We start from the raw sequence: 119,759 nt of genomic DNA on the forward strand, positions 1-119,759 counted from the left end.
AGACACTATGGCACGTACGTGGTGTTTGCATACTGTGTCACCACACTATATACAGTGTGACTCTAGGCCATGTTCGGGGAACAAAGACACTATGGTACGTACGTGGTGTTTGCATACTGTGTCACCACACTATATACACTGTGACTCTAGGCCATGTTCGGGGAACAAAGACACTATGGTACGTACGTGGTGTTTGCATACTCTGTCACCACACTATATACACTGTGACTCTAGGCCATGTTCGGGGAACAAAGACACTATGGCACGTACGTGGTGTTTGCATACTCTGTCACCACACTATATACAGTGTGACTCTAGGCCGTGTTCGGGGAACAAAGACACTATGGTACGTACGTGGTGTTTGCATACTCTGTCACAACACTATATACAGTGTGACTGTAGGCCGTGTTCGGGGAACAAAGACACTATGGCACGTACGTGGTGTTTGCATACTGTGTCACCACACTATATACAGTGTGACTCTAGGCCATGTTCGGGGAACAAAGACACTATGGTACGTACGTGGTGTTTGCATACTGTGTCACCACACTATATACAGTGTGACTCTAGGCCGTGTTCGGGGAACAAAGACACTATGGTACGTACGTGGTGTTTGCATACTGTGTCACAACACTATAAACAGTGTGACTCTAGGCCGTGTTCGGGGAACAAAGACACTATGGTACGTTCGTGGTGTTTGCATAATCTGTCACCACACTATATACAGTGTGACTGTAGGCCATGTTCGGGGAACAAAGACACTATGGTACGTACGTGGTGTTTGCATACTCTGTCACAACACTATAAACAGTGTGACTCTAGGCTGTGTTCGGGAAACAAAGACACTATGGTACGTACGTGGTGTTTGCATACTGTGTCACCACACTATATACAGTGTGACTCTAGGCCGTGTTCGGGGAACAAAGACACTATGGTACGTACGTGGTGTTTGCATACTCTGTGACCACAATATATACAGTGTGACTCTAGGCCGTGTTCGGGAAACAAAGACACTATGGTACGTACGTGGTGTTTGCATACTCTGTCACCACACTATATACAGAGTGACTCTAGGCCGTGTTCGGGGAACAAAGACACTATGGTACGTACGTGGTGTTTGCATACTCTGTCACAACACTATATACAGTGTGACTGTAGGCCGTGTTCGGGGAACAAAGACACTATGGCACGTACGTGGTGTTTGCATACTGTGTCACCACACTATATACAGTGTGACTCTAGGCCATGTTCGGGGAACAAAGACACTATGGTACGTACGTGGTGTTTGCATACTGTGTCACCACACTATATACACTGTGACTCTAGGCCATGTTCGGGGAACAAAGACACTATGGTACGTACGTGGTGTTTGCATACTCTGTCACCACACTATATACACTGTGACTCTAGGCCATGTTCGGGGAACAAAGACACTATGGCACGTACGTGGTGTTTGCATACTCTGTCACCACACTATATACAGTGTGACTCTAGGCCGTGTTCGGGGAACAAAGACACTATGGCACGTACGTGGTGTTTGCATACTGTGTCACCACACTATATACACTGTGACTCTAGGCCGTGTTCGGGGAACAAAGACACTATGGTACGTACGTGGTGTTTGCATACTCTGTCACCACACTATATACACTGTGACTCTAGGCCATGTTCGGGGGACAAAGACACTATGGCACGTACGTGGTGTTTGCATACTGTGTCACCACACTATATACAGTGTGACTCTAGGCCGTGTTCGGGGAACAAAGACACTATGGTACGTACGTGGTGTTTGCATACTGTGTCACCACACTATATACACTGTGACTCTAGGCCGTGTTCGGGGAACAAAGACACTATGGTACGTACGTGGTGTTTGCATACTCTGTCACCACACTATATACACTGTGACTCTAGGCCGTGTTCGGGGAACAGAGACACTATGGTACGTACGTGGTGTTTGCATACTGTGTCACCACACTTTATACAGTGTGACTCTAGGCCATGTTCGGGGAACAAAGACATTATGGTACGTACGTGGTGTTTGCATACTGTGTCACCACACTATATACAGTGTGACTCTAGGCCGTGTTCGGGGAACAAAGACACTATGGCACGTACGTGGTGTTTGCATACTGTGTCACCACACTATATACAGTGTGACTCTAGGCCGTGTTCGGGGAACAAAGACACTATGGTACGTACGTGGTGTTTGCATACTGTGTCACCACACTATATACATTGTGACTCTAGGCCGTGTTCGGGGAACAAAGACACTATGGTACGTACGTGGTGTTTCCATACTCTGTGACCACACTATATACAGTGTGACTCTAGGCCGTGTTCGGGGAACAAAGACACTATGGTACGTACGTGGTTTTGCATACTGTGTCACCATACTATATACACTGTGACTCTAGGCCGTGTTCGGGGTACAAAGACACTATGGTACGTACGTGGTGTTTGCATACTGTGTCACCCTACTATATACAGTTTGACTCTAGGCCGTGTTCGGGGAACAAAGACACTATGGCACGTACGTGGTGTTTGCATTATCTGTGACCACACTATATACAGTGTGACTCTAGGCCGTGTTCGGGGAACAAAGACACTATGGTACGTACGTGGTGTTTGCATTATCTGTGACCACACTATATGCAGTGTGACTCTAGGCCGTGTTCGGGGAACAAAGACACTATGGTACGTACGTGGTGTTTGCATACTGTGTCACCACACTATATACAGAGTGACTCTAGGCCGTGTTCGGGGAACAAAGACACTATGGTACGTACGTGGTGTTTGCATACTCTGTCACAACACTATATACACTGTGACTGTAGGCCGTGTTCGGGGAACAAAGACACTATGGCACGTACGTGGTGTTTGCATACTGTGTCACCACACTATATACAGTGTGACTCTAGGCCATGTTCGGGGAACAAAGACACTATGGTACGTACGTGGTGTTTGCATACTGTGTCACCACACTATATACAGTGTGACTCTAGGCCGTGTTCGGGGAACAAAGACACTATGGTACGTACGTGGTGTTTGCATACTGTGTCACAACACTATAAACAGTGTGACTCTAGGCCGTGTTCGGGGAACAAAGACACTATGGTACGTACGTGGTGTTTGCATACTCTGTCACAACACTATATACAGTGTGACTGTAGGCCGTGTTCGGGGAACAAAGACACTATGGCACGTACGTGGTGTTTGCATACTGTGTCACCACACTATATACAGTGTGACTCTAGGCCATGTTCGGGGAACAAAGACACTATGGTACGTACGTGGTGTTTGCATACTGTGTCACCACACTATATACACTGTGACTCTAGGCCATGTTCGGGGAACAAAGACACTATGGTACGTACGTGGTGTTTGCATACTCTGTCACCACACTATATACAGTGTGACTCTAGGCCATGTTCGGGGAACAAAGACACTATGGCACGTACGTGGTGTTTGCATACTCTGTCACCACACTATATACAGTGTGACTCTAGGCCATGTTGGGGGAACAAAGACACTATGGTACGTACGTGGTGTTTGCATACTGTGTCACCACACTATATACAGTGTGACTCTAGGCCGTGTTCGGGGAACAAAGACACTATGGTACGTACGTGGTGTTTGCATACTGTGTCACAACACTATAAACAGTGTGACTCTAGGCCGTGTTCGGGGAACAAAGACACTATGGTACGTTCGTGGTGTTTGCATAATCTGTCACCACACTATATACAGTGTGACTGTAGGCCATGTTCGGGGAACAAAGACACTATGGTACGTACGTGGTGTTTGCATACTGTGTCACAACACTATAAACAGTGTGACTCTAGGCTGTGTTCGGGAAACAAAGACACTATGGTACGTACGTGGTGTTTGCATACTGTGTCACCACACTATATACAGTGTGACTCTAGGCCGTGTTCGGGGAACAAAGACACTATGGTACGTACGTGGTGTTTGCATACTCTGTGACCACAATATATACAGTGTGACTCTAGGCCGTGTTAGGGAAACAAAGACACTATGGTACGTACGTGGTGTTTGCATACTCTGTCACCACACTATATACAGAGTGACTCTAGGCCGTGTTCGGGGAACAAAGACACTATGGTACGTACGTGGTGTTTGCATACTCTGTCACAACACTATATACAGTGTGACTGTAGGCCGTGTTCGGGGAACAAAGACACTATGGCACGTACGTGGTGTTTGCATACTGTGTCACCACACTATATACAGTGTGACTCTAGGCCATGTTCGGGGAACAAAGACACTATGGTACGTACGTGGTGTTTGCATACTGTGTCACCACACTATATACACTGTGACTCTAGGCCATGTTCGGGGAACAAAGACACTATGGTACGTACGTGGTGTTTGCATACTCTGTCACCACACTATATACACTGTGACTCTAGGCCATGTTCGGGGGAACAAAGACACTATGGCACGTACGTGGTGTTTGCATACTCTGTCACCACACTATATACAGTGTGACTCTAGGCCGTGTTCGGGGAACAAAGACACTATGGCACGTACGTGGTGTTTGCATACTGTGTCACCACACTATATACAGTGTGACTGTAGGCCGTGTTCGGGGAACAAAGACACTATGGTACGTACGTGGTGTTTGCATACTCTGTCACCACACTATATACACTGTGACTCTAGGCCATGTTCGGGGGACAAAGACACTATGGCACGTACGTGGTGTTTGCATACTGTGTCACCACACTATATACAGTGTGACTCTAGGCCGTGTTCGGGGAACAAAGACACTATGGTACGTACGTGGTGTTTGCATACTGTGTCACCACACTATATACACTGTGACTCTAGGCCGTGTTCGGGGAACAAAGACACTATGGTACGTACGTGGTGTTTGCATACTCTGTCACCACACTATATACACTGTGACTCTAGGCCGTGTTCGGGGAACAGAGACACTATGGTACGTACGTGGTGTTTGCATACTGTGTCACCACACTTTATACAGTGTGACTCTAGGCCATGTTCGGGGAACAAAGACATTATGGTACGTACGTGGTGTTTGCATACTGTGTCACCACACTATATACAGTGTGACTCTAGGCCGTGTTCGGGGAACAAAGACACTATGGCACGTACGTGGTGTTTGCATACTGTGTCACCACACTATATACAGTGTGACTCTAGGCCGTGTTCGGGGAACAAAGACACTATGGTACGTACGTGGTGTTTGCATACTGTGTCACCACACTATATACATTGTGACTCTAGGCCGTGTTCGGGGAACAAAGACACTATGGTACGTACGTGGTGTTTCCATACTCTGTGACCACACTATATACAGTGTGACTCTAGGCCGTGTTCGGGGAACAAAGACACTATGGTACGTACGTGGTTTTGCATACTGTGTCACCATACTATATACACTGTGACTCTAGGCCGTGTTCGGGGTACAAAGACACTATGGTACGTACGTGGTGTTTGCATACTGTGTCACCCTACTATATACAGTTTGACTCTAGGCCGTGTTCGGGGAACAAAGACACTATGGCACGTACGTGGTGTTTGCATTATCTGTGACCACACTATATACAGTGTGACTCTAGGCCGTGTTCGGGGAACAAAGACACTATGGTACGTACGTGGTGTTTGCATTATCTGTGACCACACTATATGCAGTGTGACTCTAGGCCGTGTTCGGGGAACAAAGACACTATGGTACGTACGTGGTGTTTGCATACTGTGTCACCACACTATATACAGAGTGACTCTAGGCCGTGTTCGGGGAACAAAGACACTATGGTACGTACGTGGTGTTTGCATACTCTGTCACAACACTATATACACTGTGACTGTAGGCCGTGTTCGGGGAACAAAGACACTATGGCACGTACGTGGTGTTTGCATACTGTGTCACCACACTATATACAGTGTGACTCTAGGCCATGTTCGGGGAACAAAGACACTATGGTACGTACGTGGTGTTTGCATACTGTGTCACCACACTATATACAGTGTGACTCTAGGCCGTGTTCGGGGAACAAAGACACTATGGTACGTACGTGGTGTTTGCATACTGTGTCACCACACTATAAACAGTGTGACTCTAGGCCGTGTTCGGGGAACAAAGACACTATGGTACGTTCGTGGTGTTTGCATAATCTGTCACCACACTATATACAGTGTGACTGTAGGCCGTGTTCGGGGAACAAAGACACTATGGTACGTACGTGGTGTTTGCATACTCTGTGACCACACTATATACAGTGTGACTCTAGGCCGTGTTCGGGGAACAAAGACACTATGGTACGTACGTGGTGTTTGCATACTGTGTCACCACACTATATACAGAGTGACTCTAGGCCGTGTTCGGGGAACAAAGACACTATGGTACGTACGTGGTGTTTGCATACTCTCTCACAACACTATATACAGTGTGACTGTAGGCCATGTTCGGGGAACAAAGACACTATGGCACGTACGTGGTGTTTGCATACTGTGTCACCACACTATATACAGTGTGACTCTAGGCCATGTTCGGGGAACAAAGACACTATGGTACGTACGTGGTGTTTGCATACTGTGTCACCACACTATATACACTGTGACTCTAGGCCATGTTCGGGGAACAAAGACACTATGGTACGTACGTGGTGTTTGCATACTCTGTCACCACACTATATACACTGTGACTCTAGGCCATGTTCGGGGAACAAAGACACTATGGCACGTACGTGGTGTTTGCATACTCTGTCACCACACTATATACAGTGTGACTCTAGGCCGTGTTCGGGGAACAAAGACACTATGGCACGTACGTGGTGTTTCCATACTGTGTCACCACACTATATACACTGTGACTCTAGGCCGTGTTCGGGGAACAAAGACACTATGGTACGTACGTGGTGTTTGCATACTCTGTCACCACACTATATACACTGTGACTCTAGGCCATGTTCGGGGGACAAAGACACTATGGCACGTACGTGGTGTTTGCATACTGTGTCACCACACTATATACAGTGTGACTCTAGGCCGTGTTCGGGGAACAAAGACACTATGGTACGTACGTGGTGTTTGCATACTGTGTAACCACACTATATACACTGTGACTCTAGGCCGTGTTCGGGGAACAAAGACACTATGGTACGTACGTGGTGTTTGCATACTCTGTCACCACACTATATACACTGTGACTCTAGGCCGTGTTTGGGGAACAGAGACACTATGGTACGTACGTGGTGTTTGCATACTGTGTCACCACACTTTATACAGTGTGACTCTAGGCCATGTTCGGGGAACAAAGACACGATGGTACGTACGTGGTGTTTGCATACTGTGTCACCACACTATATACAGTGTGACTCTAGGCCATGTTTGGGGAACAAAGACACCAAGTACGTACGTGGTGTTTGCATCCTGTGTCACCACACTATATACAGAGTGACTCTAGGCCGTGTTCGGGGAACAAAGACACTATGGTACGTACGTGGTGTTTGCATACTGTGTCACCACACTATATACAGAGTGACTCTAGGCCGTGTTCGGGGAACAAAGACACTATGGTACGTACGTGGTGTTTGCATACTGTGTCACCACACTATATACATTGTGACTCTAGGCCGTGTTCGGGGAACAAAGACACTATGGTACGTACGTGGTGTTTGCATACTGTGTCACCACACTATATACATTGTGACTCTAGGCCGTGTTCGGGGAACAAAGACACTATGGTACGTACGTGGTGTTTGCATACTGTGTCACCACACTATATACATTGTGACTCTAGGCCGTGTTCGGGGAACAAAGACACTATGGTACGTACGTGGTGTTTCCATACTCTGTGACCACACTATATACAGAGTGACTCTAGGCCGTGTTCGGGGAACAAAGACACTATGGTACGTACGTGGTTTTGCATACTGTGTCACCATACTATATACACTGTGACTCTAGGCCGTGTTCGGGGTACAAAGACACTATGGTACGTACGTGGTGTTTGCATACTGTGTCACCACACTATATACAGTTTGACTCTAGGCCGTGTTCGGGGAACAAAGACACTATGGCACGTACGTGGTGTTTGCATTATCTGTGACCACACTATATGCAGTGTGACTCTAGGCCGTGTTCGGGGAACAAAGACACTATGGTACGTACGTGGTGTTTCCATTATCTGTGACCACACTATATGCAGTGTGACTCTAGGCCGTGTTCGGGGAACAAAGACACTATGGCACGTACGTGGTGTTTGCATACTGTGTCACCACACTATATACAGTGTGACTCTAGGCCGTGTTCGGGGAACAAAGACACTATGGTACGTACGTGGTGTTTGCATACTGTGTCACCACACTATATACACTGTGACTCTAGGCCGTGTTCGGGGAACAAAGACACTATGGTACGTACGTGGTGTTTGCATACTCTGTCACCACACTATATACAGTGTGACTCTAGGCCGTGTTTGGGGAACAGAGACACTATGGTACGTACGTGGTGTTTGCATACTGTGTCACCACACTTTATACAGTGTGACTCTAGGCCATGTTCGGGGAACAAAGACACGATGGTACGTACGTGGTGTTTGCATACTGTGTCACCACACTATATACAGTGTGACTCTAGGCCATGTTTGGGGAACAAAGACACCAAGTACGTACGTGGTGTTTGCATCCTGTGTCACCACACTATATACAGAGTGACTCTAGGCCGTGTTCGGGGGACAAAGACACTATGGTACGTACGTGGTGTTTGCATACTGTGTCACCCCGCTATGTACACTGTGACTCTAGGCCGTGTTCGGGGGACAAAGACACTATGGTACGTACGTGGTGTTTGCATCCTGTGTCACCACACTATATACAGATTGACTCTAGGCCGTGTTCGGGGAACAAAGACACTATGGTACGTACGTGGTGTTTGCATACTGTGTCACCACACTATATACATTGTGACTCTAGGCCGTGTTCGGGGAACAAAGACACTATGGTACGTACGTGGTGTTTGCATACTGTGTCACCACACTATATACATTGTGACTCTAGGCCGTGTTCGGGGAACAAAGACACTATGGTACGTACGTGGTGTTTGCATACTGTGTCACCACACTATATACATTGTAACTCTAGGCCGTGTTCGGGGAACAAAGACACTATGGTACGTACGTGGTGTTTCCATACTCTGTGACCACACTATATACAGTGTGACTCTAGGCCGTGTTCGGGGAACAAAGACACTATGGTACGTACGTGGTTTTGCATACTGTGTCACCACACTATATACACTGTGACTCTAGGCCGTGTTCGGGGTACAAAGACACTATGGTACGTACGTGGTGTTTGCATACTGTGTCACCACACTATATACAGTTTGACTCTAGGCCGTGTTCGGGGAACAAAGACACTTTGGCACGTACGTGGTGTTTGCATTATCTGTGACCACACTATATGCAGTGTGACTCTAGGCCGTGTTCGGGGAACAAAGACACTATGGTACGTACGTGGTGTTTCCATTATCTGTGACCACACTATATGCAGTGTGACTCTAGGCCGTGTTCGGGGAACAAAGACACTATGGTACGTACGTGGTGTTTGCATACTCTGTCACCACACTATATACACTGTGACTCTAGGCCGTGTTCGGGGAACAAAGACACTATGGTACGTACGTGGTGTTTGCATACTGTGTCACCACACTATATACAGAGTGACTCTAGGCCGTGTTCGGGGAACAAAGACACTATGGCACGTACGTGGTGTTTGCATACTGTGTCACCACACTATATACAGTGTGACTCTAGGCCGTGTTCGGGGAACAAAGACACTATGGTACGTACGTGGTGTTTGCATACTCTGTCACCACACTATATACACTGTGACTCTAGGCCGTGTTCGGGGAACAAAGACACTATGGCACGTACGTGGTGTTTGCATACTGTGTCACCACACTATATACAGTGTGACTCTAGGCCGTGTTCGGGGAACAAAGACACCATGGTACGTACGTAGTGTTTGCATACTGTGTAACCACACTATATACAGTGTGACTCTAGGCCGTGTTCGGGGAACAAAGACACTATGGTACGTATGTGGTGTTTGCATACTGTGTCACCACACTATATACAGTGTGACTCTAGGCCATGTTTGGGGAACAAAGACACCAAGTACGTATGTGGTGTTTGCATCCTGTGTCACCACACTATATACAGAGTGACTCTAGGCCGTGTTCGGGGAACAAAGACACTATGGTACGTACGTGGTGTTTGCATACTGTGTCACCACACTATATACATTGTGACTCTAGGCCGTGTTCGGGGAACAAAGACACTATGGTACGTACGTGGTGTTTGCATACTGTGTCACCACACTATATACATTGTGACTCTAGGCCGTGTTCGGGGAACAAAGACACTATGGTACGTACGTGGTGTTTGCATACTGTGTCACCACACTATATACATTGTGACTCTAGGCCGTGTTCGGGGAACAAAGACACTATGGTACGTACGTGGTGTTTCCATACTCTGTGACCACACTATATACAGTGTGACTCTAGGCCGTGTTCGGGGAACAAAGACACTATGGTACGTACGTGGTGTTTGCATACTGTGTCACCACACTATATACAGAGTGACTCTAGGCCGTGTTCGGGGAACAAAGACACTATGGTACGTACGTGGTGTTTGCATACTCTGTCACAACACTATATACAGTGTGACTGTAGGCCGTGTTCGGGGAACAAAGACACTATGGCACGTACGTGGTGTTTGCATACTGTGTCACCACACTATATACAGTGTGACTCTAGGCCATGTTCGGGGAACAAAGACACTATGGTACGTACGTCGTGTTTGCATACTGTGTCACCACACTATATACACTGTGACTCTAGGCCGTGTTCGGGGAACAAAGACACTATGGTACGTACGTGGTGTTTGCATACTGTGTCACAACACTATAAACAGTGTGACTCTAGGCCGTGTTCGGGGAACAAAGACACTATGGTACGTTCGTGGTGTTTGCATAATCTGTCACCACACTATATACAGAGTGACTGTAGGCCGTGTTCGGGGAACAAAGACACTATGGTACGTACGTGGTGTTTGCATACTCTGTGACCACACTATATACAGTGTGACTCTAGGCCGTGTTCGGGGAACAAAGACACTATGGTACGTACGTGGTGTTTGCATACTGTGTCACCACACTATATACAGAGTGACTCTAGGCCGTGTTCGGGGAACAAAGACACTATGGTACGTACGTGGTGTTTGCATACTCTGTCACAACACTATATACAGTGTGACTGTAGGCCGTGTTCGGGGAACAAAGACACTATGGCACGTACGTGGTGTTTGCATACTGTGTCACCACACTATATACAGTGTGACTCTAGGCCATGTTCGGGGAACAAAGACACTATGGTACGTACGTGGTGTTTGCATACTGTGTCACCACACTATATACACTGTGACTCTAGGCCATGTTCGGGGAACAAAGACACTATGGTACGTACGTGGTGTTTGCATACTCTGTCACCACACTATATACACTGTGACTCTAGGCCATGTTCGGGGAACAAAGACACTATGGCACGTACGTGGTGTTTGCATACTGTGTCACCACACTATATACACTGTGACTCTAGGCCATGTTCGGGGAACAAAGACACTATGGTACGTACGTGGTGTTTGCATACTCTGTCACCACACTATATACACTGTGGCTCTAGGCCATGTTCGGGGAACAAAGACACTATGGCACGTACGTGGTGTTTGCATACTCTGTCACCACACTATATACAGTGTGACTCTAGGCCGTGTTCGGGGAACAAAGACACTATGGCACGTACGTGGTGTTTCCATACTGTGTCACCACACTATATACACTGTGACTCTAGGCCGTGTTCGGGGAACAAAGACACTATGGTACGTACGTGGTGTTTGCATACTCTGTCACCACACTATATACACTGTGACTCTAGGCCATGTTCGGGGGACAAAGACACTATGGCACGTACGTGGTGTTTGCATACTGTGTCACCACACTATATACAGTGTGACTCTAGGCCGTGTTCGGGGAACAAAGACACTATGGTACGTACGTGGTGTTTGCATACTGTGTAACCACACTATATACACTGTGACTCTAGGCCGTGTTCGGGGAACAAAGACACTATGGTACGTACGTGGTGTTTGCATACTCTGTCACCACACTATATACACTGTGACTCTAGGCCGTGTTTGGGGAACAGAGACACTATGGTACGTACGTGGTGTTTGCATACTGTGTCACCACACTTTATACAGTGTGACTCTAGGCCATGTTCGGGGAACAAAGACACGATGGTACGTTCGTGGTGTTTGCATACTGTGTCACCACACTATATACAGTGTGACTCTAGGCCATGTTTGGGGAACAAAGACACCAAGTACGTATGTGGTGTTTGCATCCTGTGTCACCACACTATATACAGAGTGACTCTAGGCCGTGTTCGGGGAACAAAGACACTATGGTACGTACGTGGTGTTTGCATACTGTGTCACCACACTATATACATTGTGACTCTAGGCCGTGTTCGGGGAACAAAGACACTATGGTACGTACGTGGTGTTTGCATACTGTGTCACCACACTATATACATTGTGACTCTAGGCCGTGTTCGGGGAACAAAGACACTATGGTACGTACGTGGTGTTTGCATACTCTGTCACCACACTATATACATTGTGACTCTAGGCCGTGTTCGGGGAACAAAGACACTATGGTACGTACGTGGTGTTTCCATACTCTGTGACCACACTATATACAGTGTGACTCTAGGCCGTGTTCGGGGAACAAAGACACTATGGTACGTACGTGGTTTTGCATACTGTGTCACCATACTATATACACTGTGACTCTAGGCCGTGTTCGGGGTACAAAGACACTATGGTACGTACGTGGTGTTTGCATACTGTGTCACCACACTATATACAGTTTGACTCTAGGCCGTGTTCGGGGAACAAAGACACTATGGCACGTACGTGGTGTTTGCATTATCTGTGACCACACTATATGCAGTGTGACTCTAGGCCGTGTTCGGGGAACAAAGACACTATGGTACGTACGTGGTGTTTCCATTATCTGTGACCACACTATATGCAGTGTGACTCTAGGCCGTGTTCGGGGAACAAAGACACTATGGTACGTACGTGGTGTTTGCATACTCTGTCACCACACTATATACACTGTGACTCTAGGCCGTGTTCGGGGAACAAAGACACTATGGTACGTACGTGGTGTTTGCATACTGTGTCACCACACTATATACAGAGTGACTCTAGGCCGTGTTCGGGGAACAAAGACACTATGGTACGTACGTGGTGTTTGCATACTCTGTCACCACACTATATACAGTGTGACTGTAGGCCGTGTTCGGGGAACAAAGACACTATGGCACGTACGTGGTGTTTGCATACTGTGTCACCACACTATATACAGTGTGACTCTAGGCCATGTTCGGGGAACAAAGACACTATGGTACGTACGTGGTGTTTGCATACTGTGTCACCACACTATATACAGTGTGACTCTAGGCCGTGTTCGGGGAACAAAGACACTATGGTACGTACGTGGTGTTTGCATACTGTGTCACAACACTATAAACAGTGTGACTCTAGGCCGTGTTCGGGGAACAAAGACACTATGGTACGTTCGTGGTGTTTGCATAATCTGTCACAACACTATATACAGTGTGACTGTAGGCCGTGTTCGGGGAACAAAGACACTATGGTACGTACGTGGTGTTTGCATACTCTGTCACAACACTATAAACAGTGTGACTCTAGGCTGTGTTCGGGAAACAAAGACACTATGTTACGTACGTGGTGTTTGCATACTGTGTCACCACACTATATACAGTGTGACTCTAGGCCGTGTTCGGGGAACAAAGACACTATGGTACGTACGTGGTGTTTGCATACTCTGTGACCACACTATATACAGTGTGACTCTAGGCCGTGTTCGGGGAACAAAGACACTATGGTACGTACGTGGTGTTTGCATACTCTGTCACCACACTATATACAGAGTGACTCTAGGCCGTGTTCGGGGAACAAAGACACTATGGTACGTACGTGGTGTTTGCATACTCTGTCACAACACTATATACAGTGTGACTGTAGGCCGTGTTCGGGGAACAAAGACACTATGGCACGTACGTGGTGTTTGCATACTGTGTCACCACACTATATACACTGTGACTCTAGGCCATGTTCGGGGAACAAAGACACTATGGTACGTACGTGGTGTTTGCATACTCTGTCACCACACTATATACACTGTGACTCTAGGCCATGTTCGGGGAACAAAGACACTATGGCACCTACGTGGTGTTTGCATACTCTGTCACCACACTATATACAGTGTGACTCTAGGCCGTGTTCGGGGAACAAAGACACTATGGCACGTACGTGGTGTTTGCATACTGTGTCACCACACTATATACACTGTGACTCTAGGCCGTGTTCGGGGAACAAAGACACTATGGTACGTACGTGGTGTTTGCATACTCTGTCACCACACTATATACACTGTGACTCTAGGCCATGTTCGGGGGACAAAGACACTATGGCACGTACGTGGTGTTTGCATACTGTGTCACCACACTATATACAGTGTGACTCTAGGCCGTGTTCGGGGAACAAAGACACTATGGTACGTACGTGGTGTTTGCATACTGTGTCACCACACTATATACACTGTGACTCTAGGCCGTGTTCGGGGAACAAAGACACTATGGTACGTACGTGGTGTTTGCATACTCTGTCACCACACTATATACACTGTGACTCTAGGCCGTGTTCGGGGAACAGAGACACTATGGTACGTACGTGGTGTTTGCATACTGTGTCACCACACTTTATATAGTGTGACTCTAGGCCATGTTCGGGGAACAAAGACACTATGGTACGTACGTGGTGTTTGCATACTGTGTCACCACACTATATACACTGTGACTCTAGGCCGTGTTCGGGGAACAAAGACACTATGGTACGTACGTGGTGTTTGCATACTGTGTCACCACACTATATACAGAGTGACTCTAGGCCGTGTTCGGGGAACAAAGACACTATGGTACGTACGTGGTTTTGCATACTGTGTCACCATACTATATACACTGTGACTCTAGGCCGTGTTCGGGGTACAAAGACACTATGGAACGTACGTGGTGTTTGCATACTGTGTCACCACACTATATACAGTTTGACTCTAGGCCGTGTTCGGGGAACAAAGACACTATGGCACGTACGTGGTGTTTGCATTATCTGTGACCACACTATATGCAGTGTGACTCTAGGCCGTGTTCGGGGAACAAAGACACTATGGTACGTACGTGGTGTTTGCATACTCTGTCACCACACTATATACACTGTGACTCTAGGCCGTGTTCGGGGAACAAAGACACTATGGTACGTACGTGGTGTTTGCATACTGTGTCACCACACTATATACAGAGTGACTCTAGGCCGTGTTCGGGGAACAAAGACACTATGGTACGTACGTGGTGTTTGCATACTCTGTCACCACACTATATACAGTGTGACTGTAGGCCGTGTTCGGGGAACAAAGACACTATGGCACGTACGTGGTGTTTGCATACTGTGTCACCACACTATATACAGTGTGACTCTAGGCCATGTTCGGGGAACAAAGACACTATGGTACGTACGTGGTGTTTGCATACTGTGTCACCACACTATATACAGTGTGACTCTAGGCCGTGTTCGGGGAACAAAGACACTATGGTACGTACGTGGTGTTTGCATACTGTGTCACAACACTATAAACAGTGTGACTCTAGGCCGTGTTCGGGGAACAAAGACACTATGGTACGTTCGTGGTGTTTGCATAATCTGTCACAACACTATATACAGTGTGACTCTAGGCCGTGTTCGGGGAACAAAGACACTATGGTACGTACGTGGTGTTTGCATACTCTGTCACAACACTATAAACAGTGTGACTCTAGGCTGTGTTCGGGAAACAAAGACACTATGTTACGTACGTGGTGTTTGCATACTGTGTCACCACACTATATACAGTGTGACTCTAGGCCGTGTTCGGGGAACAAAGACACTATGGTACGTACGTGGTGTTTGCATACTCTGTGACCACACTATATACAGTGTGACTCTAGGCCGTGTTCGGGGAACAAAGACACTATGGTACGTACGTGGTGTTTGCATACTGTGTCACCACACTATATACAGAGTGACTCTAGGCCGTGTTCGGGGAACAAAGACACTATGGTACGTACGTGGTGTTTGCATACTCTGTCACAACACTATATACAGTGTGACTGTAGGCCGTGTTCGGGGAACAAAGACACTATGGCACGTACGTGGTGTTTGCATACTGTGTCACCACACTATATACACTGTGACTCTAGGCCATGTTCGGGGAACAAAGACACTATGGTACGTACGTGGTGTTTGCATACTCTGTCACCACACTATATACACTGTGACTCTAGGCCATGTTCGGGGAACAAAGACACTATGGCACCTACGTGGTGTTTGCATACTGTGTCACCACACTATATACAGTGTGACTCTAGGCCGTGTTCGGGGAACAAAGACACTATGGCACGTACGTGGTGTTTGCATACTGTGTCACCACACTATATACACTGTGACTCTAGGCCGTGTTCGGGGAACAAAGACACTATGGTACGTACGTGGTGTTTGCATACTCTGTCACCACACTATATACACTGTGACTCTAGGCCATGTTCGGGGGACAAAGACACTATGGCACGTACGTGGTGTTTGCATACTGTGTCACCACACTATATACAGTGTGACTCTAGGCCGTGTTCGGGGAACAAAGACACTATGGTACGTACGTGGTGTTTGCATACTGTGTCACCACACTATATACAGTGTGACTCTAGGCCGTGTTCGGGGAACAAAGACACTATGGTACGTACGTGGTGTTTGCATACTCTGTCACCACACTATATACACTGTGACTCTAGGCCGTGTTCGGGGAACAGAGACACTATGGTACGTACGTGGTGTTTGCATACTGTGTCACCACACTTTATACAGTGTGACTCTAGGCCATGTTCGGGGAACAAAGACACTATGGTACGTACGTGGTGTTTGCATACTGTGTCACCACACTATATACACTGTGACTCTAGGCCGTGTTCGGGGAACAAAGACACTATGGTACGTACGTGGTGTTTGCATACTGTGTCACCACACTATATACAGAGTGACTCTAGGCCGTGTTCGGGGAACAAAGACACTATGGTACGTACGTGGTTTTGCATACTGTGTCACCATACTATATACACTGTGACTCTAGGCCGTGTTCGGGGTACAAAGACACTATGGTACGTACGTGGTGTTTGCATACTGTGTCACCACACTATATACAGTTTGACTCTAGGCCGTGTTCGGGGAACAAAGACACTATGGCACGTACGTGGTGTTTGCATTATCTGTGACCACACTATATGCAGTGTGACTCTAGGCCGTGTTCGGGGAACAAAGACACTATGGTACGTACGTGGTGTTTGCATTATCTGTGACCACACTATATGCAGTGTGACTCTAGGCCGTGTTCGGGGAACAAAGACACTATGGTACGTACGTGGTGTTTGCATACTCTGTCACCACACTATATACACTGTGACTCTAGGCAGTGTTCGGGGAACAAAGACACTATGGTACGTACGTGGTGTTTGCATACTGTGTCACCACACTATATACAGAGTGACTCTAGGCCGTGTTCGGGGAACAAAGACACTATGGTACGTACGTGGTGTTTGCATACTCTGTCACAACACTATATACAGTGTGACTGTAGGCCGTGTTCGGGGAACAAAGACACTATGGCACGTACGTGGTGTTTGCATACTGTGTCACCACACTATATACAGTGTGACTCTAGGCCATGTTCGGGGAACAAAGACACTATGGTACGTACGTGGTGTTTGCATACTGTGTCACCACACTATATACAGTGTGACTCTAGGCCGTGTTCGGGGAACAAAGACACTATGGTACGTACGTGGTGTTTGCATACTGTGTCACAACACTATAAACAGTGTGACTCTAGGCCGTGTTCGGGGAACAAAGACACTATGGTACGTTCGTGGTGTTTGCATAATCTGTCACAACACTATATACAGTGTGACTGTAGGCCGTGTTCGGGGAACAAAGACACTATGGTACGTACGTGGTGTTTGCATACTCTGTCACAACACTATAAACAGTGTGACTCTAGGCTGTGTTCGGGAAACAAAGACACTATGGTACGTACGTGGTGTTTGCATACTGTGTCACAACACTATATACACTGTGACTCTAGGCCATGTTCGGGGAACAAAGACACTATGGTACGTACGTGGTGTTTGCATACTCTGTCACCACACTATATACACTGTGACTCTAGGCCATGTTCGGGGAACAAAGACAATATGGCACGTACGTGGTGTTTGCATACTCTGTGACCACACTATATACAGTGTGACTCTAGGCCGTGTTCGGGGAACAAAGACACTAGGGCACGTACGTGGTGTTTGCATACTGTGTCACCACACTATATACAGTGTGACTCTAGGCCGTGTTCGGGGAACAAAGACACTATGGTACGTACGTGGTGTTTGCATACTCTGTCACCACACTATATACACTGTGACTCTAGGCCATGTTCGGGGGACAAAGACACTATGGTACGTACGTGGTGTTTGCATACTGTGTCACCACACTATATACACTGTGACTCTAGGCCGTGTTCGGGGAACAAAGACACTATGGTACGTACGTGGTGTTTGCATACTGTGTCACCACACTATATACACTGTGACTCTAGGCCGTGTTCGGGGAACAAAGACACTATGGTACGTACGTGGTGTTTGCATACTCTGTCACCACACTATATACACTGTGACTCTAGGCCGTGTTCGGGGAACAGAGACACTATGGTACGTACGTGGTGTTTGCATACTGTGTCACCACACTTTATACAGTGTGACTCTAGGCCATGTTCGGGGAACAAAGACACTATGGTACGTACGTGGTGTTTGCATACTGTGTCACCACACTATATACACTGTGACTCTAGGCCGTGTTCGGGGAACAAAGACACTATGGTACGTACGTGGTGTTTGCATACTGTGTCACCACACTATATACAGAGTGACTCTAGGCCGTGTTCGGGGAACAAAGACACTATGGTACGTACGTGGTGTTTGCATACTCTGTCACAACACTATATACAGTGTGACTGTAGGCCGTGTTCGGGGAACAAAGACACTATGGCACGTACGTGGTGTTTGCATACTGTGTCACCACACTATATACAGTGTGACTCTAGGCCATGTTCGGGGAACAAAGACACTATGGTACGTACGTGGTGTTTGCATACTGTGTCACCACACTATATACAGTGTGACTCTAGGCCGTGTTCGGGGAACAAAGACACTATGGTACGTACGTGGTGTTTGCATACTGTGTCACAACACTATAAACAGTGTGACTCTAGGCCGTGTTCGGGGAACAAAGACACTATGGTACGTTCGTGGTGTTTGCATAATCTGTCACCACACTATATACAGTGTGACTGTAGGCCGTGTTCGGGGAACAAAGACACTATGGTACGTACGTGGTGTTTGCATACTCTGTCACAACACTATAAACAGTGTGACTCTAGGCTGTGTTCGGGAAACAAAGACACTTTGGTACGTACGTGGTGTTTGCATACTGTGTCACCACACTATATACAGTGTGACTCTAGGCCGTGTTTGGGGAACAAAGACACTATGGTACGTACGTGGTGTTTGCATACTCTGTGACCACACTATATACAGTGTGACTCTAGGCCGTGTTCGGGGAACAAAGACACTATGGTACGTACGTGGTGTTTGCATACTGTGTCACCACACTATATACAGAGTGACTCTAGGCCGTGTTCGGGGAACAAAGACACTATGGTACGTACGTGGTGTTTGCATACTCTGTCACAACACTATATACAGTGTGACTCTAGGCCGTGTTCGGGGAACAAAGACACTATGGCACGTACGTGGTGTTTGCATACTGTGTCACCACACTATATACACTGTGACTCTAGGGCGTGTTCGGGGAACAAAGACACTATGGTACGTACGTGGTGTTTGCATACTGTGTCACCACACTATATACAGAGTGACTCTAGGCCGTGTTCGGGGAACAAAGACACTATGGTACGTACGTGGTTTTGCATAATGTGTCACCATACTGTATACACTGTGACTCTAGGCCGTGTTCGGGGTACAAAGACACTATGGTACGTACGTGGTGTTTGCATACTGTGTCACCACACTATATACAGTTTGACTCTAGGCCGTGTTCGGGGAACAAAGACACTATGGCACGTACGTGGTGTTTGCATTATCTGTGACCACACTATATGCAGTGTGACTCTAGGCCGTGTTCGGGGAACAAAGACACTATGGTACGTACGTGGTGTTTGCATTATCTGTGACCACACTATATGCAGTGTGACTCTAGGCCGTGTTCGGGGAACAAAGACACTATGGTACGTACGTGGTGTTTGCATACTCTGTCACCACACTATATACACTGTGACTCTAGGCCGTGTTCGGGGAACAAAGACACTATGGTACGTACGTGGTGTTTGCATACTGTGTCACCACACTATATACAGAGTGACTCTAGGCCGTGTTCGGGGAACAAAGACACTATGGTACGTACGTGGTGTTTGCATACTCTGTCACAACACTATATACAGTGTGACTGTAGGCCGTGTTCGGGGAACAAAGACACTATGGCACGTACGTGGTGTTTGCATACTGTGTCACCACACTATATACAGTGTGACTCTAGGCCATGTTCGGGGAACAAAGACACTATGGTACGTACGTGGTGTTTGCATACTGTGTCACCACACTATATACAGTGTGACTCTAGGCCGTGTTCGGGGAACAAAGACACTATGGTACGTACGTGGTGTTTGCATACTGTGTCACAACACTATAAACAGTGTGACTCTAGGCCGTGTTCGGGGAACAAAGACACTATGGTACGTTCGTGGTGTTTGCATAATCTGTCACAACACTATATACAGTGTGACTGTAGGCCGTGTTCGGGGAACAAAGACACTATGGTACGTACGGGGTGTTTGCATACTCTGTCACAACACTATAAACAGTGTGACTCTAGGCTGTGTTCGGGAAACAAAGACACTATGGTACGTACGTGGTGTTTGCATACTGTGTCACCACACTATATACAGTGTGACTCTAGGCCGTGTTCGGGGAACAAAGACACTATGGTACGTACGTGGTGTTTGCATACTCTGTGACCACACTATATACAGAGTGACTCTAGGCCGTGTTCGGGGAACAAAGACACTATGGCACGTACGTGGTGTTTGCATACTGTGTCACCACACTATATACACTGTGACTCTAGGGCGTGTTCGGGGAACAAAGACACTATGGTACGTACGTGGTGTTTGCATACTGTGTCACCACACTATATACAGAGTGACTCTAGGCCGTGTTCGGGGAACAAAGACACTATGGTACGTACGTGGTTTTGCATAATGTGTCACCATACTGTATACACTGTGACTCTAGGCCGTGTTCGGGGTACAAAGACACTATGGTACGTACGTGGTGTTTGCATACTGTGTCACCACACTATATACAGTTTGACTCTAGGCCGTGTTCGGGGAACAAAGACACTATGGCACGTACGTGGTGTTTGCATTATCTGTGACCACACTATATGCAGTGTGACTCTAGGCCGTGTTCGGGGAACAAAGACACTATGGTACGTACGTGGTGTTTGCATTATCTGTGACCACACTATATGCAGTGTGACTCTAGGCCGTGTTCGGGGAACAAAGACACTATGGTACGTACGTGGTGTTTGCATACTCTGTCACCACACTATATACACTGTGACTCTAGGCCGTGTTCGGGGAACAAAGACACTATGGTACGTACGTGGTGTTTGCATACTGTGTCACCACACTATATACAGAGTGACTCTAGGCCGTGTTCGGGGAACAAAGACACTATGGTACGTACGTGGTGTTTGCATACTCTGTCACAACACTATATACAGTGTGACTGTAGGCCGTGTTCGGGGAACAAAGACACTATGGCACGTACGTGGTGTTTGCATACTGTGTCACCACACTATATACAGTGTGACTCTAGGCCATGTTCGGGGAACAAAGACACTATGGTACGTACGTGGTGTTTGCATACTGTGTCACCACACTATATACAGTGTGACTCTAGGCCGTGTTCGGGGAACAAAGACACTATGGTACGTACGTGGTGTTTGCATACTGTGTCACAACACTATAAACAGTGTGACTCTAGGCCGTGTTCGGGGAACAAAGACACTATGGTACGTTCGTGGTGTTTGCATAATCTGTCACAACACTATATACAGTGTGACTGTAGGCCGTGTTCGGGGAACAAAGACACTATGGTACGTACGGGGTGTTTGCATACTCTGTCACAACACTATAAACAGTGTGACTCTAGGCTGTGTTCGGGAAACAAAGACACTATGGTACGTACGTGGTGTTTGCATACTGTGTCACCACACTATATACAGTGTGACTCTAGGCCGTGTTCGGGGAACAAAGACACTATGGTACGTACGTGGTGTTTGCATACTCTGTGACCACACTATATACAGTGTGACTCTAGGCCGTGTTCGGGGAACAAAGACACTATGGTACGTACGTGGTGTTTGCATACTGTGTCACCACACTATATACAGAGTGACTCTAGGCCGTGTTCGGGGAACAAAGACACTATGGTACGTACGTGGTGTTTGCATACTGTGTCACCACACTATATACACTGTGACTCTAGGCCATGTTCGGGGGACAAAGACACTATGGCACGTACGTGGTGTTTGCATACTGTGTCACCACACTATATACACTGTGACTCTAGGCCGTGTTCGGGGAACAAAGACACTATGGTACGTACGTGGTGTTTGCATACTCTGTCACCACACTATATACACTGTGACTCTAGGCCGTGTTCGGGGAACAAAGACACTATGGTACGTACGTGGTGTTTGCATACTCTGTCACCACACTATATACACTGTGACTCTAGGCCGTGTTCGGGGAACAGAGACACTATGGTACGTACGTGGTGTTTGCATACTGTGTCACCACACTATATACAGTGTGACTCTAGGCCATGTTCGGGGAACAAAGACACTATGGTACGTACGTGGTGTTTGCATACTGTGTCACAACACTATATACACTGTGACTCTAGGCCATGTTCGGGGAACAAAGACAATATGGCACGTACGTGGTGTTTGCATACTCTGTCACCACACTATATACAGTGTGACTCTAGGCCGTGTTCGGGGAACAAAGACACTATGGTACGTACGTGGTGTTTGCATACTCTGTGACCACACTATATACAGTGTGACTCTAGGCCGTGTTCGGGGAACAAAGACACTATGGTACGTACGTGGTGTTTGCATACTGTGTCACCACACTATATACAGAGTGACTCTAGGCCGTGTTCGGGGAACAAAGACACTATGGCACGTACGTGGTGTTTGCATACTGTGTCACCACACTATATACAGTGTGACTCTAGGCCGTGTTCGGGGAACAAAGACACTATGGTACGTACGTGGTGTTTGCATACTGTGTCACCACACTATATACACTGTGACTCTAGGCCGTGTTCGGGGAACAAAGACACTATGGTACGTACGTGGTGTTTGCATACTCTGTCACCACACTATATACACTGTGACTCTAGGCCGTGTTCGGGGAACAGAGACACTATGGTACGTACGTGGTGTTTGCATACTGTGTCACCACACTTTATACAGTGTGACTCTAGGCCATGTTCGGGGAACAAAGACACTATGGTACGTACGTGGTGTTTGCATACTGTGTCACCACACTATATACACTGTGACTCTAGGCCGTGTTCGGGGAACAAAGACACTATGGTACGTACGTGGTGTTTGCATACTGTGTCACCACACTATATACAGAGTGACTCTAGGCCGTGTTCGGGGAACAAAGACACTATGGTACGTACGTGGTGTTTGCATACTCTGTCACAACACTATATACAGTGTGACTGTAGGCCGTGTTCGGGGAACAAAGACACTATGGCACGTACGTGGTGTTTGCATACTGTGTCACCACACTATATACAGTGTGACTCTAGGCCATGTTCGGGGAACAAAGACACTATGGTACGTACGTGGTGTTTGCATACTGTGTCACCACACTATATACACTGTGACTCTAGGCCGTGTTCGGGGAACAAAGACACTATGGTACGTACGTGGTGTTTGCATACTGTGTCACAACACTATAAACAGTGTGACTCTAGGCCGTGTTCGGGGAACAAAGACACTATGGTACGTTCGTGGTGTTTGCATAATCTGTCACCACACTATATACAGTGTGACTGTAGGCCGTGTTCGGGGAACAAAGACACTATGGTACGTACGTGGTGTTTGCATACTCTGTCACAACACTATAAACAGTGTGACTCTAGGCTGTGTTCGGGAAACAAAGACACTATGGTACGTACGTGGTGTTTGCATACTGTGTCACCACACTATATACAGTGTGACTCTAGGCCGTGTTCGGGGAACAAAGACACTATGGTACGTACGTGGTGTTTGCATACTCTGTGACCACACTATATACAGTGTGACTCTAGGCCGTGTTCGGGGAACAAAGACACTATGGTACGTACGTGGTGTTTGCATACTGTGTCACCACACTATATACAGAGTGACTCTAGGCCGTGTTCGGGGAACAAAGACACTATGGTACGTACGTGGTGTTTGCATACTCTGTCACAACACTATATACAGTGTGACTGTAGGCCGTGTTCGGGGAACAAAGACACTATGGCACGTACGTGGTGTTTGCATACTGTGTCACCACACTATATACAGTGTGACTCTAGGCCATGTTCGGGGAACAAAGCCACTATGGTACGTACGTGGTGTTTGCATACTGTGTCACCACACTATATACACTGTGACTCTAGGCCGTGTTCGGGGAACAAAGACACTATGGTACGTACGTGGTGTTTGCATACTGTGTCACCACACTATATACAGTGTGACTCTAGGCCGTGTTCGGGGAACAAAGACACTATGGTACGTACGTGGTGTTTGCATACTGTGTCACAACACTATAAACAGTGTGACTCTAGGCCGTGTTCGGGGAACAAAGACACTATGGTACGTTCGTGGTGTTTGCATAATCTGTCACCACACTATATACAGTGTGACTGTAGGCCGTGTTCGGGGAACAAAGACACTATGGTACGTACGTGGTGTTTGCATACTCTGTCACAACACTATAAACAGTGTGACTCTAGGCTGTGTTCGGGAAACAAAGACACTATGGTACGTACGTGGTGTTTGCATACTGTGTCACCACACTATATACAGTGTGACTCTAGGCCGTGTTCGGGGAACAAAGACACTATGGTACGTACGTGGTGTTTGCATACTCTGTGACCACACTATATACAGTGTGACTCTAGGCCGTGTTCGGGGAACAAAGACACTATGGTACGTACGTGGTGTTTGCATACTGTGTCACCACACTATATACAGAGTGACTCTAGGCCGTGTTCGGGGAACAAAGACACTATGGTACGTACGTGGTGTTTGCATACTCTGTCACAACACTATATACAGTGTGACTGTAGGCCGTGTTCGGGGAACAAAGACACTATGGCACGTACGTGGTGTTTGCATACTGTGTCACCACACTATATACAGTGTGACTCTAGGCCATGTTCGGGGAACAAAGACACTATGGTACGTACGTGGTGTTTGCATACTGTGTCACCACACTATATACACTGTGACTCTAGGCCATGTTCGGGGAACAAAGACACTATGGTACGTACGTGGTGTTTGCATACTCTGTCACCACACTATATACACTGTGACTCTAGGCCATGTTCGGGGAACAAAGACACTATGGCACGTACGTGGTGTTTGCATACTCTGTCACCACACTATATACAGTGTGACTCTAGGCCGTGTTCGGGGAACAAAGACACTATGGCACGTACGTGGTGTTTGCATACTGTGTCACCACACTATATACACTGTGACTCTAGGCCATGTTCGGGGAACAAAGACACTATGGTACGTACGTGGTGTTTGCATACTGTGTCACCACACTATATACAGTGTGACTCTAGGCCGTGTTCGGGGAACAAAGACACTATGGTACGTACGTGGTGTTTGCATACTGTGTCACAACACTATAAACAGTGTGACTCTAGGCCGTGTTCGGGGAACAAAGACACTATGGTACGTTCGTGGTGTTTGCATAATCTGTCACCACACTATATACAGTGTGACTGTAGGCCGTGTTCGGGGAACAAAGACACTATGGTACGTACGTGGTGTTTGCATACTCTGTCACAACACTATAAACAGTGTGACTCTAGGCTGTGTTCGGGAAACAAAGACACTATGGTACGTACGTGGTGTTTGCATACTGTGTCACCACACTATATACAGTGTGACTCTAGGCCGTGTTCGGGGAACAAAGACACTATGGTACGTACGTGGTGTTTGCATACTCTGTGACCACACTATATACAGTGTGACTCTAGGCCGTGTTCGGGGAACAAAGACACTATGGTACGTACGTGGTGTTTGCATACTGTGTCACCACACTATATACAGAGTGACTCTAGGCCGTGTTCGGGGAACAAAGACACTATGGTACGTACGTGGTGTTTGCATACTCTGTCACAACACTATATACAGTGTGACTGTAGGCCGTGTTCGGGGAACAAAGACACTATGGCACGTACGTGGTGTTTGCATACTGTGTCACCACACTATATACAGTGTGACTCTAGGCCATGTTCGGGGAACAAAGCCACTATGGTACGTACGTGGTGTTTGCATACTGTGTCACCACACTATATACACTGTGACTCTAGGCCGTGTTCGGGGAACAAAGACACTATGGTACGTACGTGGTGTTTGCATACTGTGTCACCACACTATATACAGTGTGACTCTAGGCCGTGTTCGGGGAACAAAGACACTATGGTACGTACGTGGTGTTTGCATACTGTGTCACAACACTATAAACAGTGTGACTCTAGGCCGTGTTCGGGGAACAAAGACACTATGGTACGTTCGTGGTGTTTGCATAATCTGTCACCACACTATATACAGTGTGACTGTAGGCCGTGTTCGGGGAACAAAGACACTATGGTACGTACGTGGTGTTTGCATACTCTGTCACAACACTATAAACAGTGTGACTCTAGGCTGTGTTCGGGAAACAAAGACACTATGGTACGTACGTGGTGTTTGCATACTGTGTCACCACACTATATACAGTGTGACTCTAGGCCGTGTTCGGGGAACAAAGACACTATGGTACGTACGTGGTGTTTGCATACTCTGTGACCACACTATATACAGTGTGACTCTAGGCCGTGTTCGGGGAACAAAGACACTATGGTACGTACGTGGTGTTTGCATACTGTGTCACCACACTATATACAGAGTGACTCTAGGCCGTGTTCGGGGAACAAAGACACTATGGTACGTACGTGGTGTTTGCATACTCTGTCACAACACTATATACAGTGTGACTGTAGGCCGTGTTCGGGGAACAAAGACACTATGGCACGTACGTGGTGTTTGCATACTGTGTCACCACACTATATACAGTGTGACTCTAGGCCATGTTCGGGGAACAAAGACACTATGGTACGTACGTGGTGTTTGCATACTGTGTCACCACACTATATACACTGTGACTCTAGGCCATGTTCGGGGAACAAAGACACTATGGTACGTACGTGGTGTTTGCATACTCTGTCACCACACTATATACACTGTGACTCTAGGCCATGTTCGGGGAACAAAGACACTATGGCACGTACGTGGTGTTTGCATACTCTGTCACAACACTATAAACAGTGTGACTCTAGGCTGTGTTCGGGAAACAAAGACACTATGGTACGTACGTGGTGTTTGCATACTGTGTCACCACACTATATACAGTGTGACTCTAGGCCGTGTTCGGGGAACAAAGACACTATGGTACGTACGTGGTGTTTGCATACTCTGTGACCACACTATATACAGTGTGACTCTAGGCCGTGTTCGGGGAACAAAGACACTATGGTACGTACGTGGTGTTTGCATACTGTGTCACCACACTATATACAGAGTGACTCTAGGCCGTGTTCGGGGAACAAAGACACTATGGTACGTACGTGGTGTTTGCATACTCTGTCACAACACTATATACAGTGTGACTGTAGGCCGTGTTCGGGGAACAAAGACACTATGGCACGTACGTGGTGTTTGCATACTGTGTCACCACACTATATACAGTGTGACTCTAGGCCATGTTCGGGGAACAAAGACACTATGGTACGTACGTGGTGTTTGCATACTGTGTCACCACACTATATACACTGTGACTCTAGGCCATGTTCGGGGAACAAAGACACTATGGTACGTACGTGGTGTTTGCATACTCTGTCACCACACTATATACACTGTGACTCTAGGCCATGTTCGGGGAACAAAGACACTATGGCACGTACGTGGTGTTTGCATACTCTGTCACCACACTATATACAGTGTGACTCTAGGCCGTGTTCGGGGAACAAAGACACTATGGCACGTACGTGGTGTTTGCATACTGTGTCACCACACTATATACACTGTGACTCTAGGCCATGTTCGGGGAACAAAGACACTATGGTACGTACGTGGTGTTTGCATACTGTGTCACCACACTATATACAGTGTGACTCTAGGCCGTGTTCGGGGAACAAAGACACTATGGTACGTACGTGGTGTTTGCATACTGTGTCACAACACTATAAACAGTGTGACTCTAGGCCGTGTTCGGGGAACAAAGACACTATGGTACGTTCGTGGTGTTTGCATAATCTGTCACCACACTATATACAGTGTGACTGTAGGCCGTGTTCGGGGAACAAAGACACTATGGTACGTACGTGGTGTTTGCATACTCTGTCACAACACTATAAACAGTGTGACTCTAGGCTGTGTTCGGGAAACAAAGACACTATGGTACGTACGTGGTGTTTGCATACTGTGTCACCACACTATATACAGTGTGACTCTAGGCCGTGTTCGGGGAACAAAGACACTATGGTACGTACGTGGTGTTTGCATACTCTGTGACCACACTATATACAGTGTGACTCTAGGCCGTGTTCGGGGAACAAAGACACTATGGTACGTACGTGGTGTTTGCATACTGTGTCACCACACTATATACAGAGTGACTCTAGGCCGTGTTCGGGGAACAAAGACACTATGGTACGTACGTGGTGTTTGCATACTCTGTCACAACACTATATACAGTGTGACTGTAGGCCGTGTTCGGGGAACAAAGACACTATGGCACGTACGTGGTGTTTGCATACTGTGTCACCACACTATATACAGTGTGACTCTAGGCCATGTTCGGGGAACAAAGCCACTATGGTACGTACGTGGTGTTTGCATACTGTGTCACCACACTATATACACTGTGACTCTAGGCCGTGTTCGGGGAACAAAGACACTATGGTACGTACGTGGTGTTTGCATACTGTGTCACCACACTATATACAGTGTGACTCTAGGCCGTGTTCGGGGAACAAAGACACTATGGTACGTACGTGGTGTTTGCATACTGTGTCACAACACTATAAACAGTGTGACTCTAGGCCGTGTTCGGGGAACAAAGACACTATGGTACGTTCGTGGTGTTTGCATAATCTGTCACCACACTATATACAGTGTGACTGTAGGCCGTGTTCGGGGAACAAAGACACTATGGTACGTACGTGGTGTTTGCATACTCTGTCACAACACTATAAACAGTGTGACTCTAGGCTGTGTTCGGGAAACAAAGACACTATGGTACGTACGTGGTGTTTGCATACTGTGTCACCACACTATATACAGTGTGACTCTAGGCCGTGTTCGGGGAACAAAGACACTATGGTACGTACGTGGTGTTTGCATACTCTGTGACCACACTATATACAGTGTGACTCTAGGCCGTGTTCGGGGAACAAAGACACTATGGTACGTACGTGGTGTTTGCATACTGTGTCACCACACTATATACAGAGTGACTCTAGGCCGTGTTCGGGGAACAAAGACACTATGGTACGTACGTGGTGTTTGCATACTCTGTCACAACACTATATACAGTGTGACTGTAGGCCGTGTTCGGGGAACAAAGACACTATGGCACGTACGTGGTGTTTGCATACTGTGTCACCACACTATATACAGTGTGACTCTAGGCCATGTTCGGGGAACAAAGACACTATGGTACGTACGTGGTGTTTGCATACTGTGTCACCACACTATATACACTGTGACTCTAGGCCATGTTCGGGGAACAAAGACACTATGGTACGTACGTGGTGTTTGCATACTGTGTCACCACACTATATACACTGTGACTCTAGGCCATGTTCGGGGAACAAAGACACTATGGCACGTACGTGGTGTTTGCATACTCTGTCACCACACTATATACAGTGTGACTCTAGGCCGTGTTCGGGGAACAAAGACACTATGGCACGTACGTGGTGTTTGCATACTGTGTCACCACACTATATACACTGTGACTCTAGGCCGTGTTCGGGGAACAAAGACACTATGGTACGTACGTGGTGTTTGCTTACTCTGTCACCACACTATATACACTGTGACTCTAGGCCATGTTCGGGGGACAAAGACACTATGGCACGTACGTGGTGTTTGCATACTGTGTCACCACACTATATACAGTGTGACTCTAGGCCGTGTTCGGGGAACAAAGACACTATGGTACGTACGTGGTGTTTGCATACTGTGTCACCACACTATATACACTGTGACTCTAGGCCATGTTCGGGGGACAAAGACACTATGGTACGTACGTGGTGTTTGCATACTGTGTCACCACACTATATACAGTGTGACTCTAGGCCGTGTTCGGGGAACAAAGACACTATGGTACGTACGTGGTGTTTGCATACTGTGTCACAACACTATAAACAGTGTGACTCTAGGCCGTGTTCGGGGAACAAAGACACTATGGTACGTTCGTGGTGTTTGCATAATCTGTCACCACACTATATACAGTGTGACTGTAGGCCGTGTTCGGGGAACAAAGACACTATGGTACGTACGTGGTGTTTGCATACTCTGTCACAACACTATAAACAGTGTGACTCTAGGCTGTGTTCGGGAAACAAAGACACTATGGTACGTACGTGGTGTTTGCATACTGTGTCACCACACTATATACAGTGTGACTCTAGGCCGTGTTCATGGAACAAAGACACTATGGTACGTACGTGGTGTTTGCATACTCTGTGACCACACTATATACAGTGTGACTCTAGGCCGTGTTCGGGGAACAAAGACACTATGGTACGTACGTGGTGTTTGCATACTGTGTCACCACACTATATACAGAGTGACTCTAGGCCGTGTTCGGGGAACAAAGACACTATGGTACGTACGTGGTGTTTGCATACTCTGTCACAACACTATATACAGTGTGACTGTAGGCCGTGTTCGGGGAACAAAGACACTATGGCACGTACGTGGTGTTTGCATACTGTGTCACCACACTATATACAGTGTGACTCTAGGCCATGTTCGGGGAACAAAGACACTATGGTACGTACGTGGTGTTTGCATACTGTGTCACCACACTATATACACTGTGACTCTAGGCCATGTTCGGGGAACAAAGACACTATGGTACGTACGTGGTGTTTGCATACTCTGTCACCACACTATATACACTGTGACTCTAGGCCATGTTCGGGGAACAAAGACACTATGGCACGTACGTGGTGTTTGCATACTCTGTCACCACACTATATACAGTGTGACTCTAGGCCGTGTTCGGGGAACAAAGACACTATGGCACGTACGTGGTGTTTGCATACTGTGTCACCACACTATATACACTGTGACTCTAGGCCGTGTTCGGGGAACAAAGACACTATGGTACGTACGTGGTGTTTGCTTACTCTGTCACCACACTATATACACTGTGACTCTAGGCCATGTTCGGGGGACAAAGACACTATGGCACGTACGTGGTGTTTGCATACTGTGTCACCACACTATATACAGTGTGACTCTAGGCCGTGTTCGGGGAACAAAGACACTATGGTACGTACGTGGTGTTTGCATACTGTGTCACCACACTATATACACTGTGACTCTAGGCCGTGTTCGGGGAACAAAGACACTATGGTACGTACGTGGTGTTTGCATACTCTGTCACCACACTATATACACTGTGACTCTAGGCCGTGTTCGGGGAACAGAGACACTATGGTACGTACGTGGTGTTTGCATACTGTGTCACCACACTTTATACAGTGTGACTCTAGGCCATGTTCGGGGAACAAAGACACTATGGTACGTACGTGGTGTTTGCATACTGTGTCACCACACTATATACAGTGTGACTCTAGGCCGTGTTCGGGGAACAAAGACACTATGGCACGTACGTGGTGTTTGCATACTCTGTCACCACACTATATACAGTGTGACTCTAGGCCGTGTTCGGGGAACAAAGACACTATGGTACGTACGTGGTGTTTGCATACTCTGTCACCATACTATATACACTGTGACTCTAGGCCGTGTTCGGGGAACAAAGACACTATGGCACGTACGTGGTGTTTGTATACTGTGTCACCACACTATATACAGTGTGACTCTAGGCCGTGTTCGGGGAACAAAGACACCATGGTACGTACGTAGTGTTTGCATACTGTGTAACCACACTATATACAGTGTGACTCTAGGCCGTGTTCGGGGAACAAAGACACGATGGTACGTACGTGGTGTTTGCATACTGTGTCACCACACTATATACAGTGTGACTCTAGGCCGTGTTCGGGGAACAAAGACACTATGGTACGTACGTGGTGTTTGCATACTCTGTCACCATACTATATACACTGTGACTCTAGGCCGTGTTCGGGGAACAAAGACACTATGGCACGTACGTCTTGTTTGTATACTGTGTCACCACACTATATACAGTGTGACTCTAGGCCGTGTTCGGGGAACAAAGACACCATGGTACGTACGTAGTGTTTGCATACTGTGTAACCACACTATATACAGTGTGACTCTAGGCCGTGTTCGGGGAACAAAGACACGATGGTACGTACGTGGTGTTTGCATACTGTGTCACCACACTATATACAGTGTGACTCTAGGCCGTGTTCGGGGAACAAAGACACTATGGTACGTACGTGGTGTTTGCATACTCTGTCACCATACTATATACACTGTGACTCTAGGCCGTGTTCGGGGAACAAAGACACTATGGCACGTACGTGGTGTTTGTATACTGTGTCACCACACTATATACAGTGTGACTCTAGGCCGTGTTCGGGGAACAAAGACACCATGGTACGTACGTAGTGTTTGCATACTGTGTAACCACACTATATACAGTGTGACTCTAGGCCGTGTTCGGGGAACAAAGACACTATGGTACGTACGTGGTGTTTCCATACTCTGTGACCACACTATATACAGTGTGACTCTAGGCCGTGTTCGGGGAACAAAGACACTATGGTACGTACGTGGTTTTGCATACTGTGTCACCATACTATATACACTGTGACTCTAGGCCGTGTTCGGGGAACAAAGACACTATGGTACGTACGTGGTGTTTGCATACTGTGTCACCACACTATATACAGTTTGACTCTAGGCCGTGTTCGGGGAACAAAGACACTATGGCACGTACGTGGTGTTTGCATTATCTGTGACCACACTATATGCAGTGTGACTCTAGGCCGTGTTCGGGGAACAAAGACACTATGGTACGTACGTGGTGTTTGCATTATCTGTGACCACACTATATGCAGTGTGACTGTAGGCCGTGTTCGGGGAACAAAGACGCTATGGTACGTACGTGGTGTTTGCATACTCTGTCACCACACTATATACACTGTGACTCTAGGCCGTGTTCGGGGAACAAAGACACTATGGTACGTACGTGGTGTTTGCATACTGTGTCACCACACTATATACAGAGTGACTCTAGGCCGTGTTCGGGGAACAAAGACACTATGGTACGTACGTGGTGTTTGCATACTCTGTCACAACACTATATACAGTGTGACTGTAGGCCGTGTTCGGGGAACAAAGACACTATGGCACGTACGTGGTGTTTGCATACTGTGTCACCACACTATATACAGTGTGACTCTAGGCCATGTTCGGGGAACAAAGACACTATGGTACGTACGTGGTGTTTGCATACTGTGTCACCACACTATATACAGTGTGACTCTAGGCCGTGTTCGGGGAACAAAGACACTATGGTACGTACGTGGTGTTTGCATACTGTGTCACAACACTATAAACAGTGTGACTCTAGGCCGTGTTCGGGGAACAAAGACACTATGGTACGTTCGTGGTGTTTGCATAATCTGTCACCACAATATATACAGTGTGACTGTAGGCCGTGTTCGGGGAACAAAGACACTATGGTACGTACGTGGTGTTTGCATACTCTGTCACAACACTATAAACAGTGTGACTCTAGGCTGTGTTCCGGAAACAAAGACACTATGGTACGTACGTGGTGTTTGCATACTGTGTCACCACACTATATACAGTGTGACTCTAGGCCGTGTTCGGGGAACAAAGACACTATGGTACGTACGTGGTGTTTGCATACTCTGTGACCACACTATATACAGTGTGACTCTAGGCCGTGTTCGGGGAACAAAGACACTATGGTACGTACGTGGTGTTTGCATACTGTGTCACCACACTATATACAGAGTGACTCTAGGCCGTGTTCAGGGAACAAAGACACTATGGTACGTACGTGGTGTTTGCATACTCTGTCAGAACACTATATACAGTGTGACTGTAGGCCGTGTTCGGGGAACAAAGACACTATGGCACGTACGTGGTGTTTGCATACTGTGTCACCACACTATATACAGAGTGACTCTAGGCCGTGTTCGGGGAACAAAGACACTATGGTACGTACGTGGTGTTTGCATACTGTGTCACCACACTATATACACTGTGACTCTAGGCCATGTTCGGGGGACAAAGACACTATGGCACGTACGTGGTGTTTGCATACTGTGTCACCACACTATATACAGTGTGACTCTAGGCCGTGTTCGGGGAACAAAGACACTATGGTACGTACGTGGTGTTTGCATACTGTGTCACCACACTATATACACTGTGACTCTAGGCCGTGTTCGGGGAACAAAGACACTATGGTACGTACGTGGTGTTTGCATACTCTGTCACCACACTATATACACTGTGACTCTAGGCCGTGTTCGGGGAACAGAGACACTATGGTACGTACGTGGTGTTTGCATACTGTGTCACCACACTTTATACAGTGTGACTCTAGGCCATGTTCGGGGAACAAAGACACTATGGTACGTACGTGGTGTTTGCATACTGTGTCACCACACTATATACAGTGTGACTCTAGGCCGTGTTCGGGGAACAAAGACACTATGGCACGTACGTGGTGTTTGCATACTGTGTCACCACACTATATACAGTGTGACTCTAGGCCGTGTTCGGGGAACAAAGACACTATGGTACGTACGTGGTGTTTGCATACTCTGTCACCACACTATATACACTGTGACTCTAGGCCGTGTTCGGGGAACAAAGACACTATGGCACGTACGTGGTGTTTGCATACTGTGTCACCACACTATATACAGTGTGACTCTAGGCCGTGTTCGGGGAACAAAGACACCATGGTACGTACGTAGTGTTTGCATACTGTGTAACCACACTATATACAGTGTGACTCTAGGCCGTGTTCGGGGAACAAAGACACTATGGTACGTACGTGGTGTTTGCATACTCTGTCACCACGCTATATACAGTGTGACTCTAGGCCGTGTTCGGGGAACAAAGACACTATGATACGTACGTAGTGTTTGCATACTCTGTCACCACGCTATATACACTGTGACTCTAGGCCATGTTTGGGGAACAAAGACACCAAGTACGTACGTGGTGTTTGCATACTGTGTCACCACACTATATACAGAGTGACTCTAGGCCGTGTTCGGGGAACAAAGACACTATGGTACGTACGTGGTGTTTGCATACTGTGTCACCACACTATATACATTGTGACTCTAGGCCGTGTTCGGGGAACAAAGACACTATGGTACGTACGTGGTGTTTGCATACTGTGTCACCACACTATATACATTGTGACTCTAGGCCGTGTTCGGGGAACAAAGACACTATGGTACGTACGTGGTGTTTCCATACTCTGTGACCACACTATATACAGTGTGACTCTAGGCCGTGTTCGGGGAACAAAGACACTATGGTACGTACGTGGTGTTTGCATACTGTGTCACCATACTATATACACTGTGACTCTAGGCCGTGTTCGGGGTACAAAGACACTATGGTACGTACGTGGTGTTTGCATACTGTGTCACCACACTATATACAGTTTGACTCTAGGCCGTGTTCGGGGAACAAAGACACTATGGCACGTACGTGGTGTTTGCATTATCTGTGACCACACTATATGCAGTGTGACTCTAGGCCGTGTTCGGGGAACAAAGACACTATGGTACGTACGTGGTGTTTGCATTATCTGTGACCACACTATATGCAGTGTGACTCTAGGCCGTGTTCGGGGAACAAAGACACTATGGTACGTACGTGGTGTTTGCATACTCTGTCACAACGCTATATACACTGTGACTCTAGGCCGTGTTCGGGGAACAAAGACACTATGGTACGTACGTGGTGTTTGCATACTCTGTCACCACACTATATACAGTGTGACTCTAGGCCGTGTTCGGGGAACAAAGACACTATGGTACGTACGTGGTGTTTGTATACTGTGTCACCACACTATATACAGTGTGACTCTAGGCCGTGTTCGGGGAACAAAGACACTATGGTACGTACGTGGTGTTTGCATACTGTGTCACCACACTATATACATTGTGACTCTAGGCCGTGTTCGGGGAACAAAGACACTATGGTACGTACGTGGTGTTTGCATACTATGTCACCACACTATATACATTGTGACTCTAGGCCGTGTTCGGGGAACAAAGACACTATGGTACGTACGTGGTGTTTCCATACTCTGTGACCACACTATATACAGTGTGACTCTAGGCCGTGTTCGGGGAACAAAGACACTATGGTACGTACGTGGTTTTGCATACTGTGTCACCATACTATATGCAGTGTGACTCTAGGCCGTGTTCGGGGTACAAAGACACTATGGTACGTACGTGGTGTTTGCATACTGTGTCACCACACTATATACAGTTTGACTCTAGGCCGTGTTCGGGGAACAAAGACACTATGGCACGTACGTGGTGTTTGCATTATCTGTGACCACACTATATGCAGTGTGACTCTAGGCCGTCTTCGGGGAACAAAGACACTATGGTACGTACGTGGTGTTTGCATTATCTGTGACCACACTATATGCAGTGTGACTCTAGGCCGTGTTCGGGGAACAAAGACACTATGGTACGTACGTGGTGTTTGCATACTCTGTCACCACACTATATACACTGTGACTCTAGGCCGTGTTCGGGGAACAAAGACACTATGGTACGTACGTGGTGTTTGCATACTCTGTCACCACACTATATACAGTGTGACTCTAGGCCGTGTTCGGGGAACAAAGACACTATGGTACGTACGTGGTGTTTGTATACTGTGTCACCACACTATATACAGTGTGACTCTAGGCCGTGTTCGGGGAACAAAGACACTATGGTACGTACGTGGTGTTTGCATACTCTGTGACCACACTATATACAGTGTGACTCTAGGCCGTGTTCGGGGAACAAAGACACTATGGTACGTACGTGGTGTTTGCATACTGTGTCACCACACTATATACAGAGTGACTCTAGGCCGTGTTCGGGGAACAAAGACACTATGGTACGTACGTGGTGTTTGCATACTCTGTCACAACACTATATACACTGTGACTCTAGGCCGTGTTCGGGGAACAAAGACACTATGGCACGTACGTGGTGTTTGCATACTGTGTCACCACACTATATACAGTGTGACTCTAGGCCATGTTCGGGGTACAAAGACACTATGGTACGTACGTGGTGTTTGCATACTGTGTCACCACACTATATACACTGTGACTCTAGGCCGTGTTCAGGGAACAAAGACACTATGATACGTACGTGGTGTTTGCATACTGTGTCACAACACTATAAACAGTGTGACTCTAGGCCGTGTTCGGGGAACAAAGACACTATGGTACGTTCGTGGTGTTTGCATAATCTGTCACCACACTATATACAGTGTGACTCTAGGCCGTGTTCGGGGAACAAAGACACTATGGTACGGACGTGGTGTTTGCATACTCTGTCACAACACTATATACAGTGTGACTCTAGGCTGTGTTCGGGGAACAAAGACACTATGGTACGTACGTGGTGTTTGCATACTCTGTCACAACACTATAAACAGTGTGACTCTAGGCTGTGTTCGGGAAACAAAGACACTATGGTACGTACGTGGTGTTTGCATACTCTGTCACCACACTATATACAGTGTGACTCTAGGCCGTGTTCGGGGAACAAAGACACTATATGTTTTAATTTAATTAAAAGGGTAAATAATCAAATGAGTTTCATGTATATATATGTATAGTACGCTGTGCACTTTCTGTGCATACACCTGATGAAGGAGCAGGAAGAAGCTCTGAAACAGTCGTACAAAGAATAACAGAAGTTTCCATCGATAAAAAAATGTTTTGTAGTCAGATTCTATGTTGTTTCCTCTTTTTCACTGAAGTTCGTCCATGAACTCTTCGTGTACCTATCCTTGCACAGTTCACATATACACCTGGTGGTGATGGACTCGCTGCTGTCGTATCACAGCTCAGACTGAATAGATTCGTCCATACGTTCTCCCCCCATGGTTAGAGGGTTGTATGCATAGATTGGTCTCACTGGAGGAGTTAAATCGATTACAGATATATCATCTCCTAGGTTTGTCTTTCTGGTTTCAGAATCGTAGATTTGTAGACGGCAATCTACATCTGGCATAGTGACGTATCTGCCTCTCTCTACAGCAACATCTGTACATGTGTCGACAGGTGCGTGTTCCTCACCACACTTCAGCTCGGCGGTGTCGGGGGAGTTTGTTCCTTCCGGCAAGGTAGTGTTGGCACCTCCGCCAGTAGGTGCTGACTTATCGGGCTTATCGGGATGTTTACGTCTGCAATAAGGTTATAATAGTGCTATCATAACAAACATCATACACATAGATGGCACTGGTCACTTGAGAATTGACTTGTTTTTAAGAATATGTTGGTTTTTTTGCGTTTACTGAGGTATAAAACATTTTTTAGACCATTCTTATAAAAAAATGTACGAACAATAACGACTTCCCAGAATTCTTATTTAAGCATTAACATTTAAATATTCCATAATGCCATATGAACTCCGTCCAATGCCATTACAAGCCAATCAGGAAACAGTAGTCCGTTAGTGGGCTTGGCAATTCGGTTTATGGAAACATAAGACAGATATATATTTTTTTTTCACAATGCAGAACATCCAGTATGTGTGGTGAATGATTTCTATTTTTCTGGAACAAGGACACGTTTCCAGGAACAGATTATTCTTTTCAAAATGAACTCTACAGACTGTATCTGGCTCAGTCAGCCTCCACACCATCAGTCTGTAATCACGGTAATCTTTTAATAACAATTTGGCAACGCCGTAATACTCCACCTTAATATATTAAAACATTGTCGTAAACATAAAAAGTCATATTGTTGTACATCAGGGGTAATAATAACTTTTCCGATTATCTAATTTGTAGTTGGGTATGACATACACGTTTCATGTCCGAGGATTATGTCATGGACAGCTGCTGATGTTACGTCATCGTTTTCAATGTGTGTATGACGGCGGCATATAGCCTATCACATATCCACATCACCCATGTACTATACTGAGTCAAATTAAAAACTTCACATTTTTAAAAGTAATCGCATATATGATATACAACGGACAAATGTATCAGAGAAGGTAATTTTCAATCATTAATGTCCAAAGAAGGATTTTAATTAACGGTGGTAACCATAATTTGTGGCATGCACCTACGGTATTCGGCAATAAAATCAACAGTTTAAATCATAAGTCACGAGAATCTGATGGCACACAAGTTCAGTAACGTGTATGACCACCATGTGCGTTGACAACTGCCACACAACGCCTCCGCATGGACCTTGTGATGCTTGTGAACACATGATTGGAAAGACGACGCCATTGTTGCTGCAAAATGGTGCCAAGATCTTGCAAATTCTGTGGTTGGTTCTTGAGAGTGCGCAGACTTCTGCTAAGATCATCCCAGACGTGTTCGATGGGATTGAGGTCGGGAGACCTTGACGGCCAGTCCATGACGTTGACTCCCGCATTCTGAAGGAAATTCCTTGTCACAAATGCTGTGGGGGGTCTGGCATTGTCGTGTTGGAAGATCAAACCGGGTCCATGTGCTGCCATAAAAGGCAGAAGTTCTGGTGCCAGTACCTGGTCGCGGTAAGCAGCAGCGTTGATGTTGCCACGGATGATAAGAAGCCTGGAACGTGCATTGCCACAGAAAGCACCCCACACCATGACACTTCCACCTCGAAATCTGTCAACGTCCTGTACACAACTGTGGGCGTAACGTTCATGACGGCGCCTCCACACCCTCGCCCTACCATCAGCAAATCGAAGATTAAATCGGGATTCATCACTGAAGACGACTTGATTCCAATTCCTCTGAGTCCATCGTAAGTGTCGCTGTGCCCACAATTGACGTTGACGTCTGTGTAATTGAGTCAGAATCGGCCCGCAGTATGGCCGTCGTGCTTGAAGGTGAGCAGTTCTCAGGCATACTCAGTCTACCCCTAAACAGTTCATTTCTGGTTGATGTAGCCGTCAAAAATCGGTTACGGAGGTGACGTAAGACAATCTGACGATCCTCTGCATGTGACGTCACACGTGGTCGTCCTGGCCGAGGGCGATCAGCGGTGGTACCCGTTTGCTGTAGACGCGTCTGTAAATCATAAACAGTCCGTCGACTACAACCCATCGTCCTTGCGACTTCAGCTACGGACGTTCGCGTCTGCAACATGCCGATGGCACGTTCACGTTGCACATTTGAAAGGCGTGGCATGACAAATGCCCGTAAAGACTTTTGTTTTCTTGTGTTTTTCTTTTTTTTTGTTAATGACTGCTAACAAGCATGGCTGAAAACACGTGCGGTATTACGGTCACGTGACCAGTTACACGTGAAAAAACACTTTAGCCACTATAGTGCACGTGCTGTGCACATGATTTTGATTGATTCACCTGCACATAAACGGGTGTTATCTGAAGACAATACGTGGCCATTACTGTTTAAATACACAATAAGGGCCCAAAATAATAACTGGTCAAAATGTTAAAATTTTAGGATTGTGAAGTTTTTAATTTGGTTCAGTATATATTGCATATACCACGTGCATATAATCCATGTTTGTTTGTTTGTGGCACTCAGCAATATCCCAGCTAGAAGACAGCGGTCTGTGAATGAGCGCGTCTGGACCAAACAATCCAGTGATTGACATCATGAGCATCGATCCACGCAATTTTTAAGTCAACGAGCCTGACCACCCGATCCCGTTAGTCGCCTTTTACCCTTTTATCTCGGCTCTTCACGGGTCTATTATCCATTTAATTATCCCGTATATTACACATTCATGTAACACATGTATGTAACACATGTATCCAACACATATATGTAACACATGTATGTAACACATGAATGTAACACATGAATGTAACACATGTATTTAACACATGTATCCAACACATATATGTAACACATGTATGTAACACATGCATGTAGCACATGTATGTAACACATGTATTTAACACATGTATCCAACACATATATGTAACACATGTATGCAACACATGAATGTAACACATGAATGTAACACATGTATTTAACATATGTATGCAACACATGAATGTAACACATGTATGTAACACATGTATTTAACACATGTATCCAACACATATATGTAACACATATATGTAACACATGAATGTAACACATGAATGTAACACATGTATCCAACACATGTATGTAACACATGTATGTAACACATGAATGTAAAACATGTACCACATGTATGTAACACATGTATGTTACACATGTACCACATGTATGCAACACATGTATGTTACACATGTACCACATGTATGCAACACATGTATCCAACACATGTATGTAACACTTGTACCACATGTATGTAACACATGTATGTAACACATGTATGTAACAAATGTATGTAACACATGTATTTAACACATGTATGTAACATATGTACCACATGTATGTAACACATATATGTCACACATGTATGTTACACATGTATGTAACAAATGTATGTAACACATGTACCACATGTATGTAACACATGAATGTAACACATGTATCCAACACATGTATGTAACACATGTACCACATGTATGTAACACATGTATGTTACACATGTATGTACCAAATGTATGTAACACATGTATTTAACACATGTATGTAACACATGTACCACATGTATGTAACACATGTATGTAACAAATGTATGTAACACATGTACCACATGTACCACATGTATGTAACACATGTATGTAACACATGTATGTTACACATGTATGTAACAAATGTATGTAACACATGTATTTAACACATGTATGTAACACATGTACCACATGTATGTAACACATGTATGTCACACATGTATGTTACACGTGTATGTAACAAATGTATGTAACACATGTACCACATGTACCACATGTATGTAACACATGTACCACATGTATGTAACACATGTACCACATGTACCACATGTATGTAACACATGTATGTCACACATGTATGTTACACGTGTATGTAACAAATGTATGTACCACATGTACCACATGTACCACATGTATGTAACACATGTATGTAACACATGTATGTTACACATGTAACACATGTACCACATGTATGTTACACATGTATGTTACACATGTATGTAACAAATGTATGTAACACATGTACCACATGAATGTAACACATGCATGTAACACATGTATGTAACACATGTACCACATGTATGTAACACATGAATGTAACACATGTATCCAACACATGTATGTAACACATGTACCACATGTATGTAACACATGTATGTTACACATGTATGTAACAAATGTATGTAACACATGTACCACATGTATGTAACACATGATTGTAACACATGTCTTTAACACATGTATGTAACACATGTATGTAACACATGATTGTAACACATGTCTTTAACACATGTATGTAACACATGTATGTAACACATGAATGTAACACATGAATGTAACACAATATGTAACACATGTATGTAACACATGAATGTAACACATGTATGTAACACATGAATGTAACACATGAATGTAACACATGAATGTAACACAATATGTAACACATGTATGTAACACATGTATGTAACACATGTATGTAACACATGAATGTATGTAACACATGAATGTAACACATGAATGTAACACATGAATGTAACACAATATGTAACACATGTATGTAACACATGTATGTAACACATGTACCACATGAATGTAACACATGTATGTTACACAGGAACGTTACACATGTATGTCACCTGATGACGTGGTACGTCACACCGGAAGTCACTAGGGCAGTGAGGACGATGGTCACAACGACAGTGCCAGCCATTGCAGCTGCTGATGTACACGCTCCATCACCTGGAAGTGAAAAATAGATGTAGAATTGATACTTACGTGTGGTATTGTATGTGATAATAGCTCATCTTAAATCTCATACAAGAAAAAGACCTTAACCTAGAATGTGCGTGTTTGGACGTGTGTAAACGCTTTCTTATAGCGTGTACTTACTGTATCTACAAACTAGTCAAGAAACTGAACTGAGTGTCACCTCGCAGGTACATTCAATGTCTTACAGACAAATAAACTTAGAGATGAAATTCGAAAGTAGTTCAAACACTCAGCTGGTCAGCGTGAAAGGTTTGTCTGGTGTCATCAGTATCCGATACTGAGTCATGAACACCTGAACGTGGCAGTCAGAGGCGTACAATCAACACGCATCGTTTCCGAGATTTCTTATGATTATGGAAAAATTGCTGTCGCTCTTATTATCACCTGTATCTGAGGAGGAGGATACCGGGCAAGACGAGATGGGAACTGATGTTTGAGCCCCTGTGTAACAAAATTGATAATTAGCACGGAAGAAGTTCTTATAATCATAACTATGGATGAAATCTATACACTTATAGGATCACCGAACTTAACGTTCAGCAATATAAGTACTTGAGACTGAAGTTAAATTCAGCACAATAGCTTCAGTAGAGATTATTTTTATGATATAGTCGGATTCGTACAATCGACTTTTGGCAGAGATTTCTTCTGATTATAGAAAGCATTTTATCTCTCTTATATATATTCAGAAGGACAACGAAGAGGGAAGGCTTTTATACCTGCAGATGATTCACATATGCACACGGTTGTGCTTTGATCGTCGGGCGTCGTAGATGACGGAGTGATGACTGCACTGATGTCGGACGTCGTAGGCGACAGAGAAGTGACAGCATTGATGCTTGAAGTTGCTGACCCTAAGGGTAAACAAGTTATTCATTTTTCACGTCATTTCACGTGATTAAATACATCCATATATGTATGCAGATACTGAATATTCCTAGCACTGATGATCCCAATCAGGCAAAATCTGTTGTGGGAGTTTGAATTTGAATTTGGAATTTAATGAAAATGTGTTAACAATACTGAACCAGCGAGTCCTTCTGGAGGTCAAACAAGTCACACGTCCTTTTAATGGCACAGTAAAACATGCTCGCCATGTGTGGAAGGTGTGAGCATACAAATAAACGTGTGACGTCTTCTCACTAGGGCTGGCTAGAAAGACTGATCGTTGTGTGAAGAAATATTAACGATTATAGATTGAATATTGTGTCATCGATGATAATCTAAGATCGATATCGATAGCCAGCCTACTCACCCTCTGATGATGTTCGTGGGTCGGGAGAGGGTGTGGAGCTGACGGTCACGGCGGAACTCGACGTAGGGACAGTTGCTGTACACGACCCTGATATGAGAAATACATGGGGCCCATGAAGCTAGCATTGATGAAAACTGAAATGTTAGATGATTACAGTTGTCCGCTTCTGAAAGGACTGTGACCCATTCTTAGGGTCGATAGTTACATACATTTACATGGTGTGTTGTAAATAACAGCTGACACCGGACTCAGAACTGCTGCATTTACCACACTGTTGACACTGTAACACATTCTGTACTGCTGTGCCGTGTCCGGCAACAAACAAACACTGACTTCCTACTGAACGGCGGGTGCTTACGGTAGGGCAGGATCATCGCTGATCTTCAGTGATCCATTCATATTATTTGACTGTTATTTTACATTTTACACCCAGTGGAATCTGAGTGATTGATGATTGGTTGATTGATGGAGACTGGTTGTTTCCTAGTCTTGAGTGAGTGGGTATGGTTTTACGCCGCTTTTAGCAATATTTCAGCAATATCACACCAGGGACACCAGGAATGGGCTTCACACATTTTCCTTTTAGTGGGTGTGAGACTACTATATATGTCAGTATTCGACGTTAATAAACACTGATTAAGACGGTTTTACGTGCATAGTTTTCATACGCTCGCTTCATGTTTACCATTTAACGATCAATAGTACATGCATTCGTGTGTATATGGCCATGGATATCACGGCGGGGGTGCCAGATATGGGCTTAACACATTGTACCCATGTAGGGAATTGACCCCGGGTCTTCGGCGTGATGAGCGAACGCTTTAACCACCAGGCTACCAGACCGCCCCGTTTTCTACAGGAAGTGAATTGTATTGATTTGGTCAGCCCCGACTGTAAGCTTCAAGGTGTATCTTCCATCCTGCAAAATGCTCGGTGCGTCTATCTGAAGCTGTACATAACACGTTTACAGCACATAGCGTTGTTGTTCATGTCGACCTTGCCAGATACACAAACGCTGACATACACATTTCGAACAGTCCTTGATCAATTACAATGTAAGAACGATTGGACACAACACACAAACTAACTTCCTCCTACTTTTCCTGAATATTTGTAAAGGGGTACGCGTTCAACGATTGAATGAGCGAGTGAGTGAGTTGGGTTTAACGCCGCTTTTAACAGTATTACAGTTATATCACGGCGAGTGGGAGGAAAGCCCCAAGTGATGCAGGTCTCAGACGTTTACTACTTCGGTGAAACCCACAAGTAATTTGCTGACAAACCTAGAAACATAATCGGGGCGAACCGGGATTCGAACCCACAATCATAGGTTTCTGGCGTGTCAAAGGGACGCAACTCTGCACAACGAGTCGTGGCGCCACCCGTGGCCCCCTCAACGATTGAATGATAAGGAAAGATATGCACGTCAGGACCACTGTACCTGGCGTCAGCTGAACGAGTCCCCACAGCAACAAGAGGCCTGTCATATCTTCTTTACGTCTTCCGAGAATATTAGTAGAAAGAAAAATATACCAAACTAAACGAAGATCATGTGTCTCGCGCACAGCTTACATCCTGCATATTGTGTAACAGGTTCCGCAATGTCAACAACGCTATCATAGAGTGTAAAATTATGAGGAAAACGCGGATTACGTCATTTCCATAAAACTGTTTCATTTATATATGTGACTGAATAGGTACAATAAATGCGGTATTTAGGTCCATACGTCACTCTCTCTTGTCACGTGACAGAGTAGAGGTTAGTATGCTGATGTGAGAATAGTCACATGACAGGGTAGAGGTCAACGTGTTGAAATGTGTGTATAGTCACATGACAGGGTAGAGGTCAACGTGTTGACATGTGTGTATAGTCACATGACAGGGTAGAGGTCAACGTGTTGAAATGAATGTGTATATAATCACATGACAGAGTAGAGGTCAACGTGTTGACATGTGTGTATAATCACATGACAGAGTAGAGGTCAACGTGTTGAAATGAATGTGTATATAATCACATGACAGAGTAGAGGTCAACGTGTTGACACGTGTGTATAGTCACATGACAGGGTAGGGGTCAACATGTTGACATGTGTGTATAGTCACGTGACAGGGTATAGGTCTAACCCTTCATGTAAAGCGTCTTGTATGGCTAGAAGGAGATATGTTTTACTGCCTGTATACACATGTATAACGCTTCATGTATATCGTCTTGTATGACTGGAAGGAGATATGTTTTACTGCCTGTATACACATGTATAACGCTTCATGTATATCGTCTTGTATGACTGGAAGGAGATATGTTTTACTGCCTGTATACACATGTATAACGCTTCATGTATATCGTCTTGTATGACTGGAAGGAGATATGTTTTACTGCCTGTATACACATGTATAACGCTTCATGTATATCGTCTTGTATGACTGGAAGGAGATATGTTTTACTGCCTGTATACCCATGTATAACGCTTCATGTATATCGTCTTGTATGACTGGAAGGAGATATGTTTTACTGCCTGTATACACATGTATAACGCTTCATGTATATCGTCTTGTATGACTGGAAGGAGATATGTTTTACTGCCTGTATACACATGTATAACGCTTCATGTATATCGTCTTGTATGACTGGAAGGAGATATGTTTTACTGCCTGTATACCCATGTATAACGCTTCATGTATAGCGTCTTGTATGACTGGAAGGAGATATGTTTTACTGCCTGTATACACATGTATAACGCTTCATGTATAGCGTCTTGTATGACTGGAAGGAGATATGTTTTACTGCCTGTATACACATGTATAACGCTTCATGTATATCGTCTTGTATGACTGGAAGGAGATATGTTTTACTGCCTGTATACACATGTATAACGCTTCATGTATAGCGTCTTTTATGACAGGAAGTAGATATGTTTTACTGCCTGTAAACACATGTATAACGCTTCATGTATAGCGTCTTGTATGACTGGAAGGAGATATGTTTTACTGCCTTATACACATGTATAACGCTTCATGTATATCGTCTTGTATGGCTGGAAGGAGATATGTTTTACTGCCTGTATACACATGTATAACTCTTCATGTATATCGTTTTGTATGACTGGAAGGAGATATGTTTTACTGCCTGTATACACATGTATAACGCTTCATGTATAGCGTCTTTTATGACAGGAAGTAGATATGTTTTACTGCCTGTAAACACATGTATAACGCTTCATGTATAGCGTCTTGTATGACTGGAAGGAGATATGTTTTACTGCCTTATACACATGTATAACGCTTCATGTATATCGTCTTGTATGGCTGGAAGGAGATATGTTTTACTGCCTGTATACACATGTATAACTCTTCATGTATATCGTTTTGTATGACTGGAAGGAGATATGTTTTACTGCCTGTATACACATGTATAACTCTTCATGTATATCGTTTTGTATGACTGGAAGGAGATATGTTTTACTGCCTGTATACACATGTATAACGCTTCATGTATATCGTTTTGTATGACTGGAAGGAGATATGTTTTACTGCCTGTATACCCATGTATAACGCTTCATGTATATCGTTTTGTATGACTGGAAGGAGATATGTTTTACTGCCTGTATACACATGTATAATGTTTCATGTATATCGTTTTGTATGACTGGAAGGAGATATGTTTTACTGCCTGTATACACATGTATAACGCTTCATGTCTATCGTTTTGTATGACTGGAAGGAGATATGTTTTACTGCCTGTATACACATGTATAATGTTTCATGTATATCGTCTTGTATGACTGGAAGGAGATATGTTTTACTGCCTGTATACACATATGTATAATGTTTCATGTATATCGTTTTGTATGACTGGAAGGAGATATGTTTTACTGCCTGTATACACATGTATAACGCTTCATGTATATCGTCTTGTATGACTGGAAGGAGATATGTTTTACTGCCTGTATACACATGTATAACGCTTCATGTATATCGTCTTGTATGACTGGAAGGAGATATGTATTACTGCCTGTATACACATGTATAACGCTTCATGTATATCGTTTTGTATGACTGGAAGGAGATATGTTTTGCTGCCTGTATACCCATGTATAACGCTTCATGTATATCGTTTTGTATGACTGGAAGGAGATATGTTTTGCTCCCTGCATACATGTTCATAACACTTTTTGTACAACACCTTGTATAACAACGCGCTAATATATTTTACTGTATGTGTACGTGTACATGGCAATGGCAATTATCTATCTTGAAGCTATTCGCACTTATCGCTTTTATCATCCGTGTTCGTTCAAGTACACTGTTGTGATTTATTGTGATGGTTAACGCTCATGATTTACTATCCTGGTTGCTTTGAGGACAAGGAGAAATCAATATATCTCCACATATGTCCACAATGTGCACCCCGCCTCGGTTGTTGTTGTCGACCACATCGCTTTCGTAAAGTTGATCGACAAAGTGTGAGATCCTGTATCCGTCGTCATGGCAACGAGTGGTTTCGAGGTGTTCATGATTTAAATAGATTTTCACATTAACTGCTATATAGCCATGCTTCGTTGTGCTTGTATAATCGATACAAAGTTTGAGAGTTGCTATCTGTCGCCAGTGATAGCTGAAACTGATGTATGACATAACGAACTATACCCTGACAATGGTGTATGGCATAGCAAACTATACCCTGACAATTGCTACGGCATAGCGAACTATACACTGACAACAGTGTTTAACATAGCGAACTATACCCTGACAATGGTGTACGACATAACGAACTATACCCTGACAATGGTGTACGACATAACGAACTATACCCTGACAATGGTGTATGACATAGCGAACTATACCCTGACAATGGTGTATGACATAACGAACTATACCCTGACAATGGTGTATGACATACCGAACTATACCCTGACAATGGTGTATGACATAGCGAACTATACCCTGACAATGGTGTATGACATACCGAACTATACCCTGACAATGGTTACGACATAGCGAACTATACCCTGACAACGGCTACTACATAGCGAACTATACCCTGACAACGGCTACTTCATAGCGAACTATACTCTGACAACGGCTACTACATAGCGAACTATACCCTGACAACGGCTACTACATAGCGAACTATACCCTGACAACGGCTACTGCATAGCGAACTATACTCTGACAACGGTTACGACATGGCGAACTATACCCTGACAACGGCTACGACATAGCGAACTATACCCTGGAAGGAGCATAATACCTATAAATATGCCAAGTCCAATAGTTTCCTTGTCCTGTCAATAAACCTCAAATGAACATTTGTATCGGACTTGTGACGTTTTCACAAGTTATCTTATCTGACTTGTGGTTTTCCTTCCACATACCAGTGACACGCCATGGAATAACAAGAAACGCTGTTCAAAAGGTCGTTTACCTCACCCCTACTTCCACTCACTGCTCCGTCAAAGTGCAATAGATCCTAGCATGTATATCATGTCACGTATCCATTCTTAAATTGAAACAATGTGGTAACCCAGAAATCTGTACGTTAAAGAACTTAGTGTGAAACCAACAAACAAACAACAAATGTATTACAAATAAATGTAAACTACTGTACAACATTTACAATGACAGTAGATAATAGAGTTGTAGTACAATTTTCAATGGCAGAGATCAGCATCAAATATAATAATATATATACACCCAGCGGCGACAGTGTCAAGCTTCCGTGAATGGCTGGGCAGGGAATCAGGGATGATGAGCGATTCTCACACTAAAGCTGGTCCCTAAGCGATGAAATGTGTGAGATATACCTAAACACGCCCTTGTCCCACTATATGTATAGTCTAACTAGTTACTGAAAATTTCTACACAGTGAACATTACAAAATACTCGGCATGAGTCCACGGTATACCGGGAGTTTGAGGACTAGTCACATGAAAAAAACCAATGCATTGAGCGTCTACCGAATATCAATAGAAGTGAGTGCGTGTAGTTTTACGCCCGCTTTAGGAATATTCCAGCAATATCACAGAGGGGCACACCAGAAATGGGCTTCATATATTGTACCCATGTGGGGAATCGAACCCGGGTCTTCGGCGTGACGAGCGAACGCTTTAACCACTAGGCTACCCCACAGCCCCGAATTTTATCAGAAACACTGTAACACAGTTACAATTATTGTTCAACAATAAGATACACTGTCATATAACAATCGATACTGATACTCTGCGAAGTGTGTTTCATTGATTTATTAGACTTACATGCGATTCATAGATTGGGCATTATACCCTATCTAACACACATGCCCCTTGGGGCGTTATACAGAGCTACATTATGCATACACATTATCTCACGTAGCTCTGTCGGGTTGATATACAGAGCTACATTATGCATACACATTATCTCACGTAGCTCTGTCGGGTCGATATACAGAGCTACATTATGCATATACATTATCTCGATATACAGAGCTACAGACGTCAAGCCTTCACTTTCAGGATCAGGGTATTTATCGAAATGGAATGGAGATAACATACCCTGGATAGTCGAGGATGAATGAAACTGTCAACAAATACTTCAATGAAATACACGTGATCAAATGAGCTACCATTTGAGAAAAATGATTTAGTTGTCCTTAAAGGGTTGATTCGTGGATTTCAGTTCCATCTTCTTCGGCGACCTCCTTGGCAAGCCTGTGTCCGACCAAGGGTTCAGAAACAACATAGACGTGCGTCTGGTCGTCAGCTGCGGCACTAGAGGATGAGGCAGTAGTGAACTTTACGTGGTCATAATCTTGACACTCTTGAAACTTCAACTTGCCGTGGCTATTGCGGTCACACATAGTTATGTGACTGTAGGCATGTGATGACTTCTTCACGTTTCCTGCTTGTGTTGTTGTGGTCTGAAGGACTCGAGTAAATGTCACACGGTCATAGTCTCCGACTCCTGGTGAACCGTTCCCAACATAGACGGTGACGTCAGTGCAAGAGCTCTTCCATGGATGACCTTCCTCTGCATCACTGGCAGCTGACAGAGATGTAGCCACGCCTTCGGGGTCACGTGTTGGAGACGTAGCCACGCCTTCAGGGTCACGTGTTGGAGACGTAGCCACGCCTTCAGGGTCACGTGTTGAAGTTGTAGCAAGGCCTTCAGGGTCACGTGATGGTGTTGTTGTCACGCCTTCGGGGTAACGTGTTGAAGTTGTAGCAAGGCCTTCAGGTTCACGTGGTGGTGTTGTTGTCACGCCTTCAGGTTCACGTGTTGGAGACGTAGCCACGCCCTCAGGATCACGTGTTTCTTCATCAGTTTGGTTCGGTGTTGTGTCATTACTTTCCACTGAACGTTTTTTCCTATAAATCATATTAATCCCCTGATTATTAAGCATACGATTAACAGCATTTTGCATCACACATTTACTCAATTAATGGGACATGCGTTGACGACGATCGACTTTATATGTAACGTGAGGTATAAGTCTGTGAGTTACCTCTCACAACAACAGAGCGTCGTCACTGCTGCCATCACTGACATTAATCCAACAACGCCGGCAACAACAGGAACCAAAGGTGATGTTTCATTGCCTGAAACACGATGTTCCTTTTCCTATAAACTATAAGCATGCATATATGACCTGGTAGTTACCATAGCAACATTTCATTTGATAATAAGTAGTCAATTCTAGTGTAACCGGAAACATCACCATCAAAATGACTCCTGCCTGAATCGTCTCGAAACAAGTGGAAATTACTCAAAATATCAAGGTATCTCCTGCAGTTCTGTACACGCTTGGCATTGGACGGCAACAGGTTTCAGGATTGCTCCTAAAAATGATGGTTTGTCCATAACCTTTTTCTGTGTTCTGTACAGAAGGATGGGTAACAGCTGGGACATTGCCGCCATATAGCTGGACCATTGCTGAGTGCGACGTTAAACAAACACACAAGTAAACAGACTGACAAATAAACAGACGAACAAACACAAGGATGTAGCACCCACCCGATGTCAGCGGAAAATGCTGCTGTATCGCTCTTGTCGTCGGATCTAAAATATACAAGAATATTACGAGGGTTGATTGATAAGTTCTAGGTCTCGCATAGAAGGAATTATGTAATAGTGAAACATTTTGTATGATGTCATGGAGGTATATCTGTGTCAGATGCATTTATTATATCACAGTCATGTACATATTAGTTTTAAGCCATTTAATAGTATTAATAATTGTATTAATATTTGTTCTACCTATTCATGGAGAAACCACATTATTATGTGTCCTGATTCAACCAATGCTGATTGGGTCATTCAAACTCTTGCCCTCTTTCCTAATTCAAATGGGAACTTCACATTAACCTTTTGCACCAGCAAGACTGTTTCTATAATCCCTCATAGGTTCATAAGGGTGTACAGTTTTACATGCCATATGTTTTTAATGTTTTTTATCTAAGTACATTCAACCTTAAGCATGTTAAATCAAATGTAAATCATCGTTAAGTCAGGTGGGGAATTTCAAAGCAGATCATTAAGTATAAAAAATATTTATGTATGTATTGAGTCAGTCTCACCTTGTTGTAAACTGTACTGTGAGCTGTCTAATTTGAATTTTATGTAACTGATGTAATGGTATGTTTTTTAGCTGTGTATATGTTGTCTGCCAAAACATGACTACCCCTGTAATAAGTATCCTGGACCCTTTCATATATCCACACACATACCCTGTTTCGTATCCACAACTTCTGGAGTCAGTTGAGCAAATTGTGTCGCTGTGACAAGTCAGTACAAGCCTTTCTTGGTGAGCTTCAAACAGCTCTAGATTATCACACGACATGGTATGCCTGGTTCGTTTTCGATCAGATGTCAGAAGCTTTGGAATTGTACAACATTAACTGAATAGGCAACTACACTGTGACATCATCTGAGACAGGAACAGGTGGAGAACAGGAGCGCCTCATGGGGCAGGCGTAACCCAGCTCAGTCGTGCAATCTGTTCTATGACGATGGTCTGAGCACATGGACGTATGTCGTGACTGACTGCTGACTTTACTGATGTTGTATTGTGAGACGTTGTAGTCTTGGATGAAGCATGGAGTGGTGCAGTACCACAGATGATGGCATCTGGGGTGGTTGATGTTACTGACGTATGTCAAGGACTGTAATCCAATCATGGAACCTCGTGAACACTCCAGACAGTGCCACACGTCTGACTGGTTGGAGTAGTAGCACAGCGTAGACGTCCTGCCTTAAGGATTATGCACAACAGTAGTATAGGCGAGTGTGGTTCTGCCACAACCCACCCTTACCATTAAGGATTATACACAGCAGAATATGTGCATCGCAAATAGCTCAGTATAAATGAGGTAGGATATGAATGATATGTGGATGGCACAAAGTAACATCATATATCATATTAACAATTTAACACTTGGCTTTCAACGGAGATGTAGACCATTTTGATTTGTTGAGTGTAACACTATCCAGTGTGGCCAGAGGCTGTGTAGACAGGTGGGCTTATTGTGATCATCAGAAGAAACAGTTACTGACCCATTGTTATAGGAAAGGAGACACGCTCCATGCGTTCTTGTATTTGATGACCAGGTGATGGTCATAGATCGGACAGTTGCTGACCAAGAGTTTCCAGTTTATTGTACCACGAACTTGTTTTGACACCCTAAAGATTTGAGGGTCACAGCTAATGAGCTAAGAAACCCCTATATAAACAGCACCGTCACTGAAGTCACTGAAGGCAGAGAAGGGCACTGAACATTTGAACAGGATGCGACCGACACTGCAGTCCAGGACAAACGGCATAAGAACACAAGCCAACGGCCAACAGCTAATAGTCAACTCATCGCTCAGAAGGCCAGCACACTGTGACGAGCTCTAGTCACACTTGGTCACGCCTGAAACTGCTCATAGCCTCTCTCACAGTCTCTGCCACGCCCTTGATAACCGTTAGTAGTACCGGCGTATAGAGAGTCCTTATTATTGAAGCTGCTGAAACGATAGACCATTTTGTCTGATGTGCTACATTAGTAATGCACATGCTTTTCAAGCTGTAAACATGCTACATGCATGATCAATTGGTTGGTGATATCATTTTCTGACTAAAAGTGGTAACGTAGCCAGGTAGAACAAGAGACGACTAGTACAATATACACAGATTTGTTTACATGAACATCATATATATAAGTAGCTAACAAATATATACAACAATGGTGAGCATACATAGACTTCCCAGGGACCGAGCATGTTCCTAGGAAGGCGACATCAAGTCTGTAGACACTACTTCCAGAACAATATTTATACTAACTGGTATACCATGGGTTTTGGTAAGTTGACCAATCCCAACAAAGTTAGGTTGTGTTGACCAACCATATTAGCGATTAACATTTATATTAATTTTTTAATAAGGTTTGGAACTATTTGGAACCTTAAGATGTGTATCCTTTGACACTTACTAGTTGGCTGGTGATATCTATTGTTTTAGATGATGAGCTTTAGGTAATTAGGGTGCTGTCTAGAATACAGAGGTAATTAAGTGGTGGAAACAATGTTATTTTAGGGTTATGTTTATATAGTTGGATAGTGGGGATTAATGTTTGTTTACATTGATACTTAGACACCTAAATTAAATCATAGCTTAAATTCCATTAGATTAACATTATTTCACTAGAGATAGTTATTGAATGTTTTGGATTACGTGACAGAGTATTTATGGTTTAATATTTAGGTGATTTAGAACAGTGCAATGATATTATATTTTGATATATTATGTATTTAAGTATATTTTATGAATAACTACCATTAAAGGTTTTCTAACAGTTTTTTTTTTGGTATATAGCATCATTACAAAACTTATGTACATATTTAATGCCCATGATAGTGACATCAGGAGAGGGAACAACTTTGCTATGTTTGAAATGTGTGAAAACAACGGTTCAGGTTAGTTTACTTTGTTTTAGAAAACATTATGAAAAGAGTATAAAATATTCATAAAAATGTTTGTAGTAGTTCACACTATGTAATGGTAGTCTAATTCTCAATGCAATTTAGTACTAACATTACTTTGAACATTTCAAGTGTGTAGTTGTGAACAGAATAACTGTTGGTGGCAAGTAACGTTTGGCAGTTCTGTCTGTACAGTTGATTATTGTATTAACTGGTGTATTTATCATACTGTAGCTTTCATGTACTGGCAGTGGGTGACCAGTCAATACCTGCTCGTGAGCCCATGGGGTTCAGTCCATGGTTGGTAATTATAAGTGTTGTGTACATTTCAGTATAAGGTAAAGTTACGGTATAAAAAGACATTTCTCTTGAAATTTAGCAGTCACTTCCATTAAGATTTTGTTTATGTGCTGTATGTTAATATTATTTTGATATTAAGTTATGTTGTATGGTTTATACCAGTTTAAGCAACTTGACCAACATACTTAATTTACAACCACAGACCAACATACTTAATTTACAACCACAGATGGTTACAGATGTTTCTGGCTATGTCAGTTTGAGTGGGTTTACTTGTTATATTGGTTGTAAATACATTTGAATCAAGTTGCATTTATTGTAATAATGTTGTCAGGACCATTTTTATCAACGAGGTCGTTACTGGTGCTCTAAACACTCAGCCTAAACATCGGATCATGTATTTTATGCCCCCTTCACAAACACGGATTTTTCTTATGAATCCTTACTGATCGCACAATTTCACGGATCCTTATGATTTGGCCACTTTTAGGACTGATTTAGGAGTTGTTACTAGTTATTACGAGCTATTTACGGTTTATTAGGGATTATTACGAGTTATTACAATGTATTTACGGCAAAATTCCGTTATTTGTTACGAGTTGTCACGGATAACTACGAACATCTTACGGCATTTTACGGGCTTTTTACGGATTGTTACGAGTATATTACGGAATGTTACTATTCATCGAAGCTTTTACGTGTTAGTTACGACCTGTTTACGTGTTGTTACGAATAATTACGAGTTAGTTACGAGTATTTACGAGTCCTTACGATTTTTTGTCAAAAAATATATAAATCCTGCAAATCTCCATGTATCATTATTCGATAACTGACATACAGAGAGACAATTTCAGTGTCTTCAGTGTCTTCTACATCAACAGGGTCTAGCTGCGGTGGTGGTTCAGGAGAGCGAGCCGGTCCTCTTCTTCCACGGAGATTTTCGAAGAACAGGATTCTTCTTGTTGACTGCCTTCTTCATTGGAGCCATGCTTGTAGATATTGTAGAGTAGATATGCAGAAATGTGACTTCTATGACTTCTTAAAAACAACTGAAAATGAAGTGTTCGATTTTGCAGCTTTTATACTTTTTCCCAAATCGTAAACAATATGTAAGACTACGTAAAGTATATGTATCTATTCGTAAAGAACTTGTAACTACACGTAAATAGTTCGTAATAACTCGTAACAATATGTAAAGCCATCGTAACACGACCCGAATGAAATCGTAAACAACACATAAGCACTCGTAATAATCCGTTAATAATCCGTAAACAAATCGTAAACTTATCGTAACAAATCGTAAAAAAATTTGTTACGAGTCATTTACGGATTCTTGCGAGCAGTTTACGGATAGTTACGTGTTTTTGCTAGCGGTTTACGATACTTACGGACTGTTACTAGTTATTTACGAAAAATATCAATCCGTGGACAATACGATGATTTTTTACATGTCTCTCCTTCCACGAAGAGTGTCTGCGAGTTGTTGCGAGTAGAGTGATTTACGGATACCAGCGAGTTATTTACGGATGCTTGCTATTGACTACGAGTTGGCGATTTGTAAGGACTCGTAAGAAAAATCCGTGTACGTGAAGGGGGTATTAAGGGTGGTTTTCGTTTGTTGTTTGAAATGAAAACAAAACAAAATTCAGATTTTACACTGTGCAGCAGTTAATTTCTCCTAGTTTGAGAGATCCATCTGCTTAATCATATATTGGCTCATTTTTAGGGAATATGCGTGTAAGGAATTAGGGAATTAATACTAGATATATTACAATGATTTGGCATATTTAACAGAATTTGACTATTGTCAAAATTTTCGTCCATCATGACACCACGACTAACGCAAAATCACGCACAATGACAGCAATTTATATTTTCTGACTAATTCATTCTCCTGGTTACAATGGAAAACATAGAAATAAATAACAATGCACAGATTGTTAGTTTGGTTCTGATTACAGACAGGACACATTTATGTGTATAAGATCACTGAATCAACGAAAGTCCTCCTCTGAAAATTCCGCGTAGTGCTGTCATTTTGTAAAAGTCAGCGGTAGTGGTGTCATATGTCATTTCAATATTGATGTACATAACATCTTTGAGAGGCATTTAGAAGTTGGAGAACTGTGTGAGGTTGAGAGATGAGGTGAAATAGGGTTTAATGTCGCTTTCAAGATTATAGGGCCCGTAAGAATTAAATTGAATTAGGTCACGGGACTACGCGAGACCTTACGTTGTTTTAGTACTTCCGGTGACAAAGAACGTTTCACGGCAATGGCTAGAAGTGTGACGTCGGACAGAACCCGGCTCATCATACCCAGTCATAAATCGAGGTATGTTTTCACTTTTCGCCCACTTCTCTGATAGACTGGTACAATTACCAATGTTGATGAGTCAGTACTGCTCGGTGAATCATCACATGTACATTGATGATGGCGCTTGATTTAATTTGTTTTCTATTGTCAAAATGAGAGAAGGAATGAATTTGTAATTGTTAACTAACTTATGCTCACCGTTTATGCATCATACAATGTTATGTCAAATTTCCATTACTTCTGTCCTGGGCCTTTTCCAATACATTGTAGTGTTCAGCTCTGATAAGGAACGTCGCAGAATCATGTCCAGGGGAGGTGACACAAAATATATTCTTAAATGGGCTTATTATAGCCATGTTGGCAATGTAAATTGTCGTGATTTGTCATCTCTCTAAGAAATTATGCTGCACAAAGACTTTTATGGGGGTGTCTGTGTTAATACAAAAATCAGGTTTTATCCACACACACAAATTCTTTTAATCAAAATTGTAAATAATGACAATTAAATTATTGCAATGATTGTTTTTAAGAGCTCTGAAAAGTGACCCTACTTAAATGTATTCTATATTCTGTTTGATATGAATAAACTTGATAATTTAAACCCCATTTGGCACTTGTTAAGCAATTTCAGTTAAAGGTAAAATCTACATGCTTAATTTATCAATTATATTTGATGTAAGCATTGTAAGGAACTGTTGGTATTTTAGAAGTATATCGTCATAAGTGATATATATCCTTTGCCCTTGGACCAGATTTCCAAGTTTGAGGGAAGAAAGATTTCCTATTCTTACTCACGAGTAGATGTATCTATATCGCCAGAATTACCATTGACGTCAAGCAAAACTGCACCTCAAGAGCAACATGGGCTGTGACAGATCTTCAGATTTCTTTTGAGTATTTTGTGGTCAAGCAATACATTGCCCATGAAAAAACAACTCGTGTTGTATATTCAGTTGTAAACACATTAAAGTTCTATACACAGGCTATATATCTTAAGCACTGGTTCTGGAAATGATGTCTGTGACCATCAGAATACACCATGTACACTGGACATTTGCTGAAATAGGAATACTAATCTTGTCAACAACATGGTGCTTTTAGACCATCTTGGGACTCTCACATGAAGTCCAGTGTGGATCTATACAGTGACAGTGCGTGCTGTTGAAAATATTCCAATTCACACAGCAACAGGCTTGGCATTGGGGTATATTTGCCATGAATGTTTAATATTTTTTTAGAAATCATGACCTTGGAATAACACTACTGAATGAATCTAAATTTTTGATTTTTTTTAGTGTGGATAATGCCGAACAATAGAAAAGTTTTTGAATATTTCCGGTAACAGCTATGCTATTGAATTGACATTGAATATAATATCATAACAATGCACGTTAATTGTATGATAAAACAAATTTCAATTTATAGGCCACGATGTTCCTAGAAAATATAACAGATGTTAACCACTAAGAATTAAACTTAACCAATGTGCATATCAGTTATTTTTTTATGAAATTAATTTTTGTTGAAATATCAACGTGTCTTGTGTTTGCAGGTTTTTGGCCGTCTGAATAACAGAACATTGATTTCGAACGATTCACCATTTACGCGTCAGTCACAAATCATTTACGAATTACTTCTCTCGTTTTGTATAATATAACCCATTTCATCCTATTATAAATATTGTGATCCAAGGATATATAATTGTTTGCTTTATTAGTAAGACTTATTAAAGATAAACAAAAACTGTTACATGTATCCCGAAGCTCGAATATTATACGATTATTCTAATAATTTTACACAAAATGAGCTTTTTCATAGTATTATTTTGAGTCGAAAGGACAAGATACAACCGCATGATAATGAACTAATATATGTCCAATTTTACAAAATATTTATTTGTTTTGAATATTCTTTTGAGTATTATATTAATGTAATATTGATGGCTGACATGTGCGTGTCTTGTCCAAATATGATGGACAATATGATCTACTGTGTAACCTTTTCAAGACATTATCAACACATTAAAAATAGTCATTTTATGTTGTGTCTGAACATTGTCAAATTCCGTTTTACAAATCGAGATTTTTCATACTATTAACGGACATTAGATGAGATATATTGTAAGCAACGTACTTATGTCGTCTTACTCCAACGTCGTCATGCTAACAAACAGTGTACGGTTTCCATTTCAGTGTCTGTGGTGGTACAGTTTGGTTACTCGTGAACAAAATAATTTTCGAAAATATTTTTTCATGATCCAATGGATGAGTTTGAAGCATTACGGAGTTATATCCCCTTTCTGTGTGCTTGTGTATAATATCTGTCTTATTTGACGTCATTGTGAAAACAAAATTCACGTCATTTATAATAACTTATTTTTCGTATCGAAAATGAAACATTATACACAGGCTTACAAATCCATTTGATCCATTTACTGACGGATAAAAGTAACTGTTTCATACAAAGTACAATAATGATAAATGTGTGTTGAAATTATATAATATTCGTAAAGACATCTCCTCGACTTTAAGGTCATGCATCTACACGTGTCTGGGACGTGTGTCACCGGGGGCAGCAGGGAAGCTCATCATCATGGAACACCTGGTATCTGATGGTGATTCGTGAACACATTCTTGGGATACAGTTGGAATCGTACAATGGACTCTGCTTTCAGCATATATTTCTGATGATTATGGAAATGGTTCTGTGGCATATATTTATTGTGATACCAAACATATTGGAACCCCGGGTATCGAGAGGTTAACATACCTACTTAAGTCCGCATTACCACATATCTTGATTGGCGACTCACGGCACTAGGTAATGTAGCGTGGTAGAAGTACTCCCATCAGTAATCGTCTGGTAGATTGGGCTTCCGTATTTATTGTGTCTTGATTAAAGGGGTCAAAAGTTAAAAACATGTTATACGAATGGGGAAATAGTTATATTTGGTAACAGCAACATGTAGATATGCCACAGCATTTCTTCACCCGTTTGACGCAGATCTTAAAATATATGTTCATCCAAAAATGGCTAGGTTCTTTGTCCAGTACTAGAAAAGCAAATTAATACACTACATTTAGGACTACTATCATACTAGAACCATATCTAGTAAGTGTAAATTGACATAAGTTTAGAGCAGCTCTTTCTCGATTTCGTTGTGGCTAACATGATTTATTTATTGAAGCAGGCAGATATGAAGATATGCCATAGAACATAGGCTTTGTAGGATTCGTAAAGTTGATTGTATTGAAGATGAATATCACTTTTTATGTGCATGTCCAGTGTCTAATGATGTAAGAGCAACATATCTAAATAACTATTTCTACCACAACCCAAACGGTAACAAATTTTGTAAATTAATGACTTGTGATTGTACAGAAACTATGAGTAATGTATCAATTTTCATTTATCATGCTATGAAACTAAGAAAATGTATGAATTTGTTACATGCCCCAGCCTTTGGCCACATCAGTACCATAGTAGAACCATGTAGAACACAGCCCCAGTATTTATCTGCGTCTTTTTCTGTAATCGACGCGTGCTTTGATAAAATAAAAACTCTATGATGAAACCATCCATCCATGGTAATGTTATGTAGGTAATTTGATCACAATATGTAGTAAATGTGATGAAAATACGAAAGCAAAATACCATAGCATTGATATATCGAAACATGTAAAGACAAAGAGACACTTTCTCTAAAGGTTACACGTTTACAGCCATCCTCAAATATGACACCAGGTGTTTGCATGATGCCTTATACAAGAATCCTCAAACATAACACCAGGTGTTTGCGTGATGCCTTATACAAGCACCCTCAAACATAACACCAGGTGTTTGCATGATGCCTTATACATGCACCCTCAAACATAACACCAGGTGTTTGCATGATGCCTTATACAAGCACCCTCAAACATAACACCAGGTGTTTGCATGATGCCTCATACAAGCACCCTCAAACATAACACCAGGTGTTTGCATGATGCCTTATACAAGCACCCTCAAACATAACACCAGGTGTTTGCGTGATGCCTTATACAAGCACCCTCAAACATAACACCAGCTGATTGCATGATGCCTTATACAAGCACCCTCAAACATAACACCAGGTGTTTGCATGATGCCTTATACAAGCACCCTCAAACATAACACCAGGTGTTTGCGTGATGCCTTATACAAGCACCCTCAAACATAACACCAGGTGTTTGCATGATGCCTTATAAAAGAACCCTCAAACATAACACCAGGTGATTGCATGATGCCTTATACAAGCACCCTCAAACATAACACCAGGTGTTTGCGTGATGCCTTATAAAAGCACCCTCAAACATAACACCAGGTGTTTGCGTGATGCCTTATAAAAGCACCCTCAAACATAACACCAGGTGTTTGCATGATGCCTTATACAAGTACCCTCAAACATAACACCAGGTGTTTGCATGATGCCTTATACAAGCACCCTCAAATATAACACCAGGTGTTCGCGTGATACCTTATACAAGAACCCTCAAATATAACACCAGGTGTTCGCGTGATACCTTATACAAGAACCCTCAAACATAACACCAGGTGTTTGCATGATGCCTTATAAAAGCACCCTCAAACATAACACCAGGTGTTTGCATGATGCCTTATACAAGCACCCTCAAACATAACACCAGGTGTTTGCATGATGCCTTATACAAGCACCCTCAAACATAACAACAGGTGTTTGCGTGATGCCTTATACAAGCACCCTCAAACATAACAACAGGTGTTTGCATGATGCCTTATACAAGCACCCTCAAATATAACACCAGGTGTTCGCGTGATACCTTATACAAGAACCCTCAAACATAACACCAGGTGTTTGCATGATGCCTTATAAAAGCACCCTCAAACATAACACCAGGTGTTTGCATGTTACCTTATACAAGCACCCTCAAATATAACACCAGGTGTTTGCATGATGCCTTATACAAGCACCCTCAAACATAACAACAGGTGTTTGCGTGATGCCTTATACAAGCACCCTCAAACATAACAACAGGTGTTTGCATGATGCCTTATAAAAGCACCCTCGAACATAACACCAGGTGTTTGCATGATGCCTTATACAAGCACCCTCAAATATAACACCAGGTGTTCGCGTGATACCTTATACCAGAACCCTCAAACATAACACCAGGTGTTTGCGTGAAGCCTTATAAAAGCACCCTCAAACATAACACCAGGTGTTTGCATGATGCCTTATACAAGCACCCTCAAACATAACACCAGGTGTTTGCGTGATGCCTTATACAAGCACCCTCAAACATAACAACAGGTGTTTGCATGATGCCTTATACAAGCACCCTCAAACATAACAACAGGTGTTTGCGTGATGCCTTATACAAGCACCCTCAAACATAACAACAGGTGTTTGCATGATGCCTTATACAAGCACCCTCAAACATAACACCAGGTGTTTGCATGATGCCTTATAAAAGCACCCTCAAATATGACATAAGATTCTCAAATATGACATCAGGTGTCAGCTAGATGACAAAACAACATCCTCAAATATGACACTAGGTGTCCGTGTGATGACGTATACAACATTCTCAAATATGACATAAGATTCTCAAATATGACATCAGGTGTCAGCTAGATGACAAAACAACATCCTCAAATATGACACCAGGTGTCCGTGTGATGACGTATACAACATTCTGAAATATGACACCAGGTGTTCGCGTGACAACAACACAACTTTCTCAAATATGACACCAGGTGTCCGCGTGTTGACAAAACAACATCCTCAAATATGACACCAGGGGTCCGCGTGTTGACAAAACAACATTCTCAAATATGACACTAGGTGTCCGCGTGATGACGTATACAACATTCTCAAATATGAAACAAGGTGTTCGCGTGATGACAACACAACATTCTCAATATGACACCAGGTGTTCATGACACCTTCCATGTACACCATCCAAGCTAAGACCACGTAGATCAATGGCAGGCCCGAGCACAGCACCAGTATATAACTGATCCTGTTCAAGGAACACGTCCAGTAATGAGAGGCCCTGTGTGCCGCCCCAATTCTCGCAAGGCCGTGTCACAAATGTTCGTCTCTGACAGGTGACTGTTGTGTTACAAGGCCGTGTCACAAATGTTCGTCTCTGACAGGTAACTGTTGTCTTACAAGCCCGTGTCACAAATGTTCGCCTCTGACAGGTAACTGTTGTGTTACAAGGCTGTGTCACAAATGTTCGTCTCTGACAGGTGACTGTTGTGTTACAAGGCCGTGTCACAAATGTTCCTCTCTGACAAGGAGCTGTTGTGTTACAAGGCCGTGTCACAAATGTTCGTCTCTGACAGGTAACTGTTGTCTTACAAGCCCGTGTCACAAATGTTCGTCTCTGACAGGTAACTGTTGTGTTACAAGGCTGTGTCACAAATGTTCGTCTCTGACAGGTGACTGTTGTGTTACAAGGCTGTGTCACAAATGTTCGTCTCTGACAGGTAACTGTTGTGTTACAAGGCTGTGTCACAAATGTTCCTCTCTGACAGGTGACTGTTGTGTTACAAGGCCGTGTCACAAATGTTCGTCTCTGACAGGTAACTGTTGTGTTACAAGGCCGTGTCACAAATGTTCCTCTCTGACAAGGAGCTGTTGTGTTACAAGGCCGTGTCACAAATGTTCCTCTCTGACAAGGAGCTGTTGTGTTACAAGGCCGTGTCACAAATGTTCGTCTCTGACAGGTGACTGTTGTGTTACAAGGCCGTGTCACAAATGTTCCTCTCTGACAAGGAGCTGTTGTGTTACAAGGCCGTGTCACAAATGTTCGTCTCTGACAGGTGACTGTTGTGTTACAAGGCCGTGTCACAAATGTTCCTCTCTGACAAGGAGCTGTTGTGTTACAAGGCCGTGTCACAAATGTTCCTCTCTGACAAGGAGCTGTTGTGTTACAAGGCCGTGTCACAAATGTTCCTCTCTGACAAGGAGCTGTTGTGTTACAAGGCCGTGTCACAAATGTTCGTCTCTGACAGGTGACTGTTGTGTTACAAGGCCGTGTCACAAATGTTCGTCTCTGACAGGTAACTGTTGTCTTACAAGCCCGTGTCACAAATGTTCGTCTCTGACAGGTAACTGTTGTGTTACAAGGCTGTGTCACAAATGTTCGTCTCTGACAGGTGACTGTTGTGTTACAAGGCCGTGTCACAAATGTTCGTCTCTGACAGGTAACTGTTGTCTTACAAGCCCGTGTCACAAATGTTCGTCTCTGACAGGTAACTGTTGTGTTACAAGGCTGTGTCACAAATGTTCGTCTCTGACAGGTGACTGTTGTCTTACAAGCCCGTGTCACAAATGTTCGTCTCTGACAGGTAACTGTTGTGTTACAAGGCTGTGTCACAAATGTTCGTCTCTGACAGGTGACTGTTGTGTTACAAGGCTGTGTCACAAATGTTCGTCTCTGACAGGTAACTGTTGTGTTACAAGGCTGTGTCACAAATGTTCCTCTCTGACAGGTGACTGTTGTGTTACAAGGCCGTGTCACAAATGTTCGTCTCTGACAGGTAACTGTTGTGTTACAAGGCCGTGTCACAAATGTTCCTCTCTGACAAGGAGCTGTTGTGTTACAAGGCCGTGTCACAAATGTTCCTCTCTGACAAGGAGCTGTTGTGTTACAAGGCCGTGTCACAAATGTTCGTCTCTGACAGGTGACTGTTGTGTTACAAGGCCGTGTCACAAATGTTCCTCTCTGACAAGGAGCTGTTGTGTTACAAGGCCGTGTCACAAATGTTCCTCTCTGACAAGGAGCTCTTGTGTTACAAGGCCGTGTCACAAATGTTCGTCTCTGACAGGTGACTGTTGTGTTACAAGGCCGTGTCACAAATGTTCCTCTCTGACAAGGAGCTGTTGTGTTACAAGGCCGTGTCACAAATGTTCGTCTCTGACAGGTGACTGTTGTGTTACAAGGCCGTGTCACAAATGTTCGTCTCTGACAGGTAACTGTTGTCTTACAAGGCCGTGTCACAAATGTTCGTCTCTGACAGGTAACTGTTGTCTTACAAGGCCGTGTCACAAATGTTCGTCTCTGACAGGTGACTGTTGTGTTGCAAGGCCGTGTCACAAATGTTCGTCTCTGACAGGTGACTGTTCTCAAATATGACATCAGGGGTTCGCGTGACAACAACACAACATTCTCAAATATTACACCAGGTGCCCGCTGATGACAAAACAACATCCTCAAATATGACACCAGGGGTCCGCGTGTTGACAAAACAACATCCGCAAATATTACACCAGGTGCCCGCTGATGACAAAACAACATCCTCAAATATGACATCAGGGGTTCGCGACACAACAACACAACATCCGCAAATATTACACCAGGTGCCCGCTGATAACAAAACAACATCCTCAAATATGACACCAGGTGTTCGCGTGACAACAACACAACATTCTCAAATATGACACCAGGTTTCCGCGTGTTGACAAAACAACATCCTCAAATATGACACCAGGTTTCCGCGTGTTGACAAAACAACATCCTCAAATATGACACCAGGTGTTTGCGTGACAACAACACAACATCCGCAAATATTACACCAGGTGCCCGCTGATAACAAAACAACATCCTCAAATATGACACCAGGTGTTCGCGTGACAACAACACAACATCCTCAAATATGACACCAGGGGTCCGCGTGTTGACAAAACAACATCCGCAAATATTACACCAGGTGCCCGCTGATAACAACATTACATTCTCAAATATGACACCATGTGTCCGCGTGTTGACAAAACAACATCCTCAAATATTACACCAGGTGCCCGCTGATGACAAAACAACATCCTCAAATATGACACCAGGTTTCCGCGTGTTGACAAAACAACATCCTCAAATATGACACCAGGTGTTCGCGTGACAACAACACAACATCCTCAAATATGACACCAGGTGTTCGCGTGACAACAACACAACATTCTCAAATATGACACCAGGTTTCCGCGTGTTGACAAAACAACATCCGCAAATATGACACCAGGTGCCCGCTGATAACAAAACAACATCCTCAAATATGACACCAGGTGTTCGCGTAACAACACAACATTCTCAAATATGACAACAGGTGTCCGCTTGATGACAAGACAACATTCTCAAATATGACACCAGGTTTCCGCGTGTTGACAAAACAACATCCTCAAATATGACACCAGGTTTCCGCGTGTTGACAAAACAACATTCTCAAATATGACACTAGGTGTCCGCGTGATGACATATACAACATTCTCAAATATGACACCTGTGTTCACGTGATGACAACACAACATTCCCAAATATGACACCAGGTGTTCGCATGATGACAACACACCATCCTCAAATATGACACCCGGTGTCCGCGTGTTGACAAAACAACATTCTCAAATATGACACTAGGTGTCCGCGTGATGACGTATACAACATTCTCAAATATGAAACAAGGTGTTCGCGTGATGACAACACAACATTCTCAAATATGACACCAGGTGTCCGCGTGATGACAAAACATCATCCTCAATTATGACCTCAGGTGCTAGCGTAATGACGTATACAACATTCTCAAATATGACACCAGGTGTTCCCGTGATGACGTATACAACATCCTCAAATATGACCTCAGGTGTTAGCGTAATGACAAAACAACATCCTCAGATATGATCTCAGGTGTTAGCGTAATGACGTATACAACCACCCTCATCTGAGCATGTGCTGCAGTATTGGCAGCATCTACTTTGTGTATACTACCTTTATTTGATCAATGTCAGCTGTTTGCCCACTATTTTAAAATACAAACTGTATTTTTTATATTTTCATGAAGATTGTTCAGTACACTTAGGATTAATATAAAACCAGGGAAAAACAATTAGTTTATAAACATTAATCATTAATCATCCAAATGTGTTCATGTGAACATCAATCTCATTCAACTGTACTGAGATCTGATTTTAATGAGATTGATGTTCACATGAACACATTTGGATGATTAATGATTATAAACTATTTTTTCCCCTGGTTTCATATTAATCCTAAGTGTACTGAACAATCTGCATGAAAATATATAAATTACAGTCATGATGCAGTTCCAACATAACAAGGAAGATGCTGATAATTAATGGAAAGAGGATGAATAATTACCTGCTGAATTCTTCGACGAAACAAGGCCAACACACAATGTGAGCATCAATTTGTTCATGACACCTTTCATGTACACCATCCAAGCTAAGACCACGTAGATCAATGGCAGGCCCGAGCACAGCACCAGTATATAACTGATCCTGTTCAAGGAACACGTCCAGTAATGAGAGGCCCTGTGTGCCGCCCCAATTCTCGCAAGGCCGTGTCACAAATGTTCGTCTCTGACAGGTGACTGTTGTGTTACAAGGCCGTGTCACAAATGTTCGTCTCTGACAGGTGACTGTTCTGTTACAAGGCCGTGTCACAAATGTTGGTCTCTGACAGGTGACTGTTGTGTTACAAGGCCGTGTCACAAATGTTCCTCTCTGACAGGTGGATGTTGTGTTACAAGGCTGTGTCACAAATGTTCGTCTCTGACAGGTAACTGTTGTGTTACAAGGCCGTGTCACAAATGTTCGCCTCTGACAGGTGACTGTTGTGTTACAAGGCCGTGTCACAAATGTTCGTCTCTGACAGGTAACTGTTGTGTTGCAAGGCTGTGTCACAAATGTTCGTCTCTGACAGGTAACTGTTGTGTTGCATGGCTGTGTCACAAATGTTCGTCTCTGAGAGGTAACTGTTGTCTTACAAGGCCGTGTCACAAATGTTCCTCTCTGACAGGTAACTGTTGTGTTACAAGGCCGTTCTTCAAATGTTCGTCTCTGACAGGTAACTGTTATGTTACAAGGCCGTTCTTCAAATGTTCGTCTCTGACAGGTGACTGTTGTCTTACAAGGCCGTGTCACAAATGTTCGTCTCTGACAGGTGACTGCTGTGTTACAAGGCCGTGTCACAAATGTTCGTCTCTGACAGGTGACTGTTGTCTTACAAGGCCGTGTCACAAATGTTCGTCTCTGACAGGTGACTATTGTGTTACAAGGCTGTGTCACAAAAGTTCGTCTCTGACAGGTGACTGTTGTCTTACAAGGCCGTGTCACAAATGTTGGTCTCTGACAGGTGACTGTTGTGTTACAAGGCCGCGTCACAAGTGTTCGTCTCTGACAGGTGACTGTTCTCAAATATGACATCAGGGGTTCGCGTGACAACAACACAACATTCTCAAATATTACACCAGGTGCCCGCTGATGACAAAACAACATCCTCAAATATGACACCAGGGGTCCGCGTGTTGACAAAACAACATCCTCAAATATTACACCAGGTGCCCGCTGATGACAAAACAACATCCTCAAATATGACATCAGGGGTTCGCGTGACAACAACACAACATCCGCAAATATGACACCAGGTGTTCGCGTGACAACAACACAACATCCTCAAATATGACACCAGGTGTTCGCGTGACAACAACACAACATTCTCAAATATGACACCAGGTGTCCGCGTGTTGACAAAACAACATCCGCAAATATTACACCAGGTGCCCGCTGATAACAAAACAACATCCTCAAATATGACACCAGGTGTTCGCGTAACAACACAACATTCTCAAATATGACAACAGGTGTCCGCTTGATGACAAGACAACATTCTCAAATATGACACCAGGTTTCCGCGTGTTGACAAAACAACATCCTCAAATATGACACCAGGTTTCCGCGTGTTGACAAAACAACATTCTCAAATATGACACTAGGTGTCCGCGTGATGACATATACAACATTCTCAAATATGACACCAGGTGTTCACGTGATGACAACACAACATTCCCAAATATGACACCAGGTGTTCGCATGATGACAACACACCATCCTCAAATATGACACCCGGTGTCCGCGTGTTGACAAAACAACATTCTCAAATATGACACTAGGTGTCCGCGTGATGACGTATACAACATTCTCAAATATGAAACAAGGTGTTCGCGTGATGACAACACAACATTCTCAAATATGACACCAGGTGTCCGCGTGATGACAAAACATCATCCTCAATTATGACCTCAGGTGCTAGCGTAATGACGTATACAACATTCTCAAATATGACACCAGGTGTTCCCGTGATGACGTATACAACATCCTCAAATATGACCTCAGGTGTTAGCGTAATGACAAAACAACATCCTCAGATATGATCTCAGGTGTTAGCGTAATGACGTATACAACCACCCTCATCTGAGCATGTGCTGCAGTATTGGCAGCATCCACTTTGTGTATAATACCTTTATTTAATCAATGTCAGCTGTTTGCCCACTATTTTAAAATACAAACTGTATTTTTTATATTTTCATGAAGATTGTTCAGTACACTTAGGATTAATATAAAACCAGGGAAAAACAATTAGTTTATAAACATTAATCATTAATCATCCAAATGTGTTCATGTGAACATCAATCTCTTTCAACTGTACTGAGATCTGATTTTAATGAGATTGATGTTCACATGAACACATTTGGATGATTAATGATTATAAACTATTTTTTCCCCTGGTTTCATATTAATCCTAAGTGTACTGAACAATCTGCATGAAAATATATAAATTACAGTCATGATGCAGTTCCAACATAACAAGGAAGATGCTGATAATTAATGGAAAGAGGATGAATAATTACCTGCTGCATTCTTCGACGAAACAAGGCCAACACACAATGTGAGCATCAATTTGTTCATGACACCTTTCATGTACACCATCCAAGCTAAGACCACGTAGATCAATGGCAGGCCCGAGCACAGCACCAGTATATAACTGATCCTGTTCAAGGAACACGTCCAGTAATGAGAGGCCCTGTGTGCCGCCCCAATTCTCGCAAGGCCGTGTCACAAATGTTCGTCTCTGACAGGTGACTGTTGTGTTACAAGGCCGTGTCACAAATGTTCCTCTCTGACAGGTGACTGTTGTCTTACAAGGCCGTGTCACAAATGTTCGTCTCTGACAGGTAACTGTTGTGTTGCAAGGCCGTGTCACAAATGTTCGTCTCTGACAGGTGACTGTTGTGTTACAAGGCCGTGTCACAAATGTTCGTCTCTGACAGGTGACTGTTGTGTTACAAGGCCGTGTCACAAATGTTCGTCTCTGACAGGTAACTGTTGTGTTGCAAGGCCGTGTCACAAATGTTCGTCTCTGACAGGTGACTGTTGTGTTGCAAGGCCGTGTCACAAATGTTCGTCTCTGACAGGTAACTGTTGTGTTGCAAGGCCGTGTCACAAATGTTCGTCTCTTACAGGTAACTGTTATGTTACAAGGCCGTGTCACAAATGTTGGTCTCTGACAGGTGACTGTTGTGTTACAGGGCCGTGTCACAAATGTTCATCTCTGACAGGTAACTGTTGTGTTGCAAGGCTGTGTCACAAATGTTCGTCTCTGACAGGTGACTGTTGTCTTACAAGGCCGTGTCACAAATGTTCCTCTCTGACAGGTAACTGTTGTGTTACAAGGCTGTGTCACAAATGTTCGTCTCTGACAGGTGACTGTTGTCTTACAAGGCCGTGTCACAAATGTTCGTCTCTGACAGGTGTCTGTTGTGTTGCAAGGCTGTGTCACAAATGTTCGTCTCTGACAGGTGACTGTTGTGTTACAAGGCCGTGTCACAAATGTTCGTCTCTGACAGGTGACTGTTGTCTTACAAGGCCGTGTCACAAATGTTGGTCTCTGACAGATGACTGTTGTGTTACAAGGCCGTGTCACAAATGTTCGTCTCTGACAGGTGACTGTTGTCTTACAAGGCCGTGTCACAAATGTTGGTCTCTGACAGGTGACTGTTGTCTTACAAGGCCGTGTCACAAATGTTCGTCTCTGACAGGTGACTGTTGTCTTACAAGGCCGTGTCACAAATGTTGGTCTCTGACAGGTGACTGTTGTGTTACAAGGCCGTGTCACAAATGTTCGTCTCTGACAGGTAACTGTTGTGTTACAAGGCCGTGTCACAAATGTTCGTCTCTGACAGGTGACTGTTGTGTTACAAGGCCGTGTCACAAATGTTCGTCTCTGACAGGTAACTGTTGTGTTACAAGGCCGTGTCACAAATGTTCGTCTCTGACAGGTAACTGTTGTGTTACAAGGCCGTGTCACAAATGTTCGTCTCTGACAGGTGACTGTTGTGTTGCAAGGCCGTGTCACAAATGTTCGTCTCTGACAGGTAACTGTTGTGTTGCAAGGCTGTGTCACAAATGTTCGTCTCTGACAGGTAACTGTTGTGTTGCATGGCCGTGTCACAAATGTTCGTCTCTGAGAGGTAACTGTTGTGTTACAAGGCCGTGTCACAAATGTTCGTCTCTGACAGGTAACTGTTGTGTTACAAGGCCGTGTCACAAATGTTCGTCTCTGACAAGGAGCTGTTGTGTTACAAGGCCGTGTCACAAATGTTCGTCTCTGACAGGTGACTGTTGTGTTACAAGGCCGTGTCACAAATGTTCGTCTCTGACAGGTGACTGTTGTCTTACAAGGCCGTGTCACAAATGTTCGTCTCTGACAGGTGACTGTTGTCTTACAAGGCCGTGTCACAAATGTTCCTCTCTGACAAGGAGCTGTTGTGTTACAAGGCCGTGTCACAAATGTTCGTCTCTGAGAGGTAACTGTTGTCTTACAAGGCCGTGTCACAAATGTTCCTCTCTGACAGGTAACTGTTGTGTTACAAGGCCGTTCTTCAAATGTTCGTCTCTGACAGGTAACTCTTGTGTTACAAGGCCGTGTTACAAATGTTCGTCTCTGACAGCAGGTGACTGTTGTGTAAATGAGGAAGCAGTTCCGATTACACGTGACTGCCTCGAGGAAGCATTCTGCTGTCAGTATCAGTGGTTATCAGATAACGGTCTGTACACAAAATTACTTGCTCAAGTATCTCATTTACTTCCTACACATAGTAACCGTTATGCAGACATCCATACGCATGCAGTGCAACATATGTCCTGTGTTAATTCAGCTTTTTCTTGCATTTTCTTCTATCTCAGACAATTGGGAGACACGAGTCTTGTTTCCTATACATGTGGTGACATGATAAACAGAGGATGGACACGTGTACATATCACTTATCATAATTACCTATTGCGTGCACACCAGTTATGTGTTACAAATACATAGACACCTGCACGACCTGCGAATATTGCTGGATAATTGAGAGGATATGACATGAAGAACAAATGAGAAATTAATGGCACATAAATACGTCAATCAATACGCCTCACTTAAAATACAACTTTCTTTCAATTTATTTAGAACAAATATATTTAGCAAGTGGACCGTCAACAATAACACTGCCTTGAAGCATGTGGACCGTGAACAATAACACTGCCTTGAAGCATTTGGACTGTGAACAATTACACTGCCTTGAAACATGTGGACCGTGAACAATAACACTGCCTTGAAGCATTTGGACTGTGAACAATAACACTGCCTTGAAACATTGTGGACCGTGGACAATAACACTGCCTTGAAGCATGTGGACCGTGAACAATAACACTGCCTTGAAGCATTTGGACTGTGAACAATTACACTGCCTTGAAACATGTGGACCGTGAACAATAACACTGCCTTGAAGCATGTGGACCGTGAACAATAACACTGCCTTGAAGCATGTGGACCGTGAACAATAACACTGCCTTGAAGCATGTGGACCGTGAACAATAACACTGCCTTGAAACATGTGGACCGTGGACAATAACACTGCCTTGAAGCATGTGGACCGTGGCCAATAACACGGCCTTGAAGCATGTGGACCGTGAACAATAACACTGCCTTGAAGGATATGGACCATGGACAATAACACTGCCTTGAAGCATGTGGACCGTGGACAATAACACTGCCTTGAAGCATGTGGACCGTGAACAATAACACTGCCATGAAACATGTGGACCGTGGACAATAACACTGCCCTGAAGCAGCACGTGCAGCAACCTCACAACGTAGTCAAGCATGATTATAATTTTTATTAGTCCACATTAAACATGCTACCATTGCTCGGCTTCAGACAATTATTGATGTTCCGCCCCGTGCTCCAAGTGGTGCTTTCATTAAAGAACGCTTCAAACTGCTACAAGTTAAAGATGTTAAACATACTTGAGTTGATACTGAAGAGAGGCCAGACAGGCAGACAGACAGGCATAACAACGACATGTATTTGTGGTGTATATTGTTTAATCATCTGAGTGAAATATATGCGTATTGTCATTTAGCGTATTGATCTGGCAGCTCGTCATGCCCATGACGATGACACAAAATAACACTTTATATTACAGAACCTGTGATCTGGGATGGCCGGCCATGTCACAAACACAACTGGCAACTTCTCTCTGTCATCTCCGTACAGGTGTACCCGAACCCATGTTAGGTGTAGCATGTCACAACAAAGGGGCACAACTCTGCACTGTGAATTGCGCGGTCTTAGACCACCATAGTGTACCATCGATAACTCTTACCCATGACTGATGCGTCATATGTCTACCCAGTGTATGTGCAGCATCAGGCACAGCGGTGAGCTGGTCAGCATTTGATGTCACCAGCCTCCCCCACAGCAATATAAATACCATCTACAACATGATCTGTAGATTTCATCGAATGTCCGTATAATGGATCATTCGGTCATAAATGTCACGAAAAGTCATTTGAATATGTTGGACATTAAGCTGGTGTACTTGTAGCTATGCATTATATGTTGGTATCGTACAGTTTGTGTGTGTCCCGGGATCACAGCCGTATGGATATAATGTTGTTCTCCTTCACTGCTTCAGAAGGAACAATAGTCATGTAAGTGTGTTCATTGCTTTTCGTGTTGTTGTTGGTGGTCAACTTGCTATAGAGTTCAGCAGCTTCCTTTGTCTGTGATGCCTCCACAGGTTGAGGTGGGCCCACAGTTTGAGGTGGGCCTACAGTTTGAGGTGGGCCTACAGTTTGAGCTGGGCCTACAGGTTCAGGTGGGCCTACAGGTTTACTTTCTGGAGGTTTTATGGTCTCATACACAGGATCGGAGTTGGGGACTCCGGAAGTGACGATGTTGTCATATACGGCAGACTGTCGTCCATTCTCCGTGTCACGAGACACGAGATGTCCGGAGGGATCGGATTGCTTGGCTGTTTTGTGTTTTCTGTAAAAGAGATGACAACATGGCGATATTTGTGAAAAGGAAAATATCATTTCACGAACGTTTTGACGACATGTTATGTGCAAGTACACAAACATTGGCCCTTGTGAAGATTTTCAGAACTAAGGAATAACGATTTGATATTTAAGGATTTGTGTTGTTCTTTCAAACGGAATGGTGGTTAAATATTTCTATGGTGTTTTCACTGTGCAGTGTGACATTGTGTGTCTACATCCGGCTTCAGATATACCCTGTGTATTGTTTCTGTGCAGTGCGACATTGTGTGTCTACATCCGGCTTCAGATATACCCCGTGTGTTGTCTCTGTGCAGTGTGACATTGTGTGTCTACATCCGGCTTCAGATATACCCCGTGTATTGTCTCTGTGCAGTGCGACATTGTGTGTCTACATCCGGTTTCAGATATACCCACATCCGGCTTCAGATATACCCCGTGTATTGTCTCTGTGCAGTGCGACATTGTGTGTCTACATCCGGCTTCAGATATACCCCGTGTGTTGTCTCTGTGCAGTGCGACATTGTGTGTCTACATCCGGCTTCAGATATACCCCGTGTGTTGTCTCTGTGCAGTGCGACATTGTGTGTCTACATCCGGCTTCAGATATACCCCGTGTGTTGTCTCTGTGCAGTGCGACATTGTGTGTCTACATCCGGCTTCAGATATACCCTGTGTGTTGTCTCTGTGCAGTGTGACATTGTGTGTCTACATCCGGCTTCAGATATACCCTGTGTATTGTCTCTGTGCAGTGCGACATTGTGTGTCTACAGCCGGCTTCAGATATACCCCGTGTGTTGTCTCTGTGCAGTGCGACATTGTGTGTCTACATCCGGCTTCAGATATACCCTGTGTATTGTCTCTGTGCAGTGCGACATTGTGTGTCTACAGCCGGCTTCAGATATACCCCGTGTGTTGTCTCTGTGCAGTGCGACATTGTGTGTCTACATCCGGCTTCAGATATACCCTGTGTATTGTCTCTGTGCAGTGCGACATTGTCTGTCTACATCCGGCTTCAGATATACCCTGTGTGCTGTCTCTTCAGGGATGCGCACTGATGGAGGGTGAATTGGTTTCAAACCAGTTACTTACTTCCGGCACCAGGTGATGACGACAATGACGACGATCAGGAAGGCTACTCCTCCGACTACTGCGCCGATGATGGTGCCGACGTTGTCAGCTGGCCCTGGGGAGCATCGTATATTGAGCTTTTTTACCTAGTATACTCGTTTATACAAACACAACCTTTAATAACAAAATAACTCACATATATTGTTCTTAGACTCCGCGGATTACAAAGTAACCCGTATAGCTTCTTGTTAAATACAACAGAGGACAAAGATATCCATATGGCTTGTTGTTAATTACAACGGATAACAAAGGTATCCATATGACTTATTGTTAAATACAACGGATAACAAAGATATCCATATGACTTGTTCTTAAATACAACAGCTAACAAAGATATCCATATGACTTGTTGTTAAATACAACGGATAACAAAGATATCAATATAACTTGTTGTTAAATACAGCGGATAAAGATATCCATATGACTTGTTGTTAAATACAACGGATAACAAAGATATCCACATGCCTTGTTGTTAAATACAACGTATAATAAAGATATTCATATGACTTGTTGTTAAATACAACAGATAACAAAGATATCCATATGACTTCCTGTTAAATACAACGGATAACAAAGATATCCATATGACTTGTTGTTAAATACAACGGATAACAAAGATATCCATATGACTTGTTCTTAAATACAACGGATAACAAAGGTATCCATATGACTTGTTGATAAATACAACGTATAATAAAGATATCCAGATGACTTGTTGTTAAATACAACGGATAACAAAGATATCCATATGACTTCCTGTTAAATACAATGGATAACAAAGCTATCCATATGACTTGTTGTTAAATACAACGGATAACAAAGATATCCACATGCCTTGTTGTTAAATTACAGTACAGTATAGTACGGTAAAGTACGGTATAGTACAGTATTGTACAGCATAGTACAGTATGGTACGGTATAGTAAATCAAGTACAGTATAGTACGGTATAGTAAAGTATAGTACAGTATAGTAAGGTATAGTACGGTTTATTACGGTATAGTACAGTAAAGTACGGTATAGTACGCTATAGTAACTTAAAGTACAGTATAGTGCAGCATAATACGGTATAATACAGCATAGTACAGTGTAGTTCAGTATAGTACGGTATAGTACGGTAAAGTACGGTAGAGAACGGTATAGTACAGTATAGTATAGCACAGTATAGAACGGTTTAGTACAGTATAATACAGTATACTACGGTTTAGTACAGTTTAGCACGATATTGTACAATATAGCACGATATTGTACAGTAAAGTACGGTATAGTACAGTATAGTATAGTACAGTTTAGTATTGTATAGTACGGTATAGTACAGTATAGTACAATAAAGTAGAGTATAGTATGGTAAAGCACGGTATAACACGGTATAACACGGTATAGTACGGTATAGTGCGGTATAGTACAGTATAGTACAGTATAGTACTGTATAGTACCTTATAGTACGGTATAGTACAGCATAGTACAGTATAGCACGGTAGAGTACAGTATAGTGGTGAGGTGAGGTGAAATTGGGTTTAACGTCGCGTCCAAGATTATTGCACTTATATAGCGACGTGCATGCACGTGTATGTGTGTGTGTGGCTGCTTGTACTAGTCCGGACTGATGCCGATTTATAGTGCTAGCTCACTGAGATACCATGCCGCAGTTTTAACATGAATACCCCACTCAGACACAGTATACTGACTCCGAGCCGACCAGTCCTTGTTTTAGCCCCTTAATGCCGAGCGCCAGACAGGGTAACAACAAGTACAATCTTTTAACGTCTTTTTGTATGACGCGGCCCGGGATCGAACCCTGGACCTTCCGCTCTCCGGGCGGACGCTCTACCACAAGACCACGGAGGCGGTCTTACAGTATAGTACAGCATAGTACAGTATAGTACGGGATAGTACGGTATAGTACAGTATAGTGCGGTATAGTACAGTATAGTATAGTATAGTACGGTATAGCACGGTATAGTACGGTAAAGTGCGGTATAGTACGGTATTGTGCGGAAAAGTAAAGTATAGTACAGTATAGTACAGTATAGTACAGTTTAGTACGGTATAGTACAGCATCTTAGAGTATAGCACGTTTAGTACAGTATAGTACAGCATAGTACGGCATAGTACAGTATAGTACAGTATAGCACGGTATAGCACGGTATAGCACGGTATAGTTCTGTATAGTACAGTATAGTACGGTATAGTACAGCATAGCACACTATAGTATGGTATAGCACGGTATAGTACGGTATTGTGCGGAATAGTACAGTATAGTATGGTATAGTACAGTATAGTACGATATAGTACAGCATAGCACAGTATAGCACGGTATAGTATAGCATAGTTCAGTATTGTACAGTATAGTATGGTATAGTGTAGTATAGTATAGCTCAGTATTGTACAGTATAGAATGGTATAGTATAGTATTGTACAATATAGTTCAGTATTGTACAGTATAGTATCATAGAGTATAGCATAGTTCAGTATTGTACAGAACAGTATAGTAGAGTATAGTTCAGTATTGTACAGTATAGTATGGTATAGTATAGCATAATTAAGTATTGTACAGTATAGCATGGTATAGTATAGCATAGTTCAGTATTGTACAGAACAGTATAGTAGAGTTTAGTTCAGTTTTGTACAGTGTAGTTTGGTATAGTATAGCATAGGTCAGTATTGCACAGTATAGTATAGCATAGTCCAGTATTGTACAGGACAGTATAGTATAGCATAGGTCAGTATTGTACAGTATAGTATGGTATAGTACAGTATAGTATGGCTTAGTACAGCATCTTACAGTATAGCACGGTATAGTACAGTATAGTTCATTATAGTACGGTTAGTACAGTATAGTACAGCATAGTACGGTATAGTACTGCATAGTACAGTATAGTACAGTATAGTACGGTATAGTACGATATAGTACGTTATTGTGCGGAATATTACAGTATAGTACAGTATAGTACGGTATAGTATAGCATAGTACAGTATAGCACGGTATAGTACAGTATATTACATTATAGTACGGTTAGTACAGTATAGTACAGCATGGTACGGTATAGTACGGCATAGTACAGTATAGTACAGTATAGTACGGTATAGTATAGCATAGTTCAGTATTGTACAGAACAGTATAGTAGAGTATAGCTCAGTATTGTATGGTATAGCATAGCATAGGTCAGTATTGCGCAGTATAGTATGGTATAGTATAGCAAAGCTCAGTATTGTACAGCATAGTATGGTATAGTATAGCATAGTTCAGTATTGTACAGAAGAGTATAGTAGAGTATAGCTCAGTACTGTACAGTATAGTATGATATAGTATAGCATAGGTCAGTATTGTACAGTATATTATGGTATATTATAGTATAGTTCAGTATTGTACAGTATAGAATGGTATAGTTTAGGCATAGTTCAGTATTGTACAGTTTAGTATGATAGAGTATAGCATAGTTCAGTATTGTACAGAACGGTATAGTATAGTATTGTTCAGTATTGTACAGTATAGTTTGGTATAGTGTAGCATAGTTCAGTATTGTACAGAACAGTATAGTAGAGTATAGCTCAGTATTGTACAGTATAGTATGGTATAGTATAGCATAGGTCAGTATTGTACAGTATAGTATAGTATAGTTCAGTATTGTACAGTATAGAATGGTATAGTATAGGCATAGTTCAGTATTGTACAGTATAGTATGATATAGTATAGCATAGTTCAGTATTGTACAGAACAGTATAGTATAGTATAGTTCAGTATTGTACAGTATAGTATGGTATAGTATAGCATAGGTCAGTATTGTACAGTATAGTATGGTATAGTATAGTATAGTTCAGTATTGTACAGTATAGTATGGTATAGTATAGCATAGTTCAGTATTGTACAGAACAGTATAGTAGAGTATAGCTCAGTATTGTACAGTAAAGTTTGGTATAGTATAGCATAGGTCAGTATTGTACAGTATAGTATGGTATAGTATAGCATAGTTCAGTATTGTACAGAACAGTATAGTAGAGTATAGCTCAGTATTGTACAGTATAGTTTGTTATAGTATAGCATAGGTCAGTATTGTACAGTATAGTATGGTGGAGTATAGGAAAGTTTAGTATTGTACAGAACAGTATAGTAGAGTATAGCTCAGTATAGTATAGTATAGTATAGTATAGTATAGTATAGTATAGTATAGTATAGTATAGTATAGTATAGTATAGTATAGTATAGTATAGTGCTGTATAGTACAGTATTGTACAATATAGCATAGCATGGCATAGCATAGCATAGTATTGTATCCAGTATTGTACAATATAGTATAGTATAGCTATTTGTAAATCAGGGACCTCCGTTGCGAGCTTTCTTCCTAAAGAATTTTGATTGAACGTGGTTTCTTTAAAACAATAATATCGTTGCATATAACAATTACTGATATTAAAACAAAAATATGTCGAATACTTTTTATGTGAAATATGTGAGTTGGATGTCCGAAATCTGGGATTTTTTTTCTGACGATACAGCTCATATGGGGTGTGTAGTTCTACGGTGTAGTTTAGTACAGTATGGTACAGTATAGTTCAGTATTGTACAGTATGGTATAGTTCAGTACAGTGTAGTATAGTTCAGTATGGTACAGCATAGTATAGTTCAGTACAGTGTGGTAAAGTTCAGTATGGTATAGCATAGTATAGTTCAGTATTGTACAGTATGGTATAGTTCAGTACAGTGTAGTATAGTTCAGTATGGTACAGTATAGTTCAGTATGGTACAATTACGCCAAAGTGAGTAGTGACGGCTTAACCCACACAGACCCACACTGACACACACTGCACAGTACGGTCTGCCTGACACACAGATCAGTACTGACATACACTGCACGGTGCGGTCTGCCTGACACACAGATCAGTACTGACACACACTGCACAGTACGGTCTGCCTGACACACAGATCAGTACTGACACACACTGCACAGTACGGCCTGCCTGACACACAGACCAGTACTGACACACACTGCACGGTGCGGTCTGCCTGACACACAGATCAGTACTGACACACACTGCACAGTACGGTCCCCCTGACACACAGACCAGTACTGACATACACTGCACAGTACGGCCTGCCTGACACACAGACCAGTACTGACACACACTGTACAGTGCGGTCCCCCTGACACACAGATCAGTACTGACACACACTGCACAGTACGGCCTGCCTGACACACAGACCAGTACTGACACACACTGCACAGTACGGTCCCCCTGGCACACAGATCAGTACTGACATACACTGCACAGTACGGTCTGCCTGACACACAGATCAGTACTGACACACACTGCACAGTACGGTCTGCCTGACACACAGATCAGTACTGACATACACTGCACGGTGCGGTCTGCCTGACACACAGATCAGTACTGACACACACTGCACAGTAAGGGCTGCCTGACACACAGATCAGTACTGACATACACTGCACAGTACGTTCTCCCTGACACACAGATCAGTACTGACACACACTGCACAGTACGGTCCCCCTGGCACACAGATCAGTACTGACATAAACCGCACGGTGCTGTCTGCCTGACACACAGATCAGTACTGACACACACTGCACAGTAAGGGCTGCCTGACACACAGATCAGTACTGACATACACTGCACAGTAAGGTCTGCCTGACACACAGATCAGTACTGACACACACTGCACAATACGGTCCCCCTGCCACACAGATCAGTACTGACACACACTGCACAGTACGGCCTGCCTGACACACAGATCAGTACTGACACACACTGCACAGTACGGTCCCCCTGGCACACAGATCAGTACTGACACACACTGCACAGTACGGCCTGCCTGACACACAGACCAGTACTGACACACACTGCACAGTACGGTCCCCCTGGCACACAGACCAGTACTGACACACACTGCACAGTACGGTCCCCCTGAAACACAGACCAGTACTGACACACACTGCACAGTACGGCCTGCCTGACACACAGACCAGTACTGACACACACTGCACAGTACGGTCCCCCTGACACACAGATCAGTACTGACATACACTGCACAGTACGGTCTGCCTGACACACAGACCAGTACTGACATACACTGCACAGTACGGTCTGCCTGACACACAGATCAGTACTGACACACACTGCACAGTATGGTCTGCCTGACACACAGATCAGTACTGACATACACTGCACAGTGCGGTCTGCCTGACACACAGACCAGTACTGACATACACTGCACAGTACGGTCTGCCTGACACACAGATCAGTACTGACATACACTGCACAGTACGGTCTGCCTGACACACAGATCAGTACTGACACACACTGCACAGTACGGTCCCCCTGACACACAGATCAGTACTGACATACACTGCACAGTACGGTCCCCCTGACACACAGACCAGTACTGACACACACTGCACAGTACGGTCTGCCTGACACACAGATCAGTACTGACATACACTGCACAGTACGGTCTGCCTGACACGCAGATCAGTACTGACATACACTGCACAGTACGGTCCCCCTGAAACACAGACCAGTACTGACACACACTGCACAGTACGGCCTGCCTGACACACAGACCAGTACTGACACACACTGCACAGTACGGTCCCCCTGGCACACAGATCAGTACTGACATACACTGCACAGTACGGTCTGCCTGACACACAGACCAGTACTGACATACACTGCACGGTGTGGTCTGCCTGACACACAGATCAGTACTGACATACACTGCACGGTACGGTAAACCTGACACACAGATCAGTACTGACACACACTGCACAGTTCGGTCTGCCTGACACACAGATCAGTACTGACATACACTGCACAGTACGTTCCCCCTGACACACAGATCAGTACTGACACACACTGCACAGTACGGTCTGCCTGACACACAGACCAGTACTGACACAAACTGCACAGTACGGCCCCCCTGACACACAGATCAGTACTGACATACACTGCACAGTACGGTCTGCCTGACACACAGATCAGTACTGACGCACACTGCACAGTACGGTCTGCTGACACACAGATCAGTACTGACACACACTGCACAGTACGGTCCCCCTGACACACAGACCAGTACTGACATACACTGCACAGTACGGGCTGCCTGACACACAGATCAGTACTGACACACACTGCACAGTACGGTCTGCCTGACACACAGACCAGTACTGACATACACTGCACAGTACGGGCTGCCTGACACACAGATCAGTACTGACACACACTGCACGGTGCGGTCTGCCTGACACACAGATCAGTACTGACATACACTGCACAGTACGGTCCCCCTGACACACAGATCAGTACTGACACACACTGCACAGTACGGCCTGCCTGACACACAGACCAGTACTGACACACACTGCACAGTACGGCCTGCCTGACACACAGACCAGTACTGACACACACTGCACAGTACGGTCCCCCTGGCACACAGATCAGTACTGACACACACTGCACAGTACGGTCTGCCTGACACACAGACCAGTACTGACATACACTGCACGGTGCGGTCTGCCTGACACACAGATCAGTACTGACATACACTGCACAGTACGGTCTGCCTGACCCACAGACCAGTACTGACACACACTGCACAGTACGGTCCCCCTGACACACAGATCAGTACTGACACACACTGCACAGTCGGGTCTGCCTGACACATAGATCAGTACTGACACACACTGCACAGTACGGTCCTTCTGACACACAGATCAGTACTGACACACACTGCACAGTACGGTCCCCCTGACACACAGACCAGTACTGACACACACTGCACAGTACGGGCTGCCTGACACATAGATCAGTACTGACATACACTGCACAGTACGGGCTGCCTGACACATAGATCAGTACTGACACACACTGCAAAGTACGGCCTGCCTGACACACAGACCAGTACTGACACACACTGCACGGTGCGGTCTGCCTGACACACAGATCAGTACTGACACACACTGCACAGTACGGTCCCCCTGACACACAGACCAGTACTGACATACACTGCACAGTACGGGCTGCCTGACACACAGATCAGTACTGACATACACTGCACAGTACGGTCCCCCTGACACACAGATCAGTACTGACACACACTGCACAGTACGGCCTGCCTGACACACAGACCAGTACTGAAACAAACTGCACAGTACGGCCTGCCTGACACACAGACCAGTACTGACATACACTGCACAGTACGGTCTGCCTGACACACAGATCAGTACTGACACACACTGCACAGTACGGTCCCCCTGACACACAGATCAGTACTGAAATACACTGCACAGTACGGTCCCCCTGACACACAGACCAGTACTGACACACACTGCACAGTACGGTCTGCCTGACACACAGATCAGTACTGACATACACTGCACAGTACGGTCTGCCTGACACACAGATCAGTACTGACATACACTGCACAGTACGGTCCCCCTGAAACACAGACCAGTACTGACACACACTGCACAGTACGGCCTGCCTGACACACAGACCAGTACTGACACACACTGCACAGTACGGTCCCCCTGGCACACAGATCAGTACTGACATACACTGCACAGTACGGTCTGCCTGACACACAGACCAGTACTGACATACACTGCACGGTGCGGTCTGCCTGACACACAGATCAGTACTGACATACACTGCACAGTACGGTCCCCCTGACACATAGACCAGTACTGACACACACTGCACAGTACGGTCTGCCTGACACACAGATCAGTACTGACATACACTGCACAGTACGGTCTGCCTGACACACAGATCAGTACTGACATACACTGCACAGTACGGTCCCCCTGAAACACAGACCAGTACTGACACACACTGCACAGTACGGCCTGCCTGACACACAGACCAGTACTGACACACACTGCACAGTACGGTCCCCCTGGCACACAGATCAGTACTGACATACACTGCACAGTACGGTCTGCCTGACACACAGACCAGTACTGACATACACTGCACGGTGCGGTCTGCCTGACACACAGATCAGTACTGACATACACTGCACAGTACGGTCCCCCTGACACACAGATCAGTACTGACACACACTGCACAGTACGGTATGCCTGACACACAGACCAGTACTGACACAAATTGCACAGTACGGCCCCCCTGACACAGATCAGTACTGACACACACTGCACAGTACGGTCTGCCTGACACACAGATCAGTACTGACACACACTGCACAGTACGGTCTGCCTGACACACAGATCAGTACTGACACACACTGCACAGTACGGTCCCCCTGACACACAGACCAGTACTGACATACACTGCACAGTACGGGCTGCCTGACACACAGATCAGTACTGACATATACTGCACGGTGCGGTCTGCCTGACACACAGATCAGTACTGACATACACTGCACAGTACGGTCTGCCTGACCCACAGACCAGTACTGACACACACTGCACAGTACGGTCCCCCTGACACACAGATCAGTACTGACACACACTGCACAGTACGGTCCCCCTGACACACAGACCAGTACTGACACACACTGCACAGTATGGGCTGCCTGACACATAGATCAGTACTGACATACACTGCACAGTACGGGCTGCCTGACACATAGATCAGTACTGACACACACTGCACAGTACGGCCTGCCTGACACACAGACCAGTACTGACACACACTGCACGATGCGGTCTGCCTGACACACAGATCAGTACTGACACACACTGCACAGTACGGTCCCCCTGACACACAGACCAGTACTGACATACACTGCACAGTACGGGCTGCCTGACACACATATCAGTACTGACATACACTGCACAGTACGGTCCCCCTGACACACAGATCAGTACTGACACACACTGCACAGTACGGCCTGCCTGACACACAGACCAGTACTGAAACAAACTGCACAGTACGGCCTGCCTGACACACAGACCAGTACTGACACACACTGCACAGTACGGTCTGCCTGACACACAGATCAGTACTGACACACACTGCACAGTCGGGTCTGCCTGACACATAGATCAGTACTGACACACACTGCACAGTACGGTCCTTCTGACACACAGATCAGTACTGACACACACTGCACAGTACGGTCTGCCTGACACACAGACCAGTACTGACACACACTGCACAGTACGGGCTGCCTGACACATAGATCAGTACTGACATACACTGCACAGTACGGGCTGCCTGACACATAGATCAGTACTGACACACACTGCAAAGTACGGCCTGCCTGACACACAGACCAGTACTGACACACACTGCACGGTGCGGTCTGCCTGACACACAGATCAGTACTGACACACACTGCACAGTACGGTCCCCCTGACACACAGACCAGTACTGACATACACTGCACAGTACGGGCTGCCTGACACACAGATCAGTACTGACATACACTGCACAGTACGGTCCCCCTGACACACAGATCAGTACTGACACACACTGCACAGTACGGCCTGCCTGACACACAGACCAGTACTGAAACAAACTGCACAGTACGGCCTGCCTGACACACAGACCAGTACTGACATACACTGCACAGTACGGTCTGCCTGACACACAGATCAGTACTGACACACACTGCACAGTACGGTCCCCCTGACACACAGATCAGTACTGAAATACACTGCACAGTACGGTCCCCCTGACACACAGACCAGTACTGACACACACTGCAAAGTACGGTCTGCCTGACACACAGATCAGTACTGACATACACTGCACAGTACGGTCTGCCTGACACACAGATCAGTACTGACATACACTGCACAGTACGGTCCCCCTGAAACACAGACCAGTACTGACACACACTGCACAGTACGGCCTGCCTGACACACAGACCAGTACTGACACACACTGCACAGTACGGTCCCCCTGGCACACAGATCAGTACTGACATACACTGCACAGTACGGTCTGCCTGACACACAGACCAGTACTGACATACACTGCACGGTGCGGTCTGCCTGACACACAGATCAGTACTGACATACACTGCACAGTACGGTCCCCCTGACACACAGATCAGTACTGACACACACTGCACAGTACGGTCTGCCTGACACACAGACCAGTACTGACACAAACTGCACAGTACGGCCCCCCTGACACACAGATCAGTACTGACACACACTGCACAGTACGGTCTGCCTGACACACAGATCAGTACTGACACACACTGCACAGTACGGTCTGCCTGACACACAGATCAGTACTGACACACACTGCACAGTACGGTCCCCCTGACACACAGACCAGTACTGACATACACTGCACAGTACGGGCTGCCTGACACACAGATCAGTACTGACATACACTGCACGGTGCGGTCTGCCTGACACACAGATCAGTACTGACATACACTGCACAGTACGGTCTGCCTGACCCACAGACCAGTACTGACACACACTGCACAGTACGGTCCGCCTGACACACAGATCAGTACTGACACACACTGCACAGTCGGGTCTCCCTGACACATAGATCAGTACTGACACACACTGCACAGCACGGTCCTTCTGACACACAGATCAGTACTGACACACACTGCACAGTACGGTCCCCCTGACACACAGACCAGTACTGACACACACAGCACAGTATGGTCTGCCTGACACATAGATCAGTACTGACATACACTGCACAGTACGGGCTGCCTGACACATAGATCAGTACTGACGCACACTGCACAGTACGGCCTGCCTGACACACAGACCAGTACTGACACACACTGCACGGTGCGGTCTGCCTGACACACAGATCAGTACTGACACACACTGCACAGTACGGTCCCCCTGACACACAGACCAGTACTGACATACACTGCACAGTACGGGCTGCCTGACACACATATCAGTACTGACATACACTGCACAGTACGGTCCCCCTGACACACAGATCAGTACTGACACACACTGCACAGTACGGCCTGCCTGACACACAGACCAGTACTGAAACAAACTGCACAGTACGGCCTGCCTGACACACAGATCAGTACTGACACACACTGCACAGTACGGTCCCCCTGGCACACAGATCAGTACTGACACACACTGCACAGTACGGTCTGCCTGACACACAGATCAGTACTGACACACACTGCACAGTACGGTCTGCCTGACACACAGACCAGTACTGACATACACAGCACGGTGCGGGCTGCCTGACACACAGATCAGTACTGACATACACTGCACAGTACGGTCCCCCTGACACACAGATCAGTACTGACACACACTGCACAGTACGGTCTGCCTGACACACAGATCAGTACTGACATACACTGCACAGTACGGTCTGCCTGACACACAGATCAGTACTGACATACACTGCACAGTACGGTCCCCCTGAAACACAGACCAGTACTGACACACACTGCACAGTACGGCCTGCCTGACACACAGACCAGTACTGACACACACTGCACAGTACAGTCCCCCTGGCACACAGATCAGTACTGACATACACTGCACAGTACGGTCTGCCTGACACACAGACCAGTACTGACATACACTGCACGGTGCGGTCTGCCTGACACACAGATCAGTACTGACATACACTGCACAGTACGTTCCCCCTGACACACAGATCAGTACTGACACACACTGCACAGTACGGTCTGCCTGACACACAGACCAGTACTGACACAAACTGCACAGTACGGCCCCCCTGACACACAGATCAGTACTGACACACACTGCACAGTACGGTCTGCCTGACACACAGATCAGTACTGACACACACTGCACAGTACGGTCTGCCTGACACACAGATCAGTACTGACACACACTGCACAGTACGGTCCCCCTGACACACAGACCAGTACTGACATACACTGCACAGTACGGGCTGCCTGACACACAGATCAGTACTGACACACACTGCACAGTACGGTCTGCCTGACACACAGACCAGTACTGACATACACTGCACAGTACGGGCTGCCTGACACACAGATCAGTACTGACACACACTGCACGGTGCGGTCTGCCTGACACACAGATCAGTACTGACATACACTGCACAGTACGGTCCCCCTGACACACAGATCAGTACTGACACACACTGCACAGTACGGCCTGCCTGACACACAGACCAGTACTGACACACACTGCACAGTACGGCCTGCCTGACACACAGACCAGTACTGACACACACTGCACAGTACGGTCCCCCTGGCACACAGATCAGTACAGAGACACACTGCACAGTACGGTCTGCCTGACACACAGACCAGTACTGACATACACTGCACGGTGCGGTCTGCCTGACACACAGATCAGTACTGACATACACTGCACAGTACGGTCTGCCTGACCCACAGACCAGTACTGACACACACTGCACAGTACGGTCCCCCTGACACACAGATCAGTACTGACACACACTGCACAGTCGGGTCTGCCTGACACATAGATCAGTACTGACACACACTGCATAGTACGGTCCTTCTGACACACAGATCAGTACTGACACACACTGCACAGTACGGTCCCCCTGACACACAGACCAGTACTGACACACACTGCACAGTACGGGCTGCCTGACACACAGATCAGTACTGACATACACTGCACAGTACGGGCTGCCTGACACATAGATCAGTACTGACACACACTGCAAAGTACGGCCTGCCTGACACACAGACCAGTACTGACACACACTGCACGGTGCGGTCTGCCTGACACACAGATCAGTACTGACACACACTGCACAGTACGGTCCCCCTGACACACAGACCAGTACTGACATACACTGCACAGTACGGGCTGCCTGACACACAGATCAGTACTGACATACACTGCACAGTACGGTCCCCCTGACACACAGATCAGTACTGACACACACTGCACAGTACGGCCTGCCTGACACACAGACCAGTACTGAAACAAACTGCACAGTACGGCCTGCCTGACACACAGACCAGTACTGACATACACTGCACAGTACGGTCTGCCTGACACACAGATCAGTACTGACACACACTGCACAGTACGGTCCCCCTGACACACAGATCATTACTGAAAGACACTGCACAGTACGGTCCCCCTGACACACAGACCAGTACTGACACACACTGCACAGTACGGTCTGCCTGACACACAGATCAGTACTGACATACACTGCACAGTACGGTCCCCCTGACACACAGATCAGTACTGACATACACTGCACAGTACGGTCCCCCTGAAACACAGACCAGTACTGACACACACTGCACAGTACGGCCTGCCTGACACACAGACCAGTACTGACACACACTGCACAGTACGGTCCCCCTAGCACACAGATCAGTACTGACATACACTGCACAGTACGGTCTGCCTGACACACAGATCAGTACTGACATACACTGCACGGTGCGGTCTGCCTGACACACAGATCAGTACTGACATACACTGCACAGTACGGTCCCCCTGACACACAGATCAGTACTGACACACACTGCACAGTACGGTCTGCCTGACACACAGACCAGTACTGACACAAACTGCACAGTACGGCCCCCCTGACACACAGATCAGTACTGACACACACTGCACAGTACGGTCTGCCTGACACACAGATCAGTACTGACACACACTGCACAGTACGGTCTGCCTGACACACAGATCAGTACTGACACACACTGCACAGTAGGGTCCCCCTGACACACAGACCAGTACTGACATACACTGCACAGTACGGGCTGCCTGACACACAGATCAGTACTGACATACACTGCACGGTGCGGTCTGCCTGACACACAGATCAGTACTGACATACACTGCACAGTACGGTCTGCCTGACCCACAGACCAGTACTGACACACACTGCACAGTACGGTCCCCCTGACACACAGATCAGTACTGACACACACTGCACAGTCGGGTCTCCCTGACACATAGATCAGTACTGACACACACTGCACAGTACGGTCCTTCTGACACACAGATCAGTACTGACACACACTGCACAGTACGGTCCCCCTGACACACAGACCAGTACTGACACACACTGCACAGTATGGGCTGCCTGACACATAGATCAGTACTGACATACACTGCACAGTACGGGCTGCCTGACACATAGATCAGTACTGACACACACTGCAAAGTACGGCCTGCCTGACACACAGACCAGTACTGACACACACTGCACGGTGCGGTCTGCCTGACACACAGATCAGTACTGACACACACTGCACAGTACGGTCCTTCTGACACACAGATCAGTACTGACACACACTGCACAGTACGGTCCCCCTGACACACAGACCAGTACTGACACACACTGCACAGTACGGGCTGCCTGACACATAGATCAGTACTGACATACACTGCACAGTACGGGCTGCCTGACACATAGATCAGTACTGACACACACTGCAAAGTACGGCCTGCCTGACACACAGACCAGTACTGACACACACTGCACGGTGCGGTCTGCCTGACACACAGATCAGTACTGACACACACTGCACAGTACGGTCCCCCTGACACACAGACCAGTACTGACATACACTGCACAGTACGGGCTGCCTGACACACAGATCAGTACTGACATACACTGCACAGTACGGTCCCCCTGACACACAGATCAGTACTGACACACACTGCACAGTACGGCCTGCCTGACACACAGACCAGTACTGAAACAAACTGCACAGTACGGCCTGCCTGACACACAGACCAGTACTGACATACACTGCACAGTACGGTCTGCCTGACACACAGATCAGTACTGACACACACTGCACAGTACGGTCCCCCTGACACACAGATCAGTACTGAAATACACTGCACAGTACGGTCCCCCTGACACACAGACCAGTTCTGACACACACTGCACAGTACGGTCTGCCTGACACACAGATCAGTACTGACATACACTGCACAGTACGGTCTGCCTGACACACAGATCAGTACTGACATACACTGCACAGTACGGTCCCCCTGAAACACAGACCAGTACTGACACACACTGCACAGTACGGCCTGCCTGACACACAGATCAGTACTGACATACACTGCACAGTACGGTCAGCCTGACACACAGACCAGTACTGACATACACTGCACGGTGCGGTCTGCCTGACACACAGATCAGTACTGACATACACTGCACAGTACGGTCCCCCTGACACACAGATCAGTACTGACACACACTGCACAGTACGGTCTGCCTGACACACAGACCAGTACTGACACAAACTGCACAGTACGGCCCCCCTGACACACCGATCAGTACTGACACACACTGCACAGTACGGTCTGCCTGACACACAGATCAGTACTGACACACACTGCACAGTACGGTCTGCCTGACACACAGATCAGTACTGACACACACTGCACAGTACGGTCCCCCTGACACACAGACCAGTACTGACATACACTGCACAGTACGGGCTGCCTGACACACAGATCAGTACTGACATACACTGCACGGTGCGGTCTGCCTGACACACAGATCAGTACTGACATACACTGCACAGTACGGTCTGCCTGACCCACAGACCAGTACTGACACACACTGCACAGTACGGTCCCCCTGACACACAGATCAGTACTGACACACACTGCACAGTCGGGTCTCCCTGACACATAGATCAGTACTGACACACACTGCACAGTACGGTCCTTCTGACACACAGACCAGTACTGACACACACTGCACAGTATGGGCTGCCTGACACATAGATCAGTACTGACATACACTGCACAGTACGGGCTGCCTGACACATAGATCAGTACTGACACACACTGCAAAGTACGGCCTGCCTGACACACAGACCAGTACTGACACACACTGCACGGTGCGGTCTGCCTGACACACAGATCAGTACTGACACACACTGCACAGTACGGTCCCCCTGACACACAGACCAGTACTGACATACACTGCACAGTACGGGCTGTCTGACACACATATCAGTACTGACATACACTGCACAGTACGGTCCCCCTGACACACAGATCAGTACTGACACACACTGCACAGTACGGCCTGCCTGACACACAGACCAGTACTGAAACAAACTGCACAGTACGGCCTGCCTGACACACAGACCAGTACTGACACACACTGCACAGTACGGTCCCCCTGGCACACAGATCAGTACTGACACACACTGCACAGTACGGTCTGACTGACACACAGATCAGTACTGACACACACTGCACAGTACGGTCTGCCTGACACACAGACCAGTACTGACATACACAGCACGGTGCGGGCTGCCTGACACACAGATCAGTACTGACATACACTGCACAGTACGGTCCCCCTGACACACAGACCAGTACTGACATACACTGCACAGTAAGGGCTGCCTGACACACAGATCAGTACTGACATACACTGCACAGTACGGTCTGCCTGACACACAGATCAGTACTGACACACACTGCACAGTACGGCCTGCCTGACACACAGACCAGTACTGACATACACTGCACGGTGCGGTCTGCCTGACACACAGATCTGTACTGACACACACTGCACAGTACGGCCTGCCTGACACACAGACCAGTACTGACACACACTGCACAGTACGGCCTGCCTGACACACACACCAGTACTGACATACACTGCACAGTACGATCTGCCTGACACACAGACCAGTACTGACACACACTGCACGGTGCGGTCTGCCTGACACACAGATCAGTACTGACACACACTGCACAGTAAGGTCTGCCTGACACACAGATCAGTACTGACACACACTGCACAGTACGGTCTGCCTGACCCACAGACCAGTACTGACACACACTGCACAGTGCGGTCTGCCTGACACACAGATGAGATCAGTTCACGCCGGAAGCGGTTGGGTCATACTAAACAGGTCGTGAAACTACTTACCAATTGAAGTGGCCTGCCTCTCTGTCGACACACTGTTGCTGGCAGTCGTTGTCCCAGGACTTGTTGATGACGCTGACGAGGTGGTGGTTGTAGGCAACACTGCAGTTGTTGTCATCGGTGATACAAGCGTTGTCGTAGGCATAGGCGTAGGCGTTGCAGTTGGTCCTTTTGTGGCAGTTGATGTGGTTGTGGATGTGGTAGTTGATGCTGTGGTAGTTTGAGGTGTTGAAGAAGAGGAACGAGTCGGTGGTGGCCTTGTGGTCGGTGGTGGGGCCGTGGGGTACGTAACAGTAGTAGTTGTTGTAGAAGTTGTCGTTGAGGTCGTTGTAGTAGGGGCAGCTGGAATGACACAATTATGTCACGTTCATATATACTTACGGAAAAAAATAAATGTGCTTCAATTGTGCATAAATGTTTTCTGAATTAAAAATGCACCTTTCAATACATATTTATGAATGCAACTTTATGGTCGTGATTAACAACTTTACGTGCATGTTAATGTACGGTGCACATGTTACAGGTAGTTGTTTAATGTGAACAGCGCACAATGACTGTCAGCTGTCCCGTGCTCCAAGAAACAGGAATAACGTTTACGTGATGCCACGGCTTGCTGAAAATCAACGTCTACGTGCTGTGGGTCTGCTGCATCGAAAACATATTCTCCTTGGAGACGTTACACACGGCAAGGCAACACCCGTGACTTGCGACGGACCGGTCGTCCACGTGGGACGACAACTGCCACATTAACATCTTGGACAAGTCCCAGCTTGAGACCAATGAGTGACAGAACGCTTCGCAACCGGTTCAGGGATAACAACGTTACGACGTTCAGCGATGCGCTCAATTTTGCTGCCACGCCACCGTCATCCTAGCTAGCTTGGTGTAGACAGCGTCTGAGGTTCAGAAGACACGATTGGGACAGTATACTGTTGACAGATGAGTTGACGTTACTCAACGTCGTCAGATTGGGTGTGGGAGTACAATGGTAAGGAGTGGCATCACAACTCATGGGCGATCACAAATCATAATTTGAATGGTGTCGCTACCAGGACACACAGGATAATGCCCACCCACATGTTGTGAAATACTTTTTGAGGCAGTATAACATTCTTGTACTGCCACGGCCGGTTGTTTCTCCAGACCACTTCCCCATATAAAAAACCTGGGATGAAATGGACCAACGCCTACGACAGGAACAGAACCATCCGGTAACGCCAGCTCAGGATCATTGTTCGGTTGACATTTTGAACAACATCTCCCAGGCTGTTTTCTACCATCTGGTGACTTCAATGGGTCGCCGCTACCTTGCCTGTGTCATTACAAATGGTGGTCACACCCAATATTGACATTGCAAGTTGAGTTGATACACCACCCCTCTTTTAGGGCGTGTCGCTCTGTCTCCTGTTACCGGCTAGGAGTTTAGTCAATGAATTAGTTGTGATAAAACATTTATAAGACGAATAACCAATATTATATTGTTATTTTCAAAACATGACATTTACACCACTTTATAACCACAGTTGCTTTTTTCCGTTAATACATACATAATAACAGAATATTCCAGTACTTACGTGATGTATGTTTCAGTACTTACGTGTTGTATGTTCCAGTATTTACGTGTTGTATGTTCCAGTACTTACGTGTTGTATGTTCCAGTACTTACGTGTTGTATGTTCCAGTATTTACGTGTTGTATGTTCCAGTACTTACGTGTTGTATGTTCCAGTACTTACGTGTTGTATGTTCCAGTATTTACGTGTTGTATGTTCCAGTACTTACGTGTTGTATGTTCCAGTATTTACGTGTTGTATGTTCCAGTACTTACGTGTTGTATGTTCCAGTACTTACGTGTTGTATGTTCCAGTATTTACGTGTTGTATGTTCCATTCTTACGTGTTGTATTTTCGAGTATTTACATGTTGTATGTTCCAGTACTTACGTGGTGTATGTTCCAGTACTTACGCGGTGTATGTTCCAGTATTTACGTGTTGTATATTCCAGTATTTACGTGTTGCATGTTCCATTACCTACGTGGTGTATGTTCCAGGATTTACGTGTTGTATGTTCCAGTATTTACGTGTTGTATGTTCCTGTACTTACGTGTTGTATGATCAATTCGTAGGTGATGTTTGTTCCAATACTTACGTGCTGTATGTTCCTGTACTTACGTGTTGTATGATCCATTCTTACGTGTTGTATATTCCTGTACTTACGTGCTGTATGATCCATTCTTACGTGTTGTATGTTCCTGTACTTACGTGTTGTATGATCCATTCTTACGTGCTGTATGTTCCTGTACTTACGTGCTGTATGATCCATTCTTACGTGCTGTATGTTCCTGTACTTACGTGTTGTATGATCCATTCTTACGTGTTGTATATTCCTGTACTTACGTGCTGTATGATCCATTCTTACGTGCTGTATGTTCCTGTACTTACGTGTTGTATGATCCATTCTTACGTGTTGTATGTTCCTGTACTTACGTGTTGTATGATCCATTCTTACGTGTTGTATATTCCTGTACTTACGTGCTGTATGTAAAAGTACTTACGTGTTGTATATTCCTGTACTTACGTGTTGTATGATCCATTCTTACGTGCTGTATGTTCCTGTACTTACGTGCTGTATGATCCATTCTTACGTGCTGTATGTTCCTGTACTTACGTGTTGTATGATCCATTCTTACGTGTTGTATATTCCTGTACTTACGTGCTGTATGATCCATTCTTACGTGCTGTATGTTCCTGTACTTACGTGTTGTATGATCCATTCTTACGTGTTGTATGTTCCTGTACTTACGTGTTGTATGATCCATTCTTACGTGTTGTATATTCCTGTACTTACGTGCTGTATGTAAAAGTACTTACGTGTTGTATGTTCCTGTACTTACGTGTTGTATGATCCATTCTTACGTGTTGTATGTTCGAGTACTTACGTGCTGTATGTAAAAGTACTTACGTGTTGTATATTCCTGTACTTACGTGTTGTATGATCCATTCTTACGTGTTGTATGTTCGAGTACTTACGTGCTGTATGTAAAAGTACTTACGTGTTGTATATTCCTGTACTTACGTGTTGTATGTTCCTGTAATTACGTGTTGTATGATCCATTCTTACGTGTTTTATATTTGAGTACTTACGTGTTGTGTGTTCCAGTATTTACGTGTTGTATGTTCGAGTACTTACGTGTTGTATGATCCATTCTTACGTGTTTTATATTTGAGTACTTACGTGTTGTATGTTCGAGTACTTACGTGTTGTGTGTTCCAGTATTTACGTGTTGTATGTTCGAGTACTTACGTGTTGTGTGTTCCAGTATTTACGTGTTGTATGTTCGAGTACTTACGTGTTGTGTGTTCCAGTATTTACGTGTTGTATGTTCGAGTACTTACGTGTTGTGTGTTCCAGTATTTACGTGTTGTATGTTCGAGTACTTACGTGTTGTGGTGTGCACGGCGTTCAGGCTACAAGCAACTGTCAACGAATTTGTGGCTGAAAAGGTAGGAAATATGCTTTATATTTGTGTCAAGCGTTATACACAATTAATGTATTGCCTTGTCAGTGTGAAACAATTTTAAATAATTATTCCTTCTGTGTTGTCATTACTATAACACCAGCGCACGGGACACGGGCATAGGACACGACACTGCAATGGCAGTTTTATCTCTTACTTTCCAAACTTACGCATGATGACTGCAGTCAGCAGAACGGTTTCAAATGAATGTAATTAAGAAAGAATGAAGATAATTTTAACAAGAAAACAGCGTTATCACTATCTCCTGCCGTGGGGCACATTAGAAATATGTTTGTGAATATAACAGAACTCAGTCTGGACAAATATATCTTAGATAAGCATGCAAACTTATATTCAAGTAACGTCAGTAGTTTCTGAGGAAACTTGTCCCCATTTCACACAGTTTGTACTAAGTTGAAAAGCACAGATCAAGGGTCATACCACGAATTTACGACACCATATTTCGAACTCATTTGAAATCATGACCAGTAAAGTCAGTGTTTAAAATTTAATTTCTCTGACTTAAAAAGTTTTTGAGAAATATTGGTCCCCTTTAAGAACGGCACGGACGGGCGGACGGACGGACGAATTCCGTGCCTATATCTCCGCCCCACATCGTGGCGGGGGAAAATTATCACAATCTCTACAGTCATGGGATAGTGGTATGGGTTCGAGATCTGCAGTCAGGGGATAGGGTCTCTGGGCTTCGTGGTGATCACGGTCCCTACAACTATGTCCTGACTGTTACTTTGTACTCTTAATATTTGCATACGTTTTAAGCTTGAGGGTGGGATTACCTTTGAATCTTATCCATACAAATTCTGCCAGATTGGTCAGCGTCAAGTAGAAGTAGCGATCTGACGTCTGCGCGAGACTCAGTGACGGCCATGTTGACGGAGAGCGGCAGTTGCGCTGCGGGAAGGTGGAAGTGCTGTTGTAGATACCCAGGGTTCCGCAGGCGCCGTTCGGTCCAGCCAGGCGGATGTCGATGCCTTCAATGACGACTGGGCTCCTGGTGGGTTGATACATGGTGCAGTAACACACGTCAGTCGGGACCATGTACTGCTGGGTCGGGTCGTACAGGATGGAGACAGACTGGCCTACGGTGTAATTCGCAGCGCCACACATCGGGATGATGGACGACTCTGTCAGGAACAGAGAGATACATTCAACCAACAAATCCAATATGGCCGCCACTGAGGAATGACAATCTAGTAGATCTCGTTTGAGCATGACCCACAACCTAAATGTTAACCTCATATCTGTACGGCTTCACTGCACATTCAACTCGCATGCTTGTATGCAGGTTACCGGGTCTGTCAGAGAAGTGTCGGATAGATCCCTAATATCGGGCGGGAGGACATTCTAACTCAGACAGATCGCAGCTGAAAGATTTGTTGTATTATCGAGTACTTACTTGTTGTAATATCCAGTACTTACGTGTTGTATTATCCAGTACTTACTTGTTGCATTATCCAGTACTTACTTGTTGTATTATCCAGTACTTACGTGTTGCATTATCCAGTACTTACTTGTTGCATTATCCAGTACTTACGTGTTGTATTATCCAGTACTTACTTGTTGCATTATCCAGTACTTACTTGTTGCATTATCCAGTACTTACTTGTTGCATTATCCAGTACTTACGTGTTGTATTATCCAGTACTTACTTGTTGTATTATCCAGTACTTACTTGTTGTATTATCCAGTACTTACTTGTTGTATTATCCAGTACTTACTTGTTGCATTATCCAGTACTTACTTGTTGTATTATCCAGTACTTACTTGTTGTATTATCCAGTACTTACTTGTTGTATTATCCAGTACTTACTTGTTGTATTATCCAGTACTTACTTGTTGCATTATCCAGTACTTACGTGTTGTATTATCCAGTACTTACTTGTTGTATTATCCAGTACTTACGTGTTGCATTATCCAGTACTTACTTGTTGCATTATCCAGTACTTACTTGTTGTATTATCCAGTACTTACTTGTTGCATTATCCAGTACTTACTTGTTGTATTATCCAGTACTTACTTGTTGCATTATCCAGTACTTACTTGTTGTATTATCCAGTACTTACTTGTTGTATTATCCAGTACTTACTTGTTGCATTATCCAGTACTTACTTGTTGTAATATCCAGTACTTACTTGTTGCATTATCCAGTACTTACTTGTTGCATTATCCAGTACTTACTTGTTGTATTATCCAGTACTTACTTGTTGCATTATCCAGTACTTACTTGTTGTAATATCCAGTACTTACTTGTTGTATTATCCAGTACTTACTTGTTGTATTATCCAGTACTTACTTGTTGTATTATCCAGTACTTACTTGTTGTATTATCCAGTACTTACTTGTTGCATTATCCAGTACTTACGTGTTGTATTATCCAGTACTTACTTGTTGTATTATCCAGTACTTACGTGTTGCATTATCCAGTACTTACTTGTTGCATTATCCAGTACTTACTTGTTGTATTATCCAGTACTTACTTGTTGCATTATCCAGTACTTACTTGTTGTATTATCCAGTACTTACTTGTTGCATTATCCAGTACTTACTTGTTGCATTATCCAGTACTTACTTGTTGTATTATCCAGTACTTACTTGTTGCATTATCCAGTACTTACTTGTTGTATTATCCAGTACTTACTTGTTGTATTATCCAGTACTTACTTGTTGCATTATCCAGTACTTACTTGTTGTATTATCCAGTACTTACTTGTTGTATTATCCAGTACTTACTTGTTGTATTATCCAGTACTTACTTGTTGTATTATCCAGTACTTACTTGTTGCATTATCCAGTACTTACTTGTTGTATTATCCAGTACTTACTTGTTGCATTATCCAGTACTTACGTGTTGCATTATCCAGTACTTACTTGTTGTATTATCCAGTACTTACTTGTTGTATTATCCAGTACTTACTTGTTGTATTATCCAGTACTTACTTGTTGTATTATCCAGTACTTACGTGTTGTATTATCCAGTACTTACTTGTTGTATTATCCAGTACTTACTTGTTGTATTATCCAGTACTTACTTGTTGTATTATCCAGTACTTACTTGTTGTATTATCCAGTACTTACTTGTTGTATTATCCAGTACTTACGTGTTGTATTATCGAGTACTTACTTGTTGTATTATCCAGTACTTACTTGTTGTATTATCCAGTACTTACTTGTTGTATTATCCAGTACTTACTTGTTGTATTATCCAGTACTTACTTGTTGTATTATCCAGTACTTACTTGTTGTATTATCCAGTACTTACTTGTTGTATTATCCAGTACTTACTTGTTGTATTATCCAGTACTTACTTGTTGCATTATCCAGTACTTACTTGTTGTATTATCCAGTACTTACTTGTTGTATTATCCAGTACTTACTTGTTGTATTATCCAGTACTTACTTGTTGCATTATCCAGTACTTACTTGTTGTATTATCCAGTACTTACTTGTTGCATTATCCAGTACTTACGTGTTGCATTATCCAGTACTTACTTGTTGTATTATCCAGTACTTACTTGTTGTATTATCCAGTACTTACTTGTTGTATTATCCAGTACTTACTTGTTGTATTATCCAGTACTTACTTGTTGTATTATCCAGTACTTACTTGTTGTATTATCCAGTACTTACTTGTTGTATTATCCAGTACTTACTTGTTGTATTATCCAGTACTTACTTGTTGTAATATCCAGTACTTACGTGTTGCATTATCCAGTACTTACGTGTTGTATTATCCAGTACTTACGTGTTGCATTATCCAGTACTTACTTGTTGTATTATCCAGTACTTACTTGTTGTATTATCCAGTACTTACGTGTTGTATTATCCAGTACTTACTTGTTGTATTATCCAGTACTTACTTGTTGTATTATCCAGTACTTACTTGTTGTATTATCCAGTACTTACTTGTTGTATTATCCAGTACTTACTTGTTGTATTATCCAGTACTTACGTGTTGTATTATCGAGTACTTACTTGTATTATCCAGTACTTACTTGTTGTTTCATCCAGGACTTAAGTGTTGTATTATCTAGTGTTCCGTGTTCTATGTTCACATGAAATGTACAATTGTATGATTATTACTGTATTCATCGTTGCAGGGTGTCAGTTTGTCTTCAGAGGTGACCACTACGCAGACTTCACACCCTAGCCTGTGTCATCACGTTATGTCTACATCTACACAGACCTCACACCCTAGCCTGTGTCATCACGTTATGTCTACATCTACACAGACCTCACACCCTAGCCTGTGTCATCACGTTATGGCTACATCTACACAGACCTCGCACCCTAGCCTGTGTCATCACGTTATGTCTACATTACACAGACCTCATACCCTAACCTGTGTCATCACGTTCTGTCTACATCTACACAGACCTCACACCCTAACCTGTGTCATCACGTTCTGTCTACATCTACACAGACCTCACACCCTAACCTGTGTCATCACGTTCTGTCTACATCTACACAGACCCCCCAACTCTAGCCTGTGTTATTATGCTATGTCTACATCTACACAGACCTCACACCCTAGGCTGTGTCATCATGTTTTGCCTACATCTGCACACATTCCTCAGGAAACAAACGACGAGTGGGAGTTGTCTATCGTACAAAAACCTCTGCGCTGCCCCTCATGGTTGATCATGTGTCATCACGTTCTGTCTACATCTACACAGACCTCACACCCTAACCTGTGTCATCACGTTCTGTCTACATCTACACAGACCCCCCAACTCTAGCCTGTGTTATTATGCTATGTCTACATCTACACAGACCTCACACCCTAGGCTGTGTCATCACGTTCTGTCTACATCTACACAGACCTCGCACCCTAGCCTGTGTCATCACGTTATGTCTACATCTACACAGACTTCACACCCTAACCTGTGTCATCACGTTATGTCTACATCTACACAGACCCCCCAACTCTAGCCTGTGTCATCACGTTATGTCTACATCTACACAGACCTCATACCCTAACCTGTGTCATCACGTTATGTCTACATCTACACAGACCTCGCACCCTAGCCTGTGTCATCACGTTATGTCTACATCTACACAGACTTCACACCCTAGTCTGTGTCATCACGTTATGTCTACATCTACACAGACCTCACACCCTAGTCTGTGTCATCACGTTATGTCTACATCTACACAGACCCCCCCAACTCTAGCCTGTGTTATTATGCTATGTCTACATCTACACAGACCTCACACCCTAGCCTGTGTCATCACGTTATGTCTACATCTACACAGACTTCACACCCTAACCTGTGTCGTCATGTTTTGTCTACATCTACACAGACCTCGCACCCTAGCCTGTGTCATCACGTTATGTCTACATCTACACAGACCTCACACCCTAGCCTGTGTCATCACGTTATGTCTACATCTACACAGACCTCACACCCTAGCCTGTGTCATCACGTTATGTCTACATCTACACAGACCTCACACCCTAACCTGTGTCATCACGTTGTGTCTACATCTACACAGACCTCACACCATAACCTGTGTCATCACGTTCTGTCTACATCTACACAGACCCCCCAACTCTAGCCTGTGTTATTATGCTATGTCTACATCTACACAGACCTCACACCCTAGGCTGTGTCATCATGTTTTGCCTACATCTGCACACATTCCTCAGGAAACAAACGACGAGTGGGAGTTGTCTATCGTACAAAAACCTCTGCGCTGCCCCTCATGGTTGATGCTCCCTGCAGTGTTTTGTTGTACGATAAACAAGACCACGAGTGTGTTTCGTACATGAGATTTCAACATTACGTTCAGCTTCTTTAAGGATGTTGATGAAATGTACAAGCTTTAAAAATGTTTACCCAAATTTTAATAATGGTGACTCCCTGAATACCATCCGACCTCGGGAATGTCGGACAAGTACATTTTACGAGCAGGTGGTGAAAACAATATAATAGTATGAGAGAGGTTCAATACTTTTACAACAGGAATAAGTGAGCGCTGTTCGAACACCTACATTAATTGTACTTTTAGACGCTGGTAGAATAAGAGTTATCGTTCTTGATTGAAGTAGTTCTCGTGTTTATACGCCAATATAGAAACCTTCAAGAGGAGCACGAGTCTACATTCGGCTTGTCGACGAATGGAACGAGTTGGTAACGAATGGAATCAGACATGTAACCGGTCCTACTACTTCACCCCCGGGGGCCTCCGGGAGCGTCCGGGCAACGCCAGAGGGCGCCCGGGAGGAAGATACCTAAATAATAAAGCGTATTCTATATAATTGTGTTCGCGTATTTATTATAATATAGTGTTGTTAATGAGGGTGCCAACCCCTTCCTCTATTGAATCACGATGTCTAATGTTTCACTCTGAGTCACATTGCTCACCTCTGACTCACGAATACTATTTAACACAAGTCTCATGAGCATTGAGACAAGGGGTGCGATCTGAAGTTTAATTACTACTGAAACAAATATCGAAACAAAAAACACATAGCAAGAAAATATTTACATACACCACTATTCCTATTAAATGTTGAATCTGCGAACCAAGTACGATTTTAGGAATTGTTGTGATGACATTAAGTGGGTCGTTTCTCACATCTCAAGTCATCTACACGTTTCTCTAGGAATTGTTGATATAAGAGCATTAAGAAGGTTGATAATACTTATAAACGAGTCTTTGAAACGTATAAAGAAGTGATAAGGAAGAGGATTTAGGGATGTCAACTTCTTTATTATGAGGAACACAACGTTTCGGAGTCACATTCGAAAATTATTTCATGCATGATTTGAAAACACACAGAACCGTCGACGCACTGTCTCATTAATCATTCGCTTAAACATGATTGTCTCCTACCTTCGACGCATTCATACTCCACCACTGAGTAGCTGGAGATCGCCTGAGACCCGGAGCACGGTTGATTGAGCCGCGGTGTGCGGAAGTCACAGAAGTGGGAGGAGCAGTTCCGGTAGATGTCGCTGATGTCGCCAGCGATGAAGGTGTGGAAGCAGTCGCTGTTGCGGAGGTAGGAGCAGCAGGTGTCGCTGCAGCTGATTACACCGGTGGTACAGTTCACCCACGTCTTGTGGCCGTAGAGGGCCACCTGTATCGCCACCCTGGCCGTGTCTGGGCATGTCAGGTTGTGATTCAGACACGAGCCAGCAGACCCAAAACATCCAAGAGACACCTTGTCTTGAGCAAGAACTGCAAAGGTACATGGTGTTACAATGTACACAGTACATGGGCGGAAGTCAATATTATACTACTTATTGAACCAAGAACTTTAAAGGTGCATGATATTACACTGAAGTCAATATTATACTACGTATTGAACCAAGAACTGTAAAGGTGCATGATATTACACTGAAGTCAATATTATACTGCGTATTGAACCAAGAACTGTAAAGGTGCATGATACTATACTGAAGTCAATATTATACTAGGTATTGAACCAAGAACTGTAAAGGTACATGATATTACACTGAAGTCAATATTATACTGCGTATTGAACCAAGCATTGTAAAGGTACATGATACTATACTGAAGTCAATATTATACTAGGTATTGAACCAAGAACTGTAAAGGTACATGGTACTACACTGAAGTCAATATTATACTGCGTATTGAACCAAGAACTGTAAAGGTACATGATATTACACTGAAGTCAATATTATACTAGGTATTGAACCAAGAACTGTAAAGGTGCATGATATTACACTGAAGTCAATATTATACTACGTGTCGAACCAAGAACTGTAAAGGTGCATGATACTACACTGAAGTCAATATTATACTGCGTATTGAACCAAGAACTGTAAAGGTGCATGATATTACACTGAAGTCAATATTATACTGCGTATTGAACCAAGAACTGTAAAGGTGCATGATACTATACTGAAGTCAATATTATACTAGGTATTTAACCAAGAACTGTAAAGGCACATGATATAACACTGAAGTCAATATTATACTAGGTATTGAACCAAGCATTGTAAAGGTACATGATACTACACTGAAGTCAATATTATACTAGGTATTGAACCAAGAACTGTAAAGGTACATGATATTACACTGAAGTCAATATTATACTAGGTATTGAACCAAGAACTGTAAAGGTGCATGATATTACACTGAAGTCAATATTATACTGCGTATTGAACCAAGAATTGTAAAGCTACATAATATTACACTGAAGTCAATATTATACTACGTGTTGAACCAAGAACTGTAAAGGTACATGATATTACACTGAAGTCAATATTAAACTACGTGTTGAACCAAGAACTGTAAAGGTACATGATATTACACTGAAGTCAATATTATACTGCGTATGTGCTACTGGAAACCCTATATGTACACGTGTACCATTACGCGCCCATGGTGAACATCACCCGTCAAGATACAGTAGTATGTACGTCTTTCAAGTTAGAGTTGACATGGAAATGTATTACGACGTTAGATTTGCTCTATTGGGCCCTTGTCAACTGACGTCATTATCTCGCTTCCTCGCGGTGTGAAGACACAGAGCGTGACGGGACTAGACTGTAGTGACGTGTGTATAGGGGGGGGGGGGGATATGTGTACACTTAAAAAGGGGAAAAACCGTTTCATAAGGCTGTTGCAAATATCTATAATATATATATATATATATATATATATATACTATACTTATGAAATGACTGTGAAGGTGTTATGCCGATAATTATATGTAATTTTTTTCGGGCTACTAATTCAATATCTGGTGTGTCGTGTCCACCATTTTGGAGGATACATGCACGACACCTTGATGGCATGCTGCATTAACGTGTGTATGGTTGCACATGGTAATGGACGCCATTCAGCTTGGAGAGCTACCCCGAGCATGTCCGCGTTGGTGGGTGCTGGGCCACTGGCGAACACCTTCCGCCCCACAGACATGTCAGCTCACCTGTCCAATGTCAGTTTGCCTTCTCGTTGGAGATAATCGGTTGCGAATCGGAGGCAAAACCGTGATTCGTCTGTAAACATGGCATAACGCCATTATCGCACAGCCAGCCCCTGGTGTTGCTTAAGCCACCCCAATCTTGCCCGCCTTTGGTACGCTTTTAGGGCCACACCCTTCACAGGACACCCTGCTTTCCGGCGGGCTGCAAAGAGTCGTTTTTTTAACGGTAGATGTTGAAATTCGGCTTCCTGTTATTGTACTGAATTCTCTTTTGATAACAGGAGTAGATTTGAATCTATTACATAGTGCAATTGTCCCTCCATCATACCCACAATTCGCTATTTTGTCTGTTCATTGAGATACTGTCTCGGAGGTATTTTGAACCGTGTGTTCAGCTCAGTTCATGTGTGGTTGTGGGTTTCCCAAGAGGCGCGACGGGGCCCATCACTCATGTGGAGACAACAGACCAAACCAGTTGTAGGAGGAATGTGACATTTGATCACACCCATGTGACAGTTGTTTTCCCGGCTGTCGGCGTTGTTGCTCGCCTGGTAGACAGTATAGGTGGATCAGTTTAACGTATGTCGGAAGGGCTGCGTCATAGTCACGTTTAGCCTTTGTTCTGTATAAATATCTTACCGACTCCCAAGATATCGAATAACCCCCGAGTACAATAACAGCCCGACTGGTTACATGACGTGCCCTACTTACATAAGTCAAATGGTGAAACCTTCATATGAACATATAATATGTTATGGCCTAAAATCCGTTCTATGAAAATGTGGAACACGATGTCTGTAGTGTCTGTCTCAGTGTCGACGTGGTGCCTGTCGGAGTGGGGACATGCACGCATCCACTGCTTGTGTTTACAAGGGGGTTCCAGTAAACACCACACATGCATCTGTCAAACTGACACCCATTACGCTACACACAGAGTATGTGATGTTCGGGTCTGTGGGCACACTATGTACATGTGGTTTGTACTGCTCGGCGTCAAGGTACCTGTGTCGAGGGACCCGTCAACTTACCTGTGTCGAGGCACCCTTCAACTTACCTGTGAGGCGGAAGAATCCGGCACAGCCACAAGCCAACAACGTCCACCACAACACACCTCGGGCCGCCATTGTGCCAGCACTGATTCTCTACAGAACCACCCGACTAGAGGTCCGGTGTCTCACTGTCAGGGTGTGTCCCCTCTTACCCTCTCGCAGACTCACGACCAGGAAGTGGTGAACACTGCAGAAAGGCTTTTGTCACACGGAAAATACATAAGCCAAGGGATGGCGCGGAGAGAAGTCATGCGATACGTCCTGCTCCGTGATAAACTGTAAAGCTGTTCGGGAGTTCGGGATCCATGTCACGAGAGGAGATATAACACGATGAATGCAGTTTCATATCTTGAAAGAAGTGACTTTTCTTTGTTCAGCCATCGCTGAGACATGTTCAGTCGCGCACGCCTGCACCTACATTGTGTTTTATGACACGGAACGTGTTATTCATGAGTCTTGCCAAGGTCACCAAGCATAACACAGAATAGTTGAGGCATTATTAAAATACTAATGCAATGCATAACTCCTATTACGTCTTAACGACAGTAGAGAGGTGGCCACAATGGCGAGTCAAGAGGTGGTGTGTGTGTGTGTGTGTGTGTGTGTGTGTGTGTGTGTGTGTGTGTGTGTGTGTGTGTGTGTGTGTGTGTGTGTGTGTGTGTGTGTGTGTGTGTGTGGTTCCACGTGGGAAGAGCGACTGCTGTGGCGGTCGGCTATACACGTGTGTTACCTGTTCGACGGTTCCAATGGCTCGGCTGAGTGTTTTAAAAAGCATATTCAACTATTGTTAATCTAGCTAAGGCTATTCAATTTTTGTTTTTTTGAAATTCTGTCGTTCCACGTTACCTTTTTGGGGATACATTATATGAGCATTTATTGATTTTTTATAATATTAGACAGCATTTGGCGTCATTTTCTATGGAAGCTACTCCCAAGCATGACTTCAGTGCTGAAAGGGTTAAATGATACAATCCGTCTACAGTGTGGAGCCTGGTACATTTGTTTCACGGTGTCAGGTAAGGGTGTATATCCTAGTCACATATTCTAGTCACAGATGTTTTCCTCTCACACATTCTCGTCACATATATTCTGTATAACATATCCCGTCACGCACATTCTCGTCACATATATTCTGTATAACAGATCCCGTCACGCACATTCTCGTCAAATATTCTGTATTACAAAGCCCGTCACGCACATTCTCGTCACATATATTCTATATTACATATCCCGTCACGCATATTCTCGTCACATATTCTATATTAACTATCCCGTCACGCACATTCTCGTCACATATTTCGTATTACATATCCCATCATGCACATTTTCGGCACATCTCCGCCGTCCATAGTCCGTTACATTTATTCCGTACTTATTTACGTATTTTCTTCTCAAGCACATCCCCATCCCATATATTCCGTTGTATTCCTGTCACATATATCCCGTTATGTTCATGTCACATATATTCCGTTATATTCCTGTCACATATATTCCGTTATCTTCCTGTCACATATATTCCGTTATATTACTGTCACATATATTGCTTTATATTCCTGCAACATATATTCCGTTATATTCCTGTCACATATATTCTGTTACATTCCTGCCACATATATTCCGTTATCTTCCTGTCACATATATTCCGTTATATTCTTGCCACATATATTCCGTTATATTCCTGCCTCAAATATTCCGTTATATTCCTGTCCCATATATTCCGTTGTATTCCTGTCCCATATATCCCGTTATGTTCATGTCACATATATTCCGTTATATTCCTGTCACATATATCCCGTTATGTTCATGTCACATATATTCCGTTATATTCCTGTCACATATATCCCGTTATGTTCCTGTCACATATATTCCGTTATATTCCTGTCACATATATTCCGTTATATTCCTGTCACATATATTCCGTTATATTCCTGTCACATATATTCCGTTATATTGCTGCAACATATATTCCGTTATCTTCCTGTCACATATATTCCGTTACATTCCTGCCACATATATTCCGTTATCTTCCTGTCACATATATTCCGTTATACTCCTGCCACAAATATTCCGTTATATTCTTGTCATATATATTCCGTTGTATTCCTGTCCTATATATTCCGTTATATTCCTGTCACATATATTCCGTTATATTCCTGCCACATATATTCCGTTATCTTCCTGTCACATATATTCCGTTATATTCCTGTCACATATATTCCGTTATATTCCTGTCACATATATTCCGTTATATTCCTGTCACATATATTCCGTTATCTTCCTGTCACATATGTTCCGTTATATTCCTGTCACATATATTCCGTTATATTCCTGTCACATATATCCCGTTTTATTCCTGTCACATATATTCAGTTACATTCCTGTCACATTTATTCCGTTATATTCCTGCCACAAATACTGCGTTATATTCCTGTCACATATATTCCGTTATCTTCCTGTCACATATATTCCATTATATTCTTGCCACATATATTCCGTTATATTCCTGTCACATATATTCCGTTATATTCCTGCCACATATATTCCGTTATATTCTTGCCACATATATTCCGTTATATTCCTGCCACAAATATTCCATTATATTCCTGTCACATATATCCCGTTATATTCCTGTCACATATATTCCTTTATATTCCTGTCACATATATTCCGTTATATTCCTGTCACATATATTCCGTTATATTCCTGCTACAAATATTCCGTTATATTCCTGTCACAAATATTCCGTTATATTCCTGTCACATATATTCCGTTATATTCCTGTCACATATATTCCGTTATATTCCTGTCACATATATTCCGTTATATTCCTGTCACATATATTCCGTTACATTCCTGTCACATATATTCCGTTATATTCCTGCCACAAATACTGGTTATATTCCTGTCACATATATTCCGTTATCTTCCTGTCACATATATTCTGTTATATTCTTGCCACATATATTCCGTTATATTCCTGTCATATATATTCCGTTATATTCCTGTTACATATATTCCGTTATATTTCTGTCACATATATTCCGTTATATTCTTGCCACATATATTCCGTTATATTCCTGTCACATATATTCCGTTGTATTCCTGTCACATATATTCCGTTATATTCCTGTCACATATATTCCGTTATATTCCTGTCACATATATTCCGTTATATTCCTGCCACAAATACTGCGTTATATTCCTGTCACATATATTCCGTTATCTTCCTGTCACATATATTCCGTTATATTCTTGCCACATATATTCCGTTATATTCCTGTCACATATATTCCGTTATATTCCTGTCACATATATTCCGTTATATTCCTGTCACATATATTCCTGCCACATATATTCGGTTGTATTCCTGTCACATATATTCCGTTATATTCATGTCACATACATTTCTGCCACATGCATCCCGTAGGGCGGGGACATATCACCGTCAGCCAGACTAGGGCGGGGGCATGTCACACTCAGCCAGAATAGGGCGGGGACATATCACCGACAGCCAGACTAGGGCAGGGACATATCACACTCAGCCAGACTAGGGCGGGGACATGTCACACTCAGCCAGAATAGGGCGGGGACATATCACACTCAGCCAGACTAGGGCAGGGGCATGTTACACTCAGCCAGACTAGTGCAGGGGCATGTCACACTCAGCCAGACTAGGGCAGGGGCATGTCACACTCAGCCAGACTAGGGCGGGGACATATCACACTCAGCCAGACTAGGGCGGGGACATATCACACTCAGCCAGACTAGGGCAGGGGCATGTCACACTCAGCCAGACTAGGGCGGGGACATATCACACTCAGCCAGAATAGGGCTGGGGCATGTCACACTCAGCCAGACTAGGGCAGGGGCATGTCACACTCAGCCAGAATAGGGCGGGGACATGTCACACTCAGCCAGACTAGGGCGGGGACATATAAACTCAGCCAGACTAGGGCAGGGGCATGTCACACTCAGCCAGACTAGGGCAGGGACATATCACCGTCAGCCAGACTAGGGCGGGGGCATGTCACACTCAGCCAGACTAGGGCAGGGGCATGTCACACTCAGCCAGACTAGGGCGGGGACATATCACCGTCAGCCAGACTAGGGCGGGGACATATCACACTCAGCCAGACTAGGGCAGGGGACATATCACACTCAGCCAGACTAGGGCGGGGACATATCACACTCAGCCAGACTAGGGCGGGGACATATCACCGTCAGCCAGAATAGGGCGGGGGCATGTCACACTCAGCCAGACTAGGGCAGGGGCATGTCACACTCAGCCAGACTAGGGCAGGGGCATGTCACACTCAGCCAGACTAGGGCGGGGACATATCACCGTCAGCCAGACTAGGGCGGGGACATATCACACTCAGCCAGAATAGGGCGGGGGCATGTCACACTCAGCCAGACTAGGGCAGGGGCATGTCACACTCAGCCAGACTAGGGCAGGGGCATGTCACACTCAGCCAGACTAGGGCGGGGACATATCACCGTCAGCCAGACTAGGGCGGGGGCATGTCACACTCAGCCAGACTAGGGCAGGGGCATGTCACACTCAGCCAGACTAGGGCGGGGACATATCACACTCAGCCAGACTAGGGCGGGGACATATCACACTCAGCCAGACTAGGGCAGGGGCATGTCACACTCAGCCAGACTAGGGCGGGGACATATCACACTCAGCCAGAATAGGGCAGGGGCATGTCACACTCAGCCAGACTAGGGCAGGGGCATGTCACACTCAGCCAGAATAGGGCGGGGACATGTCACACTCAGCCAGACTAGGGCGGGGACATATCACACTCAGCCAGACTAGGGCAGGGGCATGTTACACTCAGCCAGACTAGGGCAGGGGCATGTCACACTCAGCCAGACTAGGGCGGGGACATATCACACTCAGCCAGAATAGGGCGGGGGCATGTCACACTCAGCCAGAATAGGGCGGGGACATGTCACACTCAGCCAGACTAGGGCGGGGACATATCACACTCAGCCAGACTAGGGCAGGGGCATGTTACACTCAGCCAGACTAGGGCAGGGGCATGTCACACTCAGCCAGACTAGGGCAGGGGCATGTCACACTCAGCCAGACTAGGGCGGGGACATATCACACTCAGCCAGACTAGGGCGGGGACATATCACACTCAGCCAGACTAGGGCAGGGGCATGTCACACTCAGCCAGACTAGGGCGGGGACATATCACACTCAGCCAGAATAGGGCGGGGGCATGTCACACTCAGCCAGACTAGGGCAGGGGCATGTCACACTCAGCCAGAATAGGGCGGGGACATGTCACACTCAGCCAGACTAGGGCGGGGACATATCTCACTCAGCCAGACTAGGGCAGGGGCATGTGACACTCAGCCAGACTAGGGCAGGGGCATGTCACACTCAGCCAGACTAGGGCGGGGACATATCACACTCAGCCAGACTAGGGCGGGGGCATGTCACACTCAGCCAGACTAGGGCAGGGGCATGTCACACTCAGCCAGACTAGGGCGGGGACATATCACACTCAGCCAGACTAGGGCGGGGACATATCACACTCAGCCAGACTAGGGCAGGGGCATGTCACACTCAGCCAGACTAGGGCGGGGACATGTCACACTCAGCCAGAATAGGGCGGGGGCATGTCACACTCAGCCAGACTAGGGCGGGGGCATGTCACACTCAGCCAGAATAGGGCGGGGACATGTCACACTCAGCCAGACTAGGGCGGGGACATATCACATTCAGCCAGACTAGGGCAGGGGCATGTTACACTCAGCCAGACTAGGGCAGGGGCATGTCACACTCAGCCAGACTAGGGCAGGGGCATGTCACACTCAGCCAGACTAAGGCGGGGACATGTCACACTCAGCCAGACTAGGGCAGGGGCATGTCACACTCAGCCAGACTAGGGCAGGGGCATGTCACACTCAGCCAGACTAGGGCAGGGGCATGTCACACTCAGCCAGACTAGGGCAGGGGCATGTCACACTCAGCCAGACTAGGGCAGGGGCATGTCACACTCAGCCAGACTAGGGCAGGGGCATGTCACACTCAGCCAGACTAAGGCGGGGGCATGTCACACTCAGCCAGACTAGGGCAGGGGCATGTCACACTCAGCCAGACTAGGGCGGGGACATATCACACTCAGCCAGACTAAGGCGGGGGCATGTCACACTCAGCCAGACTAAGGCGGGGGCATGTCACACTCAGCCAGACTAGGGCAGGGGCATGTCACACTCAGCCAGACTAGGGCGGGGACATATCACACTCAGCCAGACTAGGGCAGGGGCATGTCACACTCAGCCAGACTAGGGCGGGGACATATCACACTCAGCCAGACTAGGGCAGGGGCATGTCACACTCAGCCAGACTAGGGCGGGGACATATCACACTCAGCCAGACTAGGGCAGGGGCATGTCACACTCAGCCAGACTAGGGCAGGGGCATGTCACACTCAGCCAGACTAAGGCGGGGACATATCACACTCAGCCAGACTAGGGCAGGGGCATGTCACACTCAGCCAGACTAGGGCAGGGGCATGTCACACTCAGCCAGACTAAGGCGGGGACATATCACACTCAGCCAGACTAGGGCAGGGGCATGTCACCGTCAGCCAGACTAGGGCAGGGGCATGTCACACTCAGCCAGACTAAGGCGGGGACATATCACACTCAGCCAGACTAAGGCAGGGGCATGTCACACTCAGCCAGACTAGGGCGGGGACATATCACACAGATCCATGCAACCAATGGAAGTGAATATGCTTTTGATCAGTTCGTTGTGGGCAGAACGTGCCAATGCATCATTACTTACCACATGCTCACACAAACACCGTGGCACGAGTGCCGTATCACATGTCGCTCCGTCAGGCTATTCAATGTTCAATACTAAAAGTAAATAAGAGCGAAAAAAAAACGAAGTGAGAATAGCCCTAATCATAGGTGGAGTGACCTGCTGAGTGGGGTATGAGGGAGCATCAGCTACTACTTGATATCACCTGCAGCGGAGAGTGGGGTATGAGGGAGCATCAGCTACTACTTGATATCACCCGAGCGGAGAGTGAAGTATGAGGGAGCATCAGCTACTACTTGATATCACCTGCAGCGGAGAGTGGGATGTGAGGGAGCATCAGCGACTACTTGATATCACCTGCAGCGGAGAGTGGGGTATAAGGTAGCATCAGCTACTACTTGATATCACCTGCAGCGGAGAGTGGGATGTGAGGGAGCATCAGCTATTACTTGATATCACCTGCAGCGGAGAGTGGGATGTGTGGGAGCATCAGCGACTACTTGATATCACCTGCAGCGGAAAGTGGGATGTGAGGGAGCATCAATAACTGCTTGATATCACCTGCAGCGGAGAGTGGGATATGAGGGAGCATCAGCTACTACTTGATATCACCTTCAGCTGAGAGTGGGATGTGAGGGAGCATCAATAACTGCTTGATATCACCTGCAGCGGAAAGTGGGGTGTGAGGGAGCATCAGCTACTACTTGATATCACCTGCAGCGGAGAGTGGGATGTGAGGGAGCATCAATAACTGCTTGATATCACCTGTAATGGAGAGTGGGATGTGAGATGTGAGGGAGCATCATTAACTGCTTGATATCACCTGCAGCGGAAAGTGGGGTGTGAGGGAGCATCAATAACTGCCTGATGTCACCTGCAGCGGAAAGTGGGATGTGAGGGAGCATCAATAACTGCTTGATATCACCTGTAGTGGAGAGTGGGATGTGAGGGAGCATCAATAACTGCGTGATATCACCTGCAGCGGAAAGTGGGTTGTGGGGGAGCATCAGCTACTGCTTGATATCACCTGCAGCGGAGAGTGGGTGTGACGGCGCATCAGCTACTACTTGATATCACCCGAGCGGAGAGTGGGGTATGAGGGAGCATCAGCTTCTACTTGATATGACCTGCAGCGGAGAGTGGGATGTGAGGGAGCATCAGCTACTACTTGATATCACCTGTAGCGGAGAATGGGATGTGAGGGAGCATCAGCTACTACTTGATATCACCTGCAGCGGAAAGTGGGGTATAAGGTAGCATCAGCTACTACTTGATATCACCTGCAGCGGAGAGTGGGATGTGAGGGAGCATCAGCTACTACTTGATATCACCTGCAGGGGAGAGTTGGGTGTTAGGGAGCATCAGCTACTACTTGATATCACCTGCAGCGGAGAGTGGGGTATGAGGGAGCATCAGCTTCTACTTGATATGACCTGCAGCGGAGAGTGGGATGTGAGGGAGCATCAGCTACTACTTGATATCACCTGCAGCGGAGAATGGGATGTGAGGGAGCATCAGCTACTACTTGATATCACCTGCAGCGGAAAGTGGGGTATAAGGTAGCATCAGCTACTACTTGATATCACCTGCAGCGGAGAGTGGGATATGAGGGAGCATCAGCTACTACTTGATATCACCTGCAGCGGAGAATGGGATGTGAGGGAGCATCAATAACTGCTTGATATCACCTGCAGCGGAAAGTGGGGTGTGAGGGAGCATCAGCTACTACTTGATATCACCTGTAGTGGAGAGTGGGATGTGAGATGTGAGGGAGCATCAATAACTGCTTCATATCACCTGTAGTGGAGAGTGGGATGTGAGGGAGCATCAATAACTGTGTGATATCACCTGCAGCGGAAAGTGGGATGTGAGGGAGCATCAGCTACTACTTGATATCACCTTCAGCGGAAAGTGGGATGTGAGGGAGCATCAATAACTGTGTGATATCACCTGCAGCGGAAAGTGGGATGTGAGGGAGCATCAGCTACTACTTGATATCACCTGCAGCGGAAAGTGGGATGTGAGGAAGCATCAATAACTGCTTGATATCACCTGTAGTGGAGAGTGGGATGTGAGGGAGCATCAATAACTGTGTGATATCACCTGCAGCGGAAAGTGGGATGTGAGGAAGCATCAATAACTGCTTGATATCACCTGTAGTGGAGAGTGGGATGTGAGGGAGCATCAGCTACTACTTGATATCACCTGCAGCGGAAAGTGGGATGTGAGGGAGCATCAATAACTGCTTCATATCACCTGTAGTGGAGAGTGGGATGTGAGGGAGCATCAATAACTGTGTGATATCACCTGCAGCGGAAAGTGGGATGTGAGGGAGCATCAGCTACTACTTGATATCACCTGCAGCGGAAAGTGGGATGTGAGGAAGCATCAATAACTGCTTGATATCACCTGTAGTGGAGAGTGGGATGTGAGGGAGCATCAATAACTGTGTGATATCACCTGCAGCGGAACGTGGGATGTGAGGAAGCATCAATAACTGCTTGATATCACCTGTAGTGGAGAGTGGGATGTGAGGGAGCATCAGCTACTACTTGATATCACCTGCAGCGGAAAGTGGGATGTGAGGAAGCATCAATAACTGCTTGATATCACCTGTAGTGGAGAGTGGGATGTGAGGGAGCATCAATAACTGTGTGATATCACCTGCAGCGGAAAGTGGGATGTGAGGAAGCATCAATAACTGCTTGATATCACCTGTAGTGGAGAGTGGGATGTGAGGGAGCATCAGCTACTACTTGATATCACCTGCAGGGGAGAGTTGGGTGTTAGGGAGCATCAGCTACTACTTGATATCACCTGCAGCGGAGAGTAGGGTATGAGGGAGCATCAGCTTCTACTTGATATGACCTGCAGCGGAGAGTGGGATGTGAGGGAGCATCAGCTACTACTTGATATCACCTGCAGCGGAGAGTGGGGTATGAGGGAGCATCAGCTACTACTTGATATCACCCGAGCGGAGAGTGAAGTATGAGGGAGCATCAGCTACTACTTGATATCACCTGCAGCGGAGAGTGGGATGTGAGGGAGCATCAGCGACTACTTGATATCACCTGCAGCGGAGAGTGGGGTATAAGGTAGCATCAGCTACTACTTGATATCACCTGCAGCGGAGAGTGGGATGTGAGGGAGCATCAGCTATTACTTGATATCACCTGCAGCGGAGAGTGGGATGTGAGGGAGCATCAGCGACTACTTGATATCACCTGCAGCGGAGTGTGGGGTATAAGGTAGCATCAGCTACTACTTGATATCACCTGCAGCGGAGAGTGGGATATGAGGGAGCATCAGCGACTACTTGATATCACCTGCAGCGGAGAGTGGGATGTGAGGGAGCATCAATAACTGCTTGATATCACCTGCAGCGGAAAGTGGGGTGTGAGGGAGCATCAGCTACTACTTGATATCACCTGTAGTGGAGAGTGGGATGTGAGATGTGAGGGAGCATCAATAACTGCTTGATATCACCTGTAGTGGAGAGTGGGATGTGAGGGAGCATCAATAACTGTGTGATATCACCTGCAGCGGAAAGTGGGATGTGAGGGAGCATCAGCTACTACTTGATATCACCTGCAGCGGAAAGTGGGATGTGAGGGAGCATCAATAACTGCTTGATATCACCTGTAGTGGAGAGTGGGATGTGAGGGAGCATCAATAACTGTGTGATATCACCTGCAGCGGAAAGTGGGATGTGAGGGAGCATCAGCTACTACTTGATATCACCTGCAGCGGAAAGTGGGATTTGAGGAAGCATCAATAACTGCTTGATATCACCTGTAGTGGAGAGTGGGATGTGAGGGAGCATCAATAACTGTGTGATATCACCTGCAGCGGAAAGTGGGATGTGAGGAAGTATCAATAACTGCTTGATATCACCTGTAGTGGAGAGTGGGATGTGAGGGAGCATCAGCTACTACTTGATATCACCTGCAGCGGAGAGTTGGTGTTAGGGAGCATCAGCTACTACTTGATATCACCCGAGCGGAGAGTGGGGTATGAGGGAGCATCAGCTACTACTTGATATCACCTGCAGCGGAGAGTGGGATGTGAGGGAGCATCAGCTACTACTTGATATTACCTGCAGCGGAGAGTGGGGTATCAGGGGTCATCAGCTTGTACTTGATATCACCCGAGCGGAGAGTGGGATGTGAGGGAGCATCAGCGACTACTTGATATCACCTGCAGCGGAAAGTGGGATGTGAGGGAGCATCAATAACTGCTTGATATCACCTGCAGCGGAGAGTGGGATATGAGGGAGCATCAGCTACTACTTGATATCACCTTCAGCTGAGAGTGGGATGTGAGGGAGCATCAATAACTGCTTGATATCACCTGCAGCGGAAAGTGGGGTGTGAGGGAGCATCAGCTACTACTTGATATCACCTGCAGCGGAGAGTGGGATGTGAGGGAGCATCAATAACTGCTTGATATCACCTGTAATGGAGAGTGGGATGTGAGATGTGAGGGAGCATCATTAACTGCTTGATATCACCTGCAGCGGAAAGTGGGGTGTGAGGGAGCATCAATAACT

The 119,759-nt window shown here is 44.8% G+C and overlaps 2 protein-coding genes across 10 annotated transcripts; both read right to left on the bottom strand.

Moving 5' to 3' along the window:
- Positions 1-38,923: 38,923 nt before the first annotated feature.
- Positions 38,924-71,646, bottom strand: LOC124112381 (flocculation protein FLO11-like). 9 transcript variants are annotated; one of them, XM_046472473.2, is made up of 7 exons: positions 71,467-71,646; positions 53,201-53,245; positions 45,215-45,301; positions 44,679-44,813; positions 44,344-44,400; positions 43,827-43,929; positions 38,924-39,349 (listed from the first exon to the last, which is right to left on the bottom strand). In XM_046472473.2, the coding sequence occupies exons 1-7, from the start codon at positions 71,543-71,545 to the stop codon at positions 39,004-39,006; spliced, it is 852 nt and encodes a 283-aa protein (XP_046328429.2). In that variant the 5' UTR covers positions 71,546-71,646; the 3' UTR covers positions 38,924-39,003. The 9 variants fall into 9 exon arrangements, with proteins under 9 accessions (XP_046328429.2, XP_048239405.1, XP_046328430.2 ...); XM_048383448.1 differs by lacking the exon at positions 71,467-71,646 and adding an exon at positions 68,916-69,271; XM_046472474.2 differs by lacking the exon at positions 53,201-53,245.
- A 3,320-nt stretch (positions 71,647-74,966) lies between these two features.
- On the bottom strand, positions 74,967-108,832 carry LOC124112382 (cell wall protein DAN4-like). Its single transcript, XM_046472476.2, has 7 exons — positions 108,426-108,832; positions 105,304-105,651; positions 99,243-99,590; positions 98,370-98,423; positions 94,933-95,271; positions 77,034-77,127; positions 74,967-75,930 (listed from the first exon to the last, which is right to left on the bottom strand). The coding sequence occupies exons 1-7, from the start codon at positions 108,493-108,495 to the stop codon at positions 75,534-75,536; spliced, it is 1,650 nt and encodes a 549-aa protein (XP_046328432.2). The 5' UTR covers positions 108,496-108,832; the 3' UTR covers positions 74,967-75,533.
- Positions 108,833-119,759: the final 10,927 nt, after the last annotated feature.

Source organism: Haliotis rufescens, unplaced genomic scaffold (assembly GCF_023055435.1).
Source record: "Haliotis rufescens isolate VD_foot unplaced genomic scaffold, xgHalRufe1.0.p SCAF_48, whole genome shotgun sequence".
NCBI classification, from domain to species: domain Eukaryota; kingdom Metazoa; phylum Mollusca; class Gastropoda; order Lepetellida; family Haliotidae; genus Haliotis; species Haliotis rufescens.

Excerpts from the sequence above, each read along its gene's own strand:
- LOC124112381 (XM_046472472.2), bottom strand. The coding sequence starts at position 71,545 with ATGGTGTACATGAAAGGTGTCATGAACAAATTGATGCTCACATTGTGT. Across the intron at positions 52,786-53,200 it reads GCATTTTCCGCTGACATCGG|GCAATGAAACATCACCTTTG; the intron begins GTGGGTGCTACA and ends ATCGTGTTTCAG. Across the intron at positions 52,555-52,691 it reads ACGCTCTGTTGTTGTGAGAG|GAAAAAACGTTCAGTGGAAA; the intron begins GTAACTCACAGA and ends TATGATTTATAG.
- LOC124112382 (XM_046472476.2), bottom strand. The coding sequence starts at position 108,495 with ATGGCGGCCCGAGGTGTGTTGTGGTGGACGTTGTTGGCTTGTGGCTGT. Across the intron at positions 98,424-99,242 it reads TGTATGGATAAGATTCAAAG|CCACAAATTCGTTGACAGTT; the intron begins GTAATCCCACCC and ends CTACCTTTTCAG. Across the intron at positions 95,272-98,369 it reads CGCCGTGCACACCACAACAC|CTGCCCCTACTACAACGACC; the intron begins GTAAGTACTCGA and ends GTGTCATTCCAG.